Source organism: Castanea sativa, chromosome 2 (assembly GCF_040712315.1).
Source record: "Castanea sativa cultivar Marrone di Chiusa Pesio chromosome 2, ASM4071231v1".
Classification (NCBI taxonomy): Eukaryota; Viridiplantae; Streptophyta; class Magnoliopsida; order Fagales; family Fagaceae; genus Castanea; species Castanea sativa.
In genome coordinates this window covers 21,386,165-21,530,343 of record NC_134014.1, presented here as the reverse complement: position 1 = coordinate 21,530,343, position 144,179 = coordinate 21,386,165, and the positions used below count along the sequence as shown (strand labels likewise).

General features: G+C 34.8%; 2 protein-coding genes and 2 long non-coding RNA genes across 6 annotated transcripts in view; all 4 read right to left on the bottom strand.

Moving 5' to 3' along the window:
* Positions 1-5,242: 5,242 nt before the first annotated feature.
* Positions 5,243-7,450, bottom strand: LOC142626372 (uncharacterized). Of its 2 annotated transcripts, XR_012842496.1 has the most exons (3): positions 7,250-7,450; positions 6,595-6,646; positions 5,243-6,095 (listed from the first exon to the last, which is right to left on the bottom strand). It is a non-coding gene; the product is annotated as an uncharacterized LOC142626372 (long non-coding RNA). The 2 variants fall into 2 exon arrangements; XR_012842495.1 differs by lacking the exon at positions 5,243-6,095 and having other exon boundaries at positions 6,345-6,646.
* Positions 7,451-55,094: 47,644 nt separating this feature from the next.
* On the bottom strand, positions 55,095-111,810 carry LOC142623758 (uncharacterized). The gene is made up of 15 exons (XM_075797212.1): positions 111,763-111,810; positions 68,794-68,920; positions 67,657-67,759; positions 67,370-67,465; positions 67,216-67,271; positions 66,936-67,059; positions 61,552-61,614; positions 61,385-61,444; positions 61,120-61,281; positions 60,469-60,542; positions 60,296-60,389; positions 59,856-59,992; positions 59,706-59,786; positions 57,186-57,291; positions 55,095-55,363 (listed from the first exon to the last, which is right to left on the bottom strand). The coding sequence occupies exons 2-15, from the start codon at positions 68,916-68,918 to the stop codon at positions 55,256-55,258; spliced, it is 1,389 nt and encodes a 462-aa protein (XP_075653327.1). The 5' UTR covers positions 68,919-68,920; positions 111,763-111,810; the 3' UTR covers positions 55,095-55,255.
* LOC142623757 (uncharacterized) lies at positions 87,642-112,485 on the bottom strand. The gene is made up of 16 exons (XM_075797211.1): positions 112,414-112,485; positions 111,763-111,814; positions 101,376-101,506; positions 100,260-100,362; positions 99,973-100,068; positions 99,819-99,874; positions 99,539-99,662; positions 94,093-94,155; positions 93,926-93,985; positions 93,665-93,826; positions 93,014-93,087; positions 92,841-92,934; positions 92,396-92,532; positions 92,246-92,326; positions 89,732-89,837; positions 87,642-87,997 (listed from the first exon to the last, which is right to left on the bottom strand). Exons 3-16 carry the CDS (start codon positions 101,498-101,500, stop codon positions 87,890-87,892), a joined length of 1,389 nt encoding a protein of 462 aa, XP_075653326.1. The 5' UTR covers positions 101,501-101,506; positions 111,763-111,814; positions 112,414-112,485; the 3' UTR covers positions 87,642-87,889.
* Positions 112,486-140,005: 27,520 nt separating this feature from the next.
* LOC142623760 (uncharacterized) overlaps positions 140,006-144,179 on the bottom strand; it is a 6,840-nt gene continuing 2,666 nt past the window's right edge. Inside the window, exons 3-6 of one of the 2 annotated variants that reach the window (XR_012842221.1) lie at positions 143,510-143,580; positions 142,263-142,392; positions 141,910-142,003; positions 140,006-140,696 (exon numbers count right to left, since the gene is read on the bottom strand). This is a non-coding gene — a long non-coding RNA (uncharacterized LOC142623760). The remainder of the gene's footprint in view (positions 140,697-141,909; positions 142,004-142,262; positions 142,393-143,509; positions 143,581-144,179) is intronic. The other variant, XR_012842220.1, reaches the window with a different exon arrangement.

The following is a 144,179-nucleotide window of genomic DNA, read 5'->3' as shown; positions in this document are numbered from 1 at the left end:
TTGTAAATGGCAAATGAAAGAGAACACCATTCCTACAAATATGTCATCAAAGCATGAAATGTGCTTTATGATGAAGTTTGCATTCAAGGTAATGGATACATGCTTGTGGTACCTTGACAGTGGATGCTCACGACACATGACTGGAGATCGCTCTCTCTTTAAGGTCTTTGAGTCTAAGAAAGGTGGTAATGTCATTTTCGATGATGGGAGCAAATCACATATTAAAGGAAAGGGAATCATCTCTTTACCTAGACTGCCAGACATTGCAAATGTGCTATATGTAGAAGGTCTGAGTGTGAACTTGTTGAGCATAAGTCAGATATGTGATCTAGACTTTATGGTGCAGTTCTCTAAAGGAAAATGCCTTGTGCTGGATGAATCTGGAAAAAAACTCATAAGTGGTGTTCGCACTTTAGACAATTGTTATGGTCTAGTCCTTGATGTTGATATTGTGTGCAATAGTATTCGTTTTCCAAATGAAGATCTATGGCACCAAAGGATGGGACATGCTAGTTAGAAACATCTCTTAATTGTATCTAGGCATGAATCAGTGTTAGGGATGCTAAAGCTCAATAGAGTGGATAATGTTGTGTGTGGATCATGCCAGCTTGGGAAATAGACAAAAGCTAAACATCTAGGTAATCAAACATTCGCTACATCTAGACCATAAAAGCTACTACACGTAGATCTCATGGGTCCAACTCAAACCGAGTCTCTTGGGGGGAAGAAATACATCATGGTTGTGGTAGATGACTTCATGAGGTACTCTTGGATCATTCTTCTAAGATTGCAAAATGAGAAGAATTCAAAGATTGATCGAATTCGAAGTGATCATGGCAAAGAATTCGAAAACTCATACATGGAGACCTTTTGCACTAGATTAGGTATATCTCACGAATTCTCTACTCCTATTACTCCTCAGCAGAATGGTGTAGCAGAAAGAAAGAATAGAGTTATTCAAGAGATGGCAAGGACCATGTTGCACAACAAGGGTGTGGCTTGAAACTTGTGGGGAGAAGCCGTCAACACTCATACAGTTAATAGGGTATATTTTAGACCCGGTACCAAAAGACTCCTTATGGGCTATGGAAGGGAAGGAAGCCGAATGTCAAGTATTTCAAAATCTTTGGAAGTACTTGTTTCATTATCAAGGATAGAGAGAATGTGGGAAAATTTGACTCCTGAAGCGATGAAGGAATATTTTTGGGATACTCCTCCACAAGCAAGGCTTATTGGGTATACAACAAGAGAACCAAGAAAGTGATGGAAACTGTAAATGTTGTTATCGATGAAGCTTCGGAGTCTTGTTCTGAGAATGTCAGTGAGGAAATCCCCAAAGAAATTCTTCCTCTCGAGCCCAATAACATTCAAGAACCTATTGATTAAGAGCCTGCCTCTCTAAGTACTCCCAGTACTCCAAGTGTTGCAGATGGTTCAGCAAATAGATCTACCACACCTGATTCTGAATCTCATAAAGGGAAATGACCTTCCTCTAGAATTCAGTTGAATCATCCTCCTGAAGTTATTGTGGGAAATATGAATGAACTTACACTAAGGAAACGCACAGTTGATAAATGTGTTGCTAACTTTGTGTCTTATTCTTGCTATTTGTCGCAGTTTGAACCTACCAAGGTTAAGGAAGCACTTTAGGATGAAAGCCGGGTGGAGGCTATGCATGATGAACTGCTTCAGTTTCAAAGGAATGATGTCTGGACACTAGTACCTAGACCAAAGGTTGAGCACATCATTTGTACAAAGTGGATTTTTCGCAATAAAACTGATGAGGAGGGCAATGTGGTCTGCAATAAGGCTCGTCTTGTGGCTCAAGGATACTCACAAATGGAAAGAGTGGACTATGATCAGACATTTGCTCCAGTAGCCCATATGGAGTCCATTAGGATTCTCTTAGCCTTAGCATGCCATTTGAAGTTCAAGCTTTACCAAATGGATGTCAAGACTGCTTTCTTAAATGGGTTCCTTAAAGAAAATGTCTATGTGGCTCAACCAAAAGGATTCATTGATTCCCATTTTTTGAATCATGTGTTGCATCTCACAAAGGCACTCTATGGGCTAAAGCAAGCCCCTAGAGCTTGGTATGATTGCCCCACACAATAGTTAGTGCCACATGGGTTCACAAGAGGAAAGGCAGATCAAACTCTCTTCATTAAAAAGGAAGACGGCGAGTTGATTGTTACTCAAGCTTATGTTGATGATATCATCTTTGGGTCAACAAAGGATGAACTTGCTTATGGTTTCTCCAAACTCATACAGGTTGAGTTCGAGATGAGCATGATTAGAGAGTTAAATCACTTCCTTGGATTGTAGATTTGTCATGAAGAGACAGGTATATTCATATCTCAATCTAAATATGCTAGAAATCTTGTGAAAAACTTTGGTTTGGAATCTACTAGTTTTATTAGAACCCCTATGAGTCCAAATGTTAAACTCACTATTGATGTCTTGGGAAAAAGTGTGGATCCATCTCTCTATAGAAGCATGATAGGTAGTCTTCTTTACCTTACTGCTAGTAGACCTGACATTAGTTACAGTGTGGGAGTGTGTGCTAGATATCAAGCTAATCCCAATGAGTCTCATATGACTGCTTTGAAAAGAATCATTGCCGACTTTGGTGTGTGGTACAGCAAGGACACAAATGATATCTTGGCCAGGTATTCAGATGCTGATTGGGTTGGGAATGCCGATGATAGGAAGAATACTTCAGGGGGTTGTTTTTATGTGGGTAATAATCTTGTCTCCTAGATAAGCAAAAAGCAGAATTCCATCTCATTATCCACTGTAGAGGCTAAATACATTGTTGTCAGTAGTTGTTGCACCCAACTTCTATGGATGCAAAAACTCCTTCATGACTATGGTATTCGTCAAGAACGCCTCACTATCTATTGTGACAATACCAATGCTATCAATCTCTCTAAGAATCTGGTTTAACATTCTCGAACCAAACACATAGAGATTCGACATCACTTCATTTGTGAGCTTGTTGAAGATGGTACACTTACTGTTGAGTTCATTCACACTGATGATCAGAAGGCTAATTTGTTCACCAAACCTCTTGATAGCAAACGGTTTGAATTCCTTCGTCAAAACATCGGTGTTATCTCCATGGAATGATCTCCTTTTCTCCTCCTCCTTCCTTATGCATTTGCATCTAGTTTTTATGCATTGCTTTGTTTGATATGTTTTTGTTCGTTTGTTTTACAGTTTTGTTTTATTTTTCTTTCATTTATAAAAAAATAATAATAAAATTGAAAAAAAAAAAAAACAGTGTGTGTTTGTGTACATTGGTACTTGGGAACCTTGAATGGCCAATGAAACAAAGTTTTCTAAACTTTGTATCTCTTGTAGCTTAGATGAGCATCTCTATGCACAACTAAGCAAGTGAGCTTTGTGGCTCTTTGTTTGTGATGAGTAAGATTAAGTTATCTCTTGTACTTAACACTCGTATCACTCTTTTTGACGGGAAGGGCTAAAAAATCCTAAGAGAAAGGCATAAATAACCATCTCACCACTGTTGCCCGCCAATCATGAAATGATATTTGTATGTTTCGGCATAGCAAAAGTGCAATGTCAAAAAGCTTAACATAATTGGGTATTTCTTTTCTCTTTCTTGTTTGCCTATGCATGATATGCTTAATAAAAGAAAATATGCAAAGAAAAATTAAAGCAAAAAGAATCAAAATGCTTTAAAACATGATTGCAAGCGTATATTTTAGGAGATGTGGGAGTTATAGGATGTACCTCGAAGGTGATAGTCCCCATCAAGCAGTTATGATCGTGTGTGAGTTAAATTGATTTACTCATATCTCAAACTGTCATAACATAGAGACACTTATGCAATCTTGCGATGTTTTTCACACACAACACGCAATATTCTTTGCTACTCTTGATACATGTGCAGGTACAATGTGATTTGGTCATCACAAGATTTACATGTGTTAATGTATGCTCACTAAACTGTCTTAACTTGTTTTTGAAATATAAAATTGGTTGGACTTGTTTGTTTCATTGGTTTTCCTAGGTCATCATATCTTGTCTTATTTACTAATCCGCTATGCATGATATTGACATGATATTGATATTTGTTTATTATAACAAGGTTTATTCATAATAAATCTAATTAACTACTTGGGTTTAAAACTTGTTAATTCTATCAACTATGGTCTAAATTTCCCAACAAAAACTTTTCCAAAGAAAGACCCTGTGGGAAAAACTATTGGCTTAGAAAAAGGAGTACAGTATTCTTGTACCACTTAGAGTGCCTTAGGATTTCCCCATTAAAAACTTGCAAAAGAATATCTAGTGGGAACAAACCTTAGTGAAAGAAAAAGTGCACAATAAGCACATACCCTTTAAAAAATTTACTCCCCCTTATGAGTAAATGGAACTTCCACTATTCATGATAAAAAGATCATTAAGTTGACACATGCCAATGTTGTGCACTATCTTCTTAAAATTCACAGTCGATGATGGCTTAGTGAATATATCAGCTAAATTATCACATGATTGTATCTTCTTGACATCAATATCACTGCTCTTTTAGAGCTCATGTGTATAAAAGAATTTTGGTGCAATATGCTTGATTCTATCACCTTTGACATAGCCTGTTTTAATTTGAGTGATAAAATCAACATTTTCTTCGTATAATATCATTGAGCTATTTTTGATTGATGATAATCTACATTTTTTACGAATATGGTGAATTACTGATCTTAATCAAACACATTCACGACTCGCTTCAAGAATTGCCATAATATCTACATGATTTGAAGTAGCAGAAATTGTTTGCTTAATAGATCTTCATCAAATAGCAATATTGCCACAAGTAAATAAATATCCTATTTGTAATTGGTCTTTGTGTGGATCATAAAGATAACCCACATCAGCATATCCAACTAACTATGGATTTGATTCATTTGGATAAAATAATCCTAAATTAGTCGTCCCACGAAGATAACGTAATATATGCTTAATTCCATTCCAATGTCTTCGAGTTGGCACAAAACTATACCTTGCTAGTAAGTTAACTACAAATGCTACATCAGGTTGTGTTTAATTTGCAAGATATATCAAAGCAACAATTGCACTAAGATATGGTACTTCAGGACCAACTGTGTCACACCCCAAATCCCAAAGGGTCCAAAGCGTGAGAAAGACGTCTCAAGTACCTATAAATTTTTTTACTTTTTGACAATTCAATCTACATAAATCCTATCAAGTACCAACATCAAGAATTATCATAATAATTCCATTGAATATACTCTCAAAGTAAGTCAAAGCTCTAAGCATTAATTACAAGGACCATTGGCCACAAAAGAATAGAGGTCTGAATAAATAATTACATATCAACAGCTTGTCCCATTATTGGGAATGTAGTCACAACCACTATAATATACAAAAAATGAGTCTAGCCTATTCTAAGATGTACAACATCAAATAACTCCATTACAAAAGTTCAGCCTCCATCAGTAGTTAGTCTAACTATTATTCGCCACCAAAAAGCTATCTCAAAATATTGTTGCCTACACTGAAAAGTTTATAAAAATAATGGGATGAGATAGAGCCTAGTAAGTAGCATAATTAATGGGGGTGCGGGAAATGCTAGTTTCAACTTCAATAATAATAATATGACAAAAATGATTAAATAATGAAACATAAAGTTTCTCAAAGTAAATACCTTGAAACTATATACTATAATCTGTGAGCACTAACAATATAATTTCCAAAATAATAAAATCTAACATACAGCAGTTTATCACAAATATACCACACTACCACATAGACCGGTCAAGGGATCCACCCATTCACAACTGGCATGATATTGTCCTCTCTGGTATGCAGACTCTTGGCCCTATGGACAGCAGCCTCACCCATACCCTCAAGCTTTTTCTCTCTCCCCATGGGCAGTAGAGAGAATACGTCAAATAGGACCTCTCTTGCATGTGGTCTCTTGGCCTGATGGACAGCAGCCTCACCCACACACAATCAAGAAACCTCTTCCCCCCCATGGGTAGTTGGGAAGAACGTGTCATCCAAAGTGAAAGGGCACTAACCTGGATTTGATTCCGTTGTCACAAAGACTACGAGAATCAAATCGGGTGATCATCGGGAAGTCACACATGGTATGGTGTTAAAACCACATAAAGCTCACAGGTTACATATACTTTAAAACATATAGTTTTTATCTAGGTAATTTTAGGAAAACCTTAAATAATCTAACTTCCACAAGGTTTGTAAGGTTTTCAACTTCATTCTTGTCAAAAAGATTTTATATCAATTTCCCAATAACAAGGCAAGATAAGCATCTTTAATTTTCTAATATATCATAAAATCCATGATTTCCTTATCAAAGATTAATAAAAGATGCTCATTTTTCCATATCAACAATTCATGCATTTCCCCAAATGCAATACCAAATATGATGCATTTTCATATATAATAATATATAATAGGGTCACAACACAACACTTTTAAGAAAACATATATCCATATATAATTTTTCAAAATGTGTTTGACCCAAAAACATCATTTATGAAACATGGTTATTTTCCAAAAATATCACATTAAGAAGCTACTTACCTCGCAACCACAAAAGCCTAACTCTCCAAGCTCCAAGGAGATTAGCTAGAACCTAAAAAATATCAAGTAAGCCTATCACAATAAGCATAGAGCTTGAAATCGTATCTATCTACAATTTAGGATTTGCCAAATAAGCACTTAATTAGGTAAGCCTAGTTTGTAATCTCATCAATAATAATATATACCACTTCCAAAGTTTCTCAACAAATTGATTCACAAGGCATCAACTCCAATTTATAAAGTTAACCCATTTAATATCATCTCCAACATTATGACTAGCTTCCATAAAATTTACACCACATTATTAAGAGACCCATGAGAGCAAAATCAAAATATCCTCCAATACAAGAAATTTAGGACTTTAACTAAATCCAAATAAAACCAATGACAATGGAAAAATTAAATTTACCAACCATCACATATCATAACTTAAAACCCCTAAATTTTCCACCATACATAGCCCTTAAGTAGCCATTTTTAGCACAAAATATATACCCACTCATCAAATAATTCCACCAATACAAAACCCATACATAAAAACACATAAATATCACTTCCAATGCTCATAAATCACATGGTTATCATTATTAAAGCTTAGATACAAATAACCTCAAGCAAAAGTGTAAAACCCACCAAAAAGATTAGAAATTTTTACCTTAAATAAAATGATGAAGATGCTTAGGGGTTCCTAAGTATTTTTCTGGTGATCTTGCCGGAAAAATGATGGTGAGATGGTGTGGTTTGGAGTGGAGGCCTGCGGGTGAGCTTGAGAAATGAGTGTGTTTAAGTGAAGAGAAAAGAAAGAAAAATGAAAGAAAGAAAAGAGAGAGCCGGCCAAAAGAGAGAAGAGATAAGAGAAAAAAAGGAGTGGTGGGGAGTAGGGTTAGGTTGGGCACATGGGAACCCAAAAAATTTGACCTTTTTTTTTTATTTATATATATATAGGGGCTGATTGGGACGTGACAAATTGTTTGTTCATCACCTTCTTGTGGTAAAAAAAAACCTTTCTTGACATCAAGTGACCGACCTACCATTGGAGTGCTCAAAGGATGAGGTTTATCCATGTAAAAGTGCTTCAAAACTTTTTCAGGGTACGTTGTGTTAGGACATATGTGATTCATGTTAGGAACATATGTCAACATTTTATGTAATTGGCTAATCCATTGACAAAATGCCCTTTACTTGTATTTGGGTAGATCTAGGATGTGTTTAATGCTTCAAGAAATAAGGTTTCAAGTTCAAGTGTTAAAGCCATGCAAGTCTGTCCAAGAAACAAGTGAAGAAGTGTTGGTCACTAAAGCTCAACAGCTAGTATCTACCAAGGTTTAAAAAGTTCTTTCTGCTCGAGGCTCGACAACTACTCGATAGATAGGGTATTTGTCGAGATTTATGAAAAACAAATTTTCAATTCTGATTTTTATCCAATTTGTGAGTATGTGTTCAGATTTTCTTTTTTCACAACCTTAAACATATATAAGAATTATTTTAAGGGCCGTCACAAAGAGCACAATTGCACAAGTGTGAAGCAAAGTGTTGTTCATGCAAATTATGACCGGAAACCTAGTTTGCCCTAGTTCATCTTGAAGAAGCTGTTGTGTTTGTACACCGTAGGGTTTTGTGACTAAGCAACTTCATAATCTTCATCGTGTGATGAAATGAAGAACTTTGCAGCCAACATCCTTCTCAAGTTGGTGATCAAGTCACATACTGGGATTCGCGCATCTTTTGGTTAGTCACGTACTAAGAGCCGTGCAATACAAGGAGAGATTGTCACTACAGAACAAATCCAATTGGGTATTGGGGTAAGGGTTCAACTATAGGTTGGTATAAGGTACTGAGATTTTTTTACTTGTAATTGTCTGTTGTGATAATAGTAAATTCTCAAGAGTGGTGACCTTAAAATCACCCTGTGAGGTTTTTGCCTTGGAGGTTTTCCCCATTTATAAACAAATTACCGTGTCAACTTTATTTTCCGTTACATTTTATTTTTAGTTGGTGATTTGTTTGTACTACCACAGACATTGCATGTTAATTTAATTAATTAATAAATTTGGGTAATTAATCAATTAATTTATCACAATGGATCAATACATTCTTGACCTATCACGTTGATTGATGAACAAGAATTCTATTTGGAAACTGTTCAATTTTCAGGTCAAGATAAAATTTTGTCATACCAAGATTTTTCAACTCAAATTAATTCTTTAAACAATTTGTTGTTTTTGTCATCTCTTTTGGAGTCAATATGTCTTTAGTAGTTAGTTTGTTTCTAAAAAAAAAATTACATGAATTTTAGCAACATTCTATGTGAGTCAATATGTTATTTTGTAGCATAATATTACTGTAGGCAAGAAACAAACCTAATAATGTTCAAATGTACGTGACTTAAAACCAGCTGCACAATAATCGAAGTAACATTCCCATGTTCGTATGAATTTTTCATCAAATCCAAGGGCAATAATTTTGCTGGACACAGACATTAAAGGCCCCACATCAATTAAAAAAAAAAAAAAAATCATGTAGTTAGCTTGATATCATGATCAGCTTTGCAATGTACGTACAATAATCATAAATTTGCCACGTTCCCATAACAAACTTCTTCCTTTTCTATTTTCTATAAAGTAATAATAACATGTGCATGTCCTCATCTTCAACCTGTAACAAAAACATGTGCATGTGTTTTCCAAAAATTGATTATTTTCTGTCTAATATTCATAGCATGTTTCAAGGGTATACGGCTATATGTTTAGTGAACTTCATAAAGGACTAATATTACTAGAGCGGCCATCTTGCACTTTCAAATTTGCCTTATTTTGTAGAAAGCAATTGTCAATGCTCTAGCAACAATGGGCGTTGTTAAAAAAATTAAGAGCCCAAATCTCTTCAAAAACTTGCTCTTCGCCACCAAGACCACTACCTTTGTTGGATCTGTCACATCTGACTTCCGATTATGACACAAGACATAACATTGTCTAGATCATTAACCACTCTACTCAACTGCCGAAATTGTCCTAATCGAACCAACCATGTGCCGGTCAAAGTTTTGGTGAGTTATCTCCACACACCCCATGCGCCAGTAGGAATCCTACTGACGTCACATGTGACAGCATCATTACCACGTCAACCTCCATGTAAGCCCTAGATGACGTCATCTACTATGTCATTGCTTATGTCATCACGCTTATGCCATTGTTTTCTTTAGCACGTTTATGCCATCCGTTAACGCCATCATTCTTACGTCAGCGTTGAATATCCTCCACCAGTTGGCAGTTGATCGTTGACTTTATGTTGACTTTGACCAACCGTCGACCTTTGACTTTTCTAGGTTTGACTTTTTGTAGTCTAGTTGTTCCTTACTCAGTTTTTCACGTAGATTTCATTTTTGCAGTCTATTTCTGCATATTTTTCTTCTAAATGATGAATAAGGTTATGTCTTCTTCTTATTGCAACAATCGTCGTCAAGAATCCAATAAACGATTTTGCAATTTTTGTAAACGTCTTGGCCACAATATTGAGAATTGCTATTGTCGTCGACAATCCAATAAAAGATTTTGCAATTGTTGCAAACATCTTGAACATAATATTGAGACTTGCCAATCACAACAAATCAGCTTAATCATTATTTCTACTGTTGTTGCTAACATTAAGAGTATCCAATCAATGACTCTCATCTCCACAAAGTCCAAGTCTTCTAGATCCATTATCACCATTTCCATAGTCAACTTGCAAAACATCATCGCTAATACCATTCATATGGTTGACAATGCATCTTTTTCTTCTTCTCTCTCAGTTTCATCTGGTATGTCTCATTCCTCTTGGCTTATGAATTCTGCTTGTTGCAATCACATGACACGTCACTTGTCATTATTTTCTTAACTTGAACTTGCACCACACCCACTTAATATTCGTACAGCATATGGTTCCACAATGTATGGTCATAATATAGGTTCTATCTCAACCTCCAACCTTTTGATTCTTGGGGTCTTTAATATTCCTAACATTTTTTACAATTTATTTTCTGTGGGAAAATTAGCTAAATTGGGTTATCACATTACCTTTTATTATTCTTGGTGTACTTTGCAGGATCCGAGGACGACATAGGAGCTTAGGACCGGTCATTGAGTTGGGTATATGTTTCCTAAGGACAACCTTTGTCTTCCACCTATTACTCCTGTTTCTATTACTGCAATGGATTCTTCTATACCTTCTCTTACACTTTGGCATGCCCGACTTGGTCACGCATCTTCCTCTCGAACACAACACTTAGCTTCTAGAGGTTTGTTTGGTTCAATGTCCGAAAACTTTTTGATTGTGTTTTGTGTCAGTTAGGGAAAAACTAGCTTTTTCTTTCAATACTAGTGAATCAATGTCTATTGATATCTTTTTCCTAATTCATTCTAATGTCTAGGGGCCTTCTTCTATCTCTAGTATTGGTGGATCTCAATATTTTGTTATCTTTGTTAATGATTATTCTCACTAGAGTTGGATTTTTCATATGAAACATCGTTTTGAATATTGTTATAAGTATATTTTAACTTTGCAAAAGTGATTGAAACTCAATTTTCCAAAAACATCAAAAAATTTTTATCTGAAAATGCTCTTGAATACACTTAGTATGCTTTCCAAGCTATTTTGCATTCCTATAGCACTATTCTAAGTACCTTTCACCAAAAAGGTAGAGCTAAACAAAAAATTCATGATATTTTTGATAATGTTCGTGCTATCCTTTTCTCTATCGAAGTTCCTATTCTTTTTAGGGAAAAGTTGCGTTCATGTTGTTCAAGCTATTAATCGTACTCCCAGCACTGTTGTACAAAATTTAATCCATATGAGCACTTTTTTGGATCACTTCCTGACTATCACAACTTATGCTCCTTCGGCTATGCCTATTTCGTTATTATTCAACCTCATGAGCACAATAAACTTAAGCCTTGATTCAAGCTTTGTTGTTTCCTTGGCTATGCATATCATCCCCAAACCTCAAATTTATCTATCATGGCATTAAGAACGTATCACTAAGGGCAGCAATATCACAAGGTAGTAATATCAACAAAGTAAGGTTAAACACAAGCATCAATCCAAATCTCATGGCATTCAACAATGCATATTAAAAAACTCATGCTCCAACACTCAAATACATGTCATATGATTTATGCATGACTTATCTCACTTACCTTATTGCATGCATCATAGCACCTATGCATCCATGTATGTTCATATTCATATGCATGCTCATGGCATTCAACCAACAAAAACCCTAATCATTCATCTAAACAATAAACAAAACAAAACATGTTAAACCATTGACACCGGGACTTAAACATATGAAAAAACAGGCTAAATAGAGACTAAACATGTGAAGGAAAGGAACTAAAAAAAAGGAAGAATGCAAAATTTGGTTTCTAGACACGAGTGTGCGTGTGCATCCCAGTTGTATGCATACGCATACTATGAGTATGCATAAAGCATGTGCAAGCTTACACGTCTGCTCAAACCCAACAACATAGAATATAAATAAAGCAAAACAAGTAATTTAGCAACCTATTATGCTTCTTGTACAAACAAAAAACTAACCTAAACTAACATAAGTATATCAAAGCAACAAAACAAGTAAACAAACAACAAAATAAATAAAGTGAAGAGCCAAAGTTTGAATCTTTACCTCGACACAAGAACTCTCTAGAGCTTTGATTTGACCATTCCCCTGAGTCAATCTAATCAATGACAAAACCAAGAAGGTTAGTAAACTTTAGAACTCAAAGGCCAAGACCAAAGTAGATCCCAACCAAGAAAAAGTTGACTTGAGGATGTTTTAGTGTAAAAACTTCCTGTTTGATACACTATTTTCTAGTGAATTTTCTATATTTCGTCATCCTTTATGAAAGTACATTTTATATATTTTTATAGTGATCATATAAAGGTGTGGGGCAGTTTCCAAACGATGTGGGATTTACTCTACAATAACTTATGTCCAAAAGCTTTCCTTTCATAGTTTTTGGAACCCTAGATGTGTGTGCATACTCAGGGTATGTGTACGCATACTTCAAACTTCAACTGTGCATGCGCATACACATGTATGTGTATGCATACTTAGGGTTTCCAACTGCCTTTCTTTTCCAAAAGTAAGTTTATTTTTCCAAAAATTAGTTTTTATTTTCCAAATTTAACTTCTCAAGTCAAGATATTATGAGATTGGGCCCTAAATTAACCTTGGGCCTTAGAGTGACATAGTCATTGGGGAATGGGGGCTTGTGTTGTAAAGGGTACAAAATGAGATGTCTTCAATTCTTTCTCTCTTAGCTATTGTCGTTGCCAGTAAAAGAGATCTTTTTTTAGATGGATGTCAAAAATGTCTTCCTTAATGGGAGCTTAAGTGAAGAAGTTTATATGCAATCTCCTCCTAGTCTCTCTATTGAATCGAACAAGGTTTGTCACCTTCGATATGCACTTTATAGCCCTAAACAAGCTCCATAAGCTTGATTTACCAAGTTCATTTCCACCATCTTTTGCTTGGGTTACACAAGCTTGTCCTTATGATTTTGCTTTATTTCTTCATCATACCGACAAAGACACTATTTTGCTTCTCTTGTATGTGGATGACATGATCATAACTGGTAATGACCTTAGTGGCATTTAAGAACTTGGACATCTCAACTGCTTTTTAGGTCTTGAAATCACTCATTCTGCTAATAGACTTTATATAATCAAGCCAAGTATGCTTCTGAACTTTTGTCTCGAGCTAGACCCACTAATAGTAAGAATGTTGACACTCCAGTTGAACTTAAATTACATTTGACTCCCTTAGCTGGGAAACCACTATCTAATCCCTTTCTTTACAGATAATTGGTTGACAACCTAGTTTATCTCACTATCACTCGTCCAAACATTTCATATGTTGTTCACCAGGCGAGCTAGTTTTTGTCTGTTCCACAATCGATTCACTATGTTGTTGTCTTGTGCATTCTTTGTTACTTGAAGGGCACTCACTTTCATGGCCTTTACTACTTTGCTCAATCTCCTCTTGTTCTCAGTGCATTCTCTAATGTAGATTAGGCAAGAGATCCCAATGATCAAAGGTCAACTACTATACTAGTTACTATTTTCTTCTTGGTTCTTTTTTGATCTCTTGGCGAAGAAAGAAAAAAACCGTTATGGCCCACTCCAGCACTGAAGCAAAATATCATGCCATTACTGATACCACATCTAACTAAACTCCTCTAGCTTCAATGGCTTCTCAAGGATTTAGGTGTGTCCACATTCTCTGCTACTTCTCTTTATTGTAATAAGCAGAGTGTCATTCATATTGGTCACAATGACGTCTTCTATGAACGGACTAAACACATTAAGATTGATTGTCATTTTATCAGTTATCATCTTGTTCATTGTACTCTCAAGCTGATTTCAGTCTCCTCTCAAGATCAACTTACAAATATCTTTACAAAGTCACATCCTAAGGGATGTCTTTGAGCTTTGGTTGACAACCTCAAGTTGGTCTCACACCCACCTTGAGTTTGACAGGGGTTGTTAACGTGTAATAGGCTTGTAGGTTTTAGGTCTACTTTACTTGTCTTGCTTAGCACGCATGCTTGTACAACACATTTGCCTACTATATAAAAGTGTTAGGTTCTAAAACTTTAGGAACTAATGTATTAGAACTTCAATATGTATAATGTTGGCAAACCATGATAAAAAAATAGAGTCTAGATTTAGGCTTGCTCAAAGTGTGGTTTTATGTAAAATTGGAATCGAGTGATTGCAGGATTTATTGGTCAAAATCTGCAAGGCTAGATCGTTCGAAAATTAGACTCGATCGATCGAAACTAGTAAAGATTTAATTTTCTGTAGAAATTCCAATTCAGCCCAAGCCCACATGACGTGTAGGGTTAAGTATTTTACTTCAAGTATAAAAGAAAAACCCTAGTTATGTTTTAGAAGTCTTTGAAGAATTGTGTGGTGAATCTTTTGTGAGATCTATAGGTGTTTACCTTCATACACACACATTGAGCTATCAAGATTAAGATTTGCTCAAGAACTTGATGATCTCTTCAGTTGCTGCATAAAGAATCTTAAAGAAAATTTGAAACCTTTGAGTGGAGTCTCAAAGTCACAAGTAGGAGAACTTGTGGTTGTAGCAGATCAAAGAAATAAGTAGTTCGTGGAATCGGAGTTGTCATGTGGTCGTGGTAGTAAGTTTTCTACACGAGGTAGCAATAGGATGTTAGTGGTCTAAGTTTTATTGTAAAAACTTCAATTATTTCATAGTGAATCTGTGTTTACCTTGAGGATAGCTAGGTTAAATCCTCCCCAAGTTTTTTACTAGTTAGGTTTTCCTAGGTCATCATATTGTGGTGTTCTTTATTTTTCTGCATTATTTGCATGATATGATATTTTTGTCTTAACCTAGATCTCAATAATTTATCTAAGTAATCACTTGGCTAAATAACTATGTCAAACAACTTGTGTTAAGGGGTCTAAAAATGAACAAGTGGTATTAGAGTGGGTTAGCTCTAGTGTTTTAGATCTTTTGATCTAAGAGTTGATCCTTGACCCCTATTGTCATGGAACACGGTCACTCTCTTGTACTCCTTCCTTACTTTGATGGGAACAACTATGCTTATTGGAAAGTAAGGATGAAAACCTTCCTGAAATCTATTGATAAGAGAGTGTGGAATTTTGTTGAACACAGATGGGAGAAACTGACTACTCCTGTTAGTGAGTGGTCAACATCTCAAAATGAGGCAACCGCTTTTTATAGAAAAGCGATGAATACTTTTTTTAATGCTGTTTCTATGGAGGAATTTAAGAGAATCTCAAATGTTGAGGTTACTCATACTGCATGGAATATTCTTCAAACTGTGCATGAAGGCACAAAGGCAGAAGATTCTTAGATCCTTGATTGAGGACTTTAGACCCAAAGTGACTGTCATTACTGAAAGCAAGGATGTGGACTCCATCCCTGTTGATGAGCTTGTAGGATCTCTCCAGTCATATGAGCTATACCTACCCAAAAAAAATAAATCCAAATCAATGGCTCTTAAGTTAGTTGATGATGTTGATGAGAATGAATTTGATGATGAAATCTCTTTTACAGAGATTGATTATCTTGCCAAGAAATTTAGAAACTTTCTTAGGAACAACAACAGAATGGCAAAAGGTAAAAACAATGTTGAACCTAGGAATTTTAAGAAAAATGAACCAACTAAAGTTAATAATGTTGATAAATCAAAAGAAAAAGTTGGTCAAACCTCTAGTAATTCTCTAGGTCAATAATGTTTTGGTTGTCAAGAGTATGATTATGTGAAATCTGAATGTCCTACATTTTTTAGGTCAAAGGATAAAGCTATGGCTTTAACCCTTAGTGATGATGAAGTTTCTGATCACGAGTCTGGTAGTGATAAAGATGGAAACTTCTTTGCTTTCACAGCTACTGCAGCAATTGATGAAAGTGTTGTGATTGAAGAGAACCCTTCTGATGGGGAACTCTCTGAGTGTACTAATTTGCAAGAAACTTTTAATAAGTTGTGCAAGGTTGCTGCAAAGGATGCAATGAGTGCAAAATTAGGTCTAAAGAAGATTGCTACTCTTGAGCTTGAAAAGAAAAACTTGTTGCTGAATTTGTTTGATGCTAATGAATTGGCTTGATGCTAATGAAATGGTTAATAAGGTAAAGACTGAAAACATGATGTTGCTTGATAAGATTAAGAACCTAAAACTAGAATTATCTGTTGCTAGAGAACAAACAAATAGCTCTGCTAGTTCTAAACTTGATCACATGCTGAGTATTTAGAAGTCTCCCTTAGACAAAACGGGTTTAGGTTTTATTGATAGCATCTCTGTGTCTGAAGCCCATTCCACAAATTTTGTTCCTTCTTCTGAACCACCCAAGATTGAGGTTGTCAAACCAATAGAAGTTAATCTTGCTCCTAGGAAGATTAGGGTTGATCTTAAGGAATCTAAACCTAAGAATCCTAACCTCCCTAAGGACAAAAAGCATGATAGACCTTTGTGGATTTGTCATTTTTGTGGAATGGCTGGGCATACTCGCCCAAACTACTTCAAGTTGCAACCTACAAAGTGAGCAAACAAGCCAAAAGTACATGTGCCTCAAGCCCAAGAGCCTATGGTACTTATTGGTGAATTTGTAAAGGCTTTAAACCTTTATACCAATCCTGGAGTTACTCATCATTCTAATATGAATAATAACTTCAAAACCAGAGTTTCATCTAAGAAGTTTTGGATGCGAAATGCTCAATCTAATTGAGTCTTTCTGACATGGTCCTTGTGCTTCATCTCAAAATCCTTTGTGACCTATTTTCTTGAAGTTTTGTTTCTTTCTGTTTTTAGAATTTGCATTGCATTACATTCATGCATTTCATACTAGGTTGTTTTTGTTTGTTTCTTTAAAAAAAATGGAAAGAGGAATGTGAAAGGGTATGTTTTGTATTACATATCTTGGATGTATAGTTAAGATTGGTCATATTATCTTTACATAACATGCTTGTGTACCTTGTTTAACTTGGATGAGCTTATTTTTCTGCACTTTGCTTGTTTTAGCTATGTAGTGCATGTTGTGTGGGAAATATTTATAGTTTTTGATCACATGATCTTAATTTTGGAATCACATGCTTTTGATTGTAAGGACTAAAAAATACTAAGAGAAATGAATCAATAACCATCTTACCACTGTTTACTAGCCAATCATGAACACCTTAGTGCATATTGTAAGATTTTGTGCTCAAGAAAGTGTAGCACATGCACAAAAAGAAAATAAGGTGTAGCATTGGAATAAAAATAATAATAATAATAATAATATGAAATGAAATAAAAATGGCATGTGCATTATAAGGCTAAAATATAAATAAAAAAAATTACATGATTGCAAGCTTGTTTTATAGGAGATGTGAGAGTTATAGGATGTAACTCTTTAGGTGATAGTCACTTTCAAACTTATGTGATGAATAATGTAGAAACTATTGATTACTATTTACATATCACCTCACATGTATCTCATGTTGTTATTAGTTGCACACACTACACAAGTTATTCTTTGCTAAACTTAGTACATGAAATTGTGTGTGATTTTGATTTGGCCATCCAAGATTATATGTTCTTTGATTTTGATACAAAATATATTCATTGATTGATTTTTGGGGACAAAAAGTTTCATAATCTTGTTTTGGAAGATCTGGGTTGAAATCAAGTATTTTTGAAAAACTTTTAAACTCATACTCATGCATCTCATTCATAAAATAAGTTGGTGATAGGCCAAAAACGTATTGACCCCTTGTGATGGATTAAGTTGATTAATTAGTCAAGTTATTAATTAATCAAATTAACATGTAAATTACGTGGTAGCAAAAACAAATCACCAATTAAACTAATTATGCAGCGGAAAATAAATGATACGGTGATTTGTTTACGAATTGGGAAAACCTACATAGCAAAAACTCCACCGGGTGATTTGAAGGTCACCACTCCCGAAATTCCACTATTATTACAACAAGCGGCTACAAGTAAAGGAATCCCAAGTACCTTACCAACCTACAGTTAAACCCTTACCCCAATACCCAATTGGACTTGTTCTGTAGTGACAATTTCTCCTTTCAATGCGCAGCTCCCAAGTACGTGACTAACCAACTGCGTGGATCCTAGTACGCGACTTCAATCACCAACTAGAGAAGATTGTTGGCTGCAAAGTTCTTCAATTCATCCACACGATGAAGATCAAGAAGATGCTCGGTTACAAAACCCTACGGTGCATACGACACAGCAACTTCTTCACAAGAGAGATGAACCAGGACAAGAACTTTGTCTCAAGTCACAATTTGCTTGAACAAGGATTTCTCAATGCTTGTGCAACTTGTGTTCTCTTTGACGGCCCTTAAATTATCCTTTTATATGTCTATGGTTAGAAGAAAAGAAGGCCCAAAGACACATCCACGGATTGGAATCAAAACAGAACTCAAAATCTGTTTTTCTTAAACCTCGACAGATAGAGATATCGAGATGCTGTCGAGCCACGGGGCTGGAACAGCTCTTTAAACCTCAACACATGCTAGCTGTCGAGCTTTAATGGACTTGCACTTTTCAACTTGTTTCTTGGACAGACTTAATGACTTAAACACTTGATCTTGAAACACAGTTTCTTGAAGTATAAAACTCATCCTAAATCTACCCAATTACAAGTAAAGTGCATTTTGTGAAAGGATTAGCCAATTACATAAATGAATGACATATGTTCTTAACAAGTGAAACACATATGTCCTAACAATCTCCCCCTTTTGGCAATCCGTAACAAAACCACAACTAACAAATGAACATATGAGAGAAGTCATAAATCACTCAACTCATATTCACTTGTTAAATACAATAAAATTTATCCTAACACAAACTCTTGAAAAAGTTTGCAAGAAGAGAGTTTATGGCAAGTAGATTTTGACAACCTGTATTTCTGAAACACGGTAAACAAAACTCATCAAGGCATCTTAGTGTGAAACAGAAATAATAGATTGCATACAAGTATAAGAATCATGTGTATAAAGATAGAAAAGAAACAACACATGTAAGGATAGGTGAAAGAAAACATACAACAACATATAAAGAGAATAAGTCCAAAGTATGTCATAAAATGGTCACAAGACCTAGGCACAAGAAGAAAATGTATCTAAAGTAGAGAAAAGAAAAAGATACAAGTAATCCTCACTACATCCCTCAACCAACAACACTCCTATCAAAAATGTCCCCACACAAGCTCTGCCCCTAAGTATGACTACTCTCATATGCCATAACTACTTCCCCTTTTTGTCACGAGTGACAAAGGGTAAAGTGTCAAGTAGACATCTCATCGGTAGAGCTAGCATCTCCATCATCATCATCCAAAGCATCATCGTCATCACCATCATCATCCTCAGATTCGGAAGCTAAAGGAGGTAGTGGAGGAGAAACCTCAGGAGCAAAACCACCCATGGTCGCCTGTCGCCGAGCAATGCGACCAACACGAACATTCACCCGATACAACTCTGTAGAGAGTGTATCTAGGTGAGCATCCATGCGCTGAAGCTGCGCCATGATGTCTCCTAATGACACATCGCTCGTAGAAGAGGAGGGAGTAGATGAAGCTCTAGTAGATCGAGATGGAACCAAACGGGAGGAAGGAGCTGCTGAACTCTGTTAGGATTAGTGTCCTTAAATCCTATTGTATGATGCTCTGTATGTTATTATTTATGACATTATGTATGACTTAATGTTGTGTTTAATAAAGTTGTTTTATTATTATCTAAAATAATGGTAACATGAATATTGAGACATTATCATATAGTCCATGAGATGCATAGTATGTGATTTATGTGAAAAATCACAGAAGATATAAATCACAAGTTCTTTGTAATATCAAAATTTTAGTTCGTAGTCAGTGATGAAATTGGGCATTTCATCTGCGAAGACTATAACATATCAACTAAGATGATTTGTCTTGATCATGGAAATAAAGATTTCTAGTTGATATGTTGATATGTTTTAAGAGTTAAAACATATTGATCTGGACCGTGTGAGATTTATTATTCTTCCAACGATTGTCAAATGAATAATAAACTCACAACTCGTATTTGCATGAACTCTTAATCCTGAGAGAATAATGGATTTGATCATGAGATGTAGGTTGCTTTGATATATCAGGAGTGAGATCTAGAATAACGGTCAAAACCTCAGTATGTTGGGCAACTACATTTAATGTTGATGGAACATATATTCTCAAGATAGAATTCAGAGTCTCTTAATAGAGATACAAAATATTCCCTTGAGATAAGTTTAATGGGTTTATTATTCAGAATGTTAGGCCTAACTACTTTAGTAAATAGTTACTAGAGTATATATATTTATGAAATTGGATTTCATAAATATATGATGAATAACTTAAAAGATTAAACCAGGTACTCAAGGATAAGATGTAATAATTTACAAAGTGGCAGTCTACATTCATGACTTTGTGTTACTACAAATATTTTATGAAGGGGTTTCATGTACAATAAAGTCTTGGGATATAATTTATCGATAAGGCCTAGAGTGCAACTATATTTATATAATGGTATTAAATATATTTAATGGTAACTTTGGACTTGTCAAGAGTTGACAGAAAAGCCCAAGGCCCATTGGAGCTAGTGTCTTATTGGTCCCTTTTGGTCCCACTCCAAGCCACAGACTTAAGCCCAATTGGAAAGCCCAAAAGGCCAGTCCAATTAGATAATCGGTTAAACACAAAGAGAAACATACAGAATTTTCTGTAAAGAATTTTGTAAGAACACTATTGCAAAGTGGTGCAAGTTAGTGTTAGACACTTTGACATTTCTCCTTTTGGAACTGATCGAGAGACCACACATCTTGGGCGTTAGTGGAATTGGAGTGAAGATTGAAAGTCTTCCTAAGTGCTTCTAATCTTCGGTTTTGAAATTCACCACTCTAAGGTACACTCTCTTGTTCTCAAATTCTGAAACTTTTATAGTACATGTTAACTTTTATGAATAAAGTAGATCTGTTTGTTTTCCACTGCGCATATCCATATTTCCATCAAACCCATCTATCGCGACCTAAGCTGCGCCTCACTACGTTTTACGGTAGCGGGGTCTATGGCAACCATGACATGAAAAGGGTAGGACACGGGAAAAGGGATGGAAAAATAGCGTAAAATCCTCGTGATAGAAAAGATGAGCTTATCACGGGTAGCCATATCCTTATACACATCTATGACAGAAAAGATAAAATGAGAGGGAAAGTCAATAGTAAGATCCTCAAGAAGAGACAACAGAATACGAGCACGAGGCTCTGTGATAGAATTGTAGTGAGAGAGAGGATACAACACAAAAGTCATCACCATGTTTAAGAAATGAGGACCTTTAGCAAAAGGTCGACATGATGTAAACTGATGCTCACCCCAATTAGAAGGGCACTCACAGAAAGCGGTGATCATCTCATCTTTGGACACAGTCCATAGACGCTCACAACCGGGGTAATTAGGATGCACAACCCTCGAAATATGAAGCACATCGGATACCAACTCCAGTGTGACAATTATGCGCGTACCTCGAACACGAGTGTGAAAGAGAGGTACAGAAGAATCAAATCCATGCATGTTGGAGTAAAACTCCTAGATCAGCACGGAAGGACAAGTAACCAGGACGTCACACAGTGACTCCCATTCCCGTTTGTGAAAAACATCGGGAAGGTCAGTGTCGGTGAAGTCCGCCAGAACAACTTGGCGTTCCGAATGAACACCTTGTTTAGAAAAGTTCTCCAAGAAGTCCTGATGGGCTTTCTCATCACAGAACAGAACAGAAAGAGGCGTAGGATTAGAAGATGAAGAGGCCCTAGAACGAAAAGAGTTCAGGGTCGGAACAGACTTACGTTTTGGTGCCATAGACACTACTAACGTAAACAGAAAAAGAGGGGGGGGGGAGAAAGAAACACTAAGAAAAGTCCCAAAACAATTCAAATATAGCAAGTATATTGAAAAGAGAGAACGTATGCATAAGGAATGCATGAACATGTGACATGCAATATGAAAAGTATCATGGGCTCAAACCAATCCAAACCTACCAGTACACAAACAGTTTACACATATCTAAATGCATGATAATACTGTTAAAATGCGAATGCGATGCAATGAATGGAGTTTTTTAAGATCAAATCTACAAAACCCATCCCAAAATTGCAACAATAACTAACCAATTTTGAAAACCCCAAAATTTTTCAAGAATCCCAAAAATTAGGTTTCAAAACATGAAATGCATGTAAATGAAGAAGATTAGAAGCTTACCAAGTTAAGAAAAGCTTGAAAAAGAATGAAGAAACCTTGGGTTGAGGTTTGGAGAGAGAGAGAGAGGTTTGGAAGGTGAACAGACAGTGCAATCGAGAGAGAGATTGAGAGGAAAGAGAAGTCGGATCGCACAGAACCCTTAAATAATGGTTCAGTAAATCTTGACAGATACAGGTGTCGAGAGGTGTCGAGACATCTGTCAAGGAAGGTGTTGAGAGAAGCAACGTCGATAGATGGAGCTATCGAGAAGGTGTCAAGGAATAAAGCAAAGACACAAGAACAGAAGCTCAATCAATCCACCAGGTGTCAAGAAGCTGTCAAGAGGTCAGGAGGTTTCTCGATCAATCCAGAAGCTGTCGAGATTGCAATAACAAAAAGGTAAAAAACTCGACAGACAACCAGGTGTCGAGGAGGTGTCGAGCCAGCTTTTCAAAATAGTTTTTCGAGAAGGAAAAATACAAACATGAATGCAATCAACATGCAACTTAACCAATGATCCAATCAGCATATTAGACTCTCAAAATCATCTCTCAACAACAATTTTAAGCACATGGATCTCAAAACACACACACACACACACACACACCAACCAAGTCTAACCGATTTTATATTTCAAAAACAAGTTAAGATAGTTTAGTGAGTATACATCAACACATATAAACCTTGTGATGGCCAAATCACATTGTACCTGCACATGTATCAAAAGTAGCAAAGAATAATGCATGTTGTGTGTGAAAACATCGCAAGATTGCAAAAGTGTCTCTATGTTATGGCGATTTGAGATATGAGAAAATCACTTTAACTCACACACAATCATAACTGTTTGATGGGGACTATCACCTTTAAGGTACATCCTATAACTCCCACATCTCCTAGAAAACACGCTTGCAATCATATTTAAAGCATTTTTTATCTTTTTGCTTTTATTTTCTTTGCATATTTTTTTTTATTAAGCAAATCATGCATGGGTATACAAAGGAGAGAAAAGAAATACCCAATTATGTTAAGCCTTTTGACTTTGCACTTTTGCTATGTCGAAGCATATAAATGTCATTGACATTGCACTTTTGTTATTTCGAAACATACAGATGTCATATCATGATTGGCGGGCAACAGTGGTGAGATGGTTATTTATGCCTTTCGCTTAGGATTCTCTAGTTTTACCCATCAAAAAGAGTGATACGAGTATTAAGTACAAGAGATCACTTAACCTTACTCATCACAAACAAAGAGCCACAAAGCTCACTTGCTTAGTTGTGCATAAGAATGCTCATCTAAGCTACAAAAGATACAAAGTTTAGAAAACTCTGTTTCAATGGCCATTTTAAGGTTCACAAGAACCAATGTACACAAACACGCATTATTTTTGTATTTTTCAATTTTTCATTTTTTTTATTATGAAAAAAAACACAAAATAAAACAAAAACTGAAGGTAAGCAAATAAAAACATGTTAAACAATGTAAAACAATGCATAAAACTAGACTGACTTAAAACAGGAAAATAAAACACACAAGTAATGCAAAAACAAAAAAAAACGAAGGGGAGAGAGAGAAAAAGTGAATAAATCACTTGGAATCCTTTTCCTTCCACACCTTGGAAGAACTTTTCCCTTTTGCAAACCCTTGAACCCATGATGAGGGGGAAGAATTGAAACCGTTCAAGTTCGAAAGGAACACGAGGGCTTTAAGAAGATCTCAAAGAGGAGCAAGAGAGGTTTGAAGCCGATTCTAATTCCCAGATGCTGTTATGTCATTGCTTTGTTGAGTGGCTAACCACTTATAGCAATTTAGTCAAGTATGACCGGCAATACCACAATGATGATAAAGATGCTGCTTCTTTTGTTTAGGCTTTTGAGAGTTGACCTTCTTAGCCCTAGGATTTTTAGCTTCCTTCTTCTCAAGCTTAGGGGGTGCTCCTAAGATGGATTTACCCTTGTCTAGGTTCCCACTAGCTAATTCAATTTTATCATCATTGTTCTCAATTTTAATGTTATTAGTAGGAGGAACAAAAACAGTAGTACTAGCAGAAGCAATATTAGAGGAAGAGAATTCATACCCCAAACCGGTTTAATCAGAAGCAGATTTCTGAATTCTGAGCATCTCATCCAGCTTCGCACTTGATGTCCTTTCCAATTGAGCTCTAACTTGAAATAGCTCTGCTTTAAGCTTCTTGGTCTTTTCACCAAAGAAATTATTCTCGAATCTCAGTGCCCCAATAATTTGATTAGCTTCATCAAACTTAGTGGAAAGCTCCTCACGATTAAGTTCCACATCACTGAGCTTCTTGGTCACCAGCCTATAGAGTTTCTCATGCTTCTTAGAAAGCTTGTACAATTTCTCATAGGCTGTATGGATATCATCTTGATCATCTATCTTTTCAAACTTGGATTCCACCAATTCCTCTTCTTCATCCACATCTTCCACAATCCCTTCAGTAGAATTGACAGTGGCAGTGAAGGCATTTAAAATTCCATCATCTTCATTTTCAGAATCATCCTCAGGCTCAATGTCGCTCAAAGTAGTAGCAAGTGCCTTGCTCTTTCCAATGTTCTTGAGATATGTGGGACACTCCTATTTCATGTGACCGAAGCCTTAACACCTGAAGCACTTAGGTCCTGTGGGAACAGTGTATTGACCGCCATCCCTAGCATCCTTCTTCCCTTTCTCTTGGCTCTTGAACTGAGAAAAACTTGATTGTCTGCGGTCCTTGTCGAAGCCTTTTCCATTAGCATTTTTCATGAATTTCTTGAATTTCCTGGTGATGTAAGACTTCAACTTAGAGTCTTCATCGTCTGATGACTCATCTGTCTTACTGCTCTTGGCCTTCAGTGCCATGCTCTTGCCTTTACTCGACTTGTCAATTCTGGTCAACCCTAACTCATAGGTTTGCAGATTACTAACCAGCTCAGTCAGAGGAATCTTGTCAATATCCTTTGATTCTTCTATCGTTATGATCTTAGCATGGAATCTTTCGGGCAGAGATCTAAGCACTTTTCTCACAATCTTGGGTTTAGGAATGGTTTCCCCAAGATTGAAGGCTGAGTTCATTATGTCCTTGAGCTTGGCATAGAACTCATCGGACGAATCATCCTCCTCCATCTTAATTTCTTCGAAGCTTGTAGTGAGCCTCTGTAGCTTCAAATCTTTGACAGTCTTTGTTCCCTCATAGGTTGTCTGAAGAATGGTTCATGCTTCCTTAGCAGTTTTAGTAGAGGATATCTTCTTGAACTCTTCATTAGTGATGGCACTGAATAAGGCATTCAATGCTCTACTGTTGAAGTTTGCCGCCTTGATTTTAGCATCATCCCAATCGGCCGACGCTTCTTTAGGCTTGGTCCAGCCTATCTCCACAGCTTGCCACATCTTCTCATCTAAAGACTGCAAGAAAACTCTCATGCGTACTTTTCAGTATGCATAGTTAGTACCATAAAAAAATGGAGGTATAATTAGAGACTGACCTCTATCCATGAAAAACAGGGGTCAATGGATCACACACAAAGATTTACCCTAATTAGAGTGTGCCTGTTTTGATACCACTTGATAGGCCAAAAACGTATTGACCCCTTATGATGGATTAAGTTGATTAATTAGTCAAGTTATTAATTAAATCAAATTAACATGCAAATTGCGTGGTAGCATAAACAAATCACCAATTAAACTAATTATGCAGCAGAAAATAAATGACACGGTGATTTGTTTACAAATAGGGAAAACCTACACAGCAAAAACCCCACCGGGTAATTTAAGGTCACCATTCTCAAAATTTCACTATTATCACAACAAGCGGCTACAAGTAAAGGAATCTCAAGTACCTTACCAACCTACAGTTAAACCCTTACCCCAATACCCAATTGGACTTGTTCTGCAGTGACAATTTCTCCTTTCAATGCGCGGATCCCAGTACGCGACTAACCAACTACGTGGATCCCAGTACGCGACTTCAATCACCAACTAGAGAAGATTGTTGGCTGCAAAGTTCTTCAATTCATCCATATGATGAAGATCAAGAAGATGCTCGGTTACAAAACCTTACGATGCATACTACATAGCAACTTCTTCACAAGAGAGATGAACCAGGGCAAGAACTTTGTCTCAAGTCACAATTTGCTTAAACAAGGATTTCTCAATACTTGTGCAACTTGTGTTCTCTTTGACGGCCCTTAAATAATCCTTTTATATGTCTATGGTTAGAAAAAAAGAATGCCCAAAGACACATCCACAGATTGGAATCAAAACATAACTCAAAATCTGTTTTTCTTAAACCTCGACAGATAGAGGTATCGAGATGCTGTCGAGCTACGGGCCTGGAACAGCTCTTTAAACCTCGACACATGCTAGCTGTCAAACTTTAATGGACTTGCACTTTTCAGCTTGTTTCTTGAACAGACTTGATGACTTCAACAGTTGATCTTGAAACACAGTTTATTGAAGTATAAAACTCATCCTAAATCTACCCAATTACAAGTAAAGTGCATTTTTCAAAGGATTACCCAATTACATAAATGAATGACATATGTTCTTAACAAGTGAAACACATATGTCCTAACAGTTGGTTTAAGTGTTTTCTGCATAAAACTCCTGCTGGTTTTCAAAAATTTAATTTTTCTAGATTTTCGATCAATCGAGTGTGTTCTTCGACTGATCAAAAATGCCTTAAATTTTTAAGCTTGGTTCTGCCTGGTTTGATTGATGCTCGATTGGTGCTCAACCGATTGAATTTCGAAAGAAAAGAACAAAAAGTCCTTTCTCAGCACGTGTTTTTCACATTTCAAAAACTTTTTCTTTCCTTCTTTAACTCAATTGATCCAATCCAAGCTTGTTTGTAGTTTTCTTCCGCAAAGTTTTCAAGGTTTTTTGTCCTCAAGCATTGGTAAGACCTTTATACCCTCTATTTTTCAAATTATTTACATGTTTCATGCATTTTCATGCATTTTTCTTTGAAAATTTCGAACCAAAGAAATTTGGTTTTTTTTTTTTTTTTCCCCAGTTGTTTTTAACCATATTCGTTCATTGGGTTTTTGTTCTTAGATGTCATAAATAGGATTCCCATGCATTAATTTGATCAAGTTGGTTTTTTGAGAACAATAATAAATTTCTAGGGTTTGGGATTTTGTGAAATTGGGGATATTGTTCAATTGGGTTTAATTTGATGAAATTGGCTTGTGTAATTGATAAATTATATCATTATATAATGATAACTAGTGTAATGATTAATTGATCAATTTGAATTGGTTTTGAAATTGGGTTTTTCAAAATTTGGGGTTTTTTGGACTAAAACTCTTTGTTCAAGTCAATTATTGGTAAATGTTGAGAAATTGAACAAATTTTTATGCATTAGAGCATGCATCATATGTGCATTCATTACATGCATCATATAGATTGTTATTTGTTGATCAATTTTGTGCTCTAACCCTCTCTAATGCAATCTGCCCTTGGTTTTTGTGTTGATTTTGTTTTCCTTTTCTTATATACTCTTAATATCATGGTTAGGAAGACAAGAGCAAAGAAAATCTCTTCCCCATCCTCTTTAGATTTCCAGAGTGATAGGTTTAGGTTTATGAAAAACTAAGAAGCTTATGAGAAGCTTAATGTGTTTAGACCGGTGTAGGCTGAGTGTAGGGTTATCCTAGATGAGGTAGATCCCGAGATTCATAGGAATTTTGAGCATAGAGGTTGGTTACCACTCTTAGAGGTTGAGCATCCCCCTCCAGCTACTTTGATTAAAGAGTTCTATTCGAACCTCTCTATCCACTCCGATGATTCGAACATTCAGTTAGTGAAGAGTTGGATAAGGGATGAAGAGTAAGTCATTACTCCTTAGGTAGTGGCGTCTGCTCTTGGTGTACCTTTGGTACAGCAGCCTATGTACCCTTACATAGAGTCTCCTCCTCTTGATGACATTATGTCCCTCATTACCAGTACTTTCATTAGTTGGGGTATTGATCCTCGAGTCACCTCTCATGAGCTTACTAAGCTCAATTATTTGTTTTTTAGGATTTCTTGTCATAGTATTTGGCCTATTCCTATTGAGAGATGTGTGTTCTTGTAAACACTCATCTCTGATACTCCTGTGAGTTTTCCCACCCTTTTCATTCCCTTTCTTGTTGAGGTTCATAGGAGTAGTGCCAAATCCCATGATTTGTTCTTGCCTTTTTTTATTCATAAAATTCTTTTAGATCTAGGTTTAGATGACTTCCTCGCGTCCGAGCCTATACATATCATAGCTCCTATAGGTGCCACCTTCTTTAGGCAAAGGGTTGCTCAATTGAAAGCAAGCTCTAAGCGCCCTCATGTCGAGTCTTCTATAGGTGATGCATCCCGAGATCCTCCTTCAGGTGATCCTTCTACTGAGGCTTTTGTGGACCCCATAGCTGTCGTGGATCCTTCACCATCTACATCAAGCGCCTCTTCTATGTGTACCATGTTGGACACAGTTATGATCGTTCAGTTGGCGCATGGATAGCTTTTGTTAGATTTGCTCAATGAGGTTGCGGCCTTACATGCAGATTTGGCATATGCTAGAGGTTCTACACCACCGGCTCCACCCTGTGATGAGTCATGATTGCCCTTTGGCAATTCATCACAAAAAGGAGGAGTACATAGAGATAGGGGGAGAGATTTTTTTTGGATAGATTTTATCTAGGATACACATGGTATGTATGTTTTGGTTTTGATGTTTTTATTTTCTTATGGGTTGTATATGTTAGGGGGGGACATTTTTTTTTTTTTTTGCTTTTATGTTTCATTTATGTTTCTTATTTCACATATGGTACATTGATCTTGATTTATATTATGAGTTTATTCATGGTATATGTCTTTTTATTTTTATGTTTTGTGAAATCAAGAAGTTTATTTTGGTTTACTTGTATTTTCCACACATGCGTTTATGTTTTTGTTTAGTGTTTCAAGAATTTACAGGTTAATTCAGCTGTGGCTGCTGTCTACTTTTGCAATTGATAGATAGTGGTTAGGTTGAATTGTAATTAGGGTTTCAATTTGTAATTGGGCTGTTTTTACTTTGAGCATTTTGCGTTTTTGTAATTTGTTTTGTCATAGATTGCCAAAGGGGGAGAATGTTAGGTTCTAAGACTTTAGAAAATAATGTATTAGAATTTCAATATGTATTATGTTGGCAAACCATGATCAAAACATATAATCTAGATTTAGGCTTGCTCAAGGTGTTGTTTTATGTAAAATTGGAATCAAGTGATTGCAGGATTTATTGGTCAAAATCTGCAAGGCTCGATCGATTGAAAATTAGACTTGATCGATCGAAACTTGTGCAAATTTAATTTTCTGTAGAGATTCCAATTTAGCCCAAGCCCACATGACATGTAGGGTTAGGTCTTTTACTTCAAGTATAAAAGCAAAAACCCTAACTACGTTTTAGAAGTCTTTGAAGAATTGTGTGTTGAATCTTCTGTGAGATCTAGAAGTGTTTACCTTCATACACACACATAGAGCTATCAAGATCAAGATTCACTCAAGAACTTGATGATCTCTCCAATTGCTAAATAAAGAACTTTAAAGAAGATTTGAGACATTTGAATGGAGTCTCAAAGTAACAAGTAGGAGAACTTGTGGTTGCAGCAGATCAAGGAAAGAAATAGTCCGTGGACTCGGAGCTATCATGTGGTCGTGGTATTAAGCTTTCTACACGAGGTAGCAATAGGATGTTAGTTGTCTAAGTTCTATGGTAAAAATTTCAATTCTTTCATAGTAGATTTTGTTAGGTTCTAAGACTTTAGGAACTAATGTATTAGAACTTCAATTTGTATATGTTGGCAAACCATGATCAAAACATTTAGTCTAGGTTTAGACTTGCTCAAAGTTTGGTTTAATGTGAGTTTGGAATTGAGTAATTGCAGGAAATTACTATTCTATTTCTGCAAGGCTCGATGGATCGAAGAATAGACTTGATCGATCGAGAATCATGGATCAAGAATTTTCTGCAGAATTTTAAGTCGGCCCAAACAGCAGTTTGAGCCCATTAAGGATTAGGGTTTCAGATCTACTTATTCTAGTATATAAAGGAAACCCTAAGCACACTTCTATAAGGCTTTTAAGAGAGAGAGAGGAGTGTGCCTCTTTTGTAGATCTAGGGTTTTGTACCTAAAAGCTCTCTAGAGTCATTTTGTTTTGATGTTGTATGTGTGAATCTCTTGTGAGATCTAGAGGTATTTTCCTTCACATATACTTAGGGTTATCAAGAATCAAGATTTAGGTCAAGAGCTTGATGATCATTCAGTTGCTGCATTAAGAGCTTAAAGATACACAAGCACGAGTGCTTGTACTAGTTGAGAATCCAAGAAAGAAGTAGTCCGTGGACTCAGAGCTATCACGTGGTCATGGTAGTAAGTTTCCTACTCGAGGTAGCAATAGGATGTTAGTGGTCTAAGTTGCTATTGTGTAAATTTCAATTCTTTCATAATGGATTTGTTTTACCTTGAGGATAGCTAGGTTAAATCATCTCCAGGTTTTTTACTGGTTTGGTTTTCCGGGGTTATCATATTGTTGTGTTCTTTATTTTCCGCACTTTACAATGATATGATATATTTTTTTTAACCTAGATCTGTTTAATTTGATTAAGTAATCACTTGGCTAATTAACCAGGTTAATCTGGTTATGTTTAAGGGGTCTAAAAGACGTACAAGTGGTATCAGAGCAGGTTAGCTCTAGTGTTTAGATTTTTCGCTCTAAGAGTTAATCATTGATCCCTATTATCATGGATAATTTTAAATGTCTTACTGTTTTTTATTGTGATGATTTTGAAACTCTTCATAAGGAATTATTAAAATCTTTGAAAATTGCTAAGAAATTTAAAGAAGATTTCAAATTGGCTAATCTTGAAAAAGAGGAATTGGTTGTTAGATTAGATGAATCTAATAAAAAGAATGAATTTTTGAGAAATCAAATTTCCTCTCAAGGCTAAACTTGAAAATTTAACTAGTACCAAGCCTGCTATTGATAATAGAAGTTTTTTTTGTTTCTCTTAAGCCTAAAGCTGAAAAAGTTTATATCCCTTCTTTCAAGGGGAATAATAAAGAAAAATGATTATTTTGCTAGGTTAGACAAAGGTAAAAGTTCTTATGTAGACGATGAAGTTTCTAAAACTATGTCTAAACCTACTGCTAGTATGCAAAAGAAATCTGTTTTTGTACCTACCTGTCACCTTTGTGGTGTTGTTGGTCATATTAGACCAAATTGTTCTTTGTTGAGGCAAAAACCAAAATCTGAGACTAGATTTGTTTTTAGAAATATTGATGTTCCTAGATTTGTTCTTACTTTTCACTTTTGTGGTGTCTCCGATCACATTCGTCCTAATTGTCATAAATTGAAATTTGAATATTCTGTATTTCAATCTAGGATATGTGATGATATTTCTCCTGCCATAAGTCCAAATAAAGTATTTCATATGCTTTTGAAAAATTTAAGCTTGTTCGCTTGTGAAAGGAATTTGCAGGATTTCAGTTTTTCTCAGAAGATTGGTGTAATCCCTCAAATACACTCTACTTCTCATGGATTTTCACCTACAAAGCCGAAGACTCGTGCTATATGGGTGAGAAAAGATTTGCTAAGGTGAGTGTTGCTTACTTGTTCTTGATTTAATTCTTTCAATTAATTGTGGACATGTATTCGTTTAGTTTTTGGTTGTTTTATTTTCTTAGGTTGTTTTGATTATTCAAAAATCCAAAAACATTGAAAATTTTTCAAAAAGGACAAAAATATTTTATTTTGTGTCTTGTTTTATTTGTTTTGAGGATTACATGAATTATAATATCTCTCTCTTGATTTAGAACATGCTTGACATTGTGGAGAAACTTGAATAGTATGTGTTCTATAAGTGCTAAGCTATTTTTGATTTTGTATGAGTATGTACTAGTTTGTACATGTACTCATGGGTTAATTAAGAAATTGATATTTTTTGTTTATGTACCCTCTATAGCTTAGTTTTGCACTGTCATGCATTGCATTTGCATTTTATACATTAAGCATAATGTGTGCCTTTTATGTTTGGTCATAAAATATTTTTTTTGAAACCAAAAAGATTATTATTTTCTTTTGTATTATTTATCTTGGATTTATAATCAAGGTTGGCCATATTATCTTTACATAACCTGTTTATGTACTTTGCTTAGCTTGAATGAGCTTATTTTATTGCACTTTGCTAGTTTGAGCTCTAGTGCATGTTGCGTGGGAGATGTTTATAGTTATTGATCATTTGATCTTAATCTTGATGTCACATTCTTTTGTTTGTTAGACATGAACTTAATGAGAAAGGCATAAATAACCATCTCACCATTGTTTACTAGCCAATCATGAACACCTTAGTGCACATCGTAAGATTTTGTGCTCAAGAAAGTGTAGCACATGCACAAAAAGAACATAAGGTGTAGCCTCGGTTTAAATAATAAAATTGGTGTGGACATTATTGGGCTATAATGACTTCACAATCAAATAAAATTGGTGTGTACATTATCTTGGCTATTTTAATAAGTTTCAAATCAAATAAAATTGGTGCGTACATTATGAGACAATTCAAGAAACTTACATGATTGCAAGCTTGTTTCTAGGAGATGTGAGAGTTATATGATGTAACTCTTTAAGTGATAGTCTCTTTCAAATTTATATGATGAATTTTGTAAAAATTATGATTGATTACTATCTACATATCACCTCACATGTATCTCTGGCTTTTACTAGTTGCACACACTACATAAGTTACTCTTTGTTAAACTTAGTACATAAAATTGTGTGTGAATTTGGTTTGGCCATCCAAGATTATGTTTTTCATGGTGTTTGATGCAAAATATGATTAAGGGTTGGCAAAAATTATGTTTTTGATGATTAAAACCTTTGTTTTGAAGTTCTGGGTTGTAAACTCATGTTTTTGAAAAACTTTTAAACTCATTCTCATGCATTTTATCCATGAAATAACTTGGTTTGAGTAGTTTCTGCAAAATCTTTTGCTGTTTTTTTCAAAAATTCTATTTCCCAGAATTTCTATCAATCGAATGTGTTTTCCGACCGATCAAAAATCCCTTGATTTTTAATCATTGCTTTCTGCTTGACTCGATTGGTATTTGATCGATGCTCGATCGATCGAAACTGAAAAATTTTAAATTTTTAAATTTTTGACTAAACTGTATTTTTTCATGCATCATTTTTGTTTAGGATTCACATGCATTGAATTTTTTGTATCCATCTTCTTGTTTTGCAATCATATCTCTCATTGTTTTTACACATAACATGCATACACCTTGCTAAATTGGGTACTCAACTTGAATTAAAAATTGATTGATTAATTTTTGAGTCCTTTGTACATTTTAGTATATGCTATTTTTTATGTGTGAATTGCAGAAAATATTTTTCTTAAGAGATGTGATGGATAATCAATGTGCAAATATGTTTTCTACTCATCTAACTATTTATGAGTCACATAGTGTCAAGTTTGCATTTATTGAAAGAGAGAATATTTTTTTCAAGTGAATCCTCAATTTTTTTTTGTTAGGTTTATGTGTTTTTAGTTTTCCCCACCTCCTATTTTTTCCCAAAACTGTTTTTCCCAAAATTTATTTTGTTTTTCCTATTTTTATAGGGGGAGAAATCTGTTTTTAAAACCTTTGTTGTTCATAGGGGGGGTTCTTGCTCTTCATTGGGGGAGCTGTCTCTATTTTTTATAGAGTTGAATTGTTTTGTGTTCCCTTTATTCTCTATTTTCTCTTATCCTTTGTTGCGTATGTTTTCTATTTACTTTTTGATTGAGTTGTCTTTGTCAATACGTGACAAAAAGGGAGAGTTTTAGATGGAATGTGGGAATATGTGTGGAAAATACAAGTATGTTTTGTTTAGGGGGAGTTGAAATTGTTTTTGAAAGGGGTAGAAAATAAATTTGTTTATTTATTTTTTTTATGTATCTAACTTAGGGGCAGAGTTAGTTTGCATATTTGTTACTTTACTGTTTTTTTGTCTTTCTTTCCACACATGTGTTTATGTGTTTGTTAAGTATTTTAGGAATATACAGGTTGATTCAGTCATTCTGCTATCTACACTAGCAACTGATAGATAGTGGTTAGGTTGAATTATTTTTGGGCATTTTGTAGTGGGTTGTTTTGTAACTTTGAGCATTTTTGTTTTGGTATGTGTTATGTCACGGATTGCGAAAAGGGGAGATTGTTAGGTTCTAAGACTTTAGGAACTAATGTATTAGAACTTCAATTTGTATATGTTGGCAAACCATGATCAAAACATTTAGTCTATGTTTAGACTTGCTCAAAGTTTGGTTTAATGTAATTTTAGAATCGAGTAATTGCAGGAAATTACTGTTCTAGTTCTGCAAGGCTCGATCGATCGAAGAATGGACTCGATCGATAGAGAATCGGGGATCAGGAATTTTCTGCAGAATTTTAAGTCGGCCCAAACAGCAGTTCAAGCCCATTAATGATTAGGGTTTCAGATCTACTTCTTCTAGTATATAAAGGAAACTCTAAGCACGTTTTTTTAAGGCTTTTAAGAGACAGAGGAGTGTGCCTCTTTTGTATATCTAGGGTTTTGTACCCAAAAACTCTCTAGAGTCTTTTTGTTTTGATGTTGTATGTGTGAATCTCTTGTAAGATTTAAAGGTGTTTGCCTGAAGGGAAATATGCATGTGCACAGCAGAAAAATAACGGATCTACTTTATTCATAAAAGTTAACATGTACTAAATAAGTTTCAGAACTTAAGAACAAGAGAGTGTACCTCGGAGAGGTGAATTTCAAAAACTAAAGTTCAAAATCGCTTGGGAACACTTTCAATTTTCACTCTAATTCCACTAAGGCCCAAGATGTGTGATCTTTCAATCAGTTCCAAAGGGAGAATGTCAAAGTATCCAATACTTACATACACCACTTCACAATAGTGTTCTTCCAAAAAATTCTACAGAAAATTTTGTATGTTTCTCTCTTTTTATCTAACTGATTATCTAATTAGGCTGGCCTTTTGGGCTTTTTGGGCCTTTCCAATTGAGCTTAAGTGTATGGCTTGGAGTGGAACCAAAAGGGACCAATAAGACATTAGCTCCAATGGGCCTTGGGCTTTTCTGTCAACTCTTGACAAGTCCAAAGTTACCATTAACTATATTTAATACCACTATATAAATATAGTTGCACTCTAGGCCTTATTAATAAATTATATTCCAAGACTTTATTGTACATGCAACCCCTTCATAAAATATTCATAGTAACACAAAGTCATAAATGTAGACTACCACTTTGTAAATTACTACATCTTATCCTTGAGTACCCAATTTAATCCTTTAAGTTATTCATCATATATTTATGAAATCCAATCTCATAAATATATACTCTAGTAACTATTTACTAAAGTAGTTAGGCCTAACATTCTGAATAACAAACCTATTAAACTTATCTCAAGGAAATATTTTGTATCTCCATTAAGAATATATGTTCCATCAACACTAAATGTGGTTGCCCAACATACTGAGGTTTTGACCGTTACAATAGATCTCACTCCTGATATATCAAAGCAACCTACACCTCATGATCAAGTCCATTATTCTCTCAGGATTTAGAGTTCATGCAAATATAAGTCGTGAGTTTATTATTCATTTAACAGTCGTTAGAAGAATAATAAATCTCACACCGGTCTTGTTCAATATGTTTTAACTCTTAAAACATATCAACATATCAACTAGAAATCTTCATTTCCATGATCAAGACAAATCATCTTAGTTGATATGTTATAGTCTTCGCAGATGAAATGCCCAATTTCATTATCGACTACGAACTAAAATTCTGAGTTTACAAAGAACTTGTTATTTATATCTTTTGTGACTTTTCACATAAATCACATACTATGCATCTCATGGACTATATGATAATATCTCAATATTCATGTTACCATTATTTTTAGATAATAATAAAACAACTTTATTAAACACAACATTAAGTCATACATAATGTCATAAATAATAACATACATAGCATCATACAATAGGATTTAAGGGCACACATCCTAATATTGCCTTCACATATACTTAGGGTTACCAAGAATCAAAATTTAGGTCAAGAGCTTGATGATCATTCAGTTGCTGCATTAAGAGCTTAAAGATACACAAGCGGGAGTGCTTGTACTGGCTGAGAATCTAAGAAAGAAGTAGTTCGTGGACTCGGAGCTGTCACATAGGTAGCAATAGGATGTTAGTGGTCTAAGTCGCTATTGTGTAAACTTCAATTTTTTCATAGTGATTTGTTTTATCTTGAGGATAGCTAGGTTAAATCCTCCCCAGGCTTTTTACCGATTTGGTTTTCTTGGGTTATCATATTGTTGTGTTCTTTATTTTTCGCACTTTACAATGATATGATATATTTGTGTCAACCTAAATCTGTTTAATTTGACCAAGTAATCACTTGGCTAATTAACCAGGTTAATCTGGTTGTGTTTAAGGGGTCTAAAAAATGTACATATTTGTTTTTATCTTGAGGATAGTTAGGTTAAATCCTCCCTAGGTTTTTTACTGGTTAAGTTTTCTTGGGTTATCATATCGTAGTGTTCTTTATTTTGCTGCATTATTTGTGAAGGGGATAAAAATAGTAAATGGATGGACAGAGATGACGGGTCGACACCATGAGTGACCCAGCTATGACGGTTGGGTGTTGCTGAATATCCGTCCTGTATAAATTAATTATGGCTGCCACGTGGCATGTCGTTTGATACATTTCGGATAAGCCTTTGCTTTATCCCCACGCAAACGTGTATATTTGGACTCCTTGCGACGCACGTTTGGGAAGACTCCTATATGGAAAGGAACTTGAGAAGGAAGTTGTATCCTTAAAGAAAGGTAATTCTACTCAATATAAATACCCCAGAAACCCTAGGTATGAAGGTACGCATAATATTCTTAACTCTAGCACTCTAGGGTTAAAGGAACAAGATTCTAACTTGACCTTCGGAGGGTATTCGGCCGACACCACACCGGTGCTCTCTTCTAGGTTCTTCGTTTTACTTTTGCAGGTGTTGCTTTCGTTTGAGGAGTGTTTGGAACTCACTGGTGATATTTTCGGCATCATCAGTTGGCGCCGTCTGTGGGAAAGAGGAAGAAAATCTTCTGATTATTTTTAGCCTCGCTCTATCCCTGAGACAAAGAGTTGCATGGCACTCACCCGATCGATGGCGACGAACAACAATCAAGGCGACGAACCACGTGCCACCGCTTTGGAAAGGCAGGTCCAAACGCTTGCGGCGGCGGTTGAGCGCCTCACTAAGCAAAATCATGATTTGGAAGAACAGTTGCGGCAAATAACCGCAAATCAAAGCGCACCACAGGAAGATCAGGAGGGCGCTAGCCCCGAAGGAAGGAACGTGGAAAGACCTGAGGGCAGCAACGCTCCGACTAGACCCTAGCGACAAGAAACCAATCCACCACTTGCTTTAGAAACAGTGCCGACCCACATAGCCACCGAGATGCAGGAGATGAGGGAACGTATGGATGCCATGATGAACGCCCTTAAGGGAAGGGTATCCAGCAATCTGGATGACCTAGTCCATAGAACGGATTCACCATTCACAGCGTTGGTGAATTCATACCCCGTCCCTTCGAAGTTTAAAATGCCCCATGTGGAAAACTATGACGGATCCAAGGACCCGTTGGATCACCTGGAGTCTTTCAGAACTCTAATGCATCTTCAGGGTGTACCGGACGAGATCATGTGCGGTGGCTTTCCTCACCACCTTGAAAGGGCCTCGCGAGGGATTGGTACAAGAAGTTGACGCCCAATTCCATCGGCACTTTTAAGGAATTAGGTGCACAGTTCGTGTCACACTTCATTGGAAGTCATCGGCACAAGAGGTCTATTGCATGTATATTGGGAATTAAACAACGAGAGGGTGAGACTTTAAGGTCTTATATAGCCCGCTTTAATAAGGAATCCCTCTCGATAGACGAGGCCGACGACAAGACACTTGTGGCAGCATTCACAAACGGGTTACAAGAGGGTAAGTTCTTATTTTCCCTATGTAAGAATGACCCAAAGACTATGTCCGATGTCTATTACAGGGCGACGAAGTATATGAACGCGGAGGATGCCTTGCTCACGCAGAAGACTACAAACCAAAGAAAAGGGAGAGAGAGGAAGATATGAAACCAGATAACGGACGAAAAGTGGCTAGAACCAGAGATCGACGAGAAGACCGGAGACCCAAACCGCCTTCAGGGAGGTTCACAAGTTTCACCCCCCTCACAGCCCCAATTGACCAAGTGCTAATGCAAATCAAAGATGAAGGAAGCTTGACATTCCCGGGTAAGTTGAAGGGAGATCCGAACAAGAGGTCGAGAGATAGATATTGCCGCTTTCACCGGGACCACGGCCATGATACGACGGATTGTTTTGATTTGAAACAACAGATTGAAGCCCTTATAAGGCAAGGAAGGTTGCAAAGGTTCGTGAGGAAGGAAAGAACTGATCATCCTCAGGAGCAGAATCCTAGACGGGAAAACGAGCGTCCCGGACCACCGTAACGGACATACGGATGATAATGGGGGGCAACGCTTCGCAGGGATCGTCCAAGAAGGCCGAAAGACTTATTTAAGGACGGTACAAAGTGTCCAATTGACGGGACCTTCATTAGAAAGAATACGGCGAAACGGCTCCAGCATCGAGTTTTTTGAAGACGAGGCCCGGCGCCTTCACCACCCCCATGACGACGCGCTTGTGGTTAGCATCCAGGTAGGGGATTTCAACGTCCACCGAGTTCTAGTAGACAACGGGAGCTCAGCAGACATCCTTTACTATCCTGCGTTCCAGCAGATGGGGATTGCAAAGGAGCGCCTGATCCCGGCACGCGCGCCCCTCGTCGGCTTTGGGGGAACCCGAGTCCATCCTTTAGGATCCGTTACATTGGAGGTGACGGTAGGAGACTACCCACGACAAATAACTAAAAATGTCTCCTTTCTAGTGGTGGATTGTTCTTCAGCATACAACGCTATACTCGGACGACCTACACTCAACGCATGGAAAGCCATCACTTCAACCTACCATCTCGATGATCAAGTTTCCCACCGAACATGGGGTTGGAGAACTACGCGGAAATCAAGTAACCGCGAGGGAATGCTACGTGGCCATGATGGAGATGGATGACCCCGTACGTACAATGAGCATCGAAGAACAGAGAATAATGGCAGAACCCGTGGAGACATTGGAAGAAGTCCAACTAGATGATTCAAGGCCTGATCGAACCACCAGGATAGGAACCTCGGTCGACCAACTGATTCGACATGCGCTTTTAACGTTCCTTAAAGAAAACCAAGATGTGTTCGCATGGAGCCATGACGACATGCCGGGAATAGATCCAGCTGTCATAGTTCATAAATTGAATGTATCACCCTCCTTCCCCCCAGTCCGACAAAAGAAACGCGTGTTTGCCCCTGAGCGAGATCGGGCCGCAAAGCAGAGGAAGTGCGGAAGCTACGAGAAGCGGACTTCATACGAGAGGTGTACTACCCGCACCGGGCCGGCGAACGTGGTAATGGTCAAAAAGTCAAATGGGAAGTGGAGAATGTGCGTTGATTTCACGGATCCGAACAAAGCATGCCCTAAAGACAGTTACTCCGCTCCCACGGATTGACGCCTTAGTCGACTCAACCGCAAAACATGAGTTGTTGAGCTTCATGGACGCCTTCTCGGGGTACAACCAAAATAAGTTGGAGAAGACAGATCAAGAGAAGACATCATTCTTGACGAGTCAAGGGCTTTATTGCTATAAGGTGATGCCATTCGGTCTAAAGAATGCAGGAGCCACATACCAAAGAATAATTAACAAGATGTTAGACCACCGCATTGGCCGAAACGTCCAAGTCTACGTAGATGACATGTTGGTAAAAAGCGTAAAAGCGTCGGATCATCTGAGGGACCTCCAGGAGACTTTCGACACTCTTCGAACGTACAAAATGAAGCTGAACCCAAGCAAATGCACATTCGGAGTAACTGCTGGAAAGTTCTTAGGGTTCATGGTGTCCCAGCGGGGCATCGAGGTCAACCCCGAGAAAGTAAAAGCAATAATGGATCTAGCTCCTCCAAGGACAGTGAAGGAAGTGCAAAGCCTGACAGGGAAGATAGCAGCAGCCTTGAATAGGTTTGTATCAAGAGCAACAGACAAGTGTCTCCCTTTCTTTAGGACGCTAAGGAGATCTTTTGAATGGACGGACGAATGCCAAAGAGCATTTGAAGAGTTGAAGGCATATCTCTGTGCCCCACCGTTGCTAAGCCCGTCTACGCCAGGGGAGGAATTATTCCCGTACCTGGCTGTCTCATCGGCAGCGGTAAGTGCGGCTCTCATTAGAGAAGAAAGGAAGGTACAGAAGCCCGTCTACTTTGTAAGCCGGGCGCTACGAGGCGCAGAGGAAAGGTACCCACGGATGGAAAAACTCGCCTTCGCGCTTGTAACTGCAGCCCGAAAACCGAAAACCGTATTTTCAAGCACACGCAATAATAGTCCTGACGGATCAACCATTGCGGAGAGCAATGAACAATCCTGAAGCCGCTGGACGGATGGCCTTGTGGGCAATCGAGCTGAGCGAGTACGATATCCAATACCGGCCACGAACAGCTGTGAAAGGACAAATATTGGCGGACTTTATTGCGGAGTTCACTACACATGAGGAGCAGGGGGCAGCAGAGGAGCCCACATGGAGAATTCACACAGACGAATCCTCCAATAAGCATGCGGGAGGAGTCGGAGTTGTACTCCATACCCCAGAAGGAGATAAGATTGAATGTATGATCCGTCTGGAGTTCCCTACTACGAATAATGAAGCGGAGTATGAGGCCCTGATGGCGGGATTGGAGCTTGCAATAGCGGCTGGGGCCAGGAAGGCAGTGGTATACTCCGATTCCCAAATCGTAGCTAGCCAAGTTAATGGGAGTTATGATTGCAGGAGTGAACGAATGAGAAAGTACCTCGGAGAAGTGAAGGGTCGAACTAATGACCTCCAATTCACAATAACTCAAATCCCGAGAGAAGAGAACCAAGAAGCGGATCGACTTGCAAAGGCTGCTTCGGCCGAACCTATGGTTATCCTGCAATGTATTATCCTTTGTCCAATATTCGTCGTTGCTAGATAACGTTCAGGTGCAGGAGTTAACCACTGAAGACGATTGGACGATTCCAATTGTGACATACCTCAAGGACGGGAAGCTTCCAAACGGGAAGGAAGAAGCCAGGAAACTGAAGGTTAGAGCTGCCCGATTCATACTAATCAAAGGCATCCTCTACAAAAGAGGATTCTCCCGACCATATCTAAGATGCCTAGGCCATGACGAAGCAGATTATGTAATGAGGGAAGTTCATGAAGGGATTTGTGGAAACCACTCAGGATCGAGGTCTCTGGTACACAAGCTACTCAGAGCTGGGTATTATTGGCCGACAATGCAGAAGGATGCCCATATTTACGTGAGAGCCTGCGATAAGTGTCAACGATTCGGCAATCTTATTAGGCAGCCAACAGAGGAACTCACACCCATGACGGCCCCATGGCCGTTCGCACAATGGGGATTGGACATCATGGGTCCATTTCCAATGGCTGCAAGACAACTGAAGTTCCTGGTAGTAGGAATCGACTACTTCACCAAATGGGTGGAAGCAGAAGCTCTTGCTACAATCACGGAGAAAAATATTCGCAACTTTGTATGGAGAAATATTATCTGCCGATATGGGATCCCGAGAGTACTCGTGTCGGACAATGGGAAGCAATTCGACAACGATGCGTTCCGAGACTTTTGTTCTCGCCTAGGAATCAAGAATCACTATTCGTCACCCGCTCATCCACAAAGCTAATGGACAAGTTGAAGTCACGAACCGGTCCTTGTTAAAGATCATCAAGACCGGCTGGAGGGGGGAAAGGGCTTATGGCCTGACGATTTTCCAAGCGTCTTATGGGCGTACAGAACGACGACAAGAACGCCAACGGGAGAAACACCGTTTCGATTGGCGTTTGGTGCTGAAGCCCTCATACCGGCAGAAGTAGGTTTGACGAGCTACCGCGTGGAAAGCTATGACGAGAATGAGAATGCTGAAGCATTACGTCTAGAGCTTGACCTTGTTGACGAAGTCAGGGCAACGGCGGCTCAAAGACTGGCGCGGTACCAGGACATGATGGCAAAACACTACAATTCTAAGGTTCGGCACCGGGACTTCAAAGTCGGAGATCTAGTGTTACGAAAAGTGCTTGGCGCTATGAAAGATGCATCCCTGGGAAAGCTGGGTCCCAACTGGGAAGGCCCGTACCGAATCATTTCATGGCACAGGAAGGGAACGTACTACTTGGAGACATTAGACGGAAAGAAGTTGAGCCATCCCTGGAACACGGAGCACCTGAAGAAGTACTACCAATAGTGCAGCAGTCACAATACTAATCACAGCAGTCACAATAGGCTGCCTTACTTTTCAGTTTAGTTTTAGACAGTTGTAGTTTTTACTCTTTAGACAGCTTTTCTTTTTCATGAACAATTTGGTTTATTGAACTTATGGGAGGAATTTTTTAAATAAATGCATGCTGATGAAAACCTACAAGTCCACATAGTGGACGGATCACACAAAGGGTGAAGAACCTACAAGTCCACATAGTGGACGGATCACCCAAAGGGTGAAGAGCCTACAAGTCCACAAAGTGGACGGATCACCCAAAGGGTGAGAAACCTACAAGTCCACAAAGTAGACGGATCACCCACAGGGTGAAGAACCTACAAGTCCACATAGTGGACGGATCACCCAAAGGGTGAAGAGCCTACAAGTCCACAAAGTGGACGGATCACCCAAAGGGTGAGAAACCTACAAGTCCACAAAGTGGACGAATCACCCAAAGGGTGAGAAACCTACAAGTCCACAAAATGGACGGATCACCCACAGGGTGAGAAATTTACGAGTCCACAAACTGGACGGATCACCCAAAGGGTGAAAAACCTAAAGTTCACAAAGTGGACGGATCACCCACAGGGTGAGAAACCTACACGTCCACAAAGTGGACGGATCACCCAAAGAGAAAGAAATCTAGTTCGAAAAATGAACGGTTAGCAAAAATACATTTGAAAGGCCATTCATCAAGTGGACGGGTTAACTGAAAGTACGACGGATAATGAGCAAGCAACATGCAATAAAAGATTCGATAAATCAAAGTTAAAATTACAAATGACGGATTAAATAAAGTTCTCTTACAACGGTAAAAACTTTTACAAAAAGCAAGTGTCCTATTCATTCTTAGGAGGAGAGTTCTCGACCATTGGACCGTCATTTGGCTGGCTAGGAGGTGGAACTTCGCCTTCGTCGGCTGGAGCAGCGACGGCAAATACTTCTTCTGTACTTTCTGAACGGACGTATTGTTCAAGAGTTTGCACTTGTGCGTCAATGTATATATGTGATACGTCCATGTCAGGGTACGATGACTTCACCTGACGGATGGCGTCATCGAACCCGTCAGCAAAGGAGCTCCCCAGCTCCGTCAGAAGGAGTTCAGAATCCCGGTATTCTAGAATGGCTATCTCCTTCGCGTTGTGAAGCTTGGATGTTGTCTCCGTCAGCTGCTTCTCCTTGTCCTTCAATATCTCACGAAGATGCCCGTTCTCCTTTTCCACCTCCTCTCTGACCTGCTCCGAGCATTTGAGCTTTCTGTCCATATTGATCTTGTAGGTCTTCAACTCGTGCAGTTCATCCTCCATCGTCTTGCCTTTCTTTCTCAGACGGTCCATAGATGTCTCGTGATTGAGACAACGGCCAAGAAGCCCTTTCATCATCACCATGGCCTGAAAGCAAAGTACAATGTCATGACGGATGTGATGAAACTTAGCAACAATACTAGACGGATTCAAGATTACCTGTGCAAGGGTGAAAAGACCCGTCTCACCCATCGCCTCCGTTGAATGGTTGCCAAGGTCCGCATAGTCGTCACCGTCGGCATAGACGACATCTTCTCCAGGGCGTAGCCGAATCCTCCCGGAAGAGGACGGGTGGTTTCTCTCCTTCCGGGCCTTTCATAAAGCCCTTTCCTTTTCCATGCTTGACAACCGTCTTCTCTCGCCTCCAAGGCCACGACGGGTTCGTAGGTCTTTTGCTTCTTGGGAGGACGGTCCGTTTTTTCAACTTGAATCCGTTTTGACGGTACAGAGGGACCGTCCCCTTTGTTTGACCTCCCTCTTGTTTTTTCTTCGCCGCCCGTTGCTTAATGAATGCTTTCCTCCTGGCGGCGTCCATCTCTCGTAAATCAAAGACGGATGAGAAGGGAAAAATAAAAGTAAAATAAGAGAAAAATTAAAGACGGGTATAATGTTGATGGACTTACGTTTTCGAATTCGTTATCGTATTGACGGGCGGCGGATGAAGGTTCTGGTCCGTCACAATACCAAGAAGCGTGTCGAGTGTGACGAGTTGAGCCCAAGTCCTCTCTTGCAATTTTGTTTTGTTGAAGATTTTCTCCAGAAAATTCCACTGCTCCAAATCAACTTGTGGACGGTCCCGCGCTGCAATAAAGGACGGTTAGGCCTAAAAGAAAAAATGAAAACAAACTTCAATGACTGGACGGAAGCAAAAGGGATACACATACCCGACGGAGGCATTATGCCCCATGTTGTGTCGACGGGCATATTAGTTACATCTCCTGGATGACACATCCATTCGTCCCCTTCTAAAAAGAAGTAACGGCTCTTCCAGTCTCTGTTCGAGTCTGGAGTGTCACTGACGAGCCTCAATAAAGGACTTCTAGCTGCGAAGCTATACATCCCCTTGGACTTAACAATCTCTGTCGGACGGTAACAATGGAAAAATTCTTCCACCGTCAACCTTCGGGAACCGTCGTACATTGCCCCGTACAAAACCTCAACCCCAATGAACACTCTCCGTGCATCGGGGGAGATTTGGGTGACGGACGTACCAAGGTATTGAAGAAGTCGACGGTGAAGAGAACTTAATGGAAACCCGAGCCCCGCCTTTAAAGCTTGCTCGTAGATCCCAACACCGTCTACTCCCTTGTAGTAGCATTTCTCGGATTTTTGGGAAGACGCGGACGGATGTTATCCGGTATTTGATACTTGGTCCTAAGTGAGTTGAGTTGGGATTCGCCTCATGGACGACCTAAAATCATTTACCGTCCGCAGGCAAGATGACGAATTCCCTAAGGCCATCTGGGCCAATTATTGACTGGACGGGGGGATCAACGCCGTCCAAGCTACTACTGGACGACTCTGAACTCTCTGTCTCTATACCACCGTCAAGGGAAGAAGAGGTACTTGACGAATTCCTCTCTTCACTAGAAGTGTCAGGATCTCTTGGACCTGACGGAAACTTTTCATCGTAGCCCGCCCCCTCGCGGGCAAACGACTGATTACTGGACGCACTAGACATTACCTACATTTATGACGGTATAACCTAAGATACCGACGGTTCTAAAGAAAGTACATATACTTAAAATAGTGAAATTCAGAGAAAGACGGAGAAAGGTTTGTAACACATACCGGATTGAGACGGTTTCAGACGAGTAGCGACGGACGGATCTGCTGAAATGGCAGGAAGACACGATTGTTATGACGGTTGTGCTCTGCTCGCAAGTTTTTGATATGAGGATAAAATGAGGAGAGAAAAATCTGGCTTTTTATAGAACAGAGGGCACGGAATACGAAGCGACGCCTCGTTTTGGGGAAATAGCCAATCCACGAGGGCCACGTGCTCTTCGTCAGAAATACAGGCCACGTGTCGTCCGTCATGATATGCCAAGGCCGTCCCCATTTAATACATTGCTTTTAGTCATTCCATGGATCCGTCAGAATATAAGGACGGATCCAAGGACTGAAGGGGGCAACTGAAGGGGATAAAAATAGTAAATGGATGGACAGAGATGACGGGTCGACACCATGAGTGACCCAGCTATGACGGTTGGGTGTTGCTGAATATCCGTCCTGTATAAATTAATTATGGCTGCCACGTGGCATGTCGTTTGATACATTTCGGATAAGCCTTTGCTTTATCCCCACGCAAACGTGTATATTTGGACTCCTTGCGACGCACGTTTGGGAAGACTCCTATATGGAAAGGAACTTGAGAAGGAAGTTGTATCCTTAAAGAAAGGTAATTCTACTCAATATAAATACCCCAGAAACCCTAGGTATGAAGGTACGCATAATATTCTTAACTCTAGCACTCTAGGGTTAAAGGAACAAGATTCTAACTTGACCTTCGGAGGGTATTCGGCCGACACCACACCGGTGCTCTCTTCTAGGTTCTTCGTTTTACTTTTGCAGGTGTTGCTTTCGTTTGAGGAGTGCTTGGAACTCACTGGTGATATTTTCGGCATCATCAATTTGCATGATATGATATTTTGTGTTAACCTAGATCTGAATAATTTCTTTAAGTAATCACTTGATTACATAACTAGGTTAAACAACTTGTATTAAGAGGTTTAAAAACGAACAAAAAGCACTCTCATATATATCATTACTTGAGAAATATAATACATTAATTTAGTATTTTTAACACATTTGAAAAACTTATGTTCTCTCTTCGCTAGTCTAAACACAACTTGGTGAAGAAATTATTTTAGTACTAGGAGGTGTCCTTTGGGACAAGAATTAAGAGAATAATATGATATATAAATTGTTCTTATCTCTGACTGTCCATAAAAAAATTTCTTTAACATTTGAGTGTTTGATAGTAATGAATCCCTACGTTCTCCGCGTGCTCCACGCCACACTCACAAAACTTTGAATTAATTTTCTCAAGATAATAGTTTATAACCAAACAATAAAATAATACCAGAGTCTGGATGCGTCAGTCATGACTGATGTTATGCTTAATTAAGGTAGGCGGATGCGTTAGCCATGCTTAATTAAGGTTCGGTTTTTTAAGGAATATATATTTCCCCGTGAACGCCTACCTTAATTAGTCATGGCTGACGCACCCGCCTACCTTAAGGAATATATATTTTACCGGGAATTATATATTCCTTAAGAAACCGAACGTTGGTCAGTTATTGATGTGAACTAAAGAAGAGACAATCACATGCCAGCTTCAATGATTAGCAATATAAAATGGCCAATTAGTCTCACATGCTTAGCAATATAAAAAGGCCAATTATTCTCACATACTTGGCAATATTTAAATGGCCAATTTTTGCATGAAATTATTGACGTGACGTATCTGGAGTGGAGTGTATAACGAATGTGAACTGATATTTTCTGTATTTAAATTATTCCCATAAAAGAATTATAAAGATGAAGACTTTATTTTTGTAATGATTAAAGTCCGATTAAAAAGTTTGTGGCAAACGAACTCACCAGGATAATTGGCGGTAGTCGCAAAGACGAAACTTAATGCGGTCCTACAAGCAAAAGTTTATTAAAGTTTTTTTGAGAAAGAAGTTTATTAAAGTTAATTTTGAAGAGACTTGACCTTAAGAAAAAAAGAAAAATTTCATAAGATGATTTCATACGTGAATTTTATATACCACAAGGCAAAAGAGATCTATAAATTCTTTGTTATATATGTGCTGCTTTTTATATACTTACTTTTATGGTAAATGTTATTCATTATCAAGTAGTACCTGAAGGCCAGCATCTTTCACTTTCTTTTCCGCAAGTTTTAGTTGCTCTTTAGACAAACTGATGCCAGTATATTTGCATCCAGTTCGATTGACAACTTCGATAGCAAAGCTTCCCCAGCAACACCCAATCTCAAGAATTTCGTGCTTCTCTTCAATTCTTGCCTAAGTTTATTGAAAAAAAAAAAGGGACTAGTTAAGGGCAGAAAATCTTTAAAAAATTTGACATAATCTAGTAGAAAAGTCTAGCCTTTTCAATCAAAGTAGACATTTTGCTCAGCTGCGCAACCTTTAAGTCTTCATCTTCCTTCTAAGAAATATTGTCATAAAAGTGAATTTAAGTTAAAGCTAAAGCTTAAAAAGGAAGTTATTAAATCATGAAAAGGTAAATTTTGACCCAAACCTATACAGCGGTGGAGTATGTCATTGTTTTGTCCAGGAACAGAGCAAAAAGTTTATTACTCTAGAAACATATCAAAACCAATTATTAGCTTCAGCTTAATATTATAGTGTATATATACCATCCCACATTGGTTGTATGCGATAGAATTTGAGTCCGTATAAGTTATAACTCTAGTCTACTACTATAAAAGTTAGACTATTTTGTAATGGTACTCTTGTTATGTAATATATTTTATAAAGCTGTTTAAAAAAATTTATATAATTTCTTCAAAATAAAAATAAAACCGAAACCATTGACTTTTATTTTTTAAAACATTTTAATATTGTGCCTGCTGGCTTCACAATTTTACATAAGCTAAATAGGGTACTGCTCTAGCCAATCACTCAAGAGTTGGCCTAACTTTTGCAAGCACTTGCAGTACATACGTTTCAAAGTTGCATTAAAAACACCAGTATCCCCCTGGCAATTGCATTGGACGCAGCCATGAGAGATGAGGCTACTAAAATTGAGACCCTTGGTTATTTTTGTGTGGACCCCGCAATTATATGACTAAAATCGTTTCTTCTTATTATTATTCCTACTCTATATATACTCAATAGCTTTAATAGCCCAATTGACTTATAACAATTTGGAGGTGGAGTATGCCACCTAACTTTAAATGGACCGTGCTCAATCCAACTCTTTAACTTTAGTGCATGAGAAACTCTACTCGCATGATTTGCAATTCTATTAATATCTTCAATGGTGTAATTTGAGATTTTTTATAGTTGCTTGTACTCCACGTGTAGCTAAGGTTTGTGGTGGTCAGAATAGTGTAATTTAGGGTAACTTTGCCTATGAAAAGGATTTTACTTATGAAATTGAGTTTTGTGAGTAGTTCTTTGTTTAAATTATATACAAGGAGTAGTTACAACAATAATGCATGGTTTGTGTTTGATAAAATGCTTAAAAGAATTGTTTTATGCATGGTTTCGAAACTCAGACCGGACTGTACGGTCCAACTGGAAAAACCGTGTACCTCTCACTTTTGCGGTTTTTCTAGCTTCAAGAACTGATCTATGGAAAAAAAGTAAGGACCCGTGCGAATCGTGGTCGGACTGTACGGTTTTGAGAACCGTGACCATCTTTTGAGGTTCAGACGGTTTCTTTTTGTTTCAGCTTTTCCGGTGAATTTTGGCCAATACACCGATATAAAGTCATGATTAGATCTAGAAGAAATGAAAGAACACAAAGAAGAACAAAGATCGGAAGGAGATCTGATAATTTTTGGAGGTGCTTAAGCTTCATTGATTCACAATCTTCAAATCTGCTGCAGAGAGAGACCAAGAGCTCAACACAGAAGAACCGAAAGGAGAATGATTGAATAATGAATTATGGCTTCAACAGCCAAAAGTAAAGAAAGAGAAGTGGTCAAGTGGGCTAGTAGGGGGGTAGGTGGGAGAATTTATTGGAGTTGCCACGTTTTACTTTGCTAGTGGTTGAAGTTTTTAACTTTTTATGTTTTTCTTTTTATTTTAAAGAAAATAATTGATTCTTATATTCCTAGTGTGCCACGTTGTAGACATGCAATGCAATACAAATATCATCCGTTCATCACTTAAAAAAAAAATTAATGCATTCATAATTTTAGAAGTGCCACGTTGCGGACATGCAACACAATTACACAAATACCATTATATATATATATATACTCTAGTTATTATATTATTAGATATTATAACAAATTTAACTAATCAACATAAAAAATACTAGGATTTAATATTTCTTAAAGTTATGATATAGAAAATACATTTGAAAGATAGATCTCTTTGTTTCTATAAAGGAATAATAGATCTCTATATTTAATTGCACTATTTTAGTTAATTTTTTTAAAATATTTGTACTAATTTAATATAATTATTTATATTTTAAATAATTATTAAATTAATTATGATGTCATCACGGTTCGACCCTAATTCAAACTCGGTTCGACCTCAAAAACCTTGAACTTCTCCCTTTTACGATTCAATGAATGATCCGGGTTTCAAAACTATGGTTTTATGTGGAATGTTGTGCTAAATGGTTTACTTCTCTAGAACTTTTTTTGAAAATCATAATCGTAGAATTAGGTCCAACTCAATGACAATTGCTTGCATATTTTTTGTTTGAGCTTTGCAATTTTTTAGTCATATGGCACCTTCTCTTGATAGTATAATTTCGCAATTCAATTTTATGTTATTCTTATTCAAACTATTGATTAGGTTGGAAAGAATTGATTCCTTAACATAAGCAAGATTCATGAGGAGAATTAATAAGAATTGAAGGAAGAATTTTATATATAATGATAACGGAGAAATTTTTGATAGAATGTCTATTCAAAGTACATCAATTGAAGATGTAAAAGATATTAATCAATCTTTGATGTCTTTGCATTTATCCAGTGTTAATATTATTTGTCATCCAATTGTTAATATTGATGGTTCGATCAATATAGCTTCAAACATATTGAGTAAATGTTAGCAACACTCCAAGTATTAAACATATCCCATATCTACAACATAAATTGCCAAGTAGGTTTTTTGTTTTTTTTTTTTTTTTTAAAGAAAATTGCCAGGTAGGTAATCATTTATATAGGGGAAAATATTAATATATAGTTTCATATCAGTCTAAATAAATATTAATATAACTATAAGGTTTTTTTTTTATAAAATTTTTATAATTCGATGGCTGGATTGAAGATATTTGAGCCTTAGATGTATGTGTTGGAAACAATTGAAGTTACCAAATAAAATACTATCAAAGAATTAAAGAAGAGATAAATCCATACATTGCACGAGTTAGCGACTATTTATTAATATTGTACAATACTTTATACATAAGTATCGAGTGAAAAAAATACTATATTGTAGATATCTATTGACTATACTAAAAAAATACCATATTGTAGATATCTATTGACTATACTGAAAAAATACCATATTGTACGATATATAAGTGTGTGTAGTATGAATCATAGTGTTTCGTAAAATTGTATACATCAGATGATATATAAATATGTAGGTTTAAATTGGGATTTATTTTTTGGTTAAAATTTGTGCTTTGATTTGATCCCAATAAGTTGTTTGACTTGTTTTTAACACAAAATTATTGTGCTACTTGATTGAACTTAATAAAAAAACAGGTCTATGATTTTTTTTTTCTTCTTCTCTCTTTTGCGTTTAAGTGTATAGGTCGGGTTGGGTGAGTGGAGGGTAATATTTTTTAACCAATCGGCTAATGGCCGGTTGGAAAAATTCCAATCTACCATTGACCCATCAATCTATAAATCCTGCGGGTTGATTGAAAATCTTAACAGTTTCAACTCGATGGGTTGAGAGGGTTGGGCAAGTTGACAAATTCAATTGACTTGAAATATTTTTTGAGAGAGACTAAAAAATTGGATAATAGTTTACTGCTTCAGATTAAAAAAAAATGAAAGAAATTTTTTTATAATTTTATTAAAAACAATTACAAAGAATGACTGATATTTTATTACACTGAAAAGAAAAAACATTTCAGAATCTAAATTTAAACATGTACATAAAGAAAAATAAATAAATAAATTGAAGAAAGCAGCTAAAGTTTTTTAGGAAAGAGAAATGTGAAAAGGAAAAAATAAAGAACAAAATTTAGCTACAAAATTGGTTGTACCCTTAGGCTACAACCTTATTTAATATCTTTTTATTAAATATGAATTTTGATAAATCTACCATTGGAAGACATATTCGTCTTATGTTCTTCATGCTTGCAAAATTTCTAGAAAATTGAAGATCAATAGCTATGTCATTAATAAATTGTTTAAATTACAAGTTTTTGTAGTTTAAAATTATGCATAAAATATAAACTTATAGATTATATTGCAAATAATATGCGATTGATACAAAATTTGATATATATATATTAAGAGCGTAAAGAACATGAAACTTAACTGTTAAATTTTTAAAATATGTAGTCATTTTTATTTTATTGGGTAAGGTTGTAATCTAATACTACAACCAATTTTATAACTAAAATTTATTAAAAAATAAATAGAACTTTATTAAAAAATAAATAGAAAGAAAAAGATATGAGAGAAACAAAGTGAGAGGGTATATGAGTTAGATTTGTGCAACATGACAGTGTGTGTGTGTGTGTGTGTGTGTGTGTGTAGGCGGGTGGATTGAGTTGTAGCAGAGTAGAAATATCTCAATCTGTTATTAAACTTGACCCGCTAAATTATCCTACCCACCCAACTTGACCCGCCTCACTAAATGGACCTGCATAGGTTGGTTGGATCGGGTGAGTTGTTTTGATTTTCCCGTAGACATATATAGAGAATTGGAGCTTTTTGCACCCATTTCCTTCGGTTTGGTGAATCAACCTTTCGGCATTACCTAAATGAAATATCCAATTCATATAGAAAATGACTCCGTGGATTGACTCCCTTCTTAATCTCCCAATGAACAAAATGAGACCTTTGCTTGCTTCACCACCAACAAACAGTCCCACCAGGATGCTCTCATGGATTGGGTATGGGCCGGATATATGGTCTACTATATCAAGAAAAATATATGTTCACACAAAATGATTTAAAATATCAAACACTATTGGGGTAATTAAATCAGATTTTGTATTTGCATAATGTTTTATTTTTATTCGATATTTAAATTTAAATTCAATTATTTAATTTTATTGTTGATATTAATTAATTTTTAAATTAGTTTTATTTTTTTCTACAATCGTGATCCCTAACGTTGTGTGACGTTGTTTTTTAAGTACATATTGGAATACTGCCTCATTTTGAAGAATTTGGACATGGTGTAATTACCATCTCATGTGATATATATTAAAAGTCAATATAAGGTAATTTAAAATTAAAAAAAAAAAACTTTTATACCCTTTTACATTTTTACTCATTCAATATTTATATATCGCATAAGGATGATAATTGCTTGGTACAGTATCCTTTCTCCAAGAATTTTAAAACAGTTCATTCGTTCACAAGGTCAAATGACTCAAACCAGCTTATTTATGTTTTGATCTGTGTTTGCATGATGATACACATGCATGTACACGTTTGAATGCTTTCTTCAATCTATGTTTACATAAGCAGTAAGCTTCCATATACGTGTTCAAACATATATTAATTTACTTGCTACGATTTTCTTCTAGACTTATCCAAAGACCTCAAATAAAAACAAGGAATATTTTAAAGGCCATAGTTATTTAATAAATACCAGCTCATAATGACGAGAGATGTTCCTGCAGGCTTGTGTAAAACTATTTTGCCTTGAAATATGCTTGAAAAAATAGTTTGCAGATCCTATAGCAGCCGCGAATATTAATGGTGTCCAACAGCCCCTAAAGCTTTAAAAAAAAAAAAAAAAGAAAAAAAAAAAGAGAGGAACAATTGAGGGGATGATTAATCAAATTATCATAATCCAAGCTTCCAGCAAAAGTTTAGCAGTTACAATTTATACCTTTTCTTATTCAAGGTGTATGTTTCATGATGATTATTGGCTTTTATCATCATCTTTTATATTTGAGAAATCCACCTAACACCCTAGGTGTTAAGAATAGACCCCTAATTAACAAAATTTTCAGCTTAATTAGTTTTACTTTAAACTAGCTTTAAACTCAAATATACATGATTAACTAAATTCACAATCCATAAATATCAAAAGAACACTATAGGAAATAAAGTAATATAAATAGCAGAAAAGAAATAAAAACCACATGATAATAGCAATATGTTTTCGAAGAGGAAAACTCAACTATACAGAACCTCTCCATAACATAACATCGAAACTTTCACTAGTGGAACAGTTTGTAGTATAGGTTTACAATAAGCCCTCTAAGCTCTTGCTCACATTGACTACGCCAAGTCTTTTCTTTAACTAGTCTCTAGTATGTGTGCATTGAGTGACCAACTGTAAGCCACCAAGCCCTCTTGGATTTATGGTATTGCCCTTCAATGATTTTCCAACTTCAACAACAATCAACAACCAATACGGTGAATGAGGTGATGGACAAAAACCTCCTCTCATTGATATGGAAATGGTGAGAAGGAAAGGAAAGAGAGAAAAGCTATGTGTATCAGTGTATGACTCTCTCAAAGGACATGTTTCTCTCTCTCACTCAAAGGAGTAATATGAATAGTTCTATCTCTGTTTCCTTAGGGCTTTTATGTATAGAAACAAATCGAATCAAAAGGGATTGAGCTAGCCAAGAGGATAAGAATGCATAATTGTTTCTGTCCTCGACAAACTTGCAAGAATCTCACAAGTTGCTATGTAAAAAGCGTCCTTTGTTATCATCCAATTGTATCTCACGAGAGCAAAATGCTCTTCACAACAACAATGACCAAGGCTCAAGTACTTCCACTGAATTACACAGCAATCCTAAAAATACAATGAAATGAGAGAATTACAAAGAAATTTGGCATGGAATTAAGCCAACAAAAACATAAACTTAACAACACTAATGTAAGCAAAATTTGAACTAAGCGCAACCTACTAAAATCTCAAACCAAACTCATTTAATCGCACCAAAATAATCTAGTCGCATTCTAATGCACATGCATTCCCCATTTGTGCAAAGAGGAGGAGGCCAAAATAAAATATCCTCTGAATATTTGAAAGCCAGATAAAGCATATATTGCATTTATATACTATTTTATCTGTAGCGTTTTATTCTTAGATAATGAATATGTCGAATAAAGTAAAGAAAGATGCCATAGGATTTAATTACAATCACAAACCATTCTTAAGTACTTGATCTATGATTAAATAACCAATCTGAAGAAGCAAACAACAAAGTTAAAAAGACTTCCCATCAAAGTAGAAACATGACAATGAACCATTATACATTGGCTTAGCATTAATATGAAGAATTGATGTCTCCTTCAGGAACAGAATCAAGTTCCTGATGAAAACTTTGATATGGATTGTTGAGTACAGCAACATTGCTAGGACGTGAGAATACAACCTACATTGTAGATAGTAACCAAATATCAATGAGTTCTATGACCAAGTATGTGCTATAGAGTATGATTTCAAGAGAGATGTGTGGCAAATTCATGAGTGAATGATATAGCATTTTACTTCAATGGGAGATGTGTGGTTTCTTGAGTAATATATATAATTACCAATAGTAAAGTGTCAATACAATTTTTGCGATGGTTAATAACTCAAACTCTTAAATAAAACTGTGACTAATGTAGATGTGTGGTACTTTTGAGTTTTGTTTTGATTGATAAACTCTTCAATCTAGTTTCTATAATTGAGCTAATAACAAGAAAATTTTCATCTTAAAGAATCATAGGAAATTTCATAAAATTTCCTTAAATTGGAGTTCATTTAGAGTTACATTGTGACAAATACAAATAATTTGTTCCACATTTTGTGTTTCATTTTATACTCTATGACTCATAACCTACCATATATTATTTTTACTTTCCTCATAAAATAATCGAAGTTTAAAATGGCAAAAAAAAAAAAAAAAAAAAAAAAAAAAAAAAAAAAAAAAAAAAAACTTGGCATACCATAAGTGGTGAAATATAAAGTAAAATACCAAAAAAAAAAAAAAAAAAAAAGACAGAAGATTTGTGTTCCATTGTGACCTATTATGATGTTCAAGTTTCTCCATTATCTTAGTTTATTATAGATATACCATCATATAATTATAATTATAATAAAAATCAATTATATATATTTAATAACAAATTAACATTAGAAATCAACCTAATATAAGAAAGTTAAATTTGAATGTTTAAAAGTAAATTGAAAAAAAAATAATTGTAGAACTATTAAAAGTATGACAATATCTAAAAAGGTTTTCTATGAATCTTGATGAGTTTTAAAAAAATATATAGCATTTAATCAAAAAGTAATTTATGTTTTCAAATTAATGTTTATATGTGATTTTATCTACATGAAATTAAGCTCAAATGGAATTGGTTTAATGGGAGAAGAAATTTTTTTGTCCTTTTGAGTGAGGGAGAGAGGCAGGGCTACATAAATGAGGGTTTCTTAGGTAGAGTTGGGGAGGGGGGTGGGGAGGGTTATCTCTCTTGTTGGTGGCAGTAGTTGTGAAGAGTGGAGGGGGGAAATGAAAATGGTGGTGAGAGGAGTGAGGGAGGAAAGGAAGAGGTGGTGGTAGTAGTATATGCAAGTGGGAGTTGGAGATAGTGGTATTGTTGGCAATGTAAAAGAGGAGATAGGAAGGTAGTGGTGGGTGAATGTGATGGGGAAGAGGATAGGTGGCGGGAAGTGATGGTAGAGAGGAATAGGAGGAGGGAGGTATTAGGAAATAAGGTGAAATTGATAAATAAATATATATATATATATAATTAAAAAAACAAAAAATAAATAAAAAATTGAAGCAGTCATAGAGGCATGAATTAATCTATAATGGGAAGGAGGTCACATTGATGGGACGGTGCTTGCCATGTGGAGGAGAGGGAGAGAGAGAGAGATGAGACAGTGGCATGTGCTTAGTCTAGAAAATGGTTTAGGCGTAAAACATGAAGCATTTTTTTTTTTTGTTGAATAACATGAAGCATTTTTTACAATCTTAATATAACTTCTTGTTGATCATGAAATTTTATTCTATTAACCACTTTAATCTGTATCAAATATTAAAAAAATATATGACAAATATTTTCTCAATTAATAATTTGGTAATGTGTAATCAACACGAAAAGAAATTAACAACGGTCTTAATGACAGTTTACATGAATCTTAGCAATATTTTTTATGAGTCAATATGTTCTTTTGTATCATAATAATACTTTAGGCAAGAAACATACCTGATAAACTCCAAGTGTACGTGACTTAAAACCAGCTGCACAATAATCAAAGTAATATTCCCATGTTCGTATAAACTTTTCATCAAATCCGAGAGCAAGGATTTTGCTGAACACAAACATTAAAGACCCGACATCAAAATAAAAAAACCTTGTAGTCAGCTTGATATCATGATTAGTTTGACAATGTAGAATAATCATAAAATTTCCATATAATCGTTTTAATTACACATTCCTATAGCAGTCTTATTCTTTCCCATCTCCTCTTTTCTACTATAAAGTAACAAAAACTTGTGTATGTCCTTAGTCTTCATCAACCTATAATGAAAATAAATTTTGAAATATATGTTACCAAATCTTGGTTATTTTTTGTCTAACATTCGTAGCAAGTTTCAAGGATGTACGATATATCTTCAATCGACCATTTTGCAATTTCAAATTAATTTGCCTTGGCATTTGTTTACTTTGCAGAAACTAAATGAGAATGCTCTTGGATGGGTTTGTTTCTTTACCATCAAATAAAGAGAAATGCTTCTACAATAATTTTACAACACGTTCACAACAAAACATACATTACCACCTATAATTTGTTGTGAAAACATTATAGACATAGTACTGTTTTATAATAAATTCTAACCATTTTTCTAGTGGAGGGCTTGTGCAACACCATGATAACAACAATGGGTGTTGTTGAAAATAGTAAGACCCAAATCTCTTATAATTGTTAGTCCAAATTGATAATATTAGGATATATTTGTTTTACAAATAAAGTAATACTAATTTTACTACTAGTACAAGTGTTAATCTAGTTAGTTTATGGTTTGTATATATTTTTTGATGATTTTGTTAGGTTCATGGTTATAGGTTGGCAAACCGTGAACAAAAGTTGGTTTGGAATGATTTTTTGAATACTATTTGATGTACAAAACTTATATTAGAACAAGCGAACTAAAGTGTCTAGAGCCTCGACACTTGGTTCAAAACTTAGTTCATTGATTTAGAATCACAGGTTTAGAATCCAAGCACATCGAGTAGTCCAATCTCTAGTATTTCGGAACCTAATTATAGTATAAAAGATAATATAGGATGACCAAATAGATTTTTGAAGAGCTGTGTATTGTGTGCCTAGGGTTTTTGTAACCGTGTTTTCTCATACCATGAACTGAAGAGGAATATTTCCAAATTAATGATTAAGGTGAAGTTGATACACACTCTCCATATATAGAGTTGCTACTGTGAAGAATCTTCAAGAGCAATCTTAAAGTTACAAACAAGGTGTTCGTGTGAACAGAGTCCATGGTAGAAGAATCTAAAAATTGGAAGTTACTTGTGATCATGTTAGCAAGTATTATTACTTAGTGTAAAAATTTCATTCTATTTAGTGAATATGTTTCCTTGAGGGTTGGTAGTAAGCTCCCAAAGAATTTTTCCCTTCTAGGGCTTTCTCTTCATATCCATATTGCTTGTGTTTTTTTATTATTCACTGTGATTATATCTGCATTATTGGTGTGTGCTATGATTAACCATGACCTCATCTTGCGATTAAGCATAATTGGTTATATCAATCAAACTTGGCATAAAATTGCATAAGTAACATGTATCAATTAGGGTCTACATTCCCAACAAATTTTATTATAATACAGAGAATGCAAGTCAAGAGTATTTGTGATTCAATGATATTATCTCATTCTTTCATGGAGAACTTATATTGGGGTCTAGACAGTGTCTTTGATGATTAATAATTTACGTACTTTTTCGCAAATATTTGACATGGGTGCAACTTTAAAAATTCTCTTTAGAGTCTGTATAATAACAAAAGAATGTAGATATATTATCCTCTAAAAGTAAACAAGGCTTGTTCAAGTGAACAAGCCTTGTGCAGAAAGTATCTCCGATTCATCCTTTATAGAGTGAGACTCTCACAAGAGGTTGGTAAGCTCTTTTGGGGCCCACATGTTTGTGGGAGGCCCACTCAATGGCGTAGGAGATAATTTTTAATTACTAAAACAAGTGATAATTAGCTTGTGGGGACAGAGTTATGGACCTCACTTCCATGATGATGTATGTAGCTACGTATATGTAGCTGCTCCATAAAATTAATACCACCTCCCAAACAAGCTAGCATTTAGCCATCTTCAACTAGTACATCAAATTAAGCACAATTCATGCATTCAGCATAATGTATCCATTGGGTCGTTTGATTTACAATTACAGACTTTTTTTTTTAATACATGTTTGATTTACAAAATCTAGACAAGAATTCTATTATTTGCTTTTTGGATAATTAACAAGAATTCTTTTAATTTCTAAGATATGGGATCATAACGTTTGGTTAGCTAACTATGCAGCACATTCTAAACTGTGATAATTTATGTGTTTTCGCAAGTCTGACCACAACCTGATGAAGAAATTATTCTAGTGTCAGGAGAAGCGTTTCGTTAAGACGAGAATAAATTATTTTTCTTTTTTTTGTCTTTTTATTTCTTGACAATAAATATAATTATGATTATTTTTCTTAATTACCTCTGGTTGGCCATAAAATTTCTTCTCCAATATCTAAGTGTTTGGTAGTAATGAATCCCTATATTCTCCACGTGTTCCACGCTGCACTTACAAAACTTTGAATTAATTTTCTAGAGAAACAAATAGGTAAACCAAACAATAATTTAATACCTGAGTCTGGATGCATTAGCCATGGCTGATGTTACCCTGCTTAATGAAGGTATGCATGCACCGGGAAATATATATTCCTTTATAAAATCCGAACTTCGCCTATACTGGTTGTAACGTTCGTCTGGCATTGACGAGAACTAAGAAGAGACAATCACAAACGAGCTTTAATGATTAGTGGTATATTTAAATGGGCAATTACCCTCACATACTCACTAGTGTACATTGTTAGTACATATCTCTCGTTTTACATTTTAAAATGTGAATATCAATAATAAAAGTTGTATACATCACACGAGAACTTATGAACGTGTGTAAGGAGTATATAATGAGTGTGAAACAATATTTACCGCATGAAATTAAACCCATACAAAAATTATAAAGACCAAGACGATATAATAAAACTAGGAAAGAGATATGTAAGACACCATTTGTTTAATTACCTGCAGAACAAAAAGCCCGTCTTCTGCTAATAATGATTCACAGCAACCAAAAAACTCATCCATATATTCATGGCCAACATGTTCTATCATCTCACTGAAAAATGCCATTAAAGATCATGTTATATTTGGAATCATTAGGGTCTAATTAAATATTTGTTGGCAAAGGAACACACCAAGATATAATTCTGTCATATTTGCAGGTATCGGGCAATTGGCGGTAATCACAAAGAAGAAACGTGATGCGGTCCTGCAAGCGAACTTAATTTTGAAGTGACTATAGAAAAAGAATAATTTCATAAGATGCGTAATATTCAACCAGAAGTTTTTGTGCCGGAAGAAGAACCAACTGGTGATCATATATTCATATGCAAATTGAAAAGGGTCCTGATTCTTTGCTCTATATGTACTTCTATATATGTGACCCTAATAAAACAAGTGTTGTGATTCTCTTCCTTCTCCTCAAGTTTCCATGAATTTAACTATTTACGATTGTATATAGTCACTTCATAAGTACTTGAAATGTGTAAAGTAAGGACTAAAATTCAAGTCTCCCGAGGAAATTTCACACATATAAACCCTTCGATTAAATTATAATAGAATTTTTATCTTGTAATAAATATATAAATAAACAAAAACTCCAATGAATAAACGATGAATCATTTTAAATTCTGTGATACTATCTTTACCTTTACATCTAAAATAGATCAACTTTAAAGTGATGCAACGATATCAGAAACAATAAATTTTACCTTCCAATATATTCCACTCATATTGATATTAACGGCATATTCTTTTATGGTAAATGTCATTCCTCAAATTAGTACCTGAAGGCCAGCATCTTTCACTTTCTTTTCCGCAAGTTTCAGTTGCTCTTTAGATAAAGTGATGCCAGTATATTTGCATCCAGTTTGATTGACAACTTCAATAGCAAAGCTTCCCCAGCCACTCCCAATTTCAAGAACTTCATGCTTCTCATCAATTCTTGCCTAGGTTAATTGAAAAAAAAAAAAGCAAAAAAGAAAAAAAACGGGATTAGTTTAGAGCAAGAAAAGCTTTAAAATTTGACATAATCAAACAGAGAAGTCTCACCTTTTCAATCAAAGAAGATATTTTTCTTAGCTGCGCAACCTTCAAGTCCTCATCTTCATTCTAAGAAAAATTTCCATAATGGTGAAGGTAAGATAAAGCTAAATCTTTAAAAGGAAGAAGTTGATGCATTGTTTAACAATAAATTATCAAAAGGTTTTGATCCTGACCTTAAATAAGCCGGTAGAGTATGTCATTATTTCGTCCAAGAACAGCGCAAAAAGTTCATTACTCTAGAAACAAAACAAAACGAAATATAAGCTTATCTTAATATCACTTCTGTCACTAATCAGGTTTGAATATACTCGATGAGTCATTGTTTGTGCAGAGTGAAGAGTGCCAAAATAAATAGAGAATGTTGTGGCAAATTGCTTTACAAAAATCAGAATTTTCTCTAGCTTTTCTTATATTTGTGAGTGAGACTTATTTTGCTGGATTGGGATTTGGGTTCTTGAAAGAGCATCTCTACGCCATCTTTTGTATATCCATATTTGTTATTGTAATTTTCTCCCTCTCGTCGCTTGTGGATGTAGGATGAAGGTCGAATCAATTACATTCTTGGTAAGTCCTCAACAAAACTTTTGGCAAAGTTCTCTACAAAACCTTTTACAATTAAGACTCTGGTTTTTAACGCCAAATTTAAAGTAAAGAAATTCGATAGAACGAACAATTTGAACATGTGGCAATGTGAAGTTATGTACGTCTTTGATCAAATAAGAGTTGGATGTCAAGACATATTTAACTCCTGTGGATCATGACATACCATAACTTCGCATTGGCACTTGCCGCAGTTGTTCATTAATCAAAGTTTAAATCATCACCACGACCACCTACACGGACTGATCAGGTACCATTATACAGATTGAAAACATTATCCCACAATTGATCCAATTAAGTCCTAATTGCTTATGGAAGAATCCTAAATTCCTAATAGCTTGTTTGGAAGTTTAGAGAGGGAGGAGAGTAGAGGAGAATAATTATCCTCCATTTTGTTTAGATGTTTTTAAAATTAGTAAGGGAAAAGAGAGTAATTAGTATTTCCTCTTGCTTGGATGTTTTTAAAATTAGGATGGAAATGGGAAAAAATTATTTAAATAGACAAATTTACCCTTATTTGAAAATAGACTTGCAACATTGGTTTATGATTAATTTGTTAAATTAAATAATTATGATTATAACATGCAATATTTTTTTTAATTTTTTTTCTAATATGAATTAAATAATTAACATTGGTCATGATTAAATATTTTTTCTGCTTTTTTATTATACTAAAAAAAACCAAATAATAATTAAAATAAGAAAAAAAATGCTTTTTTTTGTTTGTTTACTGAAAAAATCAACAAAACATTAAATTTTGAGTGTTTCTCTTATTTTTTATTATTATTTTTAATATTTCTTTTATTTTGCTTAGTACAGAATTTTAATTTTTTATTTTCCCATTTCTACTACTACACCTCGATTTCTCAGTCTGCGCTCTCTCTCTCTCTCTCTCTACTCTTCCTCTCCTTCTTCTATTTTCCGGGAAAATCGTTTTTCTTTTTTTCCATAGAAAATTTTAAAACCATGTATTTCCATTTTCTCACTAATCAAACATGTTTTTGGTTCGCTCAATCCTCGCTCTCCAGCTAAGACGCTCAATCCTCCTACTACATTCTTCTTCTTCGTCTTCAGCTTCGTATTCTACTTCTTCCACTGCTGCGATCCAAGCCGAGAGAGCGAAAAGCAAAGGTCCGGGGAATGATTGGACACTAGACCAGATCAAATCCGTCTACGACTCTCCGTTTCTCGATCTCCTTTTCCACGGAGTGAGTTTCGATTCTCTCTTCGAATTTCTGTTTCTCTTGCTTTACATTTGATATGCGTTGTTTCTGGTTCGTTCTGTGAAGTATGTGTATCAAATCTCTGTTTGGTCGCTCGGAAAATGAACTTTCTAGTGTAATTACTAATTTTTTGCCTTCTTTAGAACCTTTTGAAAATAACAGAAAATGAAATAACATGAATTTATTTTATATAATGGGTTTGTAATTTTGTTAATTTAAAAATGGTAAATTGGAGAATTCATTTGGTCAATAATTTATCTACTCTACTCTACCTCTAAATCTCTCTAATTTGGGGGAATTAAAAGTGAGGGGTTTGAGGTAGTTGAAATCCCTCCAAACCCCTCCCCCTCTTTCCTTAAAAAACTTCCAAACAAAGTAATTGAACTACTCTCCCTCCCTTTACTCTACTCCTTCTCCTTTTTTAAACTTCCAAACAGGCCATAAAGTTTAAAATGAGAGTTATTAGTCCTTAAAGTTTAAAAAATAGACATTATCAAGCTTTCATTCATTTATATATATATATATATATATATATATATATATATATATATATATTATTTTTTTTACAATTTGGTTAACAAAATAATTATGTGACTCTTGTATGGTGATGAGGTAGCATTTTTAACATTGAAAAAAACCCATGTCAGTATTGCTTGCTCATGACCCAACAAAGGCCCTAACCCAAACTTGTTAAAAGTGAGTCCTTGCCAATTCACCCGATTGTGCCCCAACCCATCCCTCCCAGCTCCTCCCTCCCAAGGAGAGCGTCGATCTTTTCTCTCCCGGGCTTCTTCTCTCGCCTGAATTAGTTTTCTCTTTTAAGCCATAGAAAATGATAAGAACAAAGACGTTGTACAGTTTTAAATGTTTTGTATTTTTAAATCTATAATTCAGTTGGTGCACTGAAGCTTAAGAATTGTCTTGATTTGTCATTAGTTCAGCTCAGACATTCATTTTGGTGGCAAAATATGTGGTTGCCTTTTGTTTTTCTCATTTAATTTTTTTGCTATTACGTTTTCTTTATTGGATAGTGGGGCACTAGTCCTAATTAGATTAATGTACAATCAATTAATTTTTTTAGGTCCCTCTCAACCATGTTTGGAATTTGGGATTTTATATATCACTTGGATAAGTAGAAGTCCTGACTCCTGCGTTAATGTAGACTAAAAACTATGAGACATAGATGGTTCTAGCTATGGTGAAGAGCAGTAACGGAATAGGTTAGGGTTCAGTTAGTTGAATTGAGGAAGATCCGTTTCTAACAAGTTTGGGTTTGGATCTTTGTTTGGTCCGGGTAATACTAATTATATGGATTTTTTATTTGTTGGGAAATTGCCTAAAATTCCAATTTTGACTTGGAAAGTCAATTAGGTTTCCTGGTTGAAGAAAAAATTAATTTGAGTTTCCTTGTTATAGAAGGAAATACTATTCTTTAGTGTGAAAGGAAGTCTATTCTTTGCTAAAGAGGTAATGTGTTCCTAGTCCAATAGGAAATAGACTCCTTATTAAAGAAGTAATATATTTCTAGTCCAAGAGAGAATATCAAAAGAGTCTTATAAATAGATAATGCTGTAAAGAATTTGATGGTTTTGGCTTTGGTCCAATGGTCTTCCCAATGGGGAGAGGGAAATTAGAGTGTGAAACCAAGAGAGAGAAAAGAGATTGTCGCTTGGGAGGAACGCAAGAGGAAGGAGAGAGTAAAGTATTACCACATTTGAGAAGATAGGCAAGGAGGAGAGAGCAAAAAGTTGCCGTCTTCAAGAATATAGCCAAGGAGGAGAGCAAAGTATTGCTGCCTTTAATAGAGATAATTAGTGTGTGTGTGTGAGAGAGAGAGAGAGAGAGAGAGAGAGAGAGAGAGAGTAAAGAAAAACAAGAGAGATTTTTTTTTAGCTATGAGCCATACATAAGAATTATTGTAATTGATTTAATAATAGTTAAATTATTTGGAGTTTGTCTTATGGTTTTTTCCCTTCAAGAGAAAGGGTTTTCCCTGTAAATTGTATGTTTTTGTGTGTGATTGTTATTTTGGATTGCTAATATTTTTGATAATATTATTTGGGACCCAATAAGTGATATTAGAGCTAAAATTAGAGTAGAAGTGATGGCCGGAGAAGAGGGTAAGGCTTCAGGAATTGAGAAGTTTGATGAAACAGACTTTAGATATTAGAGAATGCAGATTGAAGATGATCTCTATGGGAAGAAACTGCATTTGCCTCTATTAAGGAAGAAACCTAATACTATGAAGGATGAAGAATGAAACATTCTTGATAGACAGGTATTGGGAGTTATTTAATTGACTTTATTAAGACAAGTTGTGTACAATGATGTGAAAGAAAAGACCAACAATGGTATTAGAGCTTGGTTGATTTAGTGGATGACTCTTTGTGTGGATTAAGATGAAAGAGAAGGGATTGCTTTGATTAAGGTGTAGCTATTCCAAAAGGAAAAGAGGACTACTTGATTAAGGTAGGAGCTATCCCAAGAGGAAAGAAGATAGTTGAGAATAATTGATGGAATTTGAGTCAAGGTGGAGATTGTTGGGAAATTGCCTTAAATTCCAATTGTGACTTGGAAAGTCAATTAGATTTCCTAGTTGAAGAATGAAAAATTAATTTGGGTTTTCTTGTTATAGAAAGAAAGACTATTCCTTGGTGTGAAAGGAAGTTTATTTCTTGTTAAAAAGGTAATGTGTTCCTAGTACAAGAGGAAATAAACTCCTTATTAAAGAAGTAATGTATTCCTAGTCCAAGAGGGAATATCAAAAGAGTCTTATAAATAGACGATGCTATAAAGAATTTAATGGTTTTGGCTTTGGTCCAATGTTCCTTCTTTTGGGGGAGAGGGAAATTAGAGCATGAAACCAAGAGAGAGAGAAAATATTTTCGCTTGGGAGGAACACAATAGGAAGGAGAGAGTAAAGTATTGCCACCTTCGAGAAAATAGGCAAGGAGAAGAGAGCAAAGGGTTGCAGCATTCAAGAAGATAGTCAAGGAGGAGAGAGCAAAGTGTTGCTGGTTTTGAAAGAGATAATTAGTGTGTGTGTGAGCAAAGAAAAACAAGAAATACTTTTTTTAGCTGTAAGGTATACGCAAGAATTATTGTAATTGATTTGATAATAGTGAAATTATTCGGAGTTTGTCCTATAGTTTTTTCCCTTCAAGAGATAAGGTTTTCCACGTAAATTGTGTGCTCTTGTGTGTGATTGTTATTTTAGATTGCTAATATTTTTTACAATATTATTTAGGACCCACCATTATTTTGTTGAAAAAATTGTCATGTCATTTAAAAAAACTACACATCATTCATTCATTAGTCACATAAGTAATGAAACTAACTATGGTTAATGTTTATTTGAAACTTTAAAGACCAAAAGTGCTTATTAAGTTAATTTTATAGTCTAATGATGTATTTTGCCTTATTTTTTAAACCACAATCCTGATTCCTAGCTCTGTCTAACATTGCGCTGACGTATTTTTTTGGAATCTTTCCTCATTCCCAATTGCTTTCTCTAAGAATTTTAAAAATAGTTCATACTTTCATGGGTCAAATCGTCTATGTAACATTGTGAACCTGCTTTACATGACAATACACACACGTGTAAAATTCGCATGTTTTCAATTTGTTTCAATAAAAAAAAATTGGTGTTTACGTAAACTTTGCTGTAGATTCCTTCTAGACTTATCCAAAGACCTCAAATAAAAAGAAAGAATTAAAAGGCCATAGTCATATACCAGCTCATAATGACGAGCGATGTTCCTGTGAGCTTGTGTGAGACTATTATGCATTAAAAAATGCTTGAAAAAGCGCGTCAAAGATCCTAGAGTAGCTGTGAATATCAATGGTGTCCACCAGCCCCTATAACCATAATAATGATAACAAAATGAACAACTTAGGAAATAATTAATCATAATATTTTTATCCAAGTTTCCAACAACTTAGGAAATAATTAATCATAATATTTTTATCCAAGTTTCCAGCAAAATCTGGCAGTAGCAAATTAGCAATTTATACCTTGTCTTATTCAATTTCGAGATAGAGTAATATGAATCTCTGCTGGTAATAAGAATCTGCAAAATCTTAGGAAGTAAATACCAGAAAAATACTTTGTACGTATAGGGACAAACTAGTTCTGTTTGGAATTAATTCAGACTAAAATCAATCTTACCAGAAAAAGGTTTAGAAGACCTTCGTTGTTATCGTTGAAAGAAATATCCCCATCAATATATGCATCTGCAAGGCCTAAATCAGCATTTGTCATAACCTGTTTAAAACAAGATGGTGAGAAAAATTTTGCTGTATAATATAATCAGATTTTGAATTTTAAATACCAATATAATGCGCTGCCTGTAATTTAATTTTGAAAAATTTTCCTGCCAATTTCAACAACAATATGTTGCATGCATGAGACCCGTATAAAAATAATTCCAACATAGATAGATTAAGGGTACATACCTTCCAATAAAACTGCGGATTATTAACTTTAAGAACTATTTTCAGACGACACTTTCTCTTGTCTCCTTCAAAGGTCAATGTTGTACCCCCTTCCTCCAATAAACTGCAACACCACAAGGCATGGTATATCAATCTTCTTGATACAGGAATTTTGATGGATCTTCCTGACTGGACAGGATGGACCTCTTGGTCGAACTAATCACATGTAAAAGAAGAAGATCTCAGGCCATCCAAGGACCGGGTTGATCTTCTTCTGTAATTGCCTTTGTTGCAATAGAAGAGGCTATTCAGAAAGAAGAGGAAGAAGAAAAAAAAAAAAAGTGCCGTTTTCCTTTGGTAGCAGTTGGTGGTGAGTGTCAAATATTAATAACCATCTGGATCGAATCCTTCACACAAAAATTTCATAAAATCCTATTGAGAAACGTTCAGGAAAAGGAATTCCAATACATATTCTAATGGTCCTATTAATTGAAGCTGGGATCCAACAAAAATGGCTATGGTATCCTTTGTACAAACGATAATATCCATTTTAATTCATTCTAGGGAGAACTCAAACTAAAGCCCCATGGTCAATTACAAAATACCCTCACTAATATTATGAACACAACTTTTTCACCATTTTAAAAGTGGTTGATTGTAATTTGTAAGTGGTGGACACAATAACACTCAAAAACCCATCGTTTTTCTCCACTACTCACAATTAACCACTTTAACAATTATAATTTTTTTTATTAATACAACACTGCGTTCGTAGACTGTAGTATTATAGGAATCCTTACGTAATCAACTCACATAACCTTAACAAAAATGAAAAGGCTAAAGAATCCAGAGAAATTAACCTTTAACACCGGCTCGGGGGGTGAACAAAAAACAGACCCAGAATAATATTTAAAACCTCCAAATTAAACAGCTCTTGCATGATGATAAATCTTCAGTGTCCTCTCGTCAAATACCGGTATGATCATAGACTACATACTATAACTGAATTTCAGAGAGTGCATATATAGAATGTGTATTATATATATATATATATATATATATATATATAGACACACACACACATTTTATATATATATATATATATATACACACACACATACTGGCAGGATATCTAAGTTAGAAGTAAACTAAACTCACATTAAACATCCAGCAGAGATAAAACGTCCAAGGAACCTGGTGACAAAAAGGCGCGCCCCTGCTTCTATGAGAGATGGTTCCATGCGTTTTGGCTTGCTTAGAAGAGCACTCTGTGCAGCAGCCATGCCTGCCTACCAACAAGTATATCCAGTAAGATACCTTCCCTTCAAACCAGTGGCGTAGCTATTAAAGGACCGAGGGGGGCTTGGGCACCCCCAAAATTTTTTAAAAAATTAAAAAATAATTTTTTTTTGAAACAATTAAAAAATTTTTAAATAACCTTATCATTTTGCTCTCCATACTTGATAATAAACATTGTCTACCCTTAAAAAAAGATTTGTGACCACCTTAAGTTTTTTTTATGCCCAATGAAATTAAACTTTGGTCCATAATTTGGTCTACTTAATAATATATTAAGGTCTTTCAAGCAAAAAGAAAAAGGCAAAAAAATTTTGCACATTACTATTTTACTTTTCATAAAAAAAAATAAAAAATACATAGCCCCCCAAAATAAATTCCTAGCTCTGCCACTGCTTCAAACCAATGATTTTCTTTAAAGAAATTTATAGAACTCAGAAAAAGGAAAACAAAAGGTAATATACTTGATACAATTTTTCTCCAAGGGAAATTAGCATTGATCAAGAGTAATGATGATTTTCTTTAAAGAAATTTATAGAACTTAGAAAAGGGTAGGGCTATCCACGAGTCGGTCCGGGTTGGGTTTGTGCCCAACCCAAAACCGACCCGCTGGAGTAATCAGGTCGGGCGGTTCGGACCATCAACGGGTGGCGGACGGGTCGATTGAAGTCATACATCTGAGAAGATGGCGAGAAAACAGTGAAAAAAATGCAAATCCGGCAAAGAAACCTAGATTCCAGCGAAGTTTTCCAGATTCCGACGATATTTCCCTTAGATCCGGTAAGATTTCGCAAGATCTAGCGAAAATCTCACTGGATTTGATGAGATTTCGCCAAATCCGGTCAAAATCTCACCGGATCTAAAGAAAATATCACTGGAATCTAGGTTTCTTTGCCAGATTCCGGAAAACTATTGCTGAATTCTAGAAAACTATCGTCGGAATCTGGAAATTTTGGCCAGAATATGGAAATCTCTCGATCGGTTTGGGTTTTTCGGGTTTTAGGGAAGGAAAACCGAAACCAACTCGCCGGAATCGGTTTCTGGTGGTGAAGACCCGTCGCCAACCCGCCGAAGCAGTTAGGTCAACTGGATTCAGGTCGGATCCGGTAGGTTCTTCGAGTGGGTCTGGTTACCGAATCAATCTGGATAGCCCTAGAAAAGGGTAAACAAAAGGTCATAGACTTGATACAATCTTTCTCCAAGGGAAATTAGCAGTGATCAAGAGTAATGATTATTGCATACAATATGTACATACACAAACTAAAATCTTATTTTCAAAACTCAATTTCATCATTTCAGTTCTCTCTCTCTCTCTCTCTCTCTCTCTCTCTCTCATAGTCTAACTTGTGTTGTGAGTCTTGTGACTTAGACTTATTTTTTGACAATATAAATTGCTTAGCTTTTGTCTTTCTATGTAAGTGTATGTAAATATAAAATATGTAATTGTGTTGAAATTGTTGACTGGCTCTTGCCTCTTGGGGGTGGGTGGGGCCGTGGCATTGAATTGGGATAGTGGTGTGTGGTCCCTTAAAAGTAAGTGAAACTAACAAGACATTATAAAAGACAAAAAAAAAAAAAAAAAAAAAAAAAAAAAAAAAAAAAAAATATGTTAAGTAGTGGTTTGAGCCGGCTGGATGATGCAATGTATATTGGGTATTTTTAGTCTTTACATTGTGCAAAGCAAATTAAACTATGGGATGCGTGCTAGACTGCTAGTGGTTAGTAAAAGAAAAAAAAAACTGAATAACAATAATTAATAATTATATTAATGGACTGCGTAATCGATTGAGAGATCAGTGGATGAATGATTGCTTAGTTGTGTACATTGAAAAAGATGTAGTTTGCAGCATTGATAATGAGACTATCATGCAACCATTTCAAAATATGAAAATTCGTAAAAAAAATTTGTAAAACTTTATGTATTTATGTATTTTTTGTTGTTGTTGTTGTTATCAATATATGAATTTCTCTTTTTAAAAAAATGTGTAATTTATGTTTCTTAAGGACTACCTTGAAAAATATTCCTAGAGCTACCACTAATATCTAATGACTTAATGCTTCATCTTTCTTTCTTTAATGAAGGTTACCAGTTAAAGTAATAGCGTTTTTTTTTTTTTTTTGGTTTAAGTTGCGTGTTGTGACTAATCCATCCCACGTGTTGTGCATTATATATATATATATATATATATATATATATATATATATATATATATATATATATATATTATGTATTGTGCTTATCTCTTAGTGTTAGTTGAGATTTAACAAAATTAGTTTATTTGTAGTGTTGTGTTGTGTGCATAATGCTGCAATGATTTGTACTTTGTAAATTATGGAACATATATTGATCATTTATATTTAATTTGTAGATGTCAATGAGCTTATAGTTGAATTGACACTTCATTATGTACAAAGTAAATTAGCTACATATTTTAATTATCCCTAAAAAAAGATTTATAAATTATGGGAAAGTCAAGTATAATGGTTATCGTTAGTGAATAAGAGAAGAAGAAAAAGCTAGGTAGTATCGTTATGTCTGGCAGAGGAGGGGAGGGGAGAAAAAAATTACTTCGATTTCAAATTGACAGCTAGATCCAACTCCACGGAATGACCCATAAAGTTGTTCCTTTTTTAAATAAGAAAAGTAGAAAGAAATTATCCTCCTCCTTTTTGTTTATTTGATTTGGTTCTGATTTTTGGAAATTTGCTAGTAAAAAAATAAATACACTCTACCAAACACAATAATAATTTATATAAATCCCCAAATCCACAAACACAAACTTGTACAAGTTTTATCATTAAAAACTCCATGAATGGTGCTGATTCTCTTTATCATTTGCATCCACAACCCCCTGAGTGTCGAGCTCACCCAACTACGTCGCTTTGAGTTGGCAACATCAAAGTTGAGCTCGCCCCATATCATTTCTCAATTTTGGCCTGAAGTCTGAAATAAGTCTGAAATGTTTTTGTGAATTTGGGGATTTAAGTGGGTTATTATTGTGTGTGATAATGTGCATTCACTTCCTCAACCAATAGCTTTGTGTGAAGTTAATGGCATGCTCTCCATTGTTTCGGTTTTCTATTCCACCACTCGGCACCTATTTAGGTAAGGAAAATGTTTTTATGCAACCTAGGACATAGACATTTTTATACAACTTACTATGAAGCAGTTAAAAAATTCATCCACATGTACGTAAAGTCACATGATATTTTTAATGAGTTATGTGACTTAGTTAAATAATACATATGAATGATTTTTTTTAACCTCCACGTAATGAGTTGCATTAAAATTCCTGCAATCTAGATTGCATTGCAACAGGCAACAACACTCTTCACGCCTATTAGAGAAATATGTTTCAAATATTGTATATAATTCGATATTGTCATTTAATAACCCAGTACAAATTAAGGGTCATATGTACATATATGGATTTAGATCTTCTAGAGTTCTTAGGGTACTCTACCAAGTAAAGTTATTTAAATCCTCACATCTCATTTAAAATTAATGGTTTAAAATGTTGCCACATCATCAATCCACTAACTTACTCTTTTAAAAACACACAAAAAAAAAGGGGGGGTTAAGCCCAGGAATGCCGTGAGCCTTAACATTAGAAACAAACAAATCTAACTTTTTTTATTTTTTTTGGATGGAAGAAATCTCAAATATGAAATTTTCATCAACCCGCAAATTACTCTTGCCATATTTCCCATCTGAATCCCAAAAAAAAAAACTCCCGGTATCAGCTCTCTCTCTCTCTCTCTCTCTCACTGTCGTCTACTAGTTTCTTCCTTTCTTCTTTTTTTTTTTTCGTTTTCATTTCTTTTCTTTATTTCCAACGTTTGCTTGATATTAGATTTTTGTTGTTTTGCAATTTCACAATTGCGTCCATTTTTAATAACTGTTCAAGAAAAGTTTTTTTAGGGTTACCCTTTGCCTGCAAGGTGTTTGATAAGTATCAAGCATAGGTATGAAATAAAGAAACTGAAAAAACAAAAAGAAGAAGAAGAAGAAGAAAGGAAGAAACTAGTAGTCAATGGTCATTTACGATTGAAAATATTGAAAATTTCAAGGATGTAGGAGAGTTGTAAAATAAAGTCCAGTTTTCCTCTTGAACTATTTTTCCCAAGAGTGTTTTTGGGATTTAGATGGGGAAAATGGCGGGAGTAATTTGCGGGTTGATGAATTTTTCGAGTTTGAGATTTTTTCCATCCAAAAAAAAAAAAGTTAGATCCATTTGTTTCTAACGTTAGGGATCATGGCAATCCTAAGCTTATCCCCATTTTTGTGTTTTTAAAAGAGTAAGTGGATTGATGATGTGGCAGCATCTTAAACCATGAATTTTAAATAAGAGGTGAGGATTTAAAGAAATCTACTTGGTAGAGTATCCTAGAAACTTTAAAAGATCTAAATCCGTACATATATGGTGAAGTTCAGTAACTTACCATATAATGCATGATCTACTAAAATATGATATTCTTCTTCTTTTTTTACCTAAATTATGATACGTAATCGTTTGGCTCTGATATTAGATTAATATTTAGTTAATTTAAGTAAAGTTTTCTACATATTTTAAAAAAATAAATCCGAAAATTTGTACATAAATGGACTCTCTGAAAGAACACATAAAAGTTTAATAATAAAAAATACAGCCTTACTTGTCCAAATTCAATTGATTTATTAATGGATTCTCAAAAAAAAAAAAAAATTCTTAATAAATTTTCTGGAATGACACGTGCAAGTTTTCTACAAATTGCTACACCAAATACAACCTTTCTTGTCCAAATTCAATTGTTTTATTAATGTATTCTCAAAAAAAAAATTGTTTTATTATTTATTAATGGACTTTCTGGAACGACACATGCAAGTTTTCTACAAATTGCTACACCAAATATAGACTTAGGGTCTGTTTGGTTTGCTCCTAATTTCTTTCTTCTCTTTTTGAGAAACCAGACTCGAAGGTCTGCTAAATTAAAAGAAAAAGGACATTACAAAACATCACGAACTACAATAGGAGCTATATCGTCAGGTGCGGATTCCATCCAAATCTGAAGCTCGTTACCAGATTTGGACTTTCTGGCATGGAAATGGGTGACTATATTTCCTAGTCGTTTTACATGAGTGAAATTACAAAAACGAATGCCACTAGCAAGCCTAAGGGAGTCATTGATGACCATACCAAACTCAGGGTGGTTAGACCTCCATGCTACAGTGCTTTAGTTACAACCTCAGCATCGCCCTCAAGGGTAGCCTCAATGACACTTAGTTCCATGGCGAACAAGTATATCCAGTAAGATACCTTCCCTTCAAACCAGTGGCATAGCTATTAAAGAACCGGGCCCCCAAAAATTTTTAAAAATTAAAAAATATTTTTTTTTTTTTTGGAAACAATTAAAAGAATTTTAAATAACCTTATCATTTTGCTCTCCATACTTGATATTAAACATTGTCTACCCTTAAAAAAAGATTTGTGACCACCTTAAGTTTTTTTTATGCCCAATGAAATTAAACTTTGGTCCATAATTTGGTCTACTTAATAATATATTAGGGTCTTTCAAGCAAAAAGAAAAGGCCCAAAAAAAATTTGCACATTACTATTTTACTTTCATAAAAAAAAAAAAAATACATAGCCCCCCAAAATAAATTCCTAGCTCTGCCACTACTTCAAACCAATGATTTTCTTTAAAGAAATTTATAGAACTTAGAAAAAGGCAAACAAAAGGTAATATACTTGATATAATATCTGTCTCTTGATTTAGAACATGCTTGACATTGTGGAGAAACTTAAATAGTATGTGTTCTATAAGTGCTAAGCTATTTTTGATTTTGTATGAGTATGTACTAGTTTGTACATGTACTCATGGGTTAATTAAGAAATTGATATTTCTTGTTTATGTACCCTCTATAGCTTAGTTTTGCACTGTCATGCATTGCATTTGCCTTTTATACATTAAGCATAATGTGTGCCTTTTATGTTTGGTCATAAAATATTTTTTTTGAAACCAAAAAGGTTTTTATTTTCTTTTGTATTATTTATCTTGGATTTATAATCAAGGTTGGTCATATTATCTTTACATAACCTGTTTATGTACTTTGCTTAGCTTGAATGAGCTTATTTTATTGCACTTTGCTAGTTTGAGCTCTAGTGCATGTTGCGTGGGAGATGTTTATAGTTATTGATCATTTGATCTTAATCTTGATGTCACATTCTTTTGTTTGTTGGACATAAACTTAATGAGAAAGGTATAAATAACTATCTCACTACTGTTTACTAGTCAATCATAAGATTTTGTGTTCAAGAAAGTGTAGCACATGCACAAAAAGAACATAAGGTGTAGCCTCGATTTAAATAATAAAATTGGTGTGGACATTATTGGGCTATAATGACTTCACAATCAAATAATATTGGTGTGTACATTATCTTGGCTATTTTAATAAGTTTCAAATCAAATAAAATTGGTGTGTACATTATGAGGCAATTCAAGAAACTTACATGATTGCAAGCTTGTTTCTAGGATGATGTAACTCTTTAAGTGATAGTCTCTTTCAAATTTATATGATGAATTTTGTAGAAATTATGATTGATTACTATCTACATATCACCTCACATGTATCTCAGGCTTTTACTAGTTGCACACGCTACATAAGTTACTCTTTGTTAAACTTAATACATAAAATTGTGTGTGAATTTAGTTTGGCCATCCAAGATTATGTTTTCCATGGTGTTTGATTCAAAATATGATTAAGGGTTGGCAAAAATTATGTTTTTGATGATTAAAACCTTTGTTTTGAAGTTCTGGGTTGAAAACTCATGTTTTTGAAAAAATTTTAAAATCATTCTCATGCATTTTATCCATGAAATAACTTGGTTTGAGTGGTTTCTGCAAAATCTTTTGCTGTTTTTTTCAAAAATTCTATTTCCCAAAATTTCGATCAATCGAATGTGTTTTCCCAGAATCTTTTGCTGTTTTTAAACTCATTCTCATGCATTTTATCACATGCATTGAATTTTTTGTATCCATCTTCTTGTTTTGCAATCATATCTCTCATTGTTTTCACACATAACATGCATACACTTTGCTAAATTGGGTACTCAACTTGAATTAAAAATTGATTGATTAATTTTTGAGTCCTTTGTACATTTTAGTATATACTATTTTTTATGTGTGAATTGCAGAAAATATTTTTCTTAAGAGATGTGATGGATAATCAATGTGCAAATATTTTTTCTACTCATCCAACTGTTTATAAGTCACATAATGTCAAGTTTCCCTCAATTTTTTTTTGTTAGGTTTGTGTGTTTTTAGTTTTCCCCACCTCCTATTTTTCCCCAAAACTGTTTTTCCCAAAATTTATTTTGTTTTTCCTATTTTTATAGGGGGAGAAATCTGTTTTTAAAACCTTTGTTGTTCATAAGGGGAGTTGTTGCTCTTCATTGGGGGAGTTGTCTCTATTTTCTATAAAGTTGAATTGTTTTGTGTTCCCTTTATTCTCTATTTTCTCTTATCCTTTGTTGCGTATGTTTTCTATTTACTCTTTGATTGAGTTGTCTTTGTCAATACGTGACAAAAAGGGAGAGTTTTAGATGGAACGTGGGAATATGTGTGGAAAATACAAGTATGTTTTGTTTAGGGGGAGTTGAAATTGTTTTTGAAAGGGGCAGAAAATAAATTTTTTTATTTATTTTTATGTATCTAACTTAGGGGCAGAGTTAGTTTGCATATTTGTTGCTTTACTATTTTTTTGTCTTTCTTTCCACACATGCGTTTATGTGTTTGTTAAGTGTTTTAGGAATATACAGGTTGATTCAGTCGTGCTACTGTCTACACTGGCAACTGATAGATAGTGGTTAGGTTGAATTATTTTTGGGCATTTTGTAATGGGTTGTTTTGTAACTTTGAGCATTTTTGTTTTGGTATGTGTTATGTCACGGATTGCTAAAGGGGGAGATTGTTAGGTTCTAAGACTTTAGGAACTAATGTATTAGAACTTCAATTTATATATGTTGGCAAACCATGATCAAAACATTTAGTCTATGTTTAGACTTGCTCAAAGTTTGGTTTAATGCAAGTTTGGAATCGAGTAATTGCAGGAAATTACTGTTCTATTTCTGCAAGACTCGATCGATCGAAGAATATACTCGATCGATCGAAGAATGGACTCAATCGATAGAGAATCGTGGATCAGGAATTTTCTGCAGAATTTTAAGTCGGCCCAAACAGTAGTTTAAGCCCATTAAGGATTAGGGTTTCAGATCTACTTCTTCTAGTATATAAAGGAAACTCTAAGCACGTTTTTATAAGGCTTTTAAGAGACAGAGGAGTGTGCCTCTTTTGTAGATCTAGGGTTTTGTACCCAAAAGCTCTCTAGAGTCTTTTTGTTTTGATGTTGTATGTGTGAATCTCTTGTAAGATCTAAAGGTGTTTGCCTAAAGGGAAATATGCATGTGCGTAGCAGAAAAATAATGGATCTACTTCATTCATAAAAGTTAACATGTACTAAATAAGTTTCAGAACTTAAGAACAAGAGAGTATATCTTGAAGCGGTGAATTTCAAAAAGTAAAGATCAAAATCGCTTGGGAACACTTTCAATCTTCACTCTAATTCTACTAAGGCCCAAGATGTGTGATCTCTCAATTAGTTCCAAAGAGAAAATGTCAAAGTATCTAATACTTACATACACCACTTCACAATAGTGTTCTTCCAAAAAACTCTACAGAAAATTTTGTATGTTTCTCTCTTTTTATCTAATTGATTATCTAATTGGGCTGGCCTTTTGGGCCTTTCCAATTGGGCTTAAGTATATGGCTTGGAGTGGTCCCAAAAGGGACCAATAAGACACTAGCTCCAATGGGCATTGGGATTTTCTGTCAACTCTTGACAAGTCCAAAGTTACCATTAACTATATTTAATACCACTATATAAATATAGTTGCACTCTAGGCCTTATTAATAAATTATATTTCAAGACTTTATTGTACATGCAACCCCTTCATAAAATATTCGTAGTAACACAAAATCATAAATGTAGACTGCCACTTTGTAAATTACTACATCTTATCCTTGAGTACCCGGTTTAATCCTTTAAATTATTCATCATATATTTATGAAATCCAATCTCATAAATATATACTCTAGTAACTATTTACTAAAGTAGTTAGGCCTAACATTCTGAATAACAAACCCATTAAACTTATCTCAATGAAATATTTTGTATCTCTGTTAAGAATATATGTTCCATCAACACTAAATGTGGTTGCCCAACATACTGAAGTTTTGACCGTTACTCTAGATCTCACTCCTGATATATTAAAGCAACCTACACCTCATAATCAAGTCCATTATTCTCTCAGGATTAAGAGTTCATGCAAATATAAGTCGTGAGTTTATTATTCATTTAACAGTCGTTAGAAGAATAATAAATCTCACATCGGTTCTGTTCAATATGTTTTAACTTTTAAAACATATCAACATATCAACTAGAAATCTTCATTTCCATGATTAAGACAAATTATCTTAGTTGATATGTTATAGTTTTCGTAGATGAAATGCCCAATTTCATCACCGACTACGAACTAAAATTCTGAGTTTACAAAGAACTTGTGATTTATATCTTCTGTGACTTTTCACATAAATCACATACTATGCATCTCATGGACTATATGATAATATCCCAATATTCATGTTACCATTATTTTTAGATAATAATAAAACAACTTTATTAAACACAACATTAACTCATACATAATGTCATAAATAATAACGTACATAGCATCATACAATAGGATTAAGGGTACACATCCTAACATTGTCTTCACATATACTTAGGGTTACCAAGAATCAAGATTTAGGTCAAGAGCTTGATGATCATGCTGCATTAAGAGCTTAAAGTTACACAAGCGGGAGTGCTTGTACTGGCTGAGAATCCAAGATAGAAGTAGTCTGTGGACTCGGAACTATCACATAGGTAGCAATAGGATGTTAGTGGTCTAAGTCACTATTGTGTAAACTTCAATTTTTTCATAGTGATTTGTTTTACCTTGAGGATAGTTAGGTTAAATCTTTCCCAAGCTTTTTACCGATTTGGTTTTTTTGGGTTATCATATTGTTGTGTTCTTTATTTTTTGCACTTTACAATGATATGATATATTTGTGTCAACCTAAATCTGTTTAATTTGACTAAGTAATTACTTGGCCAATTAACTAGATTAATCTGGTTGTGTTTAAGGGATCTAAAAAATGTACAGATTTGTTTTTACCTTGAGGATAACTAAGTTAAATCATCCCCAAGTTTTTTACCGGTTAGGTTTTCTTGGGTTATCATATCGTAGTGTTCTTTATTTTGCCGCATTATTTGCATGATATGATATTTTGTGTTATGTTAACGTAGATCTGAATAATTTCTTTAAGTAATCACTTGGCTAAATAACTAGGTTAAACAACTTGTATTAAGGGGTTTAAAAACTAACAAAAAGCACTCTCATATATATCATTACTTGAGAAATACAATACATTAATTTAGTATTTTTAACACATTTGAAAAACTTATGTTCTTTCTTCGCTAGTCTAAACACAACTTGGTGAAGAAATTATTTTAGTATTAGGAGGTGTCCTTTGGGACAAGAATTAAGAGAATAATATGATATATAAATTGTTCTTATCTCTGACTGTCCATAAAAAAATTTCTTTAACATTTGAGTGTTTGATAGTAATGAATCCCTATGTTCTCCGCGTGCTAGCTCCACGCCACACTTACAAAAGTTTGAATTAATTTTCTCGAGATAATAGTTTATAACCAAATAATAAAATAATACCAGAGTCTGGATGCGTCAGTCATGACTGATGTTATGCTTAATTAAGGTAGGCGGATGCGTTAGCCATGCTTAATTAAGGTTCGGTTTTTTAAGGAATATATATTTCCCCGTGAACGCCTACCTTAATTAGTCATGGCTGACGCACCCGCCTACCTTAAGGAATATATATTTTACCGGGAATTATATATTCCTTAAGAAACCGAACGTTGGTCAGTTATTGATGTGAACTAAAGAAGAGACAATCACATGCCAGCTTCAATGATTAGCAATATAAAATGGCCAATTAGTCTCACATGCTTAGCAATATAAAAAGGCCAATTATTCTCACATACTTGGCAATATTTAAATGGCCAATTTTTGCATGAAATTATTGACGTGACGTATCTGGAGTGGAGTGTATAACGAATGTGAACTGATATTTTCTGTATTTAAATTATTCCCATAAAAGAATTATAAAGATGAAGACTTTATTTTTGTAATGATTAAGGTCCGATTAAAAAGTTTGTGGCAAACGAACTCACCAGGATAATTGGCGGTAGTCGCAAAGACGAAACTTAATGCGGTCCTACAAGCAAAAGTTTATTAAAGTTTTTTTGAGAAAGAAGTTTATTAAAGTTAATTTTGAAGAGACTTGACCTTAAGAAAAAAAGAAAAATTTCATAAGATGATTTCATACGTGAATTTTATATACCACAAGGCAAAAGAGATCTATAAATTCTTTGTTATATATGTGCTGCTTTTTATATACTTACTTTTATGGTAAATGTTATTCATTATCAAGTAGTACCTGAAGGCCAGCATCTTTCACTTTCTTCTCCGCAAGTTTTAGTTGCTCTTTAGACAAACTGATGCCAGTATATTTGCATCCAGTTCGATTGACAACTTCGATAGCAAAGCTTCCCCAGCAACACCCAATCTCAAGAATTTCGTGCTTCTCTTCAATTCTTGCCTAAGTTTATTGAAAAAAAAAAGGGACTAGTTAAGGGCAGAAAATCTTTAAAAAATTTGACATAATCCAGTAGAAAAGTCTCGCCTTTTCAATCAAAGTAGACATTTTGCTCAGCTGCGCAACCTTTAAGTCCTCATCTTCCTTCTAAGAAATATTGTCATAAAAGTGAATTTAAGTTATAGCTAAAGCTTAAAAAGGAAGTTATTAAATCATGAAAAGGTAAATTTTGACCCAAACCTATACAGCGGTGGAGTATGTCATTGTTTTGTCCAGGAACAGAGCAAAAAGTTTATTACTCTAGAAACATATCAAAACCAATTATTAGCTTCAGCTTAATATTATAGTGTATATATACTATCCCACATTGGTTGTATGCGATAGAATTTGGGTCCGTATAAGTTATAACTCTAGTTTACTACTATAAAAGTTAAACCATTTTGTAATGGTACTCTGTTTATGCAATATATTATATAAGGCTGTTTAAAAAATTTTATATAATTTCTTCAAAATAAAAATAAAACCGAAACCATTGACTTTTATTTTTTAAAACATTCTAATATTGTGCCTGCTGGCTTCACAATTTTACATAAGCTAAATAGGGTACTCCTCTAGCCAATCACTCAAGAGTTGACCTAAGTTTTGCAAGCACTTGCAGTACATACGTTTCAAAGTAGCATTAAAAACACCAGTATCCCCATGGCAATTGCATTGGACGCAGCCATGAGAGATGAGGCTACTAAAATTGAGACCCTTGGTTATTTTTGTGTGGACCCCGCAATTATATGACTAAAATCGTCTCTTACTATTATTATTCCTACTCTATATATACTCAATAGCTTTAATAGCCCAATTGACTTATAACAATTTGGAGGTGGAGTATGCCACCTAACTTTAAATGGACCGTGCTCAATCCAACTCTTTAACTTTAGTGCATGAGAAACTCTACTCGCATGATTTGCAATTCTATAAATATCTTCAATGGTGTAATTTGAGATCTTTTATAGTTGCTTGTACTCCACGCGGAACCCAATGAACCGTATGAATAGTGTAGCTAAGGTTTGTGGTGGTCAGAATAGTGTAATTTAGGGTAACTTTGCCTATGAAAAGGATTTTACTTATGAAATTGAGTTTTGTGAGTAGTTCTTTGATTAAATTATATACAAGGAGTAGTTACAACAATAATGCATTGTTTGTGTTTGATAAAATGCTTAAAAGAATTGTTTTATGCATGGTTTTGAAACTCAGACCGGACCGTACGGTCCAACCGGAAAAACCGTGTACCTCTCACTTTTGCGATTTTTTTAGCTTCAAGAACCGCTCTATGGAAAAAAAGCAAGGACCCGTGCGAATCGTGGTCGAACCGTACGGTTTTGAGAACTGTGACCATCTTTTGAGGTTCAGACGGTTTCTTTTTGTTTCAGCTTTTCCGGTGAATTTCGGCCAATACACCGATATCAAGTCATGATTAGATCTAGAAGAAATGAAAGAACACAAAGAAGAACAAAAATCGGAAGGAGATCTGATAATTTTTGGAGGTGCTTAAGCTTCATTGATTCACAATCTTCAAATCTACTGCAGCGAGAGACCAAGAGCTCAACACAGAAGAACCGAAAGGAGAATGATTGAATAATGAATTATGACTTCAGCAGCCAAAAGTAAAGAAAGAGAAGTGGTCAAGTGGGCTAGTAGGGGGGGTAGGTGGGAGAATTTATTGGAGTTGCCACGTTTTACTTTGCTAGTGGTTGAAGTTTTTAACTTTTTATGTTTTGCTTTTTATTTTAAAGAAAATAATTGATTCTTATATTCCTAGTAGGCCACGTTGTAGACATGCAATGCAATACAAATATCATCCGTTCATCACTTAAAAAAAAATTAATGCATTCGTAATTTTGGAAGTGCCACGTTGCGGACATGCAACACAATTACACAAATACCATTTTATATATATATATACATATATATATATATATATATATATATATATTATTCTAGTTATTATATTATTAGATATTATAACAAATTTAACTAATCAACATAAAAAATACTAGGATTTAATATTTCTTAAAGTTATGATATAGAAAATACATTTGAAAGATAGATCTCTTTGTTTCTATAAAGGAATAATAGATCTCTATATTTAATTGCACTATTTTAGTTATTTTTTTTTTAAATATTTGTACTAATTTAATATAATTATTTATATTTTAAATAATTATTAAATTAATTATGACATCATCATGGTTCGACCCTAATTCAAACTTCGTTCGACCTCAAAAACCTTGAACTTCTCCCTTTTACGATTCAATGAACGATCCGGGTTTCAAAACTATGGTTTTATGTGGAATGTTGTGCTAAATGGTTTACTTCTCTAGAACTTTTTTTGAAAATCATAATCGTAGAATTAGGTCCAACTCAATGACATTTGCTTGCATATTTTTTGTTTGAGCTTTGCAATTTTTTAGTCATATGGCACCTTCTCTTGATAGTATAATTTTGCAATTAAATTTTATGTTATTCTTATTCAAACTATTGATTAGGTTGGAAAGAATTGATTCCTTAACATAAGCAAGATTCATGAGGAGAATTAATAAGAATTGAAGGAAGAATTTTATATATAATGATAACGGAGAAATTTTTGATAGAATGTCTATTCAAAGTACATCAATTGAAGATGTAAAAGATATTAATCAATCTTTGATGTCTTTGCATTTATCCAGTGTTAATATTATTTGTCATCCAATTGTTAATATTGATGGTTCGATCAATATAGCTTCAAACATATTGAGCAAATGTTAGCAACACTCCAAGTATTACACATATCTCATATCTACATATTACTTCAGTTATCCATACAACATAAATTGCCAAGTAGGTTTTTTTTTTTTTTTTTTTTTTTTTTTAAAGAAAATTGCCAGGTAGGTCATCATTTATATAGGGGAAAATATTAATATATAGTTTAATATCAGTCTAAATAAATATTAATATAACTATAAGGTTTTTTTTTTTTAATTTTATGATTCGATGGCTGGATTGAAGATATTTGAACCTTAGATGTATGTGTTGGAAACAATTGAAGTTACTAAATAAAATATTATCAAAGAATTAAAGAAGAGATAAATCCATACATTGCACGAGTTAGCGACTATTTATTAATATTGTACAATACTTTATACATAAGTATCGAGTGAAAAAAAATACCATATTGTAGATATCTATTGACTATACTAAAAAAATACCATATTGTAGATATCTATTGACTATACTGAAAAAATACCATATTGTACGATATATAAGTGTGTGTAGTATGAATCGTAGTGTTTCGTAAAATTGTATACATCAGATGATATATAAATATGTAGGTTTAAATTGGAATTTATTTTTTGATTAAAATTTGTGCTTTGATTTGATCCCAATATGTTGTTTGACTTGTTTTTAACACAAAATTATTGTGCTACTTGATTGAACTTAATAAAAAAAACATGTCTATGATTTTTTTTTTTCTTCTTCTCTCTTTTGCGTTTAAGTGTATAGGTCGGGTTGGGTGAGTGGAGGGTAATATTTTTTAACCAATCGGCTAATGGCCGGTTGGAAAAATTCCAATCTACCATTGACCCATCAATCTATAAATCCAGCAGGTTGATTGAAAATCTTAACAATTTCAACTTGATGGGTTGAGAGGGTTGGGCAGGTTGACAAATTCAATTGACTTGAAATATTTTTTGAGAGAGCCTAAAAAATTGGATAATAGTTTACTCCCTCAGATAAAAAAAAATGAAATAATTTTTATAATTTTATTAAAAACAATTACAAAGAATGACTAATATTTTATTACATTGAAAAGAATAAACATTTCAGAATCTAAATTTAAACATGTACATTAAGAAAAATAAATAAATAAATTGAAGAAAGCAGCAAAAGTTTTTTAGGAAAGAGAAATGTGAAAAGGAAAAAATAAATGACAAAATTTAGCTACAAAATTGGTTGTACCCTTAGGCTACAACCTTACTTAATATCTTTTTATTGAATATGAATTTTAATAAATCTACCATTGTATGACATATTCATCTTATGTTCTTCATGGTTGTAAAGTTTCTAAAAAATTGAAGATCAATAGCTATGTCATCAATAAATTGTTTAAATTACAAGTTTTTGTAGTTGAAAATTATGCATAAAATATAAACTTATAGATTATATCGCAAATAATATCCGATTGATACAAAATTTGATATATATATATTAAGAGCGTAAAGAACATGAAACTTAACTGTTAAAATTTTAAAATATATAGTAATTTTTATTTTATTGGGTAAGGTTGTAACCTAATACTACAACCAATTTTATAACTAAACTTTATTAAAAAATAAATAGAAAGAAAAAGAGATGAGAGAAACAAAGTGAGAGGGTATATGAGTTAGATTTTTGCAACATGACAGAGTGTGTGTGTGTGTGTGTCTATATATATATATATATATATATATATATATATATAGGCGGGTGGATTGAGTTGTAGCAGAGTAGAAATATCTCAATCTGTTATTAAACTTGACCCGCAAAATTATCCTACCCACCCAACTTGACCCGCCTCACTAAATGGACCTGCATAGGTTGGTTGCATCGGGTGAGTTGTTTTGATTTTCCCGTAGACATATATAGAGAATTGGGGCTTTTTGCACCCATTTCCATCCGTTTGGTGAATCAACCTTTCGGCATTACCTAAATGAAATATCCAATTCATATAGAAAATGACTCCATGGATTGACTCCCTTCTTAATCTCCCAATGAACAAAATGAGACCTTTGCTTGCTTCACCACCAACAAACAGTCCCACCAGGATGCTCTCATGGATTGGGTATGGGCCGGATATATGGTCTACTATATCAAGAAAAATATATGTTCACACAAAATGATTTAAAATATCAAACACTATTGGGGTAATTAAATCAGATTTTGTATTTGCATAATGTTTTATTTTTATTCGATATTTAAATTTAAATTCAATTATTTAATTTTATTGTTGATATTAATTAATTTTTAAATTAGTTTTACTTTTAGCTTTATTTTTTTTCTACAATCGTGATTCCTAACGTTGTGTGACGTTGTTTTTTAAGTACATATTGGAATACTGCCTCATTTTGAAGAATTTGGACATGGTGTAATTACCATCTCATGTCATATATATTAAAAGTCAATATAAGGTAATTTAAAATTAAAAAAAAAAAAAAAAATTTATACCCTTTTACATTTTTACTCATTCAATATTTATATATCGCATAAGGATGATAATTGCTTGGTACAGTATCCTTTCTCCAAGAATTTTAAAACAGTTCATTCGTTCACAAGGTCAAACGACTCAAACCAGCTTATTTATGTTTTGATCTGTGTTTGCATGATGATACACACGCATGTACACGTTTAAATGCTTTCTTCGATCTATGTTTACGTAAGCAGTAAGCTTCCATATACGTGTTCAAACATATATTAATTTACTTGCTACGATTTCCTTCTAGACTTATCCAAAGACCTCAAATAAAAACAAGGAATATTTTAAAGGCCATAGTTATTTAATATATACCAGCTCATAATGACGAGAGATGTTCCTGCAGGCTTGTGTAAAAGTATTTTGCCTTGAAATATGCTTGAAAAAATAGTTTGCAGATCCTATAGCAGCTGCGAATATTAATGGTGTCCAACAGCCCCTAAAGCTTTTAAAAAAAAAAAAAAAGGAACAATTGAGGGGATGATTAATCAAATTATCATAATCCAAGCTTCCAGCAAAAGTCTAGCAGTTACAATTTATACCTTTTCTTATTCAAGGTGTATGTTTCATGATGATTATTGGCTTTTATCATCATCTTTTATAATTGAGAAATCCACCTAACACCCTAGGTGTTAAGAATAGACCCCTAATTAACAAAATTTTCAGCTTAATTAGTTTTACTTTAAACTAGCTTTAAACTCAAATATACATGATTAACTAAATTCACAATCCATAAATATCAAAAGAACACTATAGGAAATAAAGTAATATAAATAGCATAAAAGAAATAAAAACCACATGATAATAGCAATATGTTTTCGAAGAGGAAAACTCAACTATATAGAACCTCTCCATAACATAACATCGAAACTTTCACTAGTGGAACAGTTTGTAGTATAGGTTTACAATAAGCCCTCTAAGCTCTTGCTCACACTGACTACGCCAAGTCTTTTCTTTAACTAGTCTCTAGTATGTGTGCATTGAGTGACCAACTGTAAGCCACCAAGCCCTCTTGGATTTATGGTATTGCCCTTCAATGATTTTCCAACTTCAACAACAATCGACAATCAATACGATGAATAAGGTGATGGACAAAAGCCTCCTCTCATTGATATGGAAATGGTGAGATGGAAAGGAAAGAGAGAAAAGCTATGTGTATCAGTGTATGACTCTCTCAAAGGACGTGTTTCTCTCTCTCACTCAAAGGAGTAATATGAATAGTTCTATCTCTGTTTCCTTAGGGCTTTTATGTATAGAAACAAATCGAATCAAAAGGGATTGAGCTAGCTAAGAGGATAAGAATGCATAATTGTTTCTATCCTCGACAAACTTGCAAGAATCTCACAAGTTGCTATGTAAAAAGCGTCCTTTGTTATCATCCAATTGTATCTCACGAGAGCAAAATGCTCTTCACAACAACAATGACCAAAGCTCAAGTACTTCCACTGAATTACACAGCAATCCTAAAAATACAATGAAATGAGAGAATTACAAAGAAATTTTGCATGGAATTAAGCCAACAAAAACATAAATTTAACAACACTAGTGTAAGCAAAATTTGAAATAAGCGCAACCTACTAAAATCACAAACCAAACTCATTTAATCGCACCAAAATAATCTAGTTGCATTCTAATGCACATGCATTCCCCATTTGTGCAAAGAAGAGGAGGCCAAAATAAAATTTCCTCTGAATATCTGAAAGCCAGATAAAGCATATATTGCATTTATATACTATTTTATCTGTAGCGTTTTATTCTTAGATAATGAATATGTCGAATAAAGTAAAGAAAGATGCCATAGGATTTAATTACAATCACAAACCATTCTTAAGTACTTGATCTATGATTAAATAACTAATCTGAAGAAGCAAACAACAAAGTTAAAAAGACTTCCCATCAAAGTAGAAACATGAAAATGAACCATTATACATTGCCTTAGCATTAATATGAAGAATTGATGTCTCCTTCGGGAACAAAATCAAGTTTCTGATGAAAACTTTGATATGGATTGTTGAGTACAGCAACATTGCCAGGACGTGAGAATACAGCCTACATTGTAGATAGTAACCAAATATCAATGAGTTCTATGACCAAGTATGTGCTATAGAGTATGATTTCAAGAGAGATGTGTGGCAAATTCATGAGTGAATGATATAGCATTTTACTTCAATGGGTGATGTGTGGTCTCTTGAGTAATATATATAATTACCAATAGTAAAGTGTCAATACAATTTTTGCAATGGTTAATAACTCAAATTCTTAAATAAAACTGTGACTAATGTAGATGTGTGGTACTTTTGAGTTTTGTTTTGATTGATAAACTCTTCAATCTAGTTTCTATAATTGAGCTAATAACAAGAAAATTTTCATCTTAAAGAATCATAGGAAATTTCATAAAATTTCCTTAAATTGGAGTTCATTTAGAGTTACATTGTGACAAATACAAATAATTTGTTCCACATTTTGTGTTTCATTTTATACTCTATGACTCATAACCTACCATATATTATTTTTACTTTCCTCATAAAATAATCGAAGTTTAAAATGGCCACAAAAAAAAGAACAAACAAACAAACAAACAAACACTTGGCATACCATAAGTGGTGAAAGATAAAGTAAAATACAAAAAAAAAAAAAAAAAAGGGACAGAAGATTTGTGTTCCATTGTGACCTATTATTATGTTCAAGTTTCTCCATTATCTTAGTTTATTATAGATATACCATCATATAATTAAAATTATAATAAAAATCAATTATATATATTTCATAACAAATTAACATTAGAAATCAACCTAATATAAGAAAGTTAAATGTAAATTTGAATGTTTAAAAGTAAATTGAAAAAAAAATAATTGTAGAACTATTAAAAGTATGACAATATCTAAAAAGGTTTTCTATGAATCTTGATGAGTTTTAAAAAAATATATAGCATTTAATCAAAAAGTAATTTATGTTTTCAAATTAATGTTTATATGTGATTTTATTTACATGAAATTAAGCTCAAATGGAATTGGTTTAATGGGAGAAGAAATTTTTTTGTCCTTTTGAGTGAGGAGTGGAGGGGGGGGAATGAAAATGGTGGTGAGAGGAGTGAGGGAGGAAAGGAAGAGGTGGTGGTAGCAGTATATGCAAGTGGGAGTTGGAGATAGTGGTATTGTTGGCAATGTAAAAGATGAGATAGGAAGGTAGTGGTGGGTGAATGTGATGGGGATGAGGATAGGTGGCGAGAAGTGATGGTAGAGAGGAATAGGAGGAGGGAGGTATTAGGAAATAAGGTGAAATTGATAAATATATATATATATATATATATATATATATATATATAATTAAAAAAACAAAAAACAAATAAAAAATTGAAGCAGTCATAGAGGCATGAATTAATCTATAATGGGAAGGAGGTCACATTGATGGGACGGTGCTTGCGATGTGGAGGAGAGGGAGAGAGAGAGAGATGAGACGGTGGCACGTGCTTAGTCTAGAAAATGGTTTAGGCGTAAAACATGAAGCATTTTTTTTTGGTTGAATAACATGAAGCATTTTTTACAATCTTAATATAACTTCTTGTTGATCATGAAATTTTATTCTATTAACCGCTTTAATCTGTATCAAATATTAAAAAAATATATGACATATATTTTCTCAATTAATAATTTGGTAATGTGTAATCAACACGAAAAGAAATTAACAACGGTCTTAATGACAGTTTACATGAATCTTAGCAATATTTTTTATGAGTCAATATGTTCTTTTGTATCATAATAATACTTTAGGCAAGAAACATACCTGATAAACTCCAAGTGTACGTGACTTAAAACCAGCTGCACAATAATCAAAGTAATATTCCCATGTTCGTATAAACTTTTCATCAAATCCGAGAGCAAGGATTTTGCTGAACACAAACATTAAAGACCCGACATCAAAATAAAAAAACCTTGTAGTCAGCTTGATATCATGATTAGTTTGACAATGTAGAATAATCATAAAATTTCCATATAATAGTTTTAATTACACATTCCTATAGCAATCTTATTCTTTCCCATCTCCTCTTTTCTACTATAAAGTAACAAAAACTTGTGTATGTCCTTAGTCTTCATCAACCTATAACGAAAATAAATTTTGAAATATATGTTACCAAATCTTGGTTATTTTTTGTCTAACATTCGTAGCAAGTTTCAAGGATATACGATATATCTTCAATCGACCATTTTGTAGTTTCAAATTAATTTGCCTTGGCATTTGTTTACTTTGCAGAAACTAAATGAGAATGCTCTTGGATGGGTCTGTTTCTTTACCATCAAATTAAGAGAAATGCTTCTACAATAATTTTACAATACGTTCACAACAAAACATACATTACCACCTATAATTTGTTGTGAAAACATTATAGACATAGTACTGCTTTATAATAAATTCTAACCATTTTTCCAGTGGAGGGCTTGTGCAACACCATGATAACAACAATGGGTGTTGTTGAAAATAGTAAGACCCAAATCTCTTATAATTCTTAGTCCAAATTGATAATATTAGGATATATTTGTTTTACAAATAAAGTAATACTAATTTTACTACTAGTACAAGTGTTAATCTAGTTAGTTTATGGTTTGTATATATTTTTTGATGATTTTGTTAGGTTCATGGTTATAGGTTGGCAAACCGTGAACAAAAGTTGGTTTGGAATGAGTTTTTGAATACTATTTGATGTACAAAACTTATATTAGAACAAGCGAACTAAAGTGTCTAGAGCCTCGACACTTGGTTCAAAACTTAGTTCATTGATTTAGAATCACAGGTTTAGAATCCAAGCACATCGAGTAGTCCAATCTCTAGTATTTCGGAACCTAATTATAGTATAAAAGATAATATAGGATGACCAAATAGATTTTTGAAGAGCTGTGTATTGTGTGCCTAGGGTTTTTGTAACCGTGTTTTCTTGTACCATGAACTGAAGAGGAATATTTCCAAATTAATGATTAAGGTGAAGTTGATACACGCATTCCATATATAGAGTTGCTACTGTGAAGAATCTTCAAGAGCAATCTTAAAGTTACAAACAAGGTGTTCGTGTGAACAGAGTCTATGGTAGAAGAATCTAAAAATTGGAAGTTACTTGTGATCATGTTAGCAAGTATTATTACTTAGTGTAAAAATTTCATTCTATTTAGTGAATATGTTTCCTTGAGGGTTGGTAGTAAGCCCCCAAAGAATTTTTCCCTTCTAGGGCTTTCTCTTCATATCCATATTGCTTGTGTTTTTTTATTTTTCACTGTGATTATATCTGCATTATTGGTGTGTGCTATGATTAACCATGACCTCATCTTGCGATTAAGCATAATTGGTTATATCAATCAAACTTGGCATAAAATTGCATAAGTAACATGTATCAATTAGGGTCTACATTCCCAACAAATTTTATTATAATACAGAGAATGCAAGTCAAGAGTATTTGTGATTCAATGATATTATCTTTCTTTCATGGAGAACTTATATTGGGGTCTAGACAGTGTCTTTGATGATTAATAATTTACGTACTTTTTCGCAAATATTTGACATGGGTGCAACTTTAAAAATTCTCTTTAGAGTCTGTATAATAACAAAAGAATGTAGATATATTATCCTCTAAAAGTAAACAAGGCTTGTTCAAGTGAACAAGCCTTGTGCAGAAAGTATCTCCGATTCATCCTTTATAGAGTGAGACTCTCACAAGAGGTTGGTAAGCTCTTTTGGGGCCCACATGTTTGTGGGAGGCCCACTCAATGGCGTAGGAGATAATTTTTAATTACTAAAACAAGTGATAATTATCTTGTGGGGACAGAGTTATGGACCTCACTTCCATGATGATGTATGTAGCTACGTATATGTAGCTGCTCCATAAAATTAATACCACCTCCCAAACAAGCTAGCATTTAGCCATCTTCAACTAGTACATCAAATTAAGCACAATTCATGCATTCAGCATAATGTATCCATTGGGTCGTTTGATTTACAATTACAGACTTTTTTTTTTAATACATGTTTGATTTACAAAATCTAGACAAGAATTCTATTATTTGCTTTTTGGATAATTAAAAAGAATTCTTTTAATTTCTAAGATATGGGATCATAATGTTTGGTTAGCTAACTATGCAGCACATTCTAAACTGTGATAATTTATGTGTTTTCGCAAGTCTGACCACAACCTGATGAAGAAATTATTCTAGGGTCAGGAGAAGCGTTTCGTTAAGACGAGAATAAATTATTTTTCTTTTTTTTGTCTTTTTATTTCTTGACAATAAATATAATTATGATTATTTTTCTTACCTCTGGTTGGCCATAAAATTTCTTCTCCAATATCTAAGTGTTTGGTAGTAATGAATCCCTATATTCTCCACGTGTTCCACGCTGCACTTACAAAACTTTGAATTAATTTTCTAGAGAAACAAATAGGTAAACCAAACAATAATTTAATACCTGAGTCTGGATGCATTAGCCATGGCTGATGTTACCCTGCTTAATGAAGGTATGCATGCACCGGGAAATATATATTCCTTTATAAAATCCGAACTTCGCCTATACTGGTTGTAACGTTCGTCTGGCATTGACGAGAACTAAGAAGAGACAATCACAAACGAGCTTTAATGATTAGCGGTATATTTAAATGGGCAATTACCCTCACATACTCACTAGTGTACATTGTTAGTACATATCTCTCGTTTTACATTTTAAAATGTGAATATCAATAATAAAAGTTGTATACATCACACGAGAACTTATGAACGTGTGTAAGGAGTATATAATGAGTGTGAAACAATATTTACCGCATGCATTTAAATTAAACCCATACAAAAATTATAAAGACCAAGACGATATAATAAAACTAGGAAAGAGATATGTAAGACACCATTTGTTTAATTACCTGCAGAACAAAAAGCCCGTCTTCTGCTAATAATGATTCACAGCAACCAAAAAACTCATCCATATATTCATGGCCAACATGTTCTATCATCTCACTGAAAAATGCCATTAAAGATCATGTTATATTTGGAATCATTAGGGTCTAATTAAATATTTGTTGGCAAAGGAACACACCAAGATATAATTCTGTCATATTTGCAGGTATCGGGCAATTGGCGGTAATCACAAAGAAGAAACGTGATGCGGTCCTGCAAGCGAACTTAATTTTGAAGTGACTATAGAAAAAGAATAATTTCATAAGATGCGTAATATTCAACCAGAAGTTTTTGTGCCGGAAGAAGAACCAACTGGTGATCATATATTCATATGCAAATTGAAAAGGGTCCTGATTCTTTGCTCTATATGTACTTCTATATATGTGACCCTAATAAAACAATTGTTGTGATTCTCTTCCTTCTCCTCAAGTTTCTATGAATTTAACTATTTACGATTGTATATAGTCACTTCATAAGTACTTGAAATGTGTAAAGTAAGGACTAAAATTCAAGCCTCCCGAGGAAATTTCACACATATAAACCCTTCGATTAAATTATAATAGAATTTTTATCTTGTAATAAATATATAAATAAACAAAAACTCCAATGAATAAACGATGAATCATTTTAAATGCTGTGATACTATCTTTACCTTTACATCTAAAATAGATCAACTTTAAAGCGATGCAACGATATCAGAAACAATAAATTTTACCTTCCAATATATTCCACTCATATTGATATTAACGGCATATTCTTTTATGGTAAATGTCATTCCTCAAATTAGTACCTGAAGGCCAGCATCTTTCACTTTCTTTTCCGCAAGTTTCAGTTGCTCTTTAGATAAAGTGATGCCAGTATATTTGCATCCAGTTTGATTGACAACTTCAATAGCAAAGCTTCCCCAGCCACTCCCAATTTCAAGAACTTCATGCTTCTCATCAATTCTTGCCTAGGTTAATTGAAAAAAAAAAAGAAAGAAAAAAAAACGGGATTAGTTTAGAGCAAGAAAAGCTTTAAAATTTGACATAATCAAACAGAGAAGTCTCACCTTTTCAATCAAAGAAGATATTTTTCTTAGCTGCGCAACCTTCAAGTCCTCATCTTCCTTCTAAGAAAAATTTCCATAATGGTGAAGGTAAGATAAAGCTAAATCTTTAAAAGGAAGAAGTTGATGCATTTTTTAACAATAAATTATCAAAAGGTTTTGATCCTGACCTTAAATAAGCCGGTAGAGTACGTCATTGTTTCGTCCAAGAACAGAGCAAAAAGTTCATTACTCTAGAAACAAAACAAAACGAACTATAAGCTTATGCTTAATATCACTTCTGTCACTAATCAGGTTTGAATATACTCGATGAGTCATTGTTTGTGCAGAGTGAGAGTGCCAAAATAAATAGAGAATGTTGTGGCAAATTGCTTTACAGAAATCAGAATTTTCTCTAGCTTTTCTTATATTTGTGAGTGAGACTTATTTTGCTGGATTGGGATTTGGGTTCTTGAAAGAGCATCTCTACGCCATCTTTTGTATATCCATATTTGTTATTGTAATTTTCTCCCTCTCGTCGCTTGTGGATGTAGGATAAAGGTCGAATCAATTACATTCTTGGTAAGTCCTCAACAAAACTTTTGGCAAAGTTCTCTGCAAAACCTTTTACAATTAAGACTTTGGTTTTTAACGCCAAATTTAAAGTAAAGAAATTCGATAGAACGAACAATTTGAACATGTGGCAATGTGAAGTTATGTACGTCTTTGATCAAATAAGAGTTGGATGTCAAGACATATTTAACTCCTGTGGATCATGACATACCATAACTTCGCATTGTCACTTGCCGCAGTTGTTCATTAATCAAAGTTTAAATCATCACCACGACCACCTACACGGACTGATCAGGTACCATTATACAGATTGAAAACATTATCCCACAATTGATCCAATTAAGTCCTAATTGCTTATGGAAGAATCCTAAATTCCTAATGGCTTGTTTGGAAGTTTAGAGAGGGATGAGAGTAGAGAGGAATGATTATCTTCCACCTTGTTTGGATGTTTTTAAAATTAGTAAGGAAAAAGGGAGTAATTAGCCCTTTCTCTTGTTTGGATGTTTTTAAAATTAGGATGGAAAGAAGAGAAAATAATTTAAATAGAAAAATTTACCCTTATTTGAAAATAGACTTGCAACATTGGTCTATGATTAATTTGTTAGATTAAATAATTATGATTATAGCATGCAATATTTTTTTTAATTTTTTTTCTAATATGAATTAAATAATTAACATTGGTCATGATTAAATATTTTTTCTGCTTTTTTATTATACTAAAAAAAACCAAATAATAATTAAAATAAGAAAAAAAATGCTTTTTTTTGTTTGTTTACTGAAAAAATCAACAAAACATTAAATTTTGAGTGTTTCTCTCATTTTTTATTATTATTTTTAATATTTCTTTTATTTTGCTTAGTACAGAATTTTAATTTTTTCTTTTCCCATTTCTACTACTACACCTCGATTTCTCAATCCTCTCTCTCTCTCTCTCTCTCTCTCTCTCTCTCTCTCTCCTTCCATTTTCCTGGAAAATCGTTTTTCTTTTTTTCCATAGAAAATTTTAAAACCACGTATTTCCATTTTCTCACTAATCAAACATGTTTTTGGTTCGCTCAATCCTCACTCTCCAGCTAAGACGCTCAATCCTCCTACTACATTCTTCTTCTTCGTCTTCGGCTTCGTATTCTACTTCTTCCACTACTGCGATCCAAGCCGAGAGAGCGAAAATCAAAGGTCCGGGGAACGATTGGACACTAGACGAGATCAAATCCGTCTACGACTCTTCGTTTCTCGATCTCCTTTTCCACGGAGTGAGTTTCAATTCTCTCTTCGAATTTTTGTTTCTCTTGCTTTACATTTGATATGCGTTGTTTCTGGTTCGTTCTATGAAGTATGTGTATCAAATCTCTGTTTGGTCGTTCGAAAAATGAACTTTCTAGTGTAAATACTAATTTTTTGCCTTCTTTAGAACCTTTTGAAAATAACAGAAAATGAAATAACGTGAATTTATTTTATATAATGGGTTTGTAAGTTTGTTAATTTAAAAATAGTAAATTGGAGAATTCATTTGGTCAATAATTTATCTACTATACTCTACCTCCAAATCTCTCTAATTTGGAGGAATTAAAAATGAGGGGTTTGAGGTAGTTGAAATCCCTCAAAACCCCTCCCCCTCCTTTCTTAAAAAACTTCCAAACAAAGTAATTGAACTACTCTCCCTCCCTTTACTCTACATTCTCTCTTTTTTTAAACTTCCAAACAGGCCATAAAGTTTGAAATGAGAGTTATTAGTCCTTAAAGTTTAAAAAATAGACATTATCAGGCTTTCATTCATTTATATATATATATATATATATATATATATATATATATATATATATATATATATATATATATATATATATATTTTTTTTTTTTACAATTTGGTTAACAAAATAATTATGTGACTCTTGTATGGTGATGAGGTAGCATTTTTAACATTGAAAAAAACCCATGTCAGTATTGCTTGCTCATGACCCAACAAAGGCCCTAACCCAAACTTGTTAAAAGTGAGTCTTTGCCAATTCACCCGATTGTGCCCCAACCCATCCCTCCCAGCTCCTTCCTCCCAAGGAGAGCGTCGATCTTTTCTCTCCCGGGCTTCTTCTCTCGCCTGAATTAGTTTTCTCTTTTAAGCCATAGAAAATGATAAGAACAAAGACGTTGTACAGTTTTAAATGTTTTGTATTTTTAAATCTATAATTCAGTTGGTGCACTGAAGCTTAAGAATTGTCTTGATTTGTCATTAGTTCAGCTCAGACATTCATTTTGGTGGCAAAATATGTGGTTGCCTTTTGTTTTTCTCATTTAATTTTTTTGCTATTACGTTTTCTTTATTGGATAGTGGGGCACTAGTCCTAATTAGATTAATGTACAATCAATTAATTTTTTTAGGTCCCTCTCAACCATGTTTGGAATTTGGGATTTTATATATCACTTGGATAAGTAGAAGTCCTGACTCCTGCGTTAATGTAGACAAAAAAACTATGAGACATAGATGGTTCTAGCTATGGTGAAGAGCAGTAACGGAATAGGTTAGGGTTCAGTTAGTTGAATTGAGGAAGATCCGTTTCTAACAGGTTTGGGTTTGGATCTTTGTTTGGTCCGGGTAATACTAATTATATGGATTTTTTATTTGTTGGGAAATTGTCTAAAATTCCAATTTTGACTTGGAAAGTCAATTAGGTTTCCTAGTTGAAGAAGAAAAAATTAATTTGGGCTTCCTTGTTATAGAAGGAAATACTATTCCTTAGTGTGAAAGGAAGTCTATTCTTTGCTAAAGAGGTAATGTGTTCCTAGTTCAATAGGAAATAGACTCCTTATTAAAGAAGTAATATATTCCTAGTCCAAGAGAGAATATCAAAAGAGTCTTATAAATAGACAATGTTGTAAAGAATTTGATGGTTTTGGCTTTGGTCCAATGGTCTTCTCTATGGGGAGTGGGAAATTAGAGTGTGAAACTAAGAGAGAGAAAAGAGATTGTCGCTTGGGAGGAACGCAAGAGGAAGGAGAGAGTAAAGTATTGCCACATTTGAGAAGATAGGCAAGGAGAAGAGAGCAAAAAGTTGCCGCCTTCAAGAATATAGCCAAGGAGGAGAGCAAAGTATTGCTGCCTTTGAAAAAGATAATTAGTGTCTGTGTGTGTGTGTGTGTGTGTGTGAGAGAGAGAGAGAGAGAGAGAGAGAGAGAGAGAGAGAGAGAGAGTAAAGAAAAACAAAAGAGATTTTTTTTAGCTGTGAGCCATACACAAGAATTATTGTAATTGATTTAATAATAGTGAAATTATTTGGAGTTTGCCTCATGGTTTTTTCCCTTCAAGAGAAAGGGTTTTCCATGTAAATTGTGTGTTTTTGTGTGTGATTGTTATTTTGGATTGCTAATATTTTTTATAATATTATTTGGGACCCAACAAGTGGTATCAGAGCTAAAATTAGAGTAGAAGTGATGGCCGGAGAAGAGGGTAAGGCTTCAGGAATTGAGAAGTTTGATGAAACAGACTTTAGATATTAGAGAATGCAGATTGAAGATGATCTCTATGGGAAGAAACTGCATTTGCCTCTATTAAGGAAGAAACCTGATACTATGAAGGATGAAGAGTGAAACATTCTTGATAGACAGGTATTGGGAGTTATTTGATTGACTTTATTAAGACAAGTTGCATACAATGATGTGAAAGAAAAGACCAACAATGGTATTAGAGCTTGGTTGATTTAGTGGATGACTCTTTGTGTGGATTAAGATGGAAGAGAAGGGATTGCTTTGATTAAGGTGGAGCTATTCCAAAAGAAAAAGAGGACTACTTGATTAAGGTAGGAACTATCCCAAGAGGAAAGAAGATAGTTGAGAATAATTGATGGAATTTGAGTCAAGGTGGAGATTGTTGGGAAATTGCTTCAAATTCCAATTGTGACTTGGAAAGTCAATTAGATTTCCTAGTTGAAGAATGAAAAATTAATTTGGGTTTCCTTGTTATAGTAAGAAAGACTATTCCTTGGTGTGAAAGGAAGTCTATTCCTTGTTAAAAAGGTAATGTGTTCCTAGTACAAGAGGAAATAAACTCCTTATTAAAGAAGTAATGTATTCCTAGTCCAAGAGGGAATATCAAAAGAGTCTTATAAATAGACGATGCTATAAAGAATTTGATGGTTTTGGCTTTGGTTCAATGTTCCTTCTTTTGGGGAGAGGGAAATTAGAGCATGAAACCAAGAGAGAGAAAAAATATTTTCGCTTGGGAGGATCACAATAGGAAGGAGAGAGTAAAGTATTGCCACCTTCGAGAAAATAGGCAAGGAGAAGAGAGCAAAGGGTTGCCGCCTTCAAGAAGATAGTCAAGGAGGAGAGAGCAAAGTGTTGCTGGTTTTGAAAGAGATAATTAGAGTGTGTGTGTGTGTGAGCAAAGAAAAACAAGAAAGACTTTTTTTAGCCGTAAGGCATACACATGAATTATTGTAATTGATTTGATAATAGTGAAATTATTCGGAGTTTATCCCATAATTTTTTTTCCCTTCAAGAGATAAGGTTTTCCACGTAAATTGTGTGTTCTTGTGTGTGATTGTTATTTTAGATTGCTAATATTTTTTATAATATTATTTGGGACCCACCATTATTTTGTTGAAAAAATTGTCATGCCATTTAAAAAAACCGCACATCATTCATTCATTAACCACATAAGTAATGAACTAACTATGGTTAATGTTTATTTGAAACTTTAAAGACCAAAAGTGCTTATTAAGTTAATTTTATAGACTAATGATGTATTTTGCCTTATTTTTTAAACCACAATCCTGATTCCTAACTCTGTCTAACATTGCGCTGACGTATTTTTTTGGAATCTTTCCTCATTCCCAATTGCTTTCTCTAAGAATTTTAAAAATAGTTCATACTTTCATGGGTCAAATCGTCTATGTAACATTGTGAACATGCTTTACATGACAATATACACACGTGTACAATTCGCATGTTTTCAATTTGTTTCAATAAAAAAAAAAATTGGTGTTTACGTAAACTTTGCTATAGATTCCATCTAGACTTATCCAAAGACCTCAAATAAAAAGAAAGAATTAAAAGGCCATAGTCATATACCAGCTCATAATGACGAGCGATGTTCCTGTGAGCTTGTGTGAGACTATTATGCCTTAAAAAATGCTTGAAAAAGCGCGTCAAAGATCCTAGAGTAGCTGTGAATATCAATGGTGTCCACCAGCCCCTATAACCATAATAATGATAACAAAATGAACAACTTAGGAAATAATTAATCATAATATTTTTATCCAAGTTTCCAACAACTTAGGAAATAATTAATCATAATATTTTTATCCAAGTTTCCAGCAAAATCTGGCAGTAGCAAATTAGCAATTTATACCTTGTCTTATTCAATTTCGAGATAGAGGAATATGAATCTCTGCTGGTAATAAGAATCTGCAAAATCTTAGGAAGTAAATACCAGAAAAATACTTTGTACGTATAGGGACAAACTAGCTCTGTTTGGAATTAATTCAGACTAAAATCAATCTTACCAGAAAAAGGTTTAGAAGACCTTCGTTGTTATCGTTGAAAGAAATATCCCCATCAATATATGCATCTGCAAGGCCTAAATCAGCATTTGTCATAACCTGTTTAAAACAAGATGGTGAGAAAAATTTTGCTGTATAATATAATCAGATTTTGAATTTTAAATACCAATATAATGCGCTGCCTGTAATTTAATTTTGAAAAATTTTCCTGCCAATTTCAACAACAATATGTTGCATGCATGAGACCCGTATAAAAATAATTCCAACATAGATAGATTAAGGGTACATACCTTCCAATAAAACTGCGGATTATTAACTTTAAGAACTATTTTCAGACGACACTTTCTCTTGTCTCCTTCAAAGGTCAATGTTGTACCCCCTTCCTCCAATAAACTGCAACACCACAAGGCATGGTATATCAATCTTCTTGATACAGGAATTTTGATGGATCTTCCTGACTGGACAGGATGGACCTCTTGGTCGAACTAATCACATGTAAAAGAAGAAGATCTCAGGCCATCCAAGGACCGGGTTGATCTTCTTCTGTAATTGCCTTTGTTGCAATAGAAGAGGCTATTCAGAAAGAAGAGGAAGAAGAAAAAAAAAAAAAGTGCCGTTTTCCTTTGGTAGCAGTTGGTGGTGAGTGTCAAATATTAATAACCATCTGGATCGAATCCTTCACACAAAAATTTCATAAAATCCTATTGAGAAACGTTCAGGAAAAGGAATTCCAATACATATTCTAATGGTCCTATTAATTGAAGCTGGGATCCAACAAAAATGGCTATGGTATCCTTTGTACAAACGATAATATCCATTTTAATTCATTCTAGGGAGAACTCAAACTAAAGCCCCATGGTCAATTACAAAATACCCTCACTAATATTATGAACACAACTTTTTCACCATTTTAAAAGTGGTTGATTGTAATTTGTAAGTGGTGGACACAATAACACTCAAAAACCCATCCTTTTTTCTCCACTACTCACAATTAACCACTTTAACAATTATAATTTTTTTTATTAATACAACACTGCGTTCGTAGACTGTAGTATTATAGGAATCCTTACGTAATCAACTCACATAACCTTAACAAAAATGAAAAGGCTAAAGAATCCAGAGAAATTAACCTTTAACACCGGATCGGGGGGTGAACAAAAAACAGACCCAGAATAATATTTAAAACCTCCAAATTAAACAGCTCTTGCATGATGATAAATCTTCAGTGTCCTCTCGTCAAGTACCAGTATGATCATAGACTACATACTATAACTGAATTTCAGAGAGTGCATATATAGAATGTGTATTATATATATATACACACACACACATTATATATATATATATATATATATACACACACACATACTGGCAGGATATCTAAGTTAGATGTAAACTAAACTCACATTAAACATCCAGCAGAGATAAAACGTCCAAGGAACCTGGTGACAAAAAGGCGCGCCCCTGCTTCTATGAGAGATGGTTCCATGCGTTTTGGCTTGCTTAGAAGAGCACTCTGTGCAGCAGCCATGCCTGCCTACCAACAAGTATATCCAGTAAGATACCTTCCGTTCAAACCAGTGGCGTAGCTATTAAAGGACCGAGGGGGCTTGGGCCCCCCCCAAAATTTTTTAAAAATTAAAAAGTAATTTTTTTTTTGAAATAATTAAAACTTTTTAAAATAACCTTTTCATTTTCTCCATACTTGATAATAAACATTGTCTACCCTTAAAAAAATATTTGTGACCACCTTAAGTTATTTTTATGCCCAATGAAATTAAACTTTGGTCCATAATTTGGTCTACTTAATAATATATTAGGGTCTTTCAAGCAAAAAGAAAAGGGCAAAAAAAATTTGCACATTACTATTTTACTTTTCATAAAAAAAAAAAATACATAGCCCCCCAAAATAAATTCCTAGCTCTGCCACTGCTTCAAACCAATGATTTTCTTTAAAGAAATTTATAGAACTCAGAAAAAGGCAAACAAAAGGTAATATACTTGATACAATTTTTCTCCAAGGGAAATTAGCATTGATCAAGAGTAATGATGATTTTCTTTAAAGAAATTTATAGAACTTAGAAAAGGGTAGGGCTATCCACGAGTCGGTCCGGGTTGGGTTTGTGCCCAACCCAAAACCGACCCGCTGGAGTAATCAGGTTGGGCGGGTCGATTGAAGTCATACATCTAAGAAGATGGGGAGAAAACAGTGAAAAAAACGCAAATCCAGTAAAGAAACCTAGATTCTAACGAAGTTTTCCAGATTCCGATGATATTTCCCTTAAATCTGGTAAGATTTCGCAAGATCTAGCGAAAATCTCACCGGATTTGATGAGATTTCGCCAGATCCGGTCAAAATCTCACCGGATCTAAAGAAAATATCACTAGAATCTAGGTTTCTTTGCCAGATTTCGAAAAACTATTGCTGGATTCTAGAAAACTATCGTCGGAATCTGGAAATTTTAGCCAGAATATGGAAATCTCTCGATCGGTTCGGGTTTTTTGGGTTTTAGGGAAGGAAAACCGAAACTGACTCGCCGGAATCGGTTTCTGGTGGTGAAGACCCGCTGCCAACCCGCCCAAGCAGTTAGGTCAGCTGGATTCAGGTCGGATCCGGTCGGTTCTTCGAGTAGGTCTGGTTACTGAATCAATCTAGACAGCCCTAGAAAAGGGCAAACAAAAGGTCATAGACTTGATACAATCTTTCTCCGAGGGAAATTAGCAGTGATCAAGAGTAATGATTATTGCATACAATATGTACATACACTAACTAAAATCTTATTTTCAAAACTCAATTTCATCATTTCAGTTCTCTCTCATTTTCTCTATCTCATCTCTGCCCTCTCTCTCTCTCTCTCTCTTAATACTCATAGTCTAACTTGTGTTGTGAGTCTTGTGACTTAGACTTATTTTTTGACAATATAAATTGCTTAGCTTTTGTCTTTCTATGTAAGTGTATGTAAATATAAAATATGTAATTGTGTTGAAATTGTTGACTGGCTCTTGCCTCTTGGGGGTGGGTGGGGCCGTGGCATTGAATTGGGGTAGTGGTGTGTGGTCCCTTAAAAGTAAGTGAAACTAACAAGACATTATAAAAGACAAAAAAAAAAAAAAAAAAAAACTATGTTAAGCAATGGTTTGAGCCGGTTGGATGATGCAGTGTATATTGGGTATTTTTAGTCTTTACATTGTGCAAAGCAAATTAAACTATGGGATGCGTGCTAAACTGCTAGTGGTTAGTAAAAGAAAAAAAAAAACTGAATAACAATAATTAATAATTATATTAATGGACTACGTAATCGAATAAGAGATCAGTGGATGAATGATTGCTTAGTTGTGTACATTGAAAGAGATGTAGTTTGCAGCATTGATAATGAGACTATCATGCAACCATTTCAAAATATGAAAATTCGTAAAAAAAAATTGTAAAACTTTATGTATTTATGTATTTTTTGTTGTTGTTGTTGTTATCAATATATGAATTTCTCTTTTTTTAAAAATGTGTAATTTATGTTTCTTAAGGATTACCTTGAAAAATATTCCTAGAACTACCACTAATATCTAATGACTTAATGCTTCATCTTTCTTTCTTTAATGAAGGTTACCAGTTAAAGTAATAGCGTTTTTTTTTTTTGGTTTAAGTTGCGTGTTGTGACTAATCCATCCCACGTGTTGTGCATTATATATATATATATATATATATATATATTTTATGTATTGTGCTTATCTCTTAGTGTTAGTTGAGATTTAACAAGATTAGTTTATTTGTAGTGTTGTGTTGTGTGCATAATGCTGCAATGATTTGTACTTTGTAAATTATGGAACATATATTGATCATTTATATTTAATTTGTAGATGTCAATGAGCTTATAGTTGAATTGACACTTCATTATGTACAAAGTAAATTAGCTACATGTTTTAATTATCCCTAAAAAAAGATTTATAAATTATGGGAAAGTCAAGTATAATGGTTATCGTTAGTGAATAAGAGAAGAAGAAAAAGCTAGGTAGTATCGTTATGTCTGGCAGAGGAGGGGAGGGGAGAAAAAAATTACTTCGATTTCAAATTGACAGCTAGATCCAACTCCACGGAATGACCCATAAAGTTGTTCCTTTTTTAAATAAGAAAAGTAGAAAGAAATTATCCTCCTCCTTTTTGTTTATTTGATTTGGTTCTGATTTTTGGAAATTTGCTAGTAAAAAAATAAATACACTCTACCAAACACAATAATAATTTATATAAATCCCCAAATCCACAAACACAAACTTGTACAAGTTTTTTCAATAAAAACTCCATGAATGGTGCTGATTCTCTTTATCATTTGCATCCACAACCCCCTGAGTGTCGAGCTCACCCAACTACGTCGCTTTGAGTTGGCAACATCAAAGTTGAGCTCGCCCCATATCATTTCTCAATTTTGGCCTGAAGTCTGAAATAAGTCTGAAATAAGTCTGAAATGTTTTTGTGAATTTGGGGATTTAAGTGGGTTATTATTGTGTGTGATAATGTGCATTCACTTCCTCAACCAATAGCTTTGTGTGAAGTTAATGGCATGCTCTCCATTGTTTCGGTTTTCTATTCCACCAATCGGCACCTATTTAGGTAAGGAAAATGTTTTTATGCAACCTAGGACATAGACATTTTTATACAACTTACTATGAAGCAGTTAAAAAATTCATCCACATGTACGTAAAGTCACATGATATTTTTAATGAGTTATGTGACTTAGTTAAATAATACATATGAATGATTTTTTTTAACCTCCACGTAATGAGTTGCATTAAAATTCCTGCAATTTAGATTGCATTGCAACAGGCAACAACACTCTTCATGCCTATTAGAGAAATATGTTTCAAATATTGTATATAATTCGATATTGTCATTTAATAACCCAGTACAAATTAAGGGTCATATGTACATATATGGATTTAGATCTTCTAGAGTTCTTGGGGTACTCTACCAAGTAAAGTTATTTAAATCCTCACATCTCATTTAAAATTAATGGTTTAAAATGTTGCCACATCATCAATCCACTAACTTACTCTTTTAAAAACACACAAAAAGGGGGGGGGGGGGGGGGGTTAAGCCCAGGAATGCCATGAGCCTTAACGTTAGAAACAAACAAATCTAACTTTTTTTATTTTTTTTTGGATGGAACAAATCTCAAATATGAAATTTTCATCAACCCGCAAATTACTCTTGCCATATTTCCCATCTGAATCCCAAAAAAAAAAAAAACTCCCGGTATCAGCTCTCTCTCTCTCTCTCTCTCTCTCTCTCTCTCTCTCTCTCTCTCTCTCTCTCTCTCTCTCTCTCTCTACTAGTTTCTTCCTTTCTTCTTTTTTTTTTTTTTTTTTGGTTTTCATTTCTTTTCTTTATTTCCAACGTTTGCTTGATATTAGATTTTTGTTGTTTTGCAATTTCACAATTGCGTCAATTTTTAATAATTGTTCAAGAAAAGTTTTTTTAGGGTTACCTTTGCCTGCAAGGTGTTTGATAAGCATCAAGCATAGGTATGAAATAAAGAAACGGAAAAAACAAAAAGAAGAAGAAGAAGAAGAAAGGAAGAAACTAGTAGTCAATGGTCATTTGCGATTGAAAATATTGAAAATTTCAAGGATGTAGGAGAGTTGTAAAATAAAGTCCAGTTTTCCTCTTGAACTATTTTGCCCAAGAGTGTTTTTTGGATTTAGATGGGAAAAATGGCGGGAGTAATTTGCGTGTTGATGAATTTTTCGAGTTTGAGATTTTTTCCATCCAAAAAAAAAAAAAAGTTAGATCCATTTGTTTCTAACGTTAGGGATCATGGCAATCCTAAGCTTATCCCCATTTTTGTGTTTTTAAAAGAGTAAGTGGATTGATGATGTGGCAGCATCTTAAACCATGAATTTTAAATAAGAGGTGAGGATTTAAAGAAATCTACTTGATAGAGTATCCTAGAAACTTTAAAAGATCTAAATCCGTACATATATGGTGAAGTTCAGTAACTTACCATATAATGCATGATCTACTAAAATATGATATTCTTCTTCTTTTTTTACCTAAATTATGATACGTAATCATTTGGCTTTGATATTAGATTAATATTTAGTTAATTTAAGTAAAGTTTTCTACATATTTTTAAAAAATAAATCCGAAAATTTGTACATAAATGGACTCTCTGAAAGAACACATAAAATTTTAATAATAAAAAATACAGCCTTACTTGTCCAAATTCAATTGATTTATTAATGGATTCTCAAAAAAAAAAAAAAATTCTTAATAAATTTTCTGGAATGAAACGTGCAAGTTTTCTACAAATTGCTACACCAAATACAACCTTTCTTGTCCAAATTCAATTGTTTTATTAATGTATTCTCAAAAAAAAAATTGTTTTATTATTTATTAATGGACTTTCTGGAACGACACGTGCAAGTTTTCTACAAATTGCTACACCAAATATAGACTTAGGGTCTGTTTGGTTTGCTCCTAATTTTCTTTCTTCTTTTTTTGAGAAACTAGACTCGAAGGTCTGCTAGATTAAAAGAAAAAGGACATTACAAAACATCACGAACTACAATAGGAGCTATATCGTCAGGTGCGGATTCCATCCAAATCTAAAGCTCGTTACCAGATTTGGACTTTCTGGCAAGGAAATGGGCGACTATATTTCCTAATCGTTTTACATGAGTGAAATTACAAAAACGAAAGCCACTAGCAAGCCTAAGGGAGTCATTAATGACCATACCAAACTCAGGGTGGTTAAACCTCCATCCTGCAGTGCTTTAGTTACAACCTCAGCATCGCCCTCAAGGGTAGCCTCAATGACACTTAGTTCCATGGCGAACAAGACTGCTCTCCTACATGCCAGAGCTTCCACCGTAGCTATTGAGGAGGGAAGAGGAATTCTTTTAGCTAGAGCTCCAATCACGCTGCCTACCGAGTCTCGAATGACCACGCCCAAACCAGCAACCCCTATTTCTTTGAAGATTGCCCCATCAAAATTTACTTTGTACCGTGGGGAGATTGGAGGGATCCACCTGACCCTTCGGGCTGGTCTAGGGGGTTGATGGTGCCGTATGAGATATTGGGCTGCTGCAAAGTTGCAGAGAAAGCCTAGGGCCCTAGCCCGAATGTCCCTTAAGCTAGACCAACAGCCCCCCACTCGGTCTGAGTTTCTTTTTTCCCAAATCATCCAAAATGGCACCGCCATGAGGTTCGAATCCGTGCTCCCTATACAATTGAAAATCATATCCAACAAGTTCGCAAAGGTTGAAAACTTATACTTAAGGAGTTTTTTTGTCATCTCATCAGCTTCCCAAATTGTATAAAGAACAGGGCAGCTCCACAGTGCATGAACTGTGTCTTCACAGTCAGAAAAATAGCCCGAGCAAGCCACCAATTGGACCACTTTCCTCCTCCAAAGGTTGTATAACATAGGAATTGCCTCGTTCGCTGCCTTCCACATCAGGTGTTTTATCTTGTGAGGTACCTTTAAAGACCAAATACCATTCCACATATGCCTACATTTGCCAGGATCAGAACAGTTAGGGAGAGACAAACACTTTGACAAAGATAACAATCTATATGCACTACGAGTGGTATAAACCCCTTGGTTAGAGGGAAACCAAACCTGCATGTCCGAGGTATTATGAGTGCTCAAGGGAATACCAATAATGATCCTAGCTTCATGAGCTAAGAATTCACATTGAATCAAGTCCGTGCTCCACGTGTGGGAGCCTACATCAATCAAGGCACTAACCTTAGAATCTGAACTAACGCTAGAGGCCGGTGAGACAATACAACTGCTGTGGGAGCTTGGTAACCATTTATCACCTCTAATCTTGATGGATAAACCATCCCCGACACGCCAAGCCAAATCCAACTCAACTACCCGTGTGGCTTGAGTTATGCTCTTCCATGCATAAGACCCTTTACTTGAACTATTAGCCTCCATAATTAAGCAATTCGGAAAAAAATTAGTCTTAAAGACCCTGTGAAACAGGGTATCCTCATTGTTCTTTAGCCTCCACACTTGCTTAGCAAGAAGCGAGTCGTTGAAACTGCTAAGCTTTCCAAATCCCATCCCCCTTTCGCTTTTTCGAAGGCATAATTTCTCCCAACTGGCCCAATGGATACGCTTCTGCTCACCACGATAACCCCACCAAAATTTCCTAATCAAGCCTTCAATTTCATTGATAAGCCCTTTCGGAAGTTTGAAACATGACATGGTATAGGTGGGGATCACCTAGACCACCGCCTTGATCAAGATTTCTCTCCCCACTTGAGATAGTAACTTTTCTTTCCATCCCTTTAATTTTTTCCAAATCCTCTCCTTAATCATACTGAAAGACTTCTTTTTTGCTCGGCCAACCAAAGAAGGGAGGCCAAGGTACTGTTCATACTTTTGGATAGTTGGGACAGCCAAGAGAGTTTTGATTTCTTCTTGAGTTTGGGCAGTACTATTAGGGCTGAAAAACAGATTGGTCTTACCCCGGTTGATATTTTGGCCCGAAGCATTTTCATAAATCTGAAGAATTGATTGGATTTTCTAGCAACCTGAAGCGGAGGCTCTATAGAAATACGAGGGCCAACCGGGCAAAGGGACACACCTCTCAGGTTGCCCTCCTCTTCGACTTTCTTAAGGAGCCCGTGCAACCCTTCTGTGATGAGCAGGAATAGAGATGGTGATAGTGGGTCACCTTGGCGAAGGCCACGTTGTGGAGAAATGAGTCCGTGAGGTTGCCCATTTAGAAGGATAAAGTAGGTGACCGATCTTATGCACATGGAGATTAGTGAAATTCATCTAGTGCTGAAGCCCATTTTTGCCATGATTTTTTCCAAAAAATCCCATTCTACAGTTTCATATGCTTTGCTTATATCAAGCTTTAAAGCCATCAACCCCATCTTCCCCATTCGCTTAGCCTTTAGGTAATGGAGAATCTCGTGAGTGACCAAAATGTTATCTGTTATTAGGCGACTTGGCAAGAAAGCACTCTAGGTTTCTGAAATCAACTGAGGAAGAAAATTTTTCAAACGATTAGCAAGCAACTTTGCAATAAGTTTATATAACACATTAGTCAAACTAATTGGCCTGAAATCTGTTACCCTCCTCAGACTTTTAATCTTAGGAATCAAAGTAAGGAAAGTGTGGTTGAGCTCATGAGGGAGTATACCTGAGTTAAGAACCCCAAGGACGGAATCAGAGACATCCACTCCGATTTTTTACCAATATTTTTTGTAGAACAGGGGAGGAAACCCATCAGGGCCATAGGCTATATTTACTTTCATTTGAGCAAGAGCCTCATGCACTTCAGAAGCTACAAAGGGGTGGAGCAATTTCTCATTCATTTCCTGTGTAACCCGAATCTCCACATTATCAAGGACTTCATCAAACTTCGTGGGACTTGAAAAGGAGAATAATGAGGAGTAGAAGCCATTAAGCAAGTCCCCGATCCTATCCTTATCTTCCACCCATAGGCCGAGGTCATCTTCGAGGCGTAAGATAAAGTTTCTTTTGTTTCTTTTAGTAGCATGGCAATGGAAGTATTTTGAGTTCTAGTCACCATATTGGAGCTAGTCCGTTTTTGCTCTCTGACTCCACATACACTCTTCTAAGTCCAGCAGCTTGTTAATTTCTTCCTTGAGAATTTTGACTTGACCAACACCCTGTCCTAAAACAGCTACAATCTCCGCCTTAGCCAATAATTTTCTTTTGCGAACGAGAGCAAGTCTAATGTTACCAAACACATTCTTGTTCCAAGATTTCAAATGGGATTGACAATTATTTACCTTTTGCAGAACATTCATCATAGGGTCGCCTTCAAGACTCACATCCCACGTAGCATGAACCACCCTTTCACAAGTCTCATCCTTTATCCACATCTCTTCAAAACGGAAAGATCTTTGAGGACAATAGAACCTACTGTGCACATCATCAGAGCAAAGCCAAATAGGCTTGTGATATGAGGAGAATCTGGCCAAGTGATGAAGGCGAAGAGATGGGAATTTGAGCATCCACTCCGCCGAAGCAATGGCTCTATCCAACCTAACCCACACCAGTGGACCATCAAACCTATAATTGCACCAAGTAAATGGCAAACCAGTGAACCCAATGTCCTTAAAACCACAGAAGTCAAGACAATCTCTAAACACTTGCATCTGCTTATCAGACCTTAAAGCTCCCCCCGACTTCTCTTCCAATCTTGTGATTTCATTAAAATCACCAATACATACCCACGACAAATCATATTGTGTGCTGAGATTGTCACGCCCTAAACCCAAAGGGGTCCAAAGCATGAGAAAAACATCCCAAAGGTACCTGTAGATTTTTCCTTTTTGGAAAACCAAACTATAGGAGATCTTTATTTTCCTTTCATTTTCGCAGGATAAGAATATATAACCATAAATCTCCACATTACAAGTCAGAGTTCTATAACACATTTATGAACAATAACTAAAAATCATGTTCCTCCACATAATACATGAATATATATTACAAAATTCTTGGATTACACAAAGTCACAATCTTATCAAGAACAAGGAATCTTAATATCGAGTCTAGGCCTACCACGCCTAACACTAACAAACCTCAAGTGACCAACCTTCAATAGAATTAATTAATGTCTTGGTGAACATAGCAAATTCAAGTCACCAACCATTTACAGCAAAAGTCTCCAAATTTAACATAGCACTTCAATCATCACCAACGAAGTAAGCTTCATATCCAATATATAGCTAATTACTCTGAAAAACTGTTAGAGGGTGGGATGAGTTAAAGCCCAGTAAGTAGCATAATTAATGGGGGTGAGGGAAATGCAAGTTTCATCTTCAATAATGATGATATGACAAGAATGATTAAATAATGAAACATAAAGTTTCTCAAAGTAAATACCTTGAAACTATATACCATAATCTATGAGCACTAACAATATAATTTTCAAAGCCATAAAATCTAACATAAGGTAAATTATCACAAATATACCACACTACCACATAAACCAGTTAGGGGATCCACCCATTCACAACTGGCATGATATTGTCCTCTCTGGTTTGCAGACTCTTGGCCCCACGGACAGCAGCCTCACCCATACCCTCAAGGTTTTTCTCTCTCCCTATGGGCAGCAGAGAGAGCGCATCAAATAGAACCTCTCTTGCATGTGGTCTCTTGGCCCCATGGACAACAGCCTCACCCACACACAATCAAGGAACTTCTTCCCCCCATGGGCAGTAGGGAAGAACGCGTCATTCAAAGTGAAAGGGCATTGACCTGGATTTGATTTCGTTGTCACAAAGACTACAAAAGCCAAATCGGGTGATCACCGGGAAATCACACATGGTATGGTGTTAAAACCACATAAAGCTCATAGGTTACATTACTTCCAAATACATAGTTTATATCTACGTAATTTCATGAAAACCTTAAATAATCTAACTTCCACAAGATTTGTAAGGTTTTCAACTTCATTCTTGTCAAAAAGAATTTTATATCAATTTCCCAATAACAAGACAAGATAAGCATCTTCATATTTTCTAATAAACCATAAAATCCATAATTTCCTTATCAAGATTAAATAAAAGATGCTCATATTTTCCATGTCAACAATTCATGCATTTCCCCAAATGCAATACCAACTATGATGCATTTTCATATTTATAATCATATATATATATTAAGGTTACGACATGATAGCTTTTAGGAAAAATATAGTTTCCATAGGTAGTTTCCGAAAGCGTGTCTAACCCAAAATAACATTTATGCAACATAGTTATTTTTCAAAAAAAAAAAAAAAAACCATTAAAAAGCTACTTACCTCGCAACCACAAAAGCCTAATTCTCCAAGCTCCGAGGAGATTAATTAGAACCTAAACAATACCAAGTAAACCTATCACAATAAGCATAGAGCTTGAAATTGTATCTAGCTGTAATTTATGAATTGCCAAATAAGCACTTAATTAGGCAAGCCTAGTATCTAACCTCATCAATAATAATATATTCCACTTCCAAAGTTTCTCGACAAATTAATTTACAAGGCATAGACTCCCATTATACTCATGAATCATTCAAGGTATTGTCTCTAACATTAAAACCTCAACATTTTATAAGTGCTTCCCACAATATTTACACCACATCAACAAGAGACCCATGATACCAAAATCATAATATCCTCCAAAACAAACAATTTAAATCTAACTAGTTCCAAATAATCAATAAAATTTATATTCACCATTTATTTCACATTAAAAAGCCAAAACCCCCAAATTTTCACCACTTAGATCACCACCATTGGTACAAACCATAAACCCACTCATTAAATAATTCCACCAATACAAAACTCATACATATAAACACATAAATATCACTTTCAATGCTCATAAATCACATGGGTATCATTATTAAAGCTTAGATAAAAATAACCTCAAGCAAAAGTGTAAAACCCACCAAAGAGATTAGAAACTTTTACCTCAAATAAAGGGATGAAGATGCTTAGAGGTTCCTAAGAATTTTTCGGTGACATTGCTGGAAAAATGATGGTAGAGATGGTGGTATGGAGGTACCGGTGGGAGAGGATAAGCAAGTGATAGAGAGGAGTGTATGAGAGAAAAGAAAAGAAAGAAAAGAAAACATGAAGAGGGATGGCTTGCCAAAGAGTGTAGAGATATTTGTGAGATGAGTGGTGGGGGTTAAATGGGGTAAGTGGGCACATGTGGTCCAAATAAAGTCTGACCACTACCTTCTTCTTCTTCTTTTTTTGTGATTGGGACGTTACAGAGATGGTGAAGCAAGGACCAAGAGTCTTCCCGGTTGGCTGACTCTAGAGCTCCATAGAACCCCGTAAACCGCCAGGCGTCATTAACTCTTGGGTTTACCATTGCGTCAATGTGGTGGGGGGAAAAGGTATGAATATGAAGCTCAAGCTCATTCATCCAAAACAAGGCTAGGCCACCACTAAGATTTCTTCTAGGGATAAGGAACATATAATCGAACTTCAAACTGCATCGAATTTTCTCCATATACGAATTTTTCTTTTTGGTTTCCATCAGGAAAACTGTCTTGGTTCATTTTGCTCTCACTAAATTTGAGAGCTCCCGAACTTGCCGTCGGTTCCCATGCCCGCGGTAATTCCTGCTTAGGAAATTCATAGTGACCGGCGTGGCTGAGCAACAGCCACCGCCGAAGGAGAAACAGATGGGGTACAGCCATATGAACAGGAAGCCCCGCGTTTTTTTTTTGTTTTAGGTTCTGTTTCATGTAATGCAAGTCTCTCCCTACTTAAGTCACTCATATTAGCATTAGAGGGGGAGGAAGTGGGCTTTCTTTCAACCCTAGACCACGTACCTTTGTTTTCGGCTTGAGACTTACCTTTAGGCCCACGAGTGTTTGAGATGTCCACTAAAGGAGAACTCATGTTCTCAGTTGAGGAGGCAGCCATGTGTCTCTGCCCATATTCCTTTTTTAGCCCACTAATGTATTGCAGAAGGGTATTTTCAAATGTTGTTGATCTAGGAGTTTCGTCCGCGGGAAACTTCTTTGTGGGATTTGACTTTGCATTTAATACCACCTCCAGAGAAGCCAATTTTGGTAGGGCCACAAAGTCTGCCGTTAGACCTAACTCGCTGTCAATCAACTGCAACATCTCATCAAATCTTTTCGAATCATCCAACAAGGGCTTTGTGTGTAAGACACTTTCAGACTCATCAACTTGGGTTACCTTACCGGGCTAGGTTGTCGCGGCACGAGGGACGCCAGCTCCTATGCCTGATAGACAACCAATGGGACACTCCTATACCGGCGGTGACCTTGTTTGGCGAGACTGAGCAACATCCTCATGCTTAGACCCCACCCTAGAGCTCCATGGTTTTTGAAAAACGGAGTCCATTTCAACCCTCAACCACGGACCAAACTGCCTCTTATCTAAGGATGCCTTACCTTTATTTCCAAGCCACAAATCACAATCCCTATCCTCGTGCATTAGGCTACCACACCAGTAGCAGAAGTTTGGGAGTCTTTCGTATCGAAAGGAGACCCAACCAACCACCATTATCCCAGAGCTTTCTCCCCCTACTCAAGGACTTGGACACATTAATAGACACCTATACCCGGAGAGAGCGACCTATAGTTCCTTTCTCTTCAGAGTCCGCCACTCGAACCACCTTTCTAATGGAACTTCCTATGGACCTGCCAAGCTCAGGGGCCATACTTTTGATGGGTAAGTTATGAATCTGAACCCAAAAAGTGCATTCAGGGAAAGATAGGGAAGAAATAGTTGTGGTATCATCGATCCTTTGGAATAGCACCAAGTGTTTATCATAGGTCCATGGTTCAAACTCCATAAACCTTTCCAAGTCCACCTCATTCTCGAACTCAAAGACCATTTTATTCTCGCTCATAACCTGTACTATGAAGGGTTTTTGGTTTTGCCATAGTGGCTTGAAAGTCCTGAACACTGCCTTCTTGTTAAACATACGATGGGTTAGGAACTTAAAAGCCAAGAGCGATTTTGTAACCCCAGGTAGCTTCGGGACTTCAAGACCAACCTCTTCCTCCTCAGAAAGGGAAAGCTTTCTCCATAGATTTTCAACTCCTCCATGTTGAGACAATCCCGGATTGCAGCGGTGAGAAGGTAGAAAAAACAGAGCTAGACAGAGACAACAGAGGAAAAAAACGTACAAGAAAAACCAAACCACCCTACCGCTACCCCGATGAGGAGAGGAGTAGAGGATACACAAAACCTATACTGAGAAAGGGACACACTATTCTACGAGTTCTAGAGAGAGCGCCACTCAAACCCTAGCACAAGAGAAACCCGAATTCCCCCATTTGCTCCTAACTTAATACTTAGTTCTCATATCTCACTTCTCGTCATTCAAACTCAATTCTCATGTCTTATATCTCTATCTCTATTTTTTCTTTAACTCTATCCAATTTTTGTTTGGTTCCAAATATTTGGTGCATGTTTCAATGCCTAACTCAAAATTTTGACAAAGTGGTGGAACCCACACACTGTGCAGATTAGAACAGTAACATTAAAACCCTTTTCTCCTTTCATTTTCAGCCTCTCACTCCATCTAATTCTAGATGGTGTGATTCCCAGCTAACCCACCTCCACCACCACCGACAATCCACAAACCCACCATTGTACAAATCACAAAAAACCAAACCCATCCAAACTCCATTCACACCACCAAAACTTCCAATACCACAACAAATTCTTATATATTAAAAAAAAAAAATAAATAAATAAAAACCGCAACAAATTACCCCCATAAAACCCACAAACTCAGTCATCTCTGCCATCACCACATGAAGAAAAAACAAAGAAAATAGAAGAAGCAACTAAGAGAGAAAAAAAAACCATAGTGAAGAAGAAAGAAAGAAAGAAAAGAAAAGAAAAAAGAAACCATTTTTTTTTCGAGAAGAATACTTGCCCAAATTCAATTGCTTTATTAATGGATTCTCAAACAAAAAAAAAAAAGTTTTGTTAATGGACTATCTGGAATGACACATGCAAGTTTCCTACAATTGCTACACCAAATACAGCCTTACTTGTCCAAATTCATCAATTGTTTTATTAATTAATGGACTTTCAGGAAGGACATGTGGTCATGTGGTGTAAATTAATTATACGTGCCTAGCTATCGAATTGTAAACTAAACAAGCATTTTATAGTAGTATAATATTATGACACTAGCGGGTGTTTATCAAACTGTACAAACTGTCTGTAAAATGGCATAATTGCAACACACCGCAAGTAACAGTGCATCGCATTTCACCGCATGGTGTAGTGCAGTTTGCGAATTTATAATAAAAAAAATTGCACAAACCACATCGCACTGCACCCTCTCATATATCAATAATTTTTCAAAAAAAAAAAAGTTTAGTAACTCTAACAAGTGTTGATTTGGAAAGCCAATCCAAAATAGAGAAAAACTATGCCAATAGTTTAAAACTTTGCCCAAAACAATGGGAAAAATTAGTTTTGAGATAGGTAGGAAAAACCCAAAATTTGAAAAATATAACAATTTCAAACCGTTCAAACCACATATTATACACCGTACAGTACATGTGACCACAAAAATGAAGTGCGGTGAGGTTATAGTTTTGGCTAAACTTTAAACCGTACTGCACCACACATGTGACTGCAAAAATGAGGTACGGTGTAGTTATAGTTTTGGGTAAACCGCACCGCAAAGTGCAGTGTTAAAAATGGCTCAAAACCACACCGCACCGCGAACACCCCTAACTAGTATCATTGGTCCAAGGTCTTAGTTCATTTATCATGTGTTGTATTGGAGTATTATATATTAATACTACAACGAGAAGTCTAAATTGGTTGGCTAAGTGCTTGGGATGATTATGCGATTTCTCTTAAAGTCCATTGTGTTAAATTATGACGATTGCTTGGTTTTGATAATTCTTGAGATAGGATTGTGAATTCTAGTCGATACTTATTATAATTAAAAGTAAGCCTAATAAGAATAGAGAATAAATTGGGTCAGGAGCTACCATAAAAGGGTTGTTTTACGCCAGCCAATCCTGACCCACCACATCAGCAAAACAATTTATTTTCAATACACTCAAAACACAAAACTATTACCCAATTAAAACCCATCAGCCCCTCTCGAATTTTTTTTTGAAAATAACTATAAAAGCCAAACTATTTTGTTAGTTAGCAACGTTTCCAAACTATTTAGGTATCTAACAATTTGAGTCTGTTAGACTCGATATCACTGTAGCAAATCGAGTTTTAAAGACTCAATTTCCATTAGGTGCGTAGCTGATGTGGATTAAAAAAATCCACGTGGAACTCGAGTCTCTAACACTCGAGTTCCCCAACCAGAAAATATGTAGCAACCAGAAAATGCGCAGCAACCAGCAGCCCAGAAACCAAAAAAAAATGCAACAACCCAGAAACCAGAAAATGCAGCAACCCAGAAAAGAAAACTCAACATGGACCAACGCAGAAAACTAGAACTGCAACCCAGAAAGCACAAGCAGACCAACCAGAAAAGAAAAAACCCAGTTAATCAACCCAGAAAACACTAACAGGCCCCTATGAAGCACGAACGTGGCATTTGGGTCGCCGCACCCGCGTTCGACAAGGCTCGACACTGGGACGCGCAGGCGACGCTGCTGCCTACACGGCGGTGCCACGTCCCTTTTTTTTTCTCGACACTATACGCGCTAACACGACGCCGACTCGGGTTGACGCACGTGAAATCGAGCTGATTCGCACCGATTTGGGCTGAATCAGTCCGTGTCGAGCACAACCACCGATACCGGCGCGAACCAGCCAATGCAGCCGAAATTCAAAAAAAAAAAAAAAAAGAAGTTGTGAAACGCACCGTTTGGAAAAAATCACAAAACCCTATATTGCTTCTCACTTCTCTTCATCCCTTCACACCTTCACACTTCAGCTCTTGCCTCTCTGCCTCTCTCCCACTCTCTGCCTCTCTGGTCTAAGGTCTCTATGCTCGTGCTATGCTACACGCCTCAAGTCTCAACTCACTCTCACACTCTCAAGACTCAACTCACTCTCCATCTCAGCTCACTCTCACTCTCCGTCTTCCCTCAGGTATCATAGCTCTCACACTCTTAGTTAATAGTTAATAGTTGATTTTTTATTTAGTTAATAGTTATTATTACTCATTGTTATTTGTGATTGTGTTGTGAATTTGTGGTGATCTGATTTTTTTTTTTAAATTTTTTATATAAGCTGTCTATGTAATGTTGTGAGTCTTGTGACACTGGGGTTTGATTTTTTATTTACTTAATAGTTATTATATATTTGGAAATTATTTGTAGGTTAAATTGAATATGTTCAAATTGCAATGGATGAAGCTACTAGCACAAAAAGTTCACCTTCATCTAATGAAGAAGTGCTAAATGATGAAGCTCCTCTTTAGCAGTATGTGACTAAAATAGAAAAACCACCTGGTTCTATTGTTAAATCAGGTGGAAACACACACTTTAAGTGCAACTATTGTGGTAAAGTTTATTTGGGGTCCTATTCTAGGGTTAAGGCTCATTTGTTAAAAATTATTAATAATGGTATTAAAGTATGCCATAATGTGACACCGAGTCATAGCTTGGAAATGCAGCAAGTGCATGATCAGATTGAGAATGATAAGTTAGAGAAAGAACGGAGAAGACAAATTCCCTTACCCCCACCTCCCCCGGGTCGTGGGCCTATTGGCCCTATTCCCTCATTTCAGACACTGGAAGAGAGTGATAGTACAAATCCCTTTGATGGTAATAAGAGGAGGAAGGTGATTGTGAATCCTACGATAGAGAGAGCATTCCAGAATAATGCTAGACATGAATTGGATAGTAGAATTGGTAGGATGTTTTACAGTGGTGGGCTTTCATTTAACTTTGCAAGGAACCCATATTATCATAGTTCCTATTCATATGCCGCTACTCATAGCATTCCAAGTTATGTTCCTTCTGGATACAATGCCTTGAGAACAACACTTTTGCAAAGAGAAAAAGCTCATGTTGATAGACTTTTGAAACCAATTAAGGACTTTTGGCTTGAAAATGGTGTAAGTATAGTTTCTGATGGATGGCCAGATCCACAAAGGAGGCCTCTTATTAATATTATGGTTGTATCAGATGGGAGTCCAGTGTTTATAAAGGCAATTGATGGGTCAGGTGAGTTCAAAGACAAACATTATATTGCTAGGGTGTTGAGGGATGCTATAAAAGAGATTAGACATGACAAAGTTGTCCAAGTCATCACTAATAATGCTAATGTGATGAAGTCTGTTGGAGCTCTTATTGAGGGTGAGTATCCCAAAATATTTTGGACACCCTGTGTTGTCCACACTCTTAATCTAGCGTTGAAGAATATTTGTGCAGCAAAAAACACTAAAAAGAATGAAGTTACATATGAGGAATGTAGTTAGATTACATGTATTGCTGATGATGTATCCTTCATATGTGTTTTTATCATGAACCATTCAATGAGGTTGGCAATGTTTAATGAATTTTGTCCATTAAAACTGCTCCAAGTTGCTAATTATTTGCTTCAGTTGTTATAATGCTAAAAAGGTTGAAGTTGATAAAAAAGATACCTTCAAGTCATGGCTATTAGTGAGCAATGGGCTTCTTATAGGGAGGATGATGTTGGAAAAGCTCAAAAGGTGAAAGATATGATTCTAAGTGATCTTTGGTGGGATAGTGTTGATTATATCCTTGAATTCACAGCACCTATTTATGATATGCTACGAGTAGCTGACACAGATAAACCTTGTCTTTATATTGTGTATGAGATATGGGATTCAATGATAGAGAATGTGAAGGCAGCAATATATCGACACGAAGGCTTGGAAGATGATGAGTATAGCTCATTTTGGGGGTGTGGTGTATGATATACTCATTGATCGATGGACTAAAAATTGTACACCACTACATGGCTTGACTCATTCCTTAAATCCTAAGTAAGTACATTTATTTTCTATTTTCTTCAGTTCCCCCTTCTAGTAAAACACACATTTCATCTATATTTGTTTTTTAATCTTTAACTAGGTATTACTCCATTGGATGGCTTTCGGAGAATCCAAAACACATCCCTCCACATCGGGATCATGAAGATGTGAATGAATTAAAGGTGGTGAAGTTTGAGTTTGCTGCATTTGCAGGAGAGAGGTTTCCCTCACCAGATGCCTTGAAAGATAGGTGGGTCTTACAACCTTTGGTTTGGTGGCAATACCATGGCTCCGCATTTCCAACTCTTCAAACTCTTGCCCTTAAACTTCTTGGACAACCTTGTTCATCCTCATGTGCTGAGAGGAATTGGAGCATATACAAATTCATTCATTCTTTAAAAAGAAACAAAATGGCTCCTGCACACGCTGAGGATTTGGTATATGTGCATTCTAATCTTTGACTCTTGTCAAGGCGCAATGACGAGTACGTAAATAGAGAAACAAAGATGTGGGATAATGCAAGAGACTCTTGGAATGAGAGCGACATACATGGAGGAGTTGGAATTCTTGAGAATACAGCCTTTACACTTGATGAGCCAGAGCTAGAGGCCATGATTATTGGGAATGCTAGCACTAGTGTTACTACTAGTGAAAGTGAAGTTCGAAGTGAAGCTATTGATCTTGATAATGATGATGTTGGTGTTTAATTGTCTTGTTGATTATCTTTTATTTTGTTTTAGTTTCAAACTTGTGAGTTGTATTCTAATTTCCAAACATCATGGAATGTTTTAGTTTCAATCTTGTGGATTGTATTTAATTTATGAACATCATGTTTTAGTTATTATCTACTATTGCTCTTAAATTTGGTATATGTTTTATATAATGTGAAAAAGCATGCTTAGCAATATATTAAAAATATAAATAATAATTTTTTTAATAATTTTTTAATCGCAGCACCCCGCCACACCTGCCACACCTGCACCTTACTTTTTCAAAAATTGTCGAGTCTCACACTTGCACCCGAATCCCAAAACACACATGTGCTTCATAGAGTCAAACCCAAAAAACACAAGCCCACAACAGAAAATATTCCATCCGAGACAGACGAACCCAGAAAAAACAGAAAACAAATCAAGAGATAAACCAATGGCGCTTCAGTGCCGAAATCGTGAATTTTCGGTTTGGATTTTTGCTCCGATTGAGATCGTGATTTGGGTTTGGGATTTTGAGAAATGGGATTGGGATTTTGAGAAATGGATTTAGATGAGGGTTTGGATTTTTTCTCCATTTGAGATCGTGATTTGGGTTGGGATTTTGAGAAATGGATTTAGATGAAGAAGGAAAAACTGGCTTGGGTTTTTGGGGGCACAGCAGATGGAGGAAAAAAAAAAGAAAGAATGAGAAAAAGAACGAAGGAAGAAGATGGTGAACAGGAAATCGAGTCTTAAAGACTCGAGTTCCACGTGGGTCTTTTATTCCACCTAAGCTTTGCCAGCACACAGAAATCGAGTCTCTTAAACTTGATTTGCTATAGTAAAATCAAGTAGAACAGACTCGAATTGTTAGATACCTAAATAGTTTGAAAACGTTGCTAACTAATAACATAGTTTGGATTTTATAGTTATTTAAAAAAAAAATCCCCTCTCAAACACAACACAACAACACCTTCAGACTTCATACCTGGTGCACGGCAAACCCAAATCTCATCTACCCCTCCGCCTCCTCACACCGAAGCTCCACCCCGTCATAGATGCTGCTGCCCACATCATTTCTAGAGCTGGCGAAATCTGTTGGAGCCATCGCAAGTGTGGTGTCACAACTCAAGGTGTGTTTTTTTTATGATTTGTTCTTTCCCCAAATTTTAGATTTCGAAATATTGATGAATTTGGATAATTTTTTGGATATCAATCACTTGATTTGGTATGGATTTTTCTATTTTTTTTTTTGTATTTTCATGGGATTTGATTGGATTCTCGATTGGCAGGTTTAAACCCCAAAAAAATAAAACTTATTGTGGTCTTTTTTTTTTTTCCAGCTAGCCTAGGTTCTTATGAATTTTTTTTCAACTCCAAATCATGATTCCAGCAACAACTCCATTGATGACTGTGGATGGGTGGAGCTCCAGTGTGAGGAGGAGGAGGATATTTTAATTTTATGTTTAGGTTTTAGAAGTCTGAATGCGTTGTTTTATTTATGGCTCAGAGCCTAGATGGTTGCACAGTGGCATCAGCAGTAGCAGATGAAACACTCAAATTCTGGAATGTCTTTGGAGCCCCCCCAAGTTGCAAAACCTGCTCCAAAAGCAAACCCCGAGCCCTTTTCCCATGTAAATCGTATCCGATAGTGAAATTACTCAACAACAAGGACAAGGAAAAACGCCAATCCGAATTAAATTTTACTTTTTTTTTGTTTGTTTGAAGAAAGATATTGATGTAAAGTTTTACTTTTTTGCTGAATGAGTAAAGATACATACTTGGTATAGTAACATACTTGGTATTATGTGCAAAGTTCTGATTACTCTCAACTCGAGAAAATTTTGTGTTGTATTCTCCTAATTTTTCTTAGTGAAAACTTTTGCCTCAAAAAAGAAAAAGAAAATATGTTGTTATGCTGATGTGGCGGGTTAGGATTGGCTGGCGTAAAACAACCCTTTTACGCCAGCTCCTGACCCAATTTATTCTCATAAGAATAAGAATAATAATAGTAGTTTTCATTATTTTCTCAAATGAATTTTCTAGGTTACACAACAAGGACAGACTCAGGTGGGTCCCCCTTCTAGGTTGTATCAAAAAAAAAAATTTATAGTTATTATATATTTCATTTTTGTAGTCGGGCCCCTTCTAAAACCTTAAGCCACCTTTCTTTCTAATCATCCTAGCTAACCTAACCCAAAATAGCAATTATCCAACTCAAAAACTTAACAAAAACAATAAAAACATTCACGATAGTGATTGTATTTTAGCGAAAAAACTATTTTACCACCAAAGAACTAACCAGTTGAATGTAGCAAGTTATTAAAGATAAAATACAATATTTTATTAATATTATATATCTTCCTTCAATTAAAAAATTCAAATTCTCTCTCTTCCTTTTATTATTTTAATGAGTTGTTTATATTATATTAAATAAAATGATAAAAAAAAATATTTGATATTGGGTGTATTGTAAATTGAGGTAGTAAAATAGATAAAGTAACTTTTTGAGATGCTAAAATCTAAAATTTTTAGCACCACAACTGTGAATACTCAAACTTCAACCCAAAAAAAAAAGAAAAAAGAACCTAGCTAGCTTAGTATTAATAGCTTAGTATTTTGTTTTTGTCTTTGTTGGTAGATGTTTGCAACTTAATGTATTTAGAAATAAATACTTTGTCTTTATAAATTTTTAATACTATATGAATTCCTATTTGGAGTTTTTTTTTTCTTTATACTTCGACCCTAGCTAGCTTAAAATCTTAAGTCCATCCCTGCTACACGAGTCTTAGTTGTACTTCTTGAATACCTCTACTAAATGTCCTGGTCTCATGTCTGTATCACTAAAACAAGATATAAGCCTTGCTACCTCTATTTTTGCTATATCCTAATTTCATGATCATGAATGATGTGTGATTTTTTTTTCCGGTTATATGCATGCTATTTGTTGTGCCTTATGCTCAATTACTTGGTATAAGAACCCTTAATAAATTTATTTTCAATATCAATGGGTTGTACTAATCCTTGATAATATATGTGTAGACACCTTATTTTATACCCGTTAATAAATTTTGGTCCTTGGTCCCAATGATGAGCTTGACATATGTCAACCAAGGGTAATTAAAGAATTTACAATAGTTTGAAAGTAATTACAACTCAAAAGTGCTCAAATTTACATACGCAGCGGAAAAAATAACGGATTTACTTCTTTCATAAATGTTAACATGTACAATGTAAGTTTCAGAATTTAAGAACAAGAGAGTGTACCTTAGTGCGGTGAATTTTTCTAAACGAAGATGAGAAGCACTTGGGAACACTTTTAATCTTCGTTCCAATTCCACTAACGCCCAAGAAGTGTGGTCTCTCAATCAGTTTTCCAAAGGAGAATTTCAAAGTGTCTAACACTTCTTACACACCTTTTCACAATAGTGTTATTATTTTTTACACACAAAAAATTCTGTATGTTTCTCCCTTTGTATCTAACTGATTATCTAATTGGGCTGGCCTTTTGAGCCTTTCCAATTGGACTTAAGTGTATGGCTTGGAGTGGAACCAAAAGGGACCAATAAGACACTAGCTCCAATGGGCCTTGGGCTTTTCTGTCAACTCTTGACAAGTCCAAAGTTACCATTAACTATATTTAATACCATTATATAAATATAGTTACACTTTGGGCCTTATTTAAAAATTATATCCCAAGACTTTATTAGATATGCAACCCCTTCATAAAATATTTGTAGTAATACAAAATCATGAATATAGACTGCCACTTCAAAGATTACTACATCGTAATTCCTTGAGTACCCGATTTAATCCTTTAAAGTTATTCATCATATATTTATAAAATTCAATTTCATAAATATATACTTTAGTAACTTCTTACCAAAGTGGTTAGGCCTAACTCTCTGAATAACTGAACCCATTAAACTTATTTCGAAGGAATATTTTATATCTTCATTAAGAGACTATGAATTCCATCTTGAGAATATATGTTTCCATCAACACTAAATGTGATTGCCCAATATACTGAGGTTTTGATAGTTTCTTTAGACCTCACTCTTGATATATCAAAGTAACTTATACTTCATGATCAGGTCCATTATCCTTTCAGGATTAAGAGTTCATGTAAATAGAAGTCATGAGTTTATTATTCATTTGACAGTCGTTGAGAGAATAATAAATCTCACAGCAGTCCAGTTCAATATATTTTAACTCTTAAAACATACCAACTAGAAATATTTATTTTCATGATCAAGACAAATCATCTTAGTTGATATGTTATAGTTTTCGCAGATGAAATGCCCAATTTCATCACCGACTATGAACTGAAATTCTGAGTTTACAAAAAACTTGTGATTTATATTTTCTATGACTAAATCACATAAATCGCATAGTATGCATTTCATAGACTATATGATAATGTCTCAATATTCATATTACCATTATTTTTAGATAATAATAAAAATAACTTTATTAACCACAACATTAAGTCATACATAGCCTCATACAATAAGGATTTAAGGACACACAGTCTAACAGTTTGTTGCATTGAAAACTAGACATCTTGGACTTCAATTTGAATACAAATATTTCCTAATTTCGATTTATATTGAGTAGAACTATTAGGAATTAGGGTTCATGTGTACACATGAATCAAGTGTGTGCGCACACTCAAAAGATGCGTACGCACACTCATTTCTATGTAGTGGAACTTCAATTTTGAAAGCCCAAAACATCAATTTTTTTTTTTTATATATATATATGAGCCAGCCCCTAGACCCTTGAGAACGTCCAAAGACCTCTAAAAAGCCCCGAAAACCCTAATTTTAACTTATAAATACTCACCTTGTGTCTCTAATCAAAACCCTAGCGAGAGAGAGTGATTTTTTGGCCTTCATCTTCTCTAAAACCCTAGTTCATCTTCTCTAATCACCCATGCAACACCTAAGCACTTTTTTTACAGATTCAAAACCACTCTTTAGTTAGTTCTAAGACAGAAACTAATGTTCTAATTTGATTTATCAAAACCTTTTCAAAATTAGTTTTATTCTTGAGTAGTGATTCCTTAAAACTATTGTGTTCTTTGATTATTCTTGCCCACTCAATCAAATCTTTGTATTGTAGGCACTGAGGGATCGATTAAACAATCTCTAAACTCATAGTCTTAAGCAATATGAGTATTCTTTCCATGAATTCTTTATTTGTTTAATATGATTCACATGAGTTTCTGAACATAATTTTTATAGTTGGTTTTATTATATTTGTTTGATGTTCATGACTCTTTTGGCATGTATTAATCTAGTTTTGGGTTGAGTATAACTTGTTTTGGTTGTTCTTGTTTTATTGTTTTGGTTTAATGTAAAGTTTAACATGTTTATTTATTTTATGTTAGATTAGTATAACTATTTGATTTGTTTCTTGTTTATTTGTTTATGTTAATACTTAATTTGTTTTGTTCCCTTTATGATAGTTTAGTCTTTAGGACTTCTTACATGCTTCTTTGTTTTCTTTGTTAGCATATTTGTTTTATTAAATCTATAAAAATGTGATTTCAAATCTGTGCTAAAGGATACGTATGCATCATTGAGTATGCGTGCAAATAGTTTCAACCATGCATATGCATAGTTGAGTATATGTACGCACCCTGAACCAAAATTTGACAAAAATCTTGTTTTTATTATTTTAATCATTTTTCACGTGTCATTTGATTCTGTTTGACTCTTTTTAGGTTATTTATTTATGTTTGATCATTTTCTATGTTTGTTTGAGTCTTTTTGTCATCTTTGATTTATTTTATAATCTTTCCTTATGTGTGTGGTGTAATTGTCAACTTTCCATGTTTAATTTATTTTGTTTGGTTGTGTTTAGTTTGTTTCCTTTTATATTGTAATGTGATCTTTAACATGTTGTTCGTGTTATTTATTTAAGTGCATGATGTATTTTTAGGTTAACGATTAGGACTCTTTTAATAATTTTTTTTTATTATTTAAATATGACCTAGCAACACATAATGGAAATCAACCCACAAGCCAAGAGATCTTGGGTGCCTAACACCTTCCCAAGCCGTACCTAAACTTCAGACCCATAATCGGGTATGCAGACCTATGTATGTAAGTGAGTGGCCCAAAAGACACAATATGATTCCTAGACCTAATTTAGGTGGCAACTCTATTTTTCACCCTCCGCTAAGTCCACTCCAATGCCAAGGCGTATTCCCTTGCACCCACAATATGGCATCTATTTTGTGATTGTTTTAGTGTTGCCCTATGGCTGTCCAGACCTTAAATGTACTTATTTGAGTATGTTAATGAATGTATTACGGCGATGCCATTTGGTGATTGATAAAAACCTAGTTTTTGGTATGATTTGTCAAGCTTGCTTTGTTAGACATGTTCATTGCAAAAAGTTTTTTTTTTTTTTTTTTTTTTAAGGATCAAAACCCATGATAAGAGTATGAAAAAAACCCGTGAAAAAAGATTGTTGCAAAGGCCTAGAAACAAACACTGTCTAAAAGGAAATTTCGACAGCTTCCATGACCCTTAAATAAGTGTTTTATCTTTACCAAGGATTGTCGACCCTTGAAAAATTTAAAAATAATCCTTGATAAATATCTCAAAATGAATAACCATTTTTTAGGGTCTCTCAACCCTAAAAAAAAAAAAAAAAGGTTTAAGAACCATGTACTATAAAATCTAGATTATGCCAAAAACATAATACTATAAATAAATAAATAAACTAAGCCAAATAATAGCAATTTTTGCTTACAGGCCGTCTGAGAAATTGAGTAAGGCACACCACCAGTGAAGCCATTTTAAGAACAATCTTTGCACATGTCAGGCTTGCAATATTATAATTTTTATTTTATTTTTTAAAATTATCGTTTTAATTTTAACGTAAAATAAAATATATTAGGTATCGAATTAAGAAAAAACCTACAACAAAAGCCTCATAAAATAAATAAATAACGGTATAAAAAAGTTGAACTTTGTCAATAATTTCAATAAACTTATACTAACTTAATTATATTATACAACTTGCAATTCAGATGATAAGTCTTGTAGTGCACACATGACTTGCAAGACCCAACTTTTCATTAACAAATAATTATGATATATTTTTGAATATATATATATATATATATATATATATAAAAGAATAATGAGACTTTTTCAAATTTTCCATCTTGATAGTACAATTTTATCAAAATAGTTTAGTTTTAAAACTTTTGAAAATTTTGACAATAGAGTCTCACTTACAATAACTATGTTAATTATTTCATTCTTAAAAAAAAAAAAAAACTATGTTAATTATTTTGATTTAATTTTTGGAAATAAAGTTTCATTTGCAATAACTATATTAATAATTTTAATGAGCTTAATTATAGTACATCATATGACATCAAGTGAGAAAAAAAAGGAGAGATATAGTACTTGATGTGTCCAAAAAATAAAGGCTTTGTCATTTAATAATGGACAAACTCAAGATACGTTATGCATTTATAGCGAGCATTTATGACAAGGAGTAACGAATGGAGCAATGAGAAAGAAAACGTTACACAAGTCAAAGCACCAGTCTATAATGCCTCAACCGTTACAAAGGAGAATGAATACAAAGATCTGTTACTCATTAAAGACAAAGATGGCTATAAAGTCAAAAAGAAACAACACCACCACCACACATCTTTGATGCGATGGTCACTCCACAAGTATAAGTACTTGTGGAGTGTGGGGGGCAAGGACCGGGGTTCAAGTCTCTAAGAGGGAGCTTTACACACAGATACACTTAGATTAGGCTAAAGTATAATTCTATCTTGTATTAAAAAAAAAAATAGCACCAAAAGGTACGCACAATTCTCACCCCAAAAACTACTCTTAAATTGAATTTGCTTGCAATACACTTCAATTGTATTTCATTCTAACTTAATCATCGGAGGGTGTTTGGCAAACACCACACCAATGTATTACTTTTTTTCTATTTCAAATTTGTTGCAGGTTCATCCTTGGACGAAGTCATTACCATCATCTATCCACACAAACGAAGATCCCAACTATTGATTTTCTGCATCATTAGTACTTATTATGTAAATTTACTATGAATTTTTTAATGAAAAATACTAAAAAGTTTATTATGATATAGTGTCACATTTCTCATATAGTATACCAAGTAAGATTTTATAGTTTCACACGAAATGATTTTGTGTTTGGTTAGATTTTAGAATTGGTATGAATTTCTATTACATGTAGTTCAGGTAACTCATTTTGAGTATGAAATTATGAATTGAAATGACTTAAAAATTCATGGTTTTAATTAAATCCTTTTTAACATTGGATATCTGCTTTGGGTTTCATTAAATAAAAAATTAAATAAACATTTTTACATTAAAAAAACTTGGGAAAAATGTAGTTTCTCCCCTTTATACTTGGGATTTTTAATTTCCCTTTAGATTTTAAAAATGAGCAAATTAAGATACAGCACTATTATCTTTTAAGTTAAAACCCTAACGAAATCTTATGATTCTTGGAATATTTCATTGTATAATATCTAAAATACTTGCACAAAATTTTTATAGGATATTTTTATTTATTTTCTAGAAAACTCTGTTTTATTTATAGTATCTAAAATACTTGCACAAAATAAAATATGTTTATTTATTACCTAGAGAACTCTGATTTACTAAGTTTTAATCTTCTAGACCTATAATTTTATCTAATGAGAACTTCAATTTCACATATGCCTTTTCTTATCTTGTTCTTTTTATGATGTTTATTAAATGCTAAGTAAGATAAAGAAGATAATAATAATAAAAAAAAGATATTTGATGTGTCTAGATATGATGTTTAACTTAGTTTTTAATGAACATCATTTTAAACAAGGAAAAAAATAAAAATATAAAAAATAATAAGAAAGGCATCAATTGTAGAATATGATATTATTCATTGAAAATATTGGGGCAATGTCTTAGCAAAATTAAGTTGCTTACTGTTGGAAGATAATGTTATTCGTAATCATTCTTAGAAGTTTTTAATAGGTGGATATTAATTTGGAAAATAAATTCTAAGAAACTATCATGAAATATATATTTATATGTTATATAGCTACTCTAAATTTATGTGTAATCAAAATCCTTATATGAATGAGATTAGAATTGTATGACATACATAGTTTTGTACATAGTTTCATTCTTTTTTAAATGGAAACTCCATGTTAATTTTCGCAATGAAGAGGAAGCACGTGCTTGCATGTGCCACCCAAACTATTGTGCGTATATATAAATAAACCAAATATTAGTTTATAGTAGATTATAAAACAATTTAAAATAAATGATGGAACTCATTTTAAATTTAATATTTAAAAAAAAAAAAAAGGAAAAACAACAATGAAAAAAAAAAGCCTCAAAAAATAAAAAGAAAACCTAGAACCATCTTAACAATTTTAATGTTCTTATAATGAGCTATATACCATAGAACCTGTAATACATATATTGAATCTTGTAGTGCATGCATGACTTGTTAGACCCCAACTTTTCTTATGAAACAAAATATTATGATATATTATTAAAAATATATAAAAGAAATAATAAAACATTTCAAAATTTCTATAAACTTATGATATTAAAATTTTAATTGATATATATATATATATATATATATATATATATATATATATATATTAACTTTTGAAATTTTGGTGATAGAGTTTCACTTATAACTATGTCAATTATTTTAATGCCTTTATAATGCTTCACATGACATAGAGAGAGAAGAAAAAGGGGAAAAATGATTTTAATATCCTTAAAGATTATGATTTGGACATGTTTAAAATATGTAAATTTATTGTGAAAGTTTTAGTGAAAAAAAAAAATCTAAATGTTAATTATGATATAATTTCACATTTCTCATATAGTATACCAAATAAGGTCTTATAATTTTGAGTCTCAAAAAAAAAAAAGTCTTATAATTTTACATGAAATGATTTTATCTGTTTAGCTAGATTTTAGCTATAACTTAGGTGAATTTATATTACATGTAATTCAAGTGATTCATTTAGAACATGAATTGAAATCAATTAAAAATTCATAGTTTTAATTAAAATTTAAAACCCTTTCAAAAGGATAAATTAAACTTTTGATGACATAATATTTGTCTTTTAATGGCTAAATCACTCAAAAATACGGACGAGGTGGTCACTTTGAAAATGATCTCAAACATAAGGAACAAAATTGAAATTTTCAAATATAAGGGAACAAAATAGAAACAGCTCATACATTAGGGCAAAAATGTAGCCATTTGTGCTACCATAACTTGGAGGACCTAACGTATAGTATGAATATGTTTAGTGCCTATTAATATATGATATTGAATTGCGTAAATTTAGCACACACAAAAAAAAAAAAAAAAAAAAAAAAAAAAAAAAGAAAAGAAAAGAGAATTGCGTAAAACTTAGATGCTGCATGTGAATCGAAAGGAAAATAGAAAATAGGAATTAGCTGCTGAGCACGTGCATGTCTTAGTTTAAAGAATTAAGATTTTTTTTTTTTTTTTTTTTTTGCAATAATGCAATATACTTGCACTTGTAAAAGCCAGATCATAGGACTATAGGCTATATCTTTCTTTCAGGTAATATGCATGCATTTTCAGCTGACTTGTCAAGATTTTTTTTTATTTTTATTAAGAAAATAGTAATTTTCATTAAAAAGAAGATGAACATAATATATATTGAGCCAACAAAGACACAATTATATATGAATTTTTGTCTATCGAAGTTACATAACTACCAATATTTTTGGTAAACTGTGCCAATATATAAACTCGACGATTTTCCTGTCAGTTCACATGTGATACTTTTATCATTCTACACACCTTCATCTGTTGTTGAATCCCACAATGACATTATCAATTGCGGACTAACATATCATAAATCATTTACGTATCAGTTGTACCAAAGTAATCACAATAGCGACTTGTCTAGTTTTTAATGTTCCAAATATTCACTTACGTATAAGCTGAACCATAGTATTAAAATAATTTTTAATCAATTCTAAACTAAATTTATACGGTATAACCGACTAACATAATTTAATTAATTCTAAACTAAAATAATTTTTTTTATTCACAAAAAAAAAAAAAAACTAAATTTATACAGCATAACCGACTAACGTATCATAAATCATAACGATAACATTAATCAAGTGTTGTAAAACAATGGAAACAGTTAAAGAAAACAAAACATTTAATAATTTGATACGAATACTTCAACTGATACATCTATCTCTCGTTCAGTCATTTATGAGGGGCGGCACCAAGTTTTGATCAGGTGGTCACCATGACCTGATTTATATATATATATATATATATATATATATATATATATATATATATATATATAGACCGGAGGGAGCCTTAGAGTCTTTTGAAGATTGCTGAAATCACGGAAGGTGAATTGCTTTTACTGAGGTGAAAACCTTTTCTACCGAAAGCAAATAGTGTTTCTGAATGATTGTGTCTGTGAACAGTAACTGTTACTGTTCATGAATAGTGACTTGTTCCCTTACTTTTCAGAGTACTGTTCATCTGAAGTGGTTGGTACTGTTGGATGAATAGTAGTTTGTTAGGGAATTTGCTGAGTGCGGGTACTATTCATATCAGTGATTGGTGCTGATTTTGAATAGTAGCCGAATAAAAATCTTATTCTGAGTGACTAGTGCTAGTCAGGATTGCTACCAAAAGGGGTTAAGTTACAGGCTAAGGCCGACTGAGACCATGTGCAGAAAATACAGATAAAGGCCAACTAAGGCCATTGGGTTACAATTGTGAAAACCGACTAGGGTATTACAAAAGTAAATGGGAGCCATCTGATTACAAGTGTTGGGTTGTAAAGAGGAGGCAAAGCTGAGTGAGGTATTTTGGAGTTCTTCCTAAATTTGGACCTTTGAGGTGATTGTTGTTACAATTGGACCTGCTTTAGAATGGAGTCTTGGTTGCCATATATAGACTGGAGGGAGCCTTGGAGTCTTCTGGAGATTGCTGGAATCACGGAAGGTGAATTGCTTTTACTGAGGTGAAAACCTTTTCCACCGAAAGCAAATAGTGTTTCTGAATGATTGTGTTTGTGAACAATAACTGTTACTGTTCATGAATAGTGACTTGTTCTCTTGCTTTTCGGAGTACTGTTCATCTGAAGTGGTTGGTACTGTTGGATGAATAGTAGTTTGTCAGGGAATTTGCTGAGTGCGGGTACTATTCATATCAGTGATTGGTGCTGATTTTGAATAGTAGCCGAATTAAAATCTTATTCTGAGTGACTAGTGTTGGTCAGGATTGCTACCAAAAGGGGTTAAGTTACAGGCTAAGGCCGACTGAGGCCATGTGCAGAAAATACAAATAAAGGCCGACTGAGACCATTGGGTTACAATTGTGAAAACTGACTAGGGTATTACAAAAGTAAATGGGAGCCATCTGATTACAAGTGTTGGGTTGTAAAGAGGAGGCAAAGCTGAGTGAGGTATTTTGAAGTTCTTCCTAAATTTGGACCTCTGAGGTGATTGTTGTTACAATTGGATCTGCTTTAGAATGGAGTCTTGGTTGCCATATATAGACTGGAGGGAGCCTTGGAGTCTTCTGGAGATTGCTGGAATCACGGAAGGTGAATTGCTTTTACTGAGGTGAAAACCTTTTCCACCAAAAGCAAATAGTGTTTCTGAATGATTGTGTCTGTGAACAGTAACTGAAACTGTTCATAAATAGTGACTTGTTCTCTTGCTTTTCGGAGTACTGTTCATCTGAAGTGGTTGGTATTGTTGGATGAATAGTAGTTTGTCAGGGAATTTGCTGAGTGCGGGTACTATTCATATCAGTGATTGGTGCTGATTTTGAATAGTAGCCGGATTGAAATCTTATCCTGAGTGACTGGTGCTGGTCAGGATTGCTTTGATAAGATGCTTTAATCGCTATCCAAGTTGTAACCATCATATGAATCCTAAGAATCCTGGAAAGGGTCCATTGGATTGTGATTAACTGAAGCTACTGAAGCGGTAGGAGAAACATGTTCTTCCGACTCTAGCTATTTTGATTGGATTATTAGCTGCTGGGTAAGATCTTTTAATTCTTTGCTGGTTTTTCCAGTGAGCTGGATAGAATCTAGGCTAGACTGAGATCTTGTTCTGTGAGCAATGGGCTTCTGGACTGGAGGGGGATAGTCCTGATAGACTTGATTGATGATTTGTTCAATCTTAAGACTGTCCCACCATTTCACTGAAAATTCTCTGTCCAAGAGATTGGTATTAATTTTGTAATCCCATTTACTAATCCAGTGGATCCTGAATCTCTGGGTAAAAAGTAGGATTACTGGAAATTGAGAGCGATGGCTTGAAGTCTTGTATCTTGAATCAAAGTATATCAGGGCATCTTGTAATGGTTCTGGGAAGATTTGAGGGATTAATCCAAACATATCCCACCATTTGAGGAACCATGAAGGTAGTTGACCATAAAAATCTTTGCTAAACATTAAAAACCATGAATGGTCATAATTCTGGTTCTGAAAGAAGAGAACTTTTTCAAATGCGTCCATGTAGTCATAATAACTACAATGGAGTTCTGAGCCTGAGGGAGACTTGTAATTTTTAAGGGTCCTTAACAAAGAAGGATGTTGGCCCCAATCTTGGCAACTGACGAAGCCTGTGATGATTAACTTGTGATAGAGGACTACTGGGGGGGTCCTCTTTGTTGAGGATATTTTCTATTTGAGCAGACTTTTCCTGGCTGAGGATGCTTTTATAGAACTTGATATTTTTCTCTGGATGTCTAGGTAAGAAATGCCATCCTGGTGGCAAGACTTCCATGGCTAGGGCAAGAGGATCTGTTATATAGACTAGGTGAGGTTCAATATAAGAGATATGCTGAAGGAAAGATTTCTTAACATAAGAAGATTTTCCTATCTTGGCTGGATAAGAAGAAGGCTTCTGGGTTTGGATGGGTCCAAAGGGTTCTTCTACAATGTAAAGGTTGATTGCTCTTGGTGCTGGCTAAGGCTGAATTGTAGCTGGGTTGGCTGTAAGGTGGCTTTTCATAATTTAGTTTTGGAATTGTTGAAACCAAATAACGATTAGCAATGACTGATGGTGAGGCTGGGGAAGACTGGCCAGGGTTCTTTGTCTGATTTGGGGAGAATGGGACAATTTGACTGGGGGTGATTGGTACAAGCTTGCCAGGGTTCTGTGTCTAACTGGTACCAACAAGGTTTTGCTGTTTAGGCAACTTTGGAGGTTGGGGTTGTACGGGTTTCTTCCCGGACATCTTGGTTGTGACTCTGCAAAAATTCACGGGTTAGGAAATTAGGGATGCTATTCTGGCTTCCTTCAATGAATTCTAAATCAAAGTCAAAAACTGAAAAGATGGCTTGCCATCGTGCAAAAATTTGTTTTGATGCAATGTTTTGAACATCTTTTTCTAAAACATGTTTTGCAAATTTACAATCAATCCTTATTAAAAACTTTTGGTTCAAAAGATCACTCTGAAATTTTGAAATACATAATACTATAGATAATATCTCTTTCTTAATAGTACTATAATTGATTTGGGTGGGAGTCCATATTCCCAAATGAAAACAGACTATCTGTTTAGGAGAATTAGGACTAACACGCTAGAGGAGAATGCCACCATAACCTATGTTAGAGGCATCAGTCTGAATGATCTTAAAGGATTGACTGAGGGAATTCCTAGACAAGGGTGTGTCTTGACATATTTTTTGATTTCCTAGACAACTGCTATATGAGTTGGAGTCCAAGGAGATGGGTTGGTTCAAAGCCTATCAAAGAGGGGTTTGCATTGTTGCCTGAGATTTTGATAGAAATCGGAAATGTAATTGAGGGATCCTAGAAACCTTTGAAGCTGGGTTTTTTCTAGGATTTCATCAGGAAACTTATCCCAAACTGAATAGCTCTATCTATGGGCTTGATGACACCATAATGTATATCAAAATCTAAGAATAGAACTTTGGTTTAGAAAAGTTTGATCTTTGGAGCAAAGACAACTAGACCATTGGATTTGATGGTATGGAGGAATGCTCTTAGGTGTTTCTGATGTTGTTCCAAAGATTCTAAGAAGATGAGTACATCATCGATGTACATAATGGCATGACTAGAGAATGGATTAAAAATCTCATTCATGATATTTTGGAATTTAGAATGTGCATTTTTGAGACCAAAGGGCATTACATTCCATTCGTAATGTCCAAAGGGTGTGGTGAAGGTTGTCTTATACCTATCAAACTCTCTAATTTGTATTTGCCAAAAACCACTCTTCATGTCAAACTTGTTGAAGACCACTACTTTACTAAACTTGTTGACTAAGTCTTTTGTTGGGAATTGGGTACCTTACCCATTCTAAGACTTTGTTAAAGGGCTTGTAGTTAATGACTAACCTAGGAACACCTTTTTCTATCTCAGCATTTTTTTGGACATAGAAGGCTGGATAGGACCATGGTGATCTAGACTTCCTAACGATTCTTTTCTTAAGGAGGTCCTCTATTTCTTCTCTGCAAGTATCCATGAGTTCTTGGTTCATTTATATAGGTCGAGCTTTGATAGGGATATCCTTTTCATTGAAATCTTTGACATATGGGAGAGCTACCTCGTGTCTCTTTTTATGCCAAAAAGCTGTGGGCAGATCAGAGCAGACTTCCTGCTTAAGTTTCTCTTCAAACTTCCTGATCTTTTCTTGGAAAGTTTTACAAGCTAGTTGTTCCTCAACTTTCTTGTATCTCATTTCCTCCTGAAGGTACTTAAGATGTATGGTCTTGGAACTAATCAAGTTTAAGGTTTTGGGGACAGAGTCTGCTTGGATGGTGCAAATGTTTCTAGGCACTGGTCCACTAAGAAACTTAAACTTGACGGTTTGGCCAAAGGGATGGGTAGTAAGTCCTTTAATATCCACTGTGAAAGGGTATAGGATGCATAGGAAAGGATTTCCTAAGATAACTTTGTCTGTCATATTTTTGACAAGAACAAACATGGTTTTGAAACACATATTATCTTGGCAAACATGGGCTTTTGGAAGTTTGAATTCAATCTGCATTTTTTCGCCGCTTACGGATGTCAATCGCTCCTTGGACTTCTTGAATGCAGTTAAGATTAGCACTTGAATCAATTAGGGCTATGACCTCAAATTCAAAATCTTTGCTAACGACAATCCTAACTTTGGAATGCCATTTATGGAAGTTAATCATGCTGATGGTATCTAAGAACTTTTCACCTGATGGTTCATGGATTGAGTCAGCTGTAGGGTTAACTATTTCATCTGCTTCATCATCAGAAGGGTTCTGAAATGAGGGACCTTCCTCATTGCCTTGATGAGAAGTGTTTTCCAATTGCTGGGCTTTCTGGAAAGCATTTAGCTCTTGCTTTAAGGTTCTAATCTTACACTTGGTTTCCTTAGCTTCTCTCTAAAGGTCATAGACCGTGACTTCCTTCGGGGACTTGGTGTAGATTTTCTCTAACTTGGGTTGCTGGATCCCTAGTTCAGTTTTACTGGTTTCCTGTACTAAAGGTTGATGGGTTTGGTTAGGCTCCTGAGACTTGACTAGTGGTTCTTCTATTCCTGTGGTAAGGGATTTGGTTCCACATTCTTTTCTGAGATGGTCACGCTTGCCACACCCAAAGCATTTTCCAAATTTCTTTGGAACATGATTTTCAAGCTTCTTAGCCGTACTATAGGCTTTGGAGGCTATCCTTAACCTTGGGGCTCTGTTATCACGGTTTTCAAGTCTTTTCATATTCAGATGTTTCCATTTGGCTTCTAGAGGTTCTTTCTCTTCTTCAGTGTCAGAGGAGGAACTACTAGAGGCTGTTCGGATGTCTAAAACCTTAAGCTGGGGATTCTGACTAGTTGAAACTGATGAAGGGGTGGCTGGTTCCTTCTTCACTAGTTCTTCTAGCTTTTGGGCGACTATTTCTAAGGTTGTTTTGTCCTTAGGGTAATTGGTGTACTTAGTTGTAGGTAGCTTGACTAGAGGCTTTTGGATAGGCTTACTAGGGCTTCCAGGCTGGAGGATGACTTTGTCTTTAACCTTATCTACTGTGGTCCAAGCTTTGGTAAGAACACAAAACTGCTTGTGTTGTCCAAAGTATCTTTCAAAGTATATGAAAAAGGGGACATTACGGGATATTTCCTTCATGAATGCCTTCCATGCTTCAAATACTTCTACTTTTTGCTCTTTGGTGTAATTGGCTCTATAGGCTTCTTTTTTTACTCTGTTTTCCTCAGAATCAAAATCCTTTCCTAATTCTTCTAGGTCAGGAATGAACTCTTTGCTGAGTACCAAGAGCTGGTGGTCTATGGGAGGATACTGGGTTTCTTGCTGAAATGGTTATTTCATATCAGTCCCAGATGGGGATGGAGGGGATTGCTCTCGGTCATCTTTCTCATTGCAAATTGAATCCTGTTTGACTGTGTAGCAAGGTGTGGTAAGCTGGGAATTTGTTCTAACTCCTTGGAGCTGTACACCTAGGTCTCTTCTAGACTTTGGGAATGGTGTTCCTAAAGGTCTGGTTGAGCTACACTAGGATGCAGGTCTATCTCTAAGGTAGATAGGTGACTGCCTAAGGGGTTGGTGTAGATCTATTAGGGATCTAAACCGGGATTCATCCAAAGGTGTTCTATAGTCATAATCTAGAGGAGTGCTAAGCCTAGATCTGTCGAAACTCAATCTAACCGTGCTGTCGGCTAGTTGTTGGACAAAATCTAGATTTGGATTCTGGGCTGGGTTTTGGATCTGTAGAGTATGGTTCTCATTCTCTAAAGTCCAATTGGCTGGGAAAATGACCTCTATCCATTTCAGGGTTCTTGGGACCTGAATCTTGGCACTAAGGTCAGTGGTTTGGATGAGCGTCGTCTCACCCTTCTTTCTCTTGTCAAGTACTCCGACATTCATGTTCGTTCTCATGCACTTGTAGTAGACTCTGTATATCAAGGCGATCTGACTAGTTCCCTGCGTTATGAGGGTTCCATGGGTTTTAATATTGAGTGTGAGGGCTTTGATGACATTGTCATCATGGATGTGGACAGCAAAATCTGGGAAACAGTCAAAATGAACTGGTCCTTTGCTAAGGCTGATTTCTATGGTTCCTAGGAGGCTGTCATGAAACCTGATGTGACGAGCATCTCTGAGGACCATAAGGATTGAGTTGTTCAAACCTTTTATGATAGGCGGTTTAACTCCGACCTAGACTAAACCTATCTGTAGAAAGTTATGACCTTGCTTCCTATGTGCTTGAATGGCTGAAGGGGATAACAATTAGCATGTTTAGTACTCCTTTTTTATACCATAAACTTGTTCTATAGTCTTAACATGGTAATCTGTCTTGAAGGCTTTCTTTTAAGACCATGAGGACTTATAAATCTGGCTAGTGGCTACTTTAGGTATATTCCAATCTCCTATGTCTAGATCTATATCTGATAACTCATAAGACTCTGAATTAATTATTCCTACATTTACTGGTATCTCTAAGAGGGATGATGGTTGGGAACATCTACTGCTGGTAGAAGAGTAACTTCTAAACAACCAATTTATTGTTCTATATTACAAGCTTAAATCAACAATTACAACCTAATCACATTTATCCTCTGGATCTAACCTTTATATCTGAAACAGGGTATACAACAATGAAATAAACACCTTATCTGTGCACCTAATTACCTAGCCTACTTCTTCCAAATGGGGACCACCCTTCAACGCCTTCCCCAGCAACACGAGCTGACCAAACCAAACCAGGAAGATTTTCGGACTTACAGTAGAAGACGACACAGAGCTCGGTTAACAAGTCCACAAACATACATCTGCAACAAACTTTAGGGCTAAACACAAAAACAAGAAGAATTGGGATAACTGGGGAGCAAGAGTTAATTTGAACAAATAATCACATAATAACAAACAGATAGGTAAAGAAGGAGGCTCAGCTTATCATTTACAGATGTAAAAGAAGATGACGAAATAATAACAGATGAAGAAATAAATAAATGGGAATGGAAGAGTTATCATGAAATAGATGTAAAACAATATATGGGCTATGGGAGATATATCCATGAAAATAATTCAAAATAACTATGGAGGCAGTGCCTTGCAACTTGATTAAGTATACAGGTAACTTACAACTTCGACCGGGCCAACTTGGCTCTGATACCAAAAGGGGGTAAGTTACAGGCTGAGCCTCCTTCTTTACCTATCTATTTGTTAGTCTGTGATTATTTATTCAGATTAACTCTTGCTCCCCAATTATCCCGATTCTTCTTGTTTTTGTGTTTAGCCCTAAAGTTTGTTGCAGATGTATGCTTGTGAGACTTGTTAACCGAGCTCTGTGTCGTCTTTGACTGTAAGTCCGAAAATCTTCCTGGTTTGGTTTGGTCAGCCCGTGTTGCCGAGGAAGGCGTTGAAGGGTGGTCCCCATTTAGAAGAAGTAGGCTAGGTAATCAGGTGCACAGATAAGGTGTTTATCTCACTATTGTATACCCAATTTCAGATCTAAAGATTAAATCCAGAAATTTGAGGATAAAGGTGATTAGGTTGTAATTGTTAATTTAAGCTTGTAATCTAGAACAATGAATAGGTTGTTTAGAAGTTACTCTTCTACCAGCAGTAGATGTTCCCAACCATCATCCCTCCCATAATTATATATATATACCTTTAAAAAATTGAATTTTAAATTAATATGGGCAATTGACCATCTTTGAAAAAAGAATAAATAAAAAACTTAACCATCTTAAAAAGAAAATTGAACATCCTAAATAAAAATTTGATGCTTTTGAAAAATTTAAACCTCAGTTGATAGAATTAATAAGTTTTAAACTCTAGTTGCTAATTAGATTTATTATGAATAAAGCTTATTAAAACAAACAAACATCAATATTATGCACAGCGGAAAAGTAAATAAGATATGATATGATGACTCAAGAAAACCAATGAAACAAACTAATTTCATAGTAAAAAACCTGGGGAGAAACCTTCCCGAAAAACAATCAACTATAATAAAAAGAAATTCAGTTCTAGTACAAAACCTTTGTCCCTATACTCTACAATCCCCGTAAATAAACATACAACAAAAACCTTCTACCGCTTCAAAACTTCTGACCTTTTCAATATATGAACACCACCCTTTTGCACAAATTCCATTACATGACTAACTAATGATGCACGAATCTAAGTACATGACTAACTCCAGCAACTTGAAGATACTGTTGGCTGCAAAGTCCTTCACTTCATCAACAATGAAGATCAAGAAGCACTTGGTTACAAAACTCTAAGGCGCAAAGATGCAGTAACTTCTTTTAGAGAGAATAAAGCACTTGCTTACTTTTTCATATGTTCTCTATGTGCATACCTACTGTGACGGACTTTAAAATAAGTCTTATATATGTCTAGGGCTGTGAGAAAAGAAACCTTACACAAATATTTCAGCATGGGTTGAAAATCAGATTTGGAAATTCTAATTTTGTAGATCTCGACAAATTCAGCTTCTGTCGAGCCTTAATGAACAGCACTTCTTCACTTGTTTCTTGGTCCAATCTTTATGATTTTAATATTTGGCTTGAACAACATGTTTCTTGAAATACTAAACTCATCCTAGATCTTCTCAACTACAATTAAAATGCATTTTGTCAAAAGATTAATCAATTATATAAAATATGTCCTTAATAGATGCCATTAAAAGTAAAATTCAACCTCTCCAAAATATTGATTCATTGAATTTTGAACCAAAAAATTGTGAGAAATGTTCACAATACTTTCGCAACACTTTCGTAACAAATCATAAATAGTAAGTTGTTAGCAGTGGATAAAAAATTAAAAAAAAAATTCAGTAGTAGATTCAAATTCGAACCAATTATCACCTAAACTTTGTTTTGAAAGTGTTGCGAAAATATTTTAGACATATCATTTCTAAAAAATTAGCCTAAAAGCCCATAACATACATTTAAGTTTGATTTTTTAAATTGTGTTTTCAAAAAGGGAATATTTTAAAATCTCTAATATTTTTTATTAAAATAATGTGAGAGAGAGGGAGAGAGAGAAGGTATTAGTCATGACAATTACAAAAAATTTAGAAATAAGAAAACAACTAACAGGTTATCTCATGCCACAACCTTTTTTTAGAGTTTAGAGAGAATAGTTTGAATGAAACCATGCATCTAACATTCAAAGAGAAAAAGAAAGCAAGTCCTTTAATATATTTTAAACACACACACAAGGACCTCAATAACCCATTGCAGACAACCCAACCTAACAGGTTCTGCTCAGGTTTCTAAGAACCAAGGGTCAATTTGGATTCAAATTAAATTACCTGAACATATTGTCTGGTTTGGTTCTTGGTTAGAGAGGGGCAACAAATCCAATAGTTCGTGAGTCAAAAACTAGTTATTACATGTCCCATATCCAAATTATCGATCCAGATGTTATTACATGTATACTATATTTGATTATACTTGATAACGCAAATCTAATGGAAAGTCCATAGGCCTACTTTGTTCACAAGTCATATTCAAATTATACCACACAACACAAAATCAGTTAATTCAGGGAAAAACTATCAAAATGGGAAGAAGAGGTCCCCATTTTGATGCCCCTTAAGTGAGATCCCCAGGATAATAACTCATTTGGGATTGTGTGCAGCAAAAGATAAATGCATTTTTTAGATCTTTTAACTCTGATGTTAATATTGTTTATAGTTATCCTCTTGTATTCAACACACTATAAATCACTCTAAAAACTAACTCTGGTACCAACATCAATAATTAGTGGAGTTGAGATATATTTTTATTATTATGAATTTATAAATAAAGGAAATGGAAATACCTTTGTCTTTGTCTTTGTCCTTTTGTTACTGATCAGATTGAACCCCCTATGATTGAAGACGATTTCAAACCAAAGTCCACTTTTCTTTTCTTTTCTACAATGTAGAGAGAGAGGAGTGATGAAAAAGAGAGACAGAGACAAAAAGTGAGCTTATCGATCTAAAAGGCTGAGAGGCATGAGGCTTAGGAGAGAGAGAGAGAGAGAGAGAGAGAGAGAGAGAGAGAGAGAGAGAGAGAGAGAGAGAGAGAGAGAGAGAGAGAGAGAGAGAGTGAGTGATAGGGTATTTTCAATTTTTACACCACCAATAATACTTAAATCTTAAATATTGGGCGATGAGAATAGACTTTTGTTACCTCTTGTAAGTATTTGGTAATGTGAATATTTCATCTCCCTAAATCTAACTTTTTGGGATGAAATATTTCGTCACCATAGACTCGTGTAAATCCTGAGCCTTAAAATTGTGATGGCTCCTTTTTTTATGACCTATAGTGAAAAAAAAAATTGTCACCAATTTGAATATATTTATAGCAAAATATTGATTTTGTCACCACTACAAAAAAACTGTCCTATTGCGGCGAGCCAAAACCGCCGCAAAAGGTCGATTTGGCCTATTGCAACAGTTCTACCCGCAAGTCTTGCAGTGCCGCAATAGCTCTATTGCGGCTGTAACAAAAAGCACCGCAATAAATCTATCATTTAGTGGCGGTTTTGGTCTATTGCGATGGGCAGAAAACCACAACAATATGTGGTTGCCATTCGGGTCAAGTGGCCTTTTAGCGGCGGGATAGGCCCGCCGTTATAGGTTGTCACCTATAGCTGCGATCAATAAGCGCTACTATAGGGCTTTATATACAACATTTCCTATGTACCTTTTAGCGATGGTTTCGCCCACCGCTTTATGTTTGAAGCTTTAGCAGCGGGCAATAAGCGCCACTATAGGTCTTCAATTATTTCATAATTTTAGTCCTTCAGCAGCGGTTTTTGCCCACCGCTATAGGGTTTTTTTTTTTTCCCTCCTAGGTTCTAAAACCACATTTCTATAACAAATAACCTATAATAATTTTAGTTCCACTAAGACATTAGGAGCACAACAATGAACAAAATGCAACATAATACAACAAAAAATAAATAAATAAATTTGATACATATGGTCCTACATGTATGATTAATTGGTTATCTATAATGATTTGTTTGCAATAATATGCAAATTGCATTTCAAATTATCTATTCAAAATGTTTTTATTTCTTATTTTAATAAGTTGAACTCACAAAATTTTGAGAGTTTTGCACATTATATCTAAATTATTCTATGATCATAATTTTTATCTTATTCTTTCTGGCAATTATATAAAGATTGTTGTAACTTCCAAATTGATCTACTCTTTTTTTTCCACTACTCACAAACCAATGAGATTCAAACACACTAAAAAAAAAAAAGTGCATGCAATTATTCTTATCACTTTTTCTCACTATAAAAAAAGTATAGTTTTTCTTTACACAATTTTTTGAGTTGTGAAAGTGTATGCCAATAAAGTGGTAAATAAAATTTTTATAAAAAAAAAAAAATCAAGAAGATAAAGATTGGGTTTTGTGTCAATACCTTTGAGATTTCCAACTCTAGAACGAACTGTGGCATTTGGCTGATCCAAGTTACAAAAGAAGCAAGTAGACCTATAGTTTCATCATTTAAAAACCATCAGAAAAGTTGAGATAGAGCGACCAATAACAAAGATTTTAACTTTAGAGGACTTTGACTTTTCCATGAGACCCAGTAATTACAGATGGTGAAGGAAATTTAAGAAAGGATAGAAATATCAACATAATGCTTTTCAATGGATGCACCATTCTTGCACCATATTTTAATTTGACACTACCTACACAATATATCTAAGCCCACTGCATCATTATAAAAACAAAATCATGCCTTTCAAACGAAAAAGAAAAGTTATCACGAAAAGCTACTTTCATGTCAAGCACAAGATTTGTACATCTTAACTTCAAGAAGGATATTTAATAAAAAGCCCTTCAGGCATTCAAAAACAATTACTAATGACTGGCCAATAAAGAAAAATAATAATGAAGAATATATTATTATTACAAATGACTAGCCAATAAAGAAAAATAATAATGAAGTGTATTTAAATATTTAGGTAAGTTTAAATTTATTAGGAAACATGCTAGCCCTGTTTGTGATCAAGAAAATCCACCTCGTCTTTCACGATTTTAATCCAACCACTGATCCAACTGTCAATGTTAGGTCCACAGGGGGC

What these genes read in the sequence shown, in the direction of transcription:
- LOC142623757 (XM_075797211.1), bottom strand. Translation starts at nt 101,500, where the DNA reads ATGGCTGCTGCACAGAGTGCTCTTCTAAGCAAGCCAAAACGCATGGAA. An exon ending in TGAAAGATGCTGGCCTTCAG is followed by an intron (nt 93,088 to 93,664) that starts GTACTAATTTGA and finishes GTTCGCTTGCAG; the next exon opens with GACCGCATCACGTTTCTTCT. An exon ending in ACGGGCTTTTTGTTCTGCAG is followed by an intron (nt 92,533 to 92,840) that starts GTAATTAAACAA and finishes GTCTCTTCTTAG; the next exon opens with TTCTCGTCAATGCCAGACGA.
- LOC142623758 (XM_075797212.1), bottom strand. Translation starts at nt 68,918, where the DNA reads ATGGCTGCTGCACAGAGTGCTCTTCTAAGCAAGCCAAAACGCATGGAA. An exon ending in GTCTTCTAAACCTTTTTCTG is followed by an intron (nt 67,272 to 67,369) that starts GTAAGATTGATT and finishes AAGATTTTGCAG; the next exon opens with ATTCTTATTACCAGCAGAGA. An exon ending in TATGACAGAATTATATCTTG is followed by an intron (nt 60,390 to 60,468) that starts GTGTGTTCCTTT and finishes GGCATTTTTCAG; the next exon opens with TGAGATGATAGAACATGTTG.